This window comes from Taudactylus pleione, unplaced genomic scaffold (assembly GCF_031769625.1).
Source record: "Taudactylus pleione unplaced genomic scaffold, aTauple2 ptg000824l, whole genome shotgun sequence".
Taxonomy (NCBI): domain Eukaryota; kingdom Metazoa; phylum Chordata; class Amphibia; order Anura; family Myobatrachidae; genus Taudactylus; species Taudactylus pleione.
The window spans coordinates 4,078,318-4,222,496 of NW_028285226.1; the positions used below are offsets into that span (position 1 = coordinate 4,078,318).

The following is a 144,179-nucleotide window of genomic DNA, read 5'->3' on the forward strand; positions in this document are numbered from 1 at the left end:
CACTAGGGGAAGGTTAGGGTTAGGCTGCAGGGGAAGAAGTGGGAATACTCACCGGAAGGCAGGAGCAGCAGAGGTCAGGTCATAAATGCTGGTACCCTGAAGCCGGGCTGGAGCTGCCACAGCCGTCAGGAGCATGTAAGTGGGCCAACAGGGATGATATGTCGCTATTCCATCACAGTCTACATGATGAATGTCGACATATCATACCACACCCACTTCAGTCGCCATAAGTGTGCCTCAAGCTCCTGTACCCTCCCTATTTACCACTGTGTGTGTGATATATCTCTCTCTCTCTCTATACACACACACACACACACACATATTATATGTGTGTGTGTGTGTATATATATATATATATATATATATATATATATACACACACACACATTATAAATATATATATGTATAATATATCCTCCTGTATCCACCTAATTTAACACACACACACAGATATATATATATATGTGTAAATAAATATATAGATTAGATACATACATCCACACAAAACATACATAAATAATACACAGAGGCCAAACTTTACACTGACCTGTTAACCTGAAGTGACATGCTGGGCTGCAGTGCCTTCCATCCTGAACTAGGCAATTGGTCTGGTGAGTCACAGCTTTGCAGTAGGACAGCCCAGGAGGCGGAGCTTAAGGCACATAGGGGCGGAGCTTCGACCGGCAGTGGTGGGCGGGGCTTGGGTCGACCAGCCGAGAGGGGGGGTGTGGGGGTTACGATGTGCTCAGCTTTGTGCGGCCCGGGAGATGAGTGAGCTGGGCAGTATGGCTGTCGGTGGTGACAGGGAAAAAAACTTTCTTCCTGTCTGCACTGCAGTCATTGTATCCTGTGTGACTATTTTCAATGGGAGGCCTGGAATAGCCTAATGCAGGATCAGTGGAGATCGCAGTCCCCTTTATAATCAATGAGGATTACAGTCTGACCCCTATGTACCAAGTTTGAACTCACTGATTTACACAATCTTCAGATGGTATATAATGCTTTGTGTCTATGGAGGCATTCTTGCAGGAAAGATATCTTATAATTACTTTATACATAAGCCCTAAAGCTTGTGTTAATATTTAGAAAACTCATATTATGATTAGAAAACTGTCAGACTATGAACCAATGGGGCCCTACAGTAAGTTGCTCAGACAGAATATACAATGTTATAAAATCATCTCTGTCCCTCAAATACATAGTTAGGCTCTACATTGAAGGTATTTCATTGTGCGATATCAGTGTGACTTGTGTGTTAATTGTGCATAGTAGTGATCAGTGTATATCAGTTGTATGAAATCAGCATAAACAGTGTATAGTGATCAGTGTATATTGGCTGTATGATATCAGTCTTACAATTGTATGATATCAGTCTTACCTGTGTATAATGACTGTATGATATCAGTCTTACCTCTGTATAGTGACTGTATGATATCAGTGTTACCTGTGTATAATGACTGTATGATAGCAGTCTTACCTGTGTGTTATGATTGTATTATATCAGTCTTACCTGTGTATAGTTACTGTATGATATCAGTGTTACCTGTGTTTAATGACTATGATATTAGTCTTACCTGTGTATAATGACTGTATGATATCAGTTATCTGTGTATAGTGACTGTATGATATCAGTGTTACCTGTGTATAGTGCTGTATGATATCGGTTACCTGTGTATAATAACTGTATGATGTCAGTTACCTGTGTATAGTGACTGTATGATATCAGTGTTACCTGTGCATAATGACTTTATGATATCAGTTACCTGTGCATAATGACTGTATGATATCAGTTACCTGTGTATAAGGACTGTATATCAGTTACCTTTGTATAATGACTGTATGATATCAGTATTACCTGTGTATAGTGACTGATATCAGTGTTACCTGTGTATAATGACTGTATGATATCAGTGTTACCTGTGTATAGTGACTGTATGATATCGGTGTTACCTGTGTATAGTGACTGTATGATATCGGTGTTACCTGTGTATAGTGCTGTATGATATCGGTTACCTGCGTATAATAACTGTATGATGTCAGTTACCTGTGTATAGTGACTGTATGATATCAGTGTCACCTGTGTATAATGACTGTATGATATCGGTGTTACCGGTGTATAGTGACTGTATGATATCGGTGTTCCCTTTGTATAGTGACTGTATGATATCAATATTACCTGTGTATAGTGACTGTATGATATCAGTGTTATCTGTGTATAATGACTGTATGGTATCAGTGTTACCTGTGTATAGTGACTGTATGATATCAGTCTTACCTGTGTATAGTGACTGTATGATATCAGTGTTACCAGTGTATAGTGACTGTATGATATCGGTGTTACCTGTGTATAGTGACTGTATGATATCAGTGTTACCTGTGTATAATGACTGTATGATATCAGTGTTACCTGTGTATAGTGACTGTATGATATCGGTGTTACCTGTGTATAGTGCTGTATGATATCGGTTACCTGTGTATAATAACTGTATGATGTCAGTTACCTGTGTATAGTGACTGTATGATATCAGTGTCACCTGTGTATAATGACTGTATGATATCAGTGTTACCGGTGTATAGTGACTGTATGATATCAGTCTTACCTGTGTATAGTGACTGTATGATATCAGTGTTACCGGTGTATAGTGACTGTATGATATCGGTGTTACCTGTGTAGAGTGACTGTATGATATCAGTATTACCTGCATATAATGACTGTATGATATCAGTGTTACCTGTATATAGTGACTGTATGATATCAGCCTTACCTGTGTATAGTAGAGAAATGTCTATAAAGATATTATAGTATAGAGGGCGCTGTCATGTGTCAGTTTTCCTAGCAGCTGCTGGAGGGAGGTAGTCAGCCTCCTATAGAGTAATAGAAACAAGTGGAAAGCAGTGCTGATAATGAAAATGTACACAATTTAATATACATACACTGAATGCAATAAAATACAATATAAAAACCACAGATAAATTGAAACATATGGAGCATCAAAAGGTCACATGTGACATGGAGAAATAAAACACATGATATTGAATCTCATGCAAATAAATGAACCCTGTGGGCACTAAATACTGCTGCAATTAAATTGGAATGGACACCGATGAAACGTCATTCAAGGAGAGGGTAGGATGAAGTTTGTAAAAGCAATCCAATGATATGGCGATAGTTTTACCAGCTTAGACCAAGATGATTGAGGAACCTGAAATTAGCGATGGCATCACAGTCAGCGAAAATCCAACGCAAGGGATGCTGCCTCTTAACAGTCAGTGCTGGAAACAATGGATAAGGTCCCAAATCCAATTTGGTATTCCAATGCAGGGTAGGTGTCAATGTCCAAAATATTAGGTGCCGTTAGTGTATTTTGTATGTATATTAAATTGTGTACATTTTCATTATCAATGCTGCTTTCCACTTGTTTGTATTACCTGTGTATAGTGACTGCATGATATCAGTCTTACCTGTGTATAGTGACTGTATGATATCAGTCTTACCTGTGTATAGTGACTGTATGATATCAGTCTTACCTGTGTATAGTGACTGTATGATATCAGTCTTACCTGTGTATAGTGACTGTATGATATCAGTCTTACCTGTGTATAGTGACTGTATGATATCAGTCTTACCTGTGTGACTAATATCAGCCCCTGTCCCTTTTACTGTGCCGGAAGGATCACTCAGGTGAGGTGACCAAGCAGTTATTGTTCTTTCCTTCTGCCCCTCTGGTGGCTGGTCACAGCCCTTAAGCAATGAACCCAAATCAGCTGTCAATCTTCACTTATATTAAATATGTGATTCCCAAAATTTCTGTCTGATTTCAAAACTTGTCACATGGTATCCACATGGTGTATTTCTGTAAGCTTCCGTTATTATTTATTATTATTATTATTATTATTATTATTATTATTAGTATTATTATTATGTTAGTATATTCTACAGAGAGTAAACAAGAATCTGATTGTTTCCAGCATCCAGGATCCAAATACAGACTCTGTGCTGGAATATTTCCACACAAAGAACGTTGCAATGTCAGAAAGATTTCAAATACAATGGAGTGAATATGTGTTTAACAAACGTAAATATGTTTATTATAGCTGAACATTCATAGTTATATTACACACGATACAGATGAAAATAATTGCTTTGCTATAAGAATCCTCATTGCTCAGTCTACCTATGGCTGTCACTTGCTGCTGTCCCTGAAGAGGATCAGTCAACGACTAGTAACCCTCTACAGATAACAGAGTAATAAAGAGTAGCGATATAGGTTTCTCTAATGAAATAACAACTAATAATATATGTTTATAGTAGGGATGTGCAGGCTCGGATAGGTTCGAGTTTGGACAAAAGTCCAGGAATGATGATGTTCGTCCATGTAAGATGACGTTTTGCCTCTTTCTGAGTTCCGTTTTTTTGGAGGGAAAAATCCGAACTCCACGTGCAAACTCGAACCTATCCGAGCCTGCACATCCCTAGTTTATAGTCATCTCTAATGAGTTGCCCAAGAGCCAGGCAGGGGCTTATTGCCTCTTTTGGTGATGGCCGCTAAGGGTCTCGACTTCTTTCATGAGACGCAGGCAGAGCTCATCCTGGTGGGTAAGCGCCACACACTGAACAGACAGCGGTAGACCCACCCCTCCTTCCACAGCCTGCAGAGATAGTGATAGAGAAGCAGTTACACAGAGTAAACAGTAGGGGGAGGAAGAGAGACAGAGCACATAACCACTGAGCCCCAGCAATGTTTAGACACCTGTCCAGGCTTTGGGCCTGATTCAGAGCCGGACGCAATTAGCGCTCGCTCATTCAGAAAAAGGGGGTGGCTATTCAAATGAACCGTTCGCTCCTTGCTGTCTGTTGACGCCTCCATGTCTGAACGAGCGAACAAAACATGCGTACGTTTATTTGAAAAATACGCCCCCTGGCCGCTCGCATCATACGTCATGTCCGCTATTTATTAGATTAATCGAGTACATCGAACAGCGTATGAACTGCTCGCTATTCTTGTGGTTGGTTTTTCCTACCACAATTTTGCGAGCAGTTCTGGCTATAAAATAACCCAGTGACGTGGTCAATGACGCTGCAGTTTAAATTATGCACACCCATAAAACGCCCGCTTTGACTTTTAAGCACGCCTGCGTTCTGATCTCCACTCCCCGTTTTCAAGCACCTTCCCCTGTTACCACCCACATACGCCTCATTCTGTCAATCAAAATAGCAGGCCTTCGCTATATAGCTAACAAACGATTTTCGGCCGCACTGACTGGTTCGCGCATGCGTATTAAAAACCGTACGCATGCGCAGATGGGCGAACATCGCTCGGAACGAGCGTACTGCCGCTTACGAGCGGCTCTGAATCAGGCCCTTTGTACTCATATATATAAATAAACACAATCCTGGAGATTTGACACTTTATAACAATAATATTATGGGCTTTATTTAATACAATCCGCATTTTGAATGCAGATTGTAGTGTGATATTACCGACTGAATTCGTATTGCGAATTCAGGAAATATCACAGGGAATTTTACTAATTCTACTCCAATTGCCCTTTAGTAACTTTGGGTGAAACTAAAATAATGTGAAAAGGGTGTGAAAATAATGATAATAAATAGAGACCTATGAGAGATAGCACAAATAAACCTCACCTATATCTTAAAAACCACTATAATAATTACCTTCTTATACAGTTTGTCCCAGGGATCATTACAGTAACCTTTGTAATTTTTTAGCTCTTTCTCGTCCTCCGCAGTGACGGAACCAACAGGAACGACTCCAGCCGGATAATTTAATACATTGTACAGCATTGTGCAGGCAATGTGAGCTGAGAGACATAAGAGAGATTGGTGACTTATGTAAGCTTCTAAGTGGCGCCCTCTTATCGCTTTGTCTAATACCCAAACCCAAACTTATAGCTGTATTGCTTCATAATTGAACAGCGCTGTGGACTATGCTGGTGCTATTTACATACATGTTAATACTAATAATAAATCATTTAGGAAGACTTTTGTGACATCATGTGCCTAACCCTAATCCTCCCGCAAGTGCCTAACCTTAACCCCTAACCCTCCCCCTAACCCCGCTACTCACCTTCAGAATGCCGGTGGTCGGGATTCCAGCGCCAGGACCTTGACCGGTGTCGGCATGCCGGCACTGGTATTTTAAGCACCGGCATCCCCTTTGCTAGGATATTAACTGTATCCCCTGTGAGCTTCACATCATACGTCTTATTTTGTCACTGTTGCACACTAATTGCCATTGTGTACAAAATGAGGTTACAGTATTACTGAGCACTTCTTTGTATAAGACCAATGCTCTGTATATGTACTGTCCCCAAACACCTGCTCATTACAGACCAATCACTCAGTGCCAGAGCCGTAACTAGACTTTTTGGTGCCCTGTACCAGAAAGAGCATTGGCGCCCCCACATTTTTCAAATAGGGACATAATGAACCCAATAAAGGGCCATGGCTTCATGGGGAAGGGCCAGGGAAGTGATAGAAGAGGCCAGGAGATGCTGGGGATGAAATAAGAGGAAGCTACAAGCAAGAATGATAATAAACAGAAATTTGACAGGCCCAAACAGTGCCCTCTGACCTGTGGTGCCCTGTGCCATGGCACAAGCCACACTACCTTAGTTACAGCCCTGCTCAGTGTATTTTGATGTGTGCTTCTATACGTAACGTTTTGTAGTATAAATCATAAATGAGAATGGATCTTTGATCAGTGTCTGTGGCTTGTGGTATACTGTATTTGTGTCTTGGATTTGATCCCCATAATTATGGTGCTTAAAACTATTCCATATACCAAAGTTTCACAAACTCCGACATTTACAGTCCAGGTTTTATGGATAGCCATACCGAAATCCAGATGGTTAAATCGAATTGACTGAGGTACTAATTAAGTCATCTGTGCTCAAGTATGGATATTCTTTAAAACCTGGACTGTAATGGCAGAGTTTGGGAACCACTGCCATATACTTCTGGTATATGAAGCTCTGTGAGTATGACTATATGGGGCATATTTGGCTGGTTGCCTATGGGTATACTGACCATACGGGGCACATTAGATTGATGGAATACAATGCTCTATGGGTATACTGGCCATTAGAGGCACATTAGGTTGGTGGCATACAAAGCTCTATGGGTATACTGGCTATACGGGACACATTAGGTTGGTGGCATACAAAGATATATATCGGTATAGTGGCCATACAGGGCACATTAGGTTGCTGGAATACAAAGCTCTATGGGTATACTGGCCATTAGAGGCACATTAGGTTGGTAACATACAAAGATCTATATCGGTATAGTGGCTATACAGGGCACATTATGTTGGTGAATACAAAGCTCTATGCGTATACTGGCCATAAGGGGCACATTAGGTTGGTGGTATACAAAGCTCAATGGGTATACTGGCCATACGGGGCACATTAGGTTGGTGGCATACAAAGATCTATATCGGTATAGTGGCCACACAGGGCACATTAGGTTGATGGAATACAAAGCTCTATGGGTATACTGGCCATAAGGGGCACATTAGGTTGTTGGCATACAAAGCTCTATGGGTATACTGGCCATATGGGGCACATTAGGTTGGTGGCATACAAAGCTCTATGGGTATACTGGCCATAAGAGGCACATTAGGTTGGTGACATACAAAGCTCTATGGGTATACTGGCCATATGGGGCACATTAGATTGGTGGCATACAAAGCTCTATGGGTATACTGGCCATATGGGGCACATTAGATTGGTGGCATACAAAGCTCTATGGGTATACTGGCCATATGGAAGTAAGTTAGACAATTGAGTCTGATAATTCTTTTGTCATGAACATTGAATATATATTTTTTCTCTGTACTGAAATAAATATATCCTTATGTACCATAGCGCACATGCTGAGATCTCCCTTTTATTCTGCAATAAGAACTTCTTATATCTTACATGAAGTACACCAGTTATATCATTATCATTACATTATGCACATTCTATATCTCATGTTGCTGTATTGGCTGCTAATAATTAGTGAGTGTTGCATGTGCCACTGTCATTATACACTGCAGGACCCCATCGGAGGACCTAAGGTGGTCCTACTGTAGTGAGAGGGGGTGCAGCTACAAGGACCCGACAGCTGAGAATGGTTTTCTATTAAACCTAAGCCACACCATTTCCAGCGGACAAAATGTACAAAAGGGCTCGTAATAAATGTTGCTGTGGGGCCCATAAATCTCCAGTTACACCCTGTATAATAATATATATAAATTAGTGACGAAACACTGTGACTTATAGAAATACCGTAAAGTCTCCCCGGATAACCGATGTTGAAGGCCGGGCCCAACATGGGACATAGGACCACATCTAGATTCAGCTTTCTCCACTCAGTGAGGAATTCTGTCTGGTATTCCTAAAAGAAAAGACTTATCATAAGAGCTGACAATCACAGACAGACCTCCGAGAACAGACTGGGGTACATGAATTATAGGTATTTAATATGTGAATAAAATTTTACAGTGTCATTAAAGAGACATTACTGAGAAATTATTTGAAATTAGAATTACATATATTAATTAAATATGAACACACTTGCCACATATACCATGTTTACCAGATATATATCCAATCCTCTCCTATTTACATCTCTGACCTTATCTCCGTGCACACTCCTGCCCGGGTTGGGTACGGGATGCCGGTGGTCCTCCCGACAGGGTTAGGATACCGACACCTGTCAGTCGGTATCCTAACGCTTCCCCTAACCCTCCCTCCCCTATGCCTAAACTGAACATCCCTCCTAGTGCCTAAACCTAACCTCTCTCTCCCTGCACCCTAAACCTCCCCCTAGTGTCTATCCCTAACCCCTAACTCTCCTCCTAACAGGATTCTGACAGGTGTCTGGATTACGGCGCCGGTATTCTAATTGCCGGGATATTGACTGTATCCCCTCCCGCCCATCCACTTCGCTCCACAAATTAATGCTCACCAACTAATTACTTCATCCCACTCCCTCCTGCAAGATTTTGCCCGTGCTGCTCCCTACCACTGGAACTCTCTTGCTCTCCCTTTCCCTATCAGACTCCACATCTCTACAAAGTTTAAAACAGGCTCTCAAGACCCACTCCTTTATCAAAGCTTTCCAGCTCTTATCCTAACCTACCTTCCATGCTCCTTACTCACTGTCTCTCCCCTCTGTGTCACCCCCATCTGTCTCCCACTCCCCTTTAGATTGTAAGCTCTAACGAGCAGGACCCTCTTCCCTCATGTGCTTCTCCTTTTCTCACTTATACAATCATCTCTTCCCCATGCCCAACAATGGCACCAAATGTTCTGTACTGTAATTATTTTTTTCTTGTTTTGTTCATACTGTTTCTGTTTGCGTACTCTGTAAGGCCCTAATGAACCCTTGTGGGCGTCCTGTGGATCCTAAGGACTTTGAAGAAATAGGTATACTTCTGAAGAAGCTGGATATCGATTTACCAACGAAACGCGTTAAGCCTCTCCACCATCTATATCCATTCATCTTGGACACTTTGACACATTTTCCTGCTTTTGGGACATTTGCATCAACTCCACAGGATAACAGCTACAAGTGGATCCCATCCAGTCTATACTCTGTGATAATACCAAAAGGATTTGGACACATGATAATTTCTTTGGACTGAGGTTAAGGATACGCCACCTGGTAAATATTTGCTGTACCTAATTACACAGAACCAACAATTGTCCCACAGCTAGTGTCTTTATCAAATATGGATTAACCAGCCTCCCCTAATAGCGATTACATATGACTACAACTATTTTTAATACAGCACTTATTTTGTGCATTTTATTATTTTCCATATAACAAATTTTATTATATTGTAATGTATTAAATGTGATATTAATTGACTACACATCCGTATCTGAGTTTTTATATACAACAACTATATATAGCGCTGGTATCAACTATTTGTATATTTGAAGAAATAGAGTTAACAAAGATAAGTCTACCATAACTCAATTTCTTCTTCAGGGTCCATAGGTGATCCACAGGGATACCATGGGGATGTCCCATAGCAGTTTCCCCTAAGGCCAGGGACGCTCTTGAGCAGAAAGGAGAAGGTGTAGAACCTGAGAAAGGTGTGGACGGAAGACCACGTGGCTGCCTTGCACAATTGTTCAGCAGAAGCGCCACATCGAACCGCCCACGAGGGTCCCACATACCGAGTAGAATGTGCTGTAACCCTGTTTGGAACAGGAAGATTAGCTTGCATGTAGGCCTTAGAGAGTGTCATTCGGAGCCATCGAGCCAGAGTCTGTTTGTTAGCTGGCCAGCCTCGCTTATGAAGGCCATACAATACAAATTTGCCATACAATACAGAATCTGATTTCCTAAAGGAAATAGTACGATCCACATAGATCCGAAAAGCACGAACCACATCCAAGGAGGCTTCACCTGCAGAAATATCCGAGGACTGGAAGGCCTGAACCACAATCTATTAATTCAAATGGAATCGGGATACCACTTTAGGGAGGTTACCAGCCCTGGTACAGAAGACAGCTCTGTCTGGATGAAAGATCAAGAATGGGGAGTGACAGGAGAGCGTTGTCAAATTATATACCCTGCTCACAGAGGAGATAGCGAAGAGAAAGAGCGTCTTCACTGTCAGCCATTTGAGGTCTACTGAGTCCAGAGGTTCAAACGGAGGAGCCTGTACAGCCCGGAGAACCAAGGACAAATCCCACGGAGCCACCGGATGGACAAAAAGGAGGTTGAAGGCGGAGAGCACCTTGAAAGAATGTTCTAACATTAGACAGGGGAGTGATCCTTCACTGGAACCAGATTGACAGAGCAAAAACTTGAACTCTAAGGAAGGCCAGATGGAGGTCGAGGTCTAACCCAGCCTGGAGAAAGGCAAGCCCCCGGGAGACCCTAAAAAGTATATGGTCCCCCTGGGCTCTTAAAGGGGTCTCTCAAGAGTCATGCCGTGAAAGACAGATGAGGTAGGTATGGGTACAGGCAAGGACTCTGCTAGTAGATCCTGCCATAGAGGCAGTGGGAATGGATTGTCTATGGAGAGACTTCGTAGGTCGATGAACCAATGTCGCCTGGGCAAGGCTGGGGCTATTAGTATCACCATCCCGACTTCTTGCTTGAACTTTCGGAGAACTCTCAGGAGGAGAGAGATTGGAGGAAAGAGGTATGCAAGATTTAAGTCCCACCTCACTGCCAGAGCGTCCACAAAGGCAGCTGAGGGATCTCTGGTCCTGGACCCATACCTGAGGACCTTGTGGTTGTGACGTGAAGCCATCAGGTCTATGTCTGGCAGGCCCCATTGTCCACCAGGAGTTGAAAGCCATCCAGATTTAGAGCCCACTCTCTGGCGTGTATGTCCTGATGGCAGTCCGCTTCCCAGTTGAGCACTCTGGGGATGAACACTGTTGAGATTGCCGGGAGATGACATTCGGCCCAGACCAGAATGTGTGCTTCTTCCCGCATGGCTGCCCGACTTCGCGTGCTTTCCTGATGGTTGAGGTAGGCTACCACAGTCAGGTTTTATGCTGAATTTAGACCGGCCTGTCCCGAAGCAGATCTTGTGCCAGAGAGAGCCCTCTGTACACTGTTTGCCCCTCCAGAATGTTTATGGGCAGGCGACTTTCCTCGGTTGTCCACCATCCCTGAAAGGTATGATGACCGATTACCACATCCCATCCGCGAAGGCTGGCATCTGTAGTGAGAAGTCCCCAATTTGGAATCTAGAAGGGGCGACTCTTGTCCGGATTGGACGTCTGTAGCCACCATGAGAGGGAAAACCGAACCTCCGGAGAGATGAGGATCATCTGGGAGCAGATCAGATGATACTGCCCGTTCCACCGGGAGAGAATCAGTTGTTGAAGGGGCCTGGAACTGGGCGTATTCTACCATATCAAAGGAGATACCATGGACCCCAGGACCTGCATTGCTAAGTAAATGGATACCCCCTGATTGTAGAGCAAGTTGCGCAAGTGTAGTATAAAAAGTTTGTCTGCTGGCAGAACAATCCTCTGTATTCGAGAATCCAGGAGTGCCCAAAGATGTACAATCCGCTATGTCGGAGATAGGTAGGACTTTATCCAATTGATGAGCCAGCCGTGTGTTTGCAGGCAGTCAACGGTCAGCTGGAGATGTCGTTGTAACACAACTGGTGAATGTGCCAAGATTAAGTGGTCATCTAGGTATGGCAGGATTCTGATTCCATGGCACCTGAGGTGGGCCACCATAACTTCCATTATTATGGTAAATAACTGAGGGGCTGTTGTCAGACCAAAGGGCAGCACCCGAAACTGGTAATGTTGCTGCAGAACATCAAACTGTAGGAACTGCTGGTGGGTTGGAGTAATAGGTACATGCAGATATGCATCCTGAATGTCCAGAGAAACCATGAAATCCCCAGGCTCCAATGCCAGGACAATTTATCACACATTTTCCATGTGGAACTTGGAAAATGTGTGATCAACGGATAAATCTGTTGAGGGGATGGAGATTTAGAATAGGCTGGTGAGACGCATTCGGCTTCTGAATCAAAAAGAGAGTGGAATAAAAACCTAGTTCATCGTTGAGCCGAAGGAACCGGTATTTTCACACATGAACGCAGCAGGGAGTGAATAGCTTCCTGGAGGGCCAGGGCCTTGATAGGGTCTGATGGGGGACATGTGCAAAAAAAATAGCTGGGGAGGACACCTGAGGAAGGTGAGGGCGTACTCCTGAGAGATCACTTCTCGGACCCACGCATCTGTTGTTGCTTAATGCCAAGATCAGACGGAGAGTTTGTCGTCAAACTTGGAACCTGGACGTCTGGCCAACCAAGACTGCTTGGATCGCGGCTTAGTAGTCTTGTGAGAACTAGACTGCCTGGGAAAGGACTGCTCACTTGCCTTACCATGAGGGCTAAAGAACAGAGAAGAGGACAGCCTAGGCTTAGGGACAGCTTCTTCCTAAATATGGGAGATGTAGGTCAGTTTTACCCTGGTAGGGTCTTATGGCAGGCTCTCTTCCAGTGCCTCTGCCCATCCTTCGATAGCCTTAGCCACACAGGCCACGGCCATACTGTAGCTGGCCTGCTGATAGCGCCAGAAAGCAAGCAGACTGACTTGAGACAAGTAAAAGCAGAGTAGAACTTCTGACAAAGCGTGCCACATGCGAATCAACAGTAGGAGGGATTTCTGACTTAGCACACTCACTATTAGGGAGAGGGTAAAAAGACACTAGTCTTTTTGGGACCTGGAACCGTTGCCAGGAGTACCCCAAGCTTCCCCCATGAGCTCAGTTTGCTGTTCTGATAGAGGGAATTCAGCCTTAACCACCTTTTGACGTTTAAACATCTGGGTTTTTGGCTTAGGGGCCGGCTCATCATCCTCTACATTCAGGATCGATATAACCGCCCTCGCTAAAGGAGGGACATCCACTGTTGAATGACGGTTCTCCTTGCCCGAGGGAGACCCGGAGAGAGAACCCTGTGCATCATTTGCCTCCACAGATGATGCATTAGAATCCGAAAGCGGGGTGGACTGAGAGGATGATACAGTCCGCCTAAGTGTTTTAGTGGCTGTCTGTCCGCCTTTTGCTGATAGGCGGCAGACGATTGAGCCATATTCTGCACTGAGTGGACATAAACATCCATCCAAGGAGGATGCATAGGGGTTACTGACATAGTAGGCTGTGATAGCTGTGGGTACCCCATGGTGGAAGGCAGCATGAGGGCTGATAAGAGGTCCACTAGCTGCGTCATAACCTATGATAAGGAGGACACCAAAGGTGGCTCCTGGACAGGGGCTGGTACGGTGGACTGAGGAGGTGGTACATAACAAATAACACACAGACCATTCTGCATGAAATCCTAAGGGGACAAGCCCGCTGAATAGGATCTGCAAGTAACCAGCACAGGGGCCTCAGGCTCCCTTTTACCCTTAGAAGACATAGTAATAACCAGCTAGCAGCACATAATCAGTGTATGACTAGTAATGCAGAGTGACACCTTTCACAAATACAAGTAAATGTGAAGTAATAATGAACCCCTACACGCCTGGTAGTTGAGGGTTTAAATAAGAGCAGCAGGGATAGATATAACTGACGGAACGTTTTAAGACAGTATAATGCACATAAATAAATCTACTTATAATGGGCACTAAATCAACTACTCAAGCCTCAAAGGGCTGGCAGAGTTATACAGGAAGACTGGACCCAAATCTCCTGAGACCTGTAGCTTCAGAATTAATGGCTGCTGAGTGTCTCCTATAGGCAGGGCCGGATTAAAGGGGGGGCGACAGGGGCGATCATCCCTGGGCCCCCACACCCAGCCATCGGGGTTAAAGTGAACCAGAGGAGACGGAACCAGTTCCGCCTCCTCTGGACACCTAACCACAGTGCCGCACGGAGACACCAGACGCCCGCTTAGATTGTAACCAGCGGGCGCCCGGCTCCCTCCCCGCAGCGGCAGCCAGAGCCGGTGACTAGAGCTCACTCGTGAGCTCCGGCTTCCGGCTCAGGCAGTGAACTATGGGAGAGACGTCATGCGTCTCTCCCATAGTGCAGAGGAGCAGCGCCAGCCGAGCGGATCAGAAGGCAGCGGGAGCGGGGCTTAAGGTAAGTAAGATTTTATTTTTTTCTCTTTTTAGCGCAAGCGGCTTTTCCACTGCTGTGGGGGACATTACTCGGGGGGGACTACTGGGGGCATTACTACAGGGGACATTACTCGGGGGGGACATTGCTACTGGGTGCATTACTCGGGGGGCATTTCTACTGGGGGCATTACTCGAGGGGGACATTACTACAGGGGACATTACTCGGGGGGGGACATTACTACATGGGACAGTACTTGGGGGGGGCATTACTACTGGTGCTACTACCACAGGGGGCACAACTACAGGGGTATTACTACTGAGGGCATTACTATTGGGCACACACAGGGGGCATGACTACTGGGGGCACAACTACAGGGGTATTACTACTGGGGGTATTTATACAGGGGGCATTACTATTGGGAACACTACTACTGGGGGTATAACTACAGGGGGCATTGCATAGGGGGCACTGCATAAGGGGCAACACTCCTGGGGGCACTACTACTGGGTGCACTGCATAAAGGGCACGTAATAGGGGCCCCCACATGTTTGTTGCCCTGGGGCCCCCACAGACCTTAATCCGGCCCTGCCTATAGGGAAGAGGGTGAGGAGGAGGAACAGCTCAGAAGCGGGAAATCTCAAAGTGAGGGATTGTGCTCTGGGCTGGGGGAGAGGATGCCGGGGGAGAGCCTACCTCCCCGCTGCTACACCAACCGCCGGGTGCCGCTGACCTCTTCATGGTCCCCGATGCCAGCTTTTAACTGCCCCTTTGGTCTAGTGGGGGAGCGGATGAAGCAGTCACCCCACTGCAGCGTCCTCTGGCAGATCTCCACCGCCGGAGGTAAGGACTGCACAACATGCCTTACCTGTTCTTCCTCATCTGTCTGGCTGCAGTCCTGGGTCCCCAGTGGAGCTGCAATCAGAGCCCCGCTGGCGCCCACCGTGATCACCGGACCACTCACCGGTGTTGCAGTGCTGGCGGAGGTAGCTGGAGCAGCAGTACAGGCACCCATTAGGACGCCTTGCTGCTTGCTCAGATAAACAACAAAAAAACCTCATAAAAAATCTTGGGGCTGCCTAAGCAGTCCTCCTGTCTAAAGGTGCGACCGGTCCTGCTGGCACCAAATGAAAAACTGTCTGCCTGTGGCTGGGGGCGAGGTATAAGTGGAGGAAGACTGGGGCATCCTGGGAGCTAAAGCTTTAACTGTTTGGTGCGTGGATCTCTCCAACCACACCCCCCCCATGGTATCCCTGTGGATCCCTATGGACCCTGAAGAAGACATTATTATTAATATATACGCAATGTATACTACCTGCAAGGCTATCTGCTCCTCCCAGAGATGCTTCACAGATCTAGATGGAGGAATGAGAGAGATCAATACAGACAATAACAGCAAAACATAACAGAGAAAACACAAAATCACAGAAACTTTGATGGAAGAAAACCTACAGATCCACCGAGTCTGCTCTCTCTGTGAGCCCGATTCATTAAGGATCGCAACTGCTAAAGCGTACATAGACGGCCGATTGTTGCGTACTGCGCATGAATCGCAGTGTGCAAAGACACCACTGTGATCGCAATGCGATCACCCAGAGCACGGAGAGCGATCACGGAGTGACTGACAGGCAGTGAGCGTTTGGGGGTGGTGATGAGAGGTGGTCAGAAAAAAATGCTGGCGTGCCTGACCATTTGAACGCCGTTGCATGGGCGTGAATAAATTAGCCAGTGTGATGGCATAAGCAGCTTGAGTACTTACTGCGTGCAATGAGGTTAGCAATATCTAAGTAGAGTCAGGGCTGCTGTAATTCTGCATGAGTGGCCGATGGTACTCGATATTACCGATTTTTATGGAGGTTTGCAAGGTATTACGGATGTGAGTTAGCAGTAATAGGAGGCAGTGGACGTCTCTATGCAGGCAGCGTGAAGGCATTGTGACTGCAATCATTAGCATATTTTCACAGCAGACCTGTGCGCGATTATGAGGCTGGAATCGCAATAGCGATCCTTAATGAATCAGGCTCTATGTTTTTATTGTATATTTTAGACAGAATCGGTATGAGTTCAAATCCCGATACCTGAAGACCGGCACTAGAAGATCCCTAGGAGGGTAAGTATTTGTACTATAGAAAGGGCACTAGAAGAGTAAGTATTTGTACTATTTCTAACCCTCTCCCCCCCCTAAGCCTTCTTTATGGGTGCCTAACCCCCCCTAATGCCTAACCTCCCCCTGTATAATTATCACAAAATTGAAAAAAAGGTATAACTCCGGCGCACGGTAACTGTCAGCTCAATCTCAATCCTATACCTGCCCAGACAAGTAAAACATACAGAATTAAAAAGCAATGGGAAAAAAAGATCTAAGGCGATACAGATAAAATTATACTTAAATCGTGGAGGTCGTTGATATGGAGGTTTTTCCTTTTCTAGAGATGATCCACTCCGTGGAATACAATATGAAATTTAAACACAAACATAAAAGACCATATGTGAAGTAATATCAAAACGTAAAACCACAACAAAATGAAATAGTCCTTTTGTGTTTCTGAAGAAAAAAAGGGTAATATCCGTTTTTTTCCAAAAGTAAATGTCAATCAAACAGATCAGGATAGATCCTCACCACCACAAATCTTAGAGATGGGCGTACCATAAACTCACTTAATACGTGAATGGGAAATATACATAAAGGTATCTTTCAAAATACTTCACCGTGTGTCAAATGAAAGATTGAAGGATAAGCGTACCCCAACTCACGTAATAAGAAGTTGGGATCAGCATATAAAGGTATCTTTTCCACAAAAAATTAAAAAACCATAGGTAAAGAAGACTTTTGATTTAAAATAGAGGATGAGGTATCACTTCAAAAAAGGTTTATTAAAAATACAAATATTAAAAACATGTAAAATAAAATAAAAAATCCTTGAACAAGTAAAGATGAAAATTAGAAGTATTAACAGTAGTATCTCCTCTTACAGGTAAAAGGTCCGGACTGAACCCGTAATGGATCTACTATATACCTCAAAAATATAAGTCCAAGTCTCTCTTGTAATCCATAGAATGCCCACAAATCTCTCCACCAACGCCGTTTCGATCCTCCTTGGATCTCCACCAACGCCGTTTCGATCCTCCTTGGATCTTTATATTTTTCATCAAAAGTCTTCTTTACCTATGGTTTTTTCATTTTTTGTGGAAAAGATACCTTTCTATGCTGATCCCAACTTCTTATTACGTGAGTTGGGGTACGCTTATCCTTCAATCTTTCGTTTGACACACGGTGAAGTATTTTGAAAGATACCTTTATGTATATTTTCCATTCACGTATTAAGTGAGTTTATGGTACGCCCATCTCTATGATTTGTGGTGGTGAGGATCTATCCTGATTTGTTTGATTGACATTAACTTTTGGAAAAAAACGGATATCACCCTTTTCCTCTTCAGAAACACAAAAGGACTATTTCATTTTGTTGTGGTTTTACGTTTTGACATTACTTCACATATGATCTTTTATGTTTGTGTTTAAATTTCATACTGTATTCCACGGAGTGGATCATCTCTAGAAAAGGAAAAACCTCCATATCAACGAACTCCACGATTTAAATATAATTTTATCTGTATCGCCTTAGATCTTTTTTCCCATTGCTTTTTAATTCTCCCCCTGTAAGTGCCTAAACCTACCCCCCCTCCCCGCTCCCTAAACCTAACCCTCCCGGTGGGGTGACTAACCCTAACCTACCCCCGGGGTTGCCTAACCCTAAACCACCCTTCCCCTAGCCTGACCCTAACCCTCCCAGGGGGGTGTCTAATCCTAAATCCCCCCCAGGAGCCCCTAACATAACCCCCTCCCTGCGGCTGTCCGCAACCGCCGCCCGGCTTACCTTCATTCGGTGTGCCGGGCGTCAGGATCCCGACGTAGGGATAATGATAGGCGGCAGAATTTTGACGTCTATCATTAGTCCCTCGGCGGGATATGACAGTCGGGAAGCCGGCGGTCGGCATTTTGCCTGCCGGCTTCCTGACTACATGCATTTTAGACTGGTCTTAAAAATATCCGCATGTTTACACCATGTATTCCCCAATTCTTTTACTGTGTGAGCCCCAACCACAATGGTCAGTAGACAATTCCTCATACCTCCCAACATTTGGGAGGGTCGCACGTAAATTTGGGGGCCTTGTCATACGTCACGCCCCCAATCTTAATCATGCTGGGGGCCTCCTTCCACCGCTGCTCTGCTATTTCTTCCATAGCTGTATCCGTAGATTTATCACTCCCTCTGTATCATACATGCCTACTCTCCCGGAAGTCGTGGGAGGCTCACGATTTTTCGGGTAACTCCCTGCACACCCCGTAGAGTAGGCACTTCTCCTGCATTCCTGCCCACTTCCTAGTGAAGTAGGCAGAATGGGGGAGAATTTCTAGAGCAAACGTGGATTCCCGTGTAGGGGCCGAGGCTTAATGACGCTATTCTGCAATAATCAAGTCATTTGGTCCCGCCCCTATTTAAATTTGCACCAATCGTGGCAATTTACCGCACGGGGAGGGGCTTAATGATGCTGACAATCAGCCACCCACCGGCTTCTTCTCCCCGGGCTTCTACTGGGGAGGGAAAGCAAAAGGCGGCAAGTATGCTCTGTATAAAAGTTCTTCCTATTTCCTCTCAGGTTTCCCTCCTTCTATTCCACAGTTGCTGTCACAGTGTCACCTTGTTCTAGAAACCCTCTTATTTATGTGAATGCTGCCGTCCTGATCACCTATTATTACTTATCTATCATATCCCCTATGTTATGTCTCTACTTGGAGCTGGACAGCTCCTTTCATCATGGTCACAGCCCTCCATCTTGTCAGTTACCTATAACAGTCTTCCACCTCAGGACACAGAGTGTGAGCGGGTGGGAATTTATGTGGAATAATCCACCAGGGTAATATATCTATGTAGAGAAAAGTGATTGGACACTGACAGGACATAGATAAACAATATTTTATTGACGTCAGTACTTTGCAGGTCCACCACGTGCAGTGATTACTGCAGACACCCTTCTTGGCAAACTGTCTGTCCACAAGTTACTGGATAACAGCAGGGGGTATGTTTTGCCATTCCGCCTTACGTACACTGACCAACTGTGACACTGAAGAAGGTCGAGTCAGCCTAGAACGCACCCATCGTTCCAATTCGTCCCAGAGGTTCTCACTGGGGTTAAGATCTGGAGTCAGAGGTGGCCAGTACATCCAGGTTACCACATTTTCTGTATACTAGTCCAGCGTCACCCTGGAAACATGGCAGGTGGCATTGTCATCCTGATAAAAACATTCATTGCTTCTGTAGAACTGCCACAATGAACATCTTTATACTTCTCAGAGTTAATGTGACCATGCACGGACCCATGCTAAACCAGCTGCAATGCAGAGGTGTCCAATCACTTTTGTCTACATAGTGTACATTGTATATGAGAGATAATCTGGAAGAGCACACAGGGTCTTACCTTGCACCAACACTGGAATTTAGAAACCTGGAAATCCTCGGATACTGGAAATATTTAAAATAAGATTTACGTACAGGGAAAAAATATCAGCATCACTATAAATTTTAAAATATTTTATCTTCAAGTTATTATTAGATGCCGCATTGCAACACTGAGTTCTATGTACTATACAGATGGTTCAGGATCTGCTCTGAATGCTGAAGTCTTATAATCAGTGGCTATGTAGCTAACCAACAGCGGCCAAATATCTGGAGACGGAACCAGTTACGCCTCCTCCGGCCCACCTCAGCCCAGCGCCACAGGGAGGCTCCATTTGCTGGGCGCCCACTGATATTCTGTTACCAGCGGGCGCCCAGCTCCTTCCCCACAACGACACTGGCAGGTGGAGGGTGGAGCTCACTCCAGAGCTCCGGCTTCCAGCTCCTGAAGTGTGCACTATGGGAGAGATGTCATGAGGTCTCTCCCATAGTTCCGAGGAGCAGCCTGTTGGACGGCCGGGGATTCAGGTACGGTTCTTGTGGTAAGTATTGTGTTGGGGTTTTTTTGTGTGTAAGCGGCATTACTACTGGGGGCATTACTATTGGTATCACTACTACAGGGAGCATTGCTATTGTGGGCACTACTACAGGGGGCATTATTATTGATGGCATTATTATTGGGGGCATAACTATTGTAGGCATTAATATTGGGGGCACTACTACAGGGGGCATTACAGCTAGGGGCATTATTATTTGGGCACTACTATTAGGGGTACTACTACAGAGAACATTACTACTGGGAGGCATTTCTACTGGGGGCAATACTACTGCGGGCACTACTACGTGGGGCACTACTACATGGGGCACTGCATATGGGGGCACTACTACTGGGGGCACTACCACTATGGACACTGCATAAGGGCCACTGCCACTACTGGGGGCACTGCATAAGGGCCACCACTACTGCGGGCACTGCATAAGGGGCACTACTACTGTCGGCATTATGTGTATTAGGGGCACTACTACTGTGGGTATTGTGTATACGGGGCATTACTTTGGGTTAAAAAGTTAAAATGCCCATTGGTCACAACTTAATGTACCTACTGCTTACACACCGCTAATTTCTTCTCATGGACTCAAGGTCTAAGGATTACTATTGGGGCTAGGAAACCCATGTCAGGGCATTATCAAAGTGTCACTTAGGATTTTAGCGAGTATTAAGTGAAGCAATAAAACATAACATATTCACTTATGTAACCATTGTGTAAACCATTGTGTCTGCCGGAGCAATGATAGATTTTCGGAATTATGCTGTAGAGTGAGAAAGTTACTAATCAGTGTTAGGGCACCTGGGCGCACTTACCAAACACAGGGACAGGGGTTGGGGGACAGGAGCAGTCTGTTTCTTTACAGTAGTATTCAGGTTATGGGCTTTTGCTAGATATGTTATATATTCTCATATAGAAAAATAATTTATTAATTAGTGGGATAAAAGTATAGCTACAATATGGGGCCTGTTTATTGATTATCAGGTTTTAGACCCAATAATTAGAAAATGATTATTGCCAATAAGGAATGATGTACCGCATGCATGTATTTAAATGCACTCGCTAATGTGACCACTTTGCTTTCAGTTTTCGGGACGTTAGCTACCAGGGCCAAGCTCTGGAATGAATTGCTCGTTTCCGCATTATTTAAGGAGAAATTTGATTGATGAATAGAGTTCTAAGGAACCTATTCATCATCACTTAATTTTTACAAAAGTTGTAAAAATTAAGTTATTGGGACATTCATTAAGGAGGTAAAGCAGCGGAATGGCCCGCTGTCCCCATACACTAGTAACACAGATATCTCCTACTTACCTTCCTCTGGCGGAATGGCCCGCTGTCCCCATACACTAGTATCACAGATATCTCCTACTTACCTTCCTTTGGCGGAATGGCCCGCTGTCCCCATATACTAGTATCACATATATCTCCTGCTTGCCGTCCTCTGCCGGAATGGCCCACTGTCCCCATATACTAGTATCACAGATATATCCTGCTTACCTTCCTCTGGCAGAATGGCCCGCTGTCCCCATACACTAGTAACACAGATATCTCCTACTTACCTTCCTCTGGCGGAATGGCCCGCTGTCCCATACACTAGTATCACAGATATCTCCTGCTTACCTTCCTTTGGCGGAATGGCCCGCTGTCCCCATATACTAGTATCACATATATCTCCTGCTTGCCGTCCTCTGCCGGAATGGCCCGCTGTCCCCATACACTAGTATCACAGATATCTCCTGCTTACCTTCCTTTGGCGGAATGGCCCGCTGTCCCCATACACTAGTATCACAGATATCTCCTACTTACCTTCCTCTGGCGGAATTGCCCGCTGTCCCCATATACTAGTATGGGGATAGAATTCATCAAGCACCATAAATACAATATTTTCAGAGCTTGATTGCTGGAGCATTCGCCATCTTCCGTATGGGAAGGAGTCCTGGGTCGTGAAAAGGGATCCTTTCGGACGTCGGAGCTCTTGTGTGCATGCGTGACCTGCTCCGAGAGGAGCAATGAAAGTGTTCGGGAAGACAGCTGATTTGATGAATTCCTCCGGCGCGCTCGTCGAGAAGAAACGTTAACTATCGAAGTCCGTTCGGACAATGATAATTAACATATTGAATAGACCAATTAGTGTTTATAATTATGTTGTTTTTTTTCATTTTTGTTTATAATGAAATTGTCCGTGTTAAATTGAATTAAGTTCACAAATTTACTTACAGTAAGAATTTTTTTTTTTTTTTTTTCGTATCTACTTACTATTGGCCGGAAAATGAAGCCCAGGATCCTCTTCACCACATCGGGCATTTTACAGAGTTGTGCGCATTCCCCCAGGTTGGGGTCTATGAAGGTGTTCTTACTAATAGGAATAAAATACAAGGTGGTTATATAAAGTGGCCCCATTTATTCACTACCCCTGAAATGCATGAGTATTCCGAATATTCCAGGAGAGTTGGCAACGTATGGACAAAGGGCTTCATTCAGAGCCGCTCGTAAGCGGCCGCTCGTTCGTTATGATCGATGTTCACACATCTGCGCATGCGTACGGATTGCAATACGCATGCACGAACCAGTCAGTGCGGCCGAAAATCGTGTGCTCGCTAAATAGCGAATGCCTGCTATTTTGAGTGACAGGAGGAGGCGTATGTGGGTGGTAACAGGGGAAGGTGCTTGCAAACGGGGAGTGGAGATCAGAACGCAGGCGTGCTTAAAGGTCAAAACGGGCGTTTTAAGGGTGTGCATAATTAATACAGCAGCGCCATTGACCACGTCACTTGGTTATTTTATAGTCAGAACTGCTCGCAAGATTGTGGTAGGAAAAACCAACCACAAGAATAGCGAGCAGTTCAGACGCTGTTCGATGTACTCGATTAATCTATTAAATAGCGGACATGACGTAGGATGCGAGCTGCCAGGGGGCGTTTTTTTCAAAATTACGACAGCAAGTTTTGTTTGCTCGTTCAGACATAGAGGCGTGAACAGACTGCAAAGAGCGAACGGTTCATTTGAATAGCCACCCCTTTTTCTGAGCGAGCGCAAATAGCGTCCGGCTCTGAATCAGACGCAAAGGTTTTTAGTTTCCCCTGCCTATACATACTATGCCAGGTTATCAGCCACCGCCATCTTTATTAGCCCCCCTGAATTTCCTGATCACAGAGGTCATGGCATCAGAGACTGCCCCACAAACGCTGGCCAGGATATTATTATGGATCCGTTAGAGTGCTGCCTCATGTTCACAGCACTCTAGAGCTTCAGCAGTCCCACAGCTGAACATTTAGGTCCCTGCTGACTATAGGCCGCATAGGGGAGCAAGGCCAGAAAGCATCACAGGTGGCCACGTGGTGCCTGCAGACTGTTGAGGCCCCCCGTTGATAGTTACGCCGATTGTCATAAGATATTCTTTAAGAGCTCTGCTAGGGGAGAGATGCTGAGCAAGGATCCTTATGCACATCAACTCATCGTAACATAAAGGGTTTCTCTCCCGGTCTCCTACGTGCCCTCCAGTCTGTTTACTGCAATGTTATCTATATATAACTAGAGAATTATCCTCATCCCTGTGCTCTGATCCATTGGAGATTCCATTCCACAGCTGGCAACATTCTAATATTATTGGCTCTCTCTGAGGTAAAAAAAAAACATCAAATAAATAAAAAATACTTAATTTCTATATATACTGTATATTGTTAGAGGTGTCCAGCATGGAATCTGGTATCCAGAACATTAGGGAAATCCAGAAAAAGTTCCTGTGACGCAGGACAAATTATGTGATAATTAGGAATGCAATCGGAAGCCGGCTGACATTAAGCCGGCTCCCCGACTGTTATATCCTGGCGAGGGTGAAATGGGCGGCGTCTAGATGTATACGCCGCTCATTTCCCCGATGCCGGGAGACCGGCGCCCGGCATCCCGATCGAAGGGATGCTGGGCGCCACGAGCGGACAGCCGTGGGGGGGAAGGGTTAGGTTTAGTGCACCCAGGGGGGACTTAGGGTTAGGCACCCCCCGGGAGGGTTAGGGTCAGGCTAGGGGGAGGGAGGGTTAGGCACCCTTGGGGAGGACTTAGGGTTAGGCACCCCCCCGGGGGACTTAAGTTTAGGCAGCGGGGAAGGGGGGGTTATGGTTAGGCACTTACGGGGGGGATTAGAGTTAGGCACTTGGGGGGAGGTTAGGGTTAGGCACCCCTAAGGAGGGTTAGGGTTAGGGGGGTTAGGTTAGTCTATACTTACCTTACAACGATCGGGATTTCCAGCGCTGTCGGGCTCACGCTGCCGGGATCTGTTCCAGTGTCGGCCTGCCGCTGCCAGGAATCGAACCACCGGCCATGCGGGGGCGGTATTTCATACCGATTCCGATAATTATATGTACTGAATAACTTTTCCCTCATTCACTTGGGTCACATAGCTCCTCTCAGTGATTACAGATGGTGGAGGCCAATGGCCATGTCTCCATGTATGTCTCTCTCTTCATTCTCCTAATGCTCCCCTTAGAGATTGTTTGTCATGGCTGTTTTTTGTGACTTTCCCTTCTTGCACTTGTGTAGCAGTGCTCCTCTCAGTGACTGTAGGAGGGTCACTGGTGGGCGTATCTATAATGGGTGCAGGCTATGCAGGGCACATGGGCCTCTGGCTCCCTTTATTCCGTTGTGTCACAGTGCTCCTCACAGTGACTGTAGGAGGATGTGATCATTAGTCCTGTCTGGGTGTACAACATTCCCTTGTATAACAGTGCTCCTCACAGTGACTGTAAGAGGATGTGATCATTAGTCATGTCTGGGTGTACAACATTCCCTTGTATAGCAGTGCTCCTCACAGTGACTGTAAGAGGATGTGATCATTAGTCATATCTGGGTGTACAACATTCCTTTGTATAGCAGTGCTCCTCACAGTGACTGTAGGAGGATGTGATCATTAGTCCTGTCTGGGTGTACAACATTCCTTTGTATAGCAGTGCTCTTCACAGTGACTGTAGGAAGATGTGATAATTGATCCTGTCAAGGTGTATAACTTCCCCTTATTCCCTTGTGTAGCAGTGCTCCTCACAGTGACTGTAGGAGGATATGATCATTAGTCATGTCTGGGTGTATAACTTCCCTTATTCCCTTGTGTAGCAGTGCTCCTCACAGTGACTGTAGGTGGAAGTGATCATTAGTCATGTCTGGGTGTACAACTTCCCCTTATTCCCTTGTGTAGCAGTGCTCCTCACAGTGACTGTAGGAAGATGTGATAATTAATCCTGTCAAGGTGTATAACTTCCCTTATTCCCTTGTATAGCAGTGCTCCTCACAGTGACTGTAGGAAGATGTGATCATTAGTCCTGTCTGGGTGTACAACTTCCCCTCATTCCCTTGTAGAGCAGTGCTCCTCACAGTGACTGTAGGAGGATGTGATAATTGATCCTGTCAAGGTGTATGACTTCCCCTTATTCCCTTGTAGAGCAGTGCTCCTCACAGTGACTGTAGGAAGCTGTGATAATTAATCCTGTCAAGGTGTATAACTTCCCATTATTCCCTTGTGTAGCAGTGCTCCTCACAGTGATTGTAGGAAGATGTGATCATTGGTCATGGCTGTGTTTATGACTTTCCCCTCATATTTTTATGTTTTCTCTTGGTTTTTCCATACTTTTGTCATATTATAATTATAAATATGACAAAACCCTTTTTATTTTTTTTGTTCTTTTTCACTTCAATATGAAAAGGGGTTCTATTTACTAAGCTTTGTAAGGAGATAAAGTGAACGGTACCTTATCACCATTCACTTTGGCCCGTATTCAATTTGATCCGAGCTGCGGCCCGGACTTAACGCTGCCTTCGCCTGTTTTGTAGGCGTTAAAGTATCGTGCGCGTGCCCGCGTATCCCCGTATTCAATTTGAAAGTAGGCGAAAACGGGACCCGGCGATACTTGGATCGGCGTTAAAAAAACTGGAATTTTTGGGAAATAATCCTAGGACCCCCCCAAAAGATGTCCAGACATGGGGGATCACTATGGGTACCCCCATTTTTGGCTGCAAAAGAAAATCGGGTTTTAAATAGCCGCTGCAGGTGTTTTTCTTTTGACGTTGAAGAAGTGATGCAGAAGAGCACTTAGCTAATTCTTTTCGTTTTTAAAAATGGTCCCATCAAATTTGGGGTACATGAAAATGGGTACTAGCATATTTTTAAGTCCCAAAACGCATTTTTTTAAATTCTGCAAAAATGCACCTGCCACGGCTATTTGAAACCCCGACTTCCTTCAGGAGTTAAAAATGGGGGTACCCATAGTGATCCCCCATCTCTACACATGTTTGGGCGATTTACGCCACGTGGGAACTGTCAGTAGCCGGAGCCAATCAGCGGCCGTTCTACAGTCAGTGCGGCCGCTGATTGGCTCTCGGGAAGTGCCAGCTCCATGCATGTTCCGTCAGCTGGCATCCGTCAGCTGGCATTCGGGAGCTATCAGTATGTGTGGCAACACACATACTGATAGCTGTTGCGTGGGTCGTGTAAACTCGTTTTTTTGTTTTGCTAAGTTCCTGGATTACTGCGGAGACAGGCGCCAGGATATAGGTGAGTATGAATTTTTCTTTGCAGACGCATTCATTGAGGACAATCTACTGGACAAGGGGACAGACACATCTGGTATAAGTAAGTATGTGTGAATGGGTAGGTGTGTGTAATAAAGTTATACTGTCACGGTGTGTGTGTTTTGTCTTTTTTTAACTATTTATTTTACAGTGAAGTTACAGGTGCCGCATGTCTGCTGGAACTTGTTGTTCCACAAGTGCAAAATGGCAGGCATGCTGTCACTTGTAGTTCCACTGTAGAACACAATAGTTTTACATTATTTGGCCCCCCATTACCTCCATACCCACCAAACCAGGGGTATGGGGAAGAGCCCCAGGTTTCAGCGTAAGCCTGTGGTGCTCGGGAAGGGGGGACCCTTCTTTGGGGGGCCCCCGACTCCCCAGAGATCACCGGCTTGCTCTGACCGATTTGGGATGCTAATGCTTTGGACCTGGAGCCCCGGTGATTGGGTCTCCTGGCTGTGGCATTACACCCCAGTCGGTTGGGTCTGGTGCTGGTCTTAAATATAGGGGGATCCCCACGTATTTTTTCCACCTATATTTAAACCAGAACTGGTCCCTGCAGCCTTGGGTTGGTTTCTAAAATACGGTGGAACCATACACAATTTGTTCCCCATATTTTTAGAGACCACCACTGGCTGGCAAGCCTGGGGCTGGTTTGGCTTTTGGGGGGGGACCTTATGTAATTTTTTTTGTAAATTTTTACCCCGTTTTTTTTACAGGCTAAACAAAAGGGGAATTTTCGGGAAATATTCTAGGGAACCCCCTAAAGATGTGCAGATATGGGGGATCACTATGGGTACCCCCATTTTTAACTCCTGAAGGAAGTCGGGGTTTCTAATAGCCGCGGCAGGTGCATAAATGCGGCTTTGAATAAGGTGATGCAGAAGAGCATTTAGAAGTTTTTTTAGGGCAAAACAACTATGCCCATCAAATTTGGGGTACTTGAAAATGGGGTTTAGCATATTTTAAACATGCTAAAGTGACTTAAATCATGAAAAATCCACCTGGTGCAAACACCTGCAATCAAAAAAACACTTGGGGCATACTTGGGGACCCCAACTTTTTTTTTTTCGCCCCCTTTTTCAAAGTAAATGTTTGTGGTGTCCTTAAGTTTTTTTGGTGTTTTTTTTTTACACAGATTACCTTTGGGGGACTGACTGAAGGCTGCACGGGGGTTTCCCGAAACGTTGCACCCCAAAACCCTAATTCTGCACTTTTTACCGCCTGTCATTCATAGGCGATACTTTACCGCCTATTACATTGCATTGACTTTCTGCCTAGGCGGAAAGTCTTTGAAGTCGAATACGGGTTAAAACCAAAACAGGCGATAATGACGTCATCAGCGGTAAATTACCGCAGATCCGGACTTAACGCCTCAAATTGAATACGGCCCTTTATCTCCTAACAAGGCTTAGTAAATAGACCCCTATATAACACAGAGCAGCATTTTCATGTACCATACCCTGACAGTGATTGTTACCAGCCAATCAGTGCAGACACCACATAAATGTACTTTATACACAGCCTAACACATGGTCCCAGAATTAATGTTCGCATTTCACTTTTTCAGATAATTGCTGACTACAATACTTAAATACCTGGACATGGTTTAACTGTGTATAGTGTGCATGTTCTCTTCATGTTTGCATGGTTTTCTCCCACACGCCACAAACATACTGAAAGGTTAATTGGATTCCTTCAAAATTAACACTAGTCTCCATGTCTGTATGTTAGGGAATTTAGGGGGAGATGTTTCAAGCCGCAGAGTGGGATAAAGTTACGCAACGCAACCGGTCAGCTCCTGTCATTTATCTAGTGCAGCATTTGAAATGTTAGATGCTGATTGGTTGCATTGGGCAATTACACCACTTTATCTACAGTGGTGCTTGGAAGTTTGTGAACCCTTCAGAATTTTCTATATTTCTACTGAAATTTGGCCTAAAGCTACCTCAGATTTTCACACAAGTCCTAAAACTAGATAACGACTAAAGCAAATGAGGCAAATAAATTAGACATGCTAATTTTTAAATTTTTTTGAGGATAATGATCCAATATCACAGTTGCAAAAGTATGTGAAACTTTAGGCTTAGCAGACAGGGCCGCCTTCAGATATCGTGGGGCCTGGGACGGGCCAAATAGGCAGGGCCCCCCAGCCCCCATTATACAGAGCCTCACCCTTCCCCGAGTAATCTCCCTCCCTCCGCACAACGAGGGCCCCGGGGCCTTCCCACCCACTACTTTTTCCCTGTTAAATCTACATTTACTGACAGGCGCCACCTGCGCCCAGTACTATATCCTCTCCCTACCTCTCCAACCGCCGCTGCTGTGGTGTTTATGGCTGCCTGTGGGAGGCAGGCAGAGAGGAAGCTCCCGTCTGCTTGATTGTGTTATTGGTTAGCAGCACAGAGCAGGCTGGGAGCATCCACTCTGCCTGCCTCCAACAGCCAGCCACATACATAGCAGCAGCGACGGGCGTTTGGAGAGATAGTGAGAGGGTATACTGTAGTACTGGGCGCGGGCAGGCGCGGACCACCGGCCGAGCCTGTCAGTGAACGTAAGTTTAGCAGGGTGGAAGTAGTGGACAGGCGGTAGGAGGAGCGGGCGGGCCCCCAGACTGTCCGGGCCCGGGACTCGAGGCCCGGCCGTCCCCCTTGATGGCGACCCTGTTAGCAGATACTGTATTTTGAAGGTGAAATTAGAGTCAGCTATTTTCAATCTATTGGATGGCAATCAGGTGTGAGTGGACTTGTCTTTTTAAAAGAACAGGGATCTATCAAAATCTGATGATCACAACACGTTTGTGGAAGTGTATCAGGCCATGAACATAGGAGATTTCTGAGGACCTCAGAAGAAGAGTTGTTGATGCTCATCATGCTGGAAAATGTTACAAAACTATCTCTAAAGATTTTGGACTCCATCAATCAACAGTCAGACAGATTGTGTACAAATAGAGAAAATTCCAGATCATTATTACCCTCCACAGGAGTGGTCGGCCAAAAAAGATCATGCCAAGAGCAAAGCCTCAAATAGTTTGCAAGGTCACAAAGGAACCCATTGTAACCTCTAAACAACTGAAGGCCTTTCTCACTATGGGCTAATGTCAATGTTCATGAGTCCACCATCAGGAGGACACTGAACAACAATGGTATGCATGGCTGGAAAAGCCGTTGCTCTCCAAAATGAACATTGCTGCCCATCTGCAATTTGCTAAAGATCACCTGGACAAGCCTGAAAACTATAGGAACAATGTTTTGTGGACAGATGAGTCCAAAATAGAGCTTTTTGGTTTAAATGAGAAGCATTATGTTTGGAGAAAGAAGAACACTGCATTCCAGCATAAAAACCTCATACCATCTGTGAAACACGGTGGTGGTGGTGGTGGTATCATGGTTTGGGCCTGTTTTGCTGCATCTGGCCCAGGATGACTTGTCATCATTGATGAGACAATGTATTCTGAATTATACCAGAATATTCTAAAGAAAATGTCAGGACATCTGTCCATGAGCTGCATCTCAAGAGAACGTGGGTCATGCAGCAAGACAACGACCCAAAGAACACAAGTCATTTCACCAAACAATGGTTAAAGAAGAATACATTTTAAGTTTTGGAATGATCAAGTCAAAATCCTGACCTTAATCCAATCGAAATGTTGTGGAAAGACCTGAAGCGAACAGTTCATGGGAGGAAACCCACCAACATAACACAGTTGAAGCTGTTTTGTACGGATAAATGGGGTAAAATTCCTCCAAGCCGATGTTCAGGACTAATCAACAAGTATCGGAAACATTTAGAAGCAGTTATTGCTGCACAAGGGGGGTCACACCAGATACTGAAAGCAAAGGTTCACATACTGTTGGCACTCACAGATATGTGATATTGGATAATGTTCCTCAATGAACAAATGAGCACGTCTATTTTTTGTCTCATTTGTTTGATTTGCTTCTCTTTCTCTACTTTTAGGACTCGTGTGAAAATCTGAGGTAGTTTTAGGCCAAATTTCAGCAGAAATATAGAAAATTCTGAAGGGTTCACAAACTTTCAAACACCACTGTATCTCCAAGGCTTGGTACATCCCCCTTTAGACTGTAAGCTACAACAGGGCAGGGACTGATATGAAACCCAAATATTCTCTGTACAGTGCTGAGTAAATTGGTGGTGTTATATAAATAAATGAATATTCTTCCAGGGTGCTATGTTTAAATGTATTTAGCCCTCACCCTAATATCCATCTTTCATTGCTTGTACTCAGCACATGCCACTTACAACTTATCTGCTATGGTTTTCCCTTTGTCTCCAAGAAACGCCTTCCAGAGCAGCTCATATGCATAACCCACTCGTGGAGGCCTGAACAAGATGAGCTGAAAAGAAAAATGTAATTTTAATAATGTTATATAATCTAAAATTGGTGAAATATAAGTAATGTAAGCAGTAAATGTAGAAGTGAAGAGGAAATTGTTGTTGGAATACTACAACAATTCTAGTCTTAACATTGCTTAAGTAGTTACACTGGAGGTACTGCAGGTGGTGCTGTTACCAACATGTTACTAGATGGTCTTTCAGTCTAGTGCAGATCTACTAAATGTTAGTTACTAGTTATGCTGTGTCTGTACGGTGAGAAACCGGCACTGTTCATACTACAGTTTTGCTTCATAAACCTTCTATGTTTGTTTGATGACTGATCAAAGAAGCAAGGTTATAGGACCAGGCACCATGCATCCCAGTCACCATACCTGGCACGAGAATACTGCAAAGGGGATGTGGGATGCACTACAGAAGCTGCATGAATGATCCAGTTTAAACAGAAAATTATTCCTAAGAAAACTTTACCAAATGAGACTTGGCAAAGCAAAGGACACTCAGAAGCATGTAAATGCAATACAGGAGACAGTCTATAGGTGAGGATAGAAAGTGCAATAATGTAGTACAGGTTGAGTTTCCCATATCCAAATATTCTGAAATACGGAATATTACGAAATATGGAATTTGTTTCGCATGACTGAGATATTGAAACCTATACTTTTTGATGGTTCAATGTACACAAAGTATGTTTAAGGCACAAAATTATTAAAAATATTGTATAAAATTACCTTCAGGCTTTGTGTATAAGGTATATATAAAACATAAATTAATTTTACATTTGTACACAAACTTTGTTTGAGCCACAAAATTATTGAAAATATTATATAAAATTACATGCAGGCTGTGTGTATAAGGTGTATATTAAACATAAATGCAGTCTGTTTAGATTTGGGTCCCATTCCCAAGATATTTCATTATGGTATGCAATCATTCCAAAATACGGAATATTCTAGTAAGGACATTTATGTGCTTACCTGTTAAAACTAGGGGTGAGTGGGTTCGGTTCTACTCGGTTCCGTTCGGTTTTAAAAACCGAATCTTATTAGCTATCCAATACTCGTGACAGCTGATAGCCAATAAGATTCGGTTTTTAAATCCGAACGGAACCGAGTAGAACCGAATCCGCTCACCCCTTAAATCCATAGGACACAGGCTTTACGCTTGGTATAGGTTGGTGAGTAGGAGTCTAGGCACCAAATAGTTAAAACTCTTTACCCATGAGCCCCTGCTCCCTCACCCCCATGACCCTCTCCCAGCCACAGGCAACTCAGTTAAGTTAACATGCCTAAAGAAAGAAGGAGGAGAAGGAAGAACGAGTCACATACAGGTCCAAAAACAAAGCAGATGCGGACAGGAGAACCTGAAGCAGAGCAAAGTCCCACATAAATCTCCTTTTCTGCTTTCTCCATAGGGGACACAGGCTTTACCCTGGGATGTCCCAAAGCTAATCTCCTAAGGGAGGGAACGCTCCTGAGCTGCGCTGAGAACTCTTCTCACAAAAGTCCCAACAGAAGAGGCGAAGGTATCAAAGGAATAGAACTTCACAAAGGTATGGGCAGAGGACCACTTGACAGCTTTACAAAGTTGCTTCGCAGAGGCGCCATGTCGAACTGCCCCCCCCCAAAAAATAAATAAATATATATATATATATATATATATATAGTAAATACTGCTAGTGCATGCATGATAATGTACCAGATTAAGAACAGCTATGCATTATAGAAAATACATCATAGTCCTGTGAATTATAATATATGTATAATTCAAGTGCACAGCTTGGAACCTGATCCCTAGAGGAGAGATTGGCCCCCAGGCAGTAGGGCCCACCAGGGGTTTGCTCTGTACCTCTGTGGGCCAGTCTGAACCTTGACATGTACCAGACAGGGCCCCATCTGCGTGCTCCGCTCACCTTGTGTCCAGCATCCTCTAGAAGATGTTTGGTTTCTAGAAGAACTCGTCTCATACCGGGGTTCGCCTGGAAATATCCGTCCTCTTCATAATATCCAATTCGGAGAGGTTTGGTAGAGGAGTAAATCTATAGAACAAAGATCAGCGAGATGAGGGTGTGTCGTAGTGCTGGTCACTAAGTGAATTATAAGTTCTGTACTAAGCTCCCAAAAGATATACCCCGTTTTCTGCTGTAAACATGATATTATTATGGTTTTCTGTGGAAATCGGTATAAATCTCACTCCTCCCAAGGGAACATCAGAGTTAGGGAGCCATTCCCCTATCCCCATACACTCCTCACCTATTATATATGTGTGTGTGTCTCATTACCTCCTCATTGAAATGAAGGGGTGGCAAATTTGGGTCCAGGCGAAAAAACTCATCACACCATAGAGCCCTCATGGAAAGTACCAGAGTGTCCACATCTCTCGCCATAGGTCCTGTGCATAGTGACACTGAAATAACAGATACATAATAAATGTTCACCCTTTTTACACTCCATCGCAGTCTGGGCAATAGGAGATACCAAAAAAACGTCCAACCCCAATATAATGTATTACTATCTGTGCAACAGACATGCAACAAATGCGTATCTCTTATATCCTATTACTATCATAGAAATAACACACATGCAACACATGTACACAGTACCTGTTACATCCTATTACTGTCATAGATATAACACACACATTGTACAAATATGCACCCTCTCTTACACGTTTTTAATGTCACCATTGACTCCCATTAAAAGTGTACCTCTCTTGTACCCCATTACCCTCACTGAAGTAACAGACATATAATACTCTGTGCTGTGTACCGGTATCTCAGTTTACAGCACACAGGAGCAGCTGACTGGGGTCACAGAGCATGAGCCCAGCGATCAGCTGACAGGAGTCCCGAAGGTGCTCACTGATCACCAGCCCCTGGTGCAGGTGAGTGTTATTTATTTATTTTATTCTGATTATTTTTCTATGTAATCAGCCTGTGGTCTATCAGACACACATGGCTGATTACAGAAGCCTGCTCCGGGCCCTGCTTTTCCTGTCAGCAGGCAGAGAAGGCTGAGCTGGAGATGGGAAAATGGGGGAAAGCCTGCATAACACCATCTCTAAATAGCGTTCTTATAGCAGGACTCCATCCCCTGCATCTTTTCACAATTTCTTTTAGTAATCTGAAACAGATCACATTTTCCCTTCCAAGTATGGGAAAGGCAATCTGCTTACTAAAACAGTGCAAATTTAAGGGCCGTGGAGTAGTTTTTATGAAAACTGCTCCAAAAGCTCTTTAATACATTTAAGTTATACTAAAATCAGTGCTCGAAGTGGGAATTTTGAGGTGGGGGTATGGAAATTTGAATAGCCCCCCAGCAGCACACTACACACCCCTTCTTCCCCACTGAGCTGTGGAGTGATCTCCAGGGTTCCCTTAATTGGGAGCTTGTCTAGGCTGTATTATGGCTGATGCTCCTGAACAGGAGAGTCATAGCAGCTGAGCTGCGTCTTCTTGTTTCTGCATCCAAGAGTACCGACAGCAGAGCAGCAGTTGTCCCACCCCTGAACCAGCTCATCAGGTGAACAACTGCCTGTCAAGGATCCGCGACGCTGGTAACTTTGGATGACAGGGGTACAGGGGCGGATCCAGGAAAAAATGACAGGGGGGGCACCATGATTGACATGTGTGGTGTGGGGGGGGGTGCCAACTGTGTGAGGGAGTGTGGCCCATGTGCTCACTGTGAATATAGGGTCCGTATATATAGATAATTGTATCATATACAACAATATATATGGTATATAGTTCTACTTTTACTTTGAGCAGCTCAGTGGATTAAGGGGCATATTCAATTAGCGGCGAAAAGTCAGTTTCTGCAGAAAAGTATTGCGAGTGACGTCATTTCGCCATGTGAAAAGTTTCCTCCGTATTCAGGGCCTGATTCAGAGCCGGACGCTCTTTGAGAGCGCTCGCTCTGAATCAGGGCGTCCCTTTTTTTTTTAAAAGACAGCCTCCCGGCCGCTCGCATAGCTGTGGGAGACCACCCACAGCTTATGCGAGCGGCCAGGTGATGGTCGCGATGGTCAAGACCATCGTGCTTGCGATGAGACCCTTGTGGTAGGGTCTCGTGGCCGCAAGCCCCAGTGGAATTCCTACTCTAATAGAGCAGGAAGTACACCTACTGACATCACGAGTGATGTCAGTAGGGCCGCCCACAAACGGCAGGCGTTCCCCCTGCCCGCCTCCAAAACAGGGCAAGCTGCCCCGCTTTGGTGCGAGACCCGTAGTGACGGAGCGCCCGTCGCTGGCCGGGTCTCACGCATGCGCACGCCGGAGCCGGCTCCAGCGTGCGCAGGGGGGGACCATTGACCTGCTTGCGAGTGCTGTGCACTCACGAGCAGGTCTGAATCAGGCCCAGAATTCCATAGACTTTTCGCCGCTGCGGAAAGTCAATGTATTGGAATAGGCGAAAAAGTTCCGCCTATTAATAGGTGTTGAAAAAAAGTGCAGAATTGGAGTTTTGGGGTGCAAAGTAGCGAGAACCCCCCTGCAAGCTTGGGACAGATCCACAAAGGTAAACTGCATCAAAAAAAGTTTAGAAAAATACTTTAGATCACCCCAAAAATTTACTTTAATTTTGGGGGCGAAAAAGTCGAAATTTGGGAGACAAACTTAAAAACTAGCGAAATAGACTCCAAGGGGGTCTCCAAGTATGTCCCAGGTGTTTTTAGGATTGCGGCAGGTGGATATTTTACGTTTTTTTAAACTTCACTTTAGCAACTTTAAAATATGCTAGCACCCATTTTCATGTACCCCAAATTGCTGGGACTAGTTATTTTCACCAAAAAAAACCTGTCAACTTGTACCCGTTCCACCCCCCTCTTGGTGCCCCTGTGTACGGCGCACGTGATGTATTGTTACATCGCTTGACACATCGTTTGGTCACACCGTCGTATGGTGTGTACCCAGCTTTAGAGGCCATTTTCTGCTCCTCTTAAAATATATCATTGATTACAATCTGTCACATGACCTCAATAACAGCACTAATATAGATATGTTTTATTAATACAGAATACTAACAATTTATTAATATATTGTTTTAAGAAACAAGTGGCCCTGTGTGCAATACCCGCTAGTACCCTCCCCCTTTTTGTTGTGTCTCCATTTCCCCTCGCCCCCCCCAAAAAACAATCAATCAATCAATCAGTAGTTTATAATAAAATAAAAATCTGAATTTACTTAAAAGTTCACGTTAGCATTAGCAGCACAAACCTTTATCAGTGAGGGTCCGAGGGACAGGAGCCAGGAGATGCAAGAATAAACTATATTAATAAGTAGGCTATGAGCTGTCAATCACTGACAGTCAATGCACATCATTTCTGCACTGATTGTCAACAAGTGACAGCTCTGTATCAGTATATGTATACAGTAGTTTCTTCTTGCTGCAGTGGCTGTCATCTCTGTCAGGCTGACCTTGGACCCCAGCCCTGCTGTGCTGTGTTGTGTGTGGGGGCGGAGCCGTGGTGCTGTGTGAGGGGGCGGAGCCATGGTGCTGTGTGTTCTACAACAGAAGCAGCACTTGCCGGGGCTTCTAGTGAGTGTTTGCTGCAATCTCCGACACGGGCCCCCTCCTCTCTCTCCGGTGGCCGGCAGCGCACTGAGTTGTACGCGGCCAGCGCCGAAGTTATAGACTCTGGGCACTAGGGTGTGCCCAGAGTCTATAGAGTTTGCACAGGTCACCGGGAAAATGGGTGTGCAGTGCGGGGCCCCCCTGGACCCAGGGGCCCGGGTACCCCACACATCCTGCACCCATTGTAGATATGCCCCTGCGAGCGGTTCAGTGTCTTTGCACTTAACCCCATGCAACGACACTCCCAGACAGGCCCGGCATGGATGGTGGACTCGAGTTCATTCCTGAGTGGGAGGTGAGCAGTATTGCCGATGGAAATTTTGCATTGAATCATGTGATAACCAGCCTACACTGTCCTATACTTGGTACCAGTACACCTGTAACTGAGGGTCCTTTTAATGTTTTTATGCAATTAAAACATTTATGCACTATGGAGCGCCCCCTATCTTTCTTTGTAATTTAGTGATATATATTTATTATATTAACAAGTATATTGGCCCTGGCATATGCTATCACCTCCCCAGCTTTGCTCCACCCTGCCCCAGCAGTGATGCAGCTGCTCGCACTGTTCTCACCCGCCTCCCTCTGATACTAGGCAGGGGAATAGCGAGGGTGGTTCCAGTGGAGCATGAGCTCTGGGCGCCAAAATGGACAGAGGGCGCCATCCAGGTTTCCCGGAATTCATGGGGCGCTGCACAGTATGACGGTCACCTGTTAGTTTTATCTCGGTTTCTTTCTTCTATATCCTAAATAAGTTACAGATTGGAGATCCGTTTCTACATTTCATGCTCCCTCAAGCTGCCCAGATTGCCTGCCCTCCGGCCCCCCCCTCCTCTGTGATCATCTTCTGTCACCTCCCCTTTCCTGTCAGATTCATTACATTCACTTCTCACCTCTTTAATTCCCTCCCCTATCTACCATGAGATCGGCTCTTTGCCCCTCCCCTCTCCGTTCTTATTGGCTTCTGTCACCACCCCTCTCCTTTTCTTATTGGCAGGTATGAGTTTTAAAAAAAGTCACTGCTTTGCTATGTAAAGTAATGAGGTGTTCCTAGGCATGACCACAAAGTGTTATTTGAAAGATCTTTTAATAGATACTGTATTAGGAGACCTGGAATAATGGTGGTAGACAGAACATGGTTAGTTGTACTCACATTAATATAGGTGCAATGTATATTTGTGAAGTAGGAGCATAGCTGAGAATGGAGCTTCCCATAGGTGTTCCCACTCCAGTGAAAGCTGCTTGGGGCAGTAATTGGAGTAATTAGCTGTGCACCCTGTGGAATCTCACTCTAGCACATGTACTCTGTCAGTTTAAGTTAAATGATCAGAATATATAATACTATCTCCTCTATTGACTAATCACAATGATTCAAATTAGATAAAAGTCAGATCCTAGGTGCTATACATAAATAAAGCAGTGCCAAAGCAGCTACTCCTTAATGTCAGAAAGTGCCTCACCAAAGCATTCTATTCTCCCAATGGGACCTCAACGCCCAATGTGATACTGCCACTTGTTGCTGTTTTTATATTCACTTCAGTATTCCCCTGCAGGCTGGCCATACCCCACTGGCACAGTTGAGTACAGGGAGGGGGCGCTACGACATGCACTTTCTCTGGGCGTCATGGTTCCACACTGCTCCTCTGATACTAGGTACCCCGTTCCCCGCGTCTGGTCCTCCTTTGCTAGGTCTGTTCCTCCGCCCTAGCAATGGGAGCGGTCAGGGCTCACACATCGGCATACACTCCGTGTGCATTGAGGAGACGGGACAGACAGTAGGAAATTATTATAGCAATATATACAGGAGGAATAGGGCTCACCTCTGTCTGCTTGAAGTTGGCTTAAATCCAGCAATTCCACAAACACTGGACGGGAGGCGAATGCTGCCAGCAAGGTCACTTCCAATACCAAGAATTGAACCTCCACCACCAATCAATGCCCCCTCCCCACCGAAAGATCCTTATACCCCCTTGGCTCTGTTATGGGGGTTTAGTGTGTGTCCATATATTGGGTTACTGGTTTCACAGCTACAGTAGGAGAAAGCGGTAGAGAGTATTATGTAATAGTACATAGCATTGGAATAAATTCCTAATACAGAAAATGTATATAATCGATGTCTGATTAGAATATTCAGCAAAGGGTGGAAATTATATATTATGTGCATATAAGAGTTTCATATAACAAGAGTAGATTTTACAGTCCAGTGTTCTCCATGCAGACTGTTGGTAAAGAGTTGTGTATGCATTACCTTACCCATGATCCTCTGCCAGTAGTGGATGGACATGTGTAAATCCTGTTTAAATCCCCTTTAACCGGGTACACACTAGATGATATTGTGGATCGGACTATATATCGTCCACATCGGGCAGTGTGCAACCACTATGTCACTGACGATGCTGGCTCCTGGGCATCGGCAGCGTAGTCACCCATCGGACCTGCATGCAGGTCCGACAGGCAATATCGTCAACTGGGGGCCATGCTGCCGAATGGCCCCCGAAGTCACTCCCGGCATACTCACTTGCCGATGTCAGAACTGCCACCTGGATCCGCCTTACTTGACATCGGCTGGGTACTCATCGTTAAGTGTGTAGCCAGTATAAGACTATGCACTGCTTAGTGGACTGAGCCCCATAGTAAGGGTGACTGTTAGCTGCACTCCAGGGCAAGGAACAATAAATGATCTTTCCAATCCCATGGGATCTATGTGTGAAGAGTGTGAGATAATAGAAGTGCAATGAATTGAGTTTAAGTAGTTTAAAATCCAACCCCAACCAAACTACTAAGAAGTCTATATCAGTATGATCAGTGCCTCAATGGAGTTCAAGCCCAACAGGATAGTTCTGACCTTGTCTGACTGGATGGACGAGGAGATGAGGACTAATAGTACAGATACAGGACCCGAATATAAGTCACACTCAGGTCCAAATGCGACCACATTCAGAATATTGACTGTGTATGGGCAGTCAGCTACATATCACGAGAATCAGGCTTACAGAGAGAGAGCAGCAGATACGAGATACAATAAGCAGAGTTTCAAGTGGGAGATGAGCTGAGCTAGACACATGTGGAACTACAGCAGTGTTTCCCATCCTCAGTCCTCAGAGTTCCCTAACAGTACGTTGTACAGACTAGAAGATCTGGAAAACATGCACTGTTGATGGTCCCCGAGGACTGAAGTTGGGAAACTTGAACTATAGAGATACTGGGGCTGATGTAGATTTGGACACATTTTGTGCAGTTTGCATGGGATGAGTCTGAGCCACGTGGAACACTGAATAGGCAGCTAGGTACACTGCCATCGAGCACCCACATCACATAGACCTGTGGATAGGAACTACCAGCAAAAACAGCAGAGACTTCTTGAATTTACCATAAAAGAGTCTGAGGAACATTTGTCTTGGCAAACACAATGGCTCCTTGTTTCTTAAAAACCTTTACCGGGACGCTGTCCTCTTCCTCCACCTCATCGAGGTACTGCACAAGGCCGCAAGTGGAAGGATGGCCCTGAAAATCCAACAAAGGTGCTGTTAAAAGGGCGTCCGTGCTTCACAGGTGAGTCAGTTTGAGCCTTTTATTAAAGGTTCTATTCATTATCACTTATTTTTACAAAAGCAGGTGAAAATTTAAATTTTCACCTGCTTTTGTAGAAAATACGTTTTCAGGCCATCCATCAAAAAGGTAATGCAGGAGACATCACAGATATGTCCTGCTTACCCTCCTCTCGGCGAATGGCCCGCTGTCCCCATACACTAGTATCACATCTATCTCCTACTTACCTTCCTTCCTTCCTCTCGCGGAATGGCCCACTGTCCCCATATACTAGTATCACAGATATCTCCTGCTTACCCTCCTCTTGGGGAATGGCCCGCTGTCCCCATACACTAGTATCACATCTATCTCCTACTTACCTTCCTTCCTTTCTCTCGCAGAATGGCCCTCTGTCCCCATATACTAGTATCATAGATATCTCCTGCTTACCCTCCTCGCGGGGAATGGCCCGCTGTCCCCATACACTAGTATCCATCCTCTCGGGGAATGGTCCGCTGTCCCCATACACTAGTATCACATCTATCTCCTACTTACCTTCCTTCCTTCCTCTCGTGGAATGGGCCACTTTCCCCATATACTAGTATCACAGATATCTCCTGCTTATCCTCCTCTCAGGGAATGGCCCGCTGTCCCCATACACTAGTATCACATCCTCTCGGGGAATGGTCCGCTGTCCCCATACACTAGTATCACATCTATCTCCTACTTACCTTCCTTCCTTCCTCTCATGGAATGGGCCGCTTTCCCCATATACTAGTATCACAGATGTCTCCTGCTTATCCTCCTCTCAGGGAATGGCCCGCTGTCCCCATACACTAGTATCCATCCTCTCGGGGAATGGTCCGCTGTCCCCATACACTAGTATCACATCTATCTCCTACTTACCTTCCTTCCTTCCTCTCGTGGAATGGACCGCTTTCCCCATATACTAGTATCACAGATATCTCCTGCTTATCCTCCTCTCAGGGAATGGCCGCTGTCCCTATATACTAGTATCACAGATATCTCCTGCTTATCCTCCTCTCAGGGAATGGCCCGCTGTCCCCATACACTAGTATGAGGAGACAAATTCATTGAGCGCCGGAAATACTATATTTTTGGAGATTGCCTGCGGGAGCATTCGCCATCTTCAGATGATATTTGCTCCCGCTCGCAGCGCACACCTCGCTCCTCCATATTGGAAGGAGTTCCGGGTTGCAAAGAGGGATCCGAAACCCCTGTTTGGCTGCTTCCGCCAGACGCCGGGGCTTTTTTGCGCGAGTGTGAACTCTAGTTCACGTAGGCGCACTAGTTTCACTGCTCCTAAAGACTCGGAGAGACAGGAGATTTTTGGATCAGCTGTTTCCGCGTCGGAGCAATGATGATTTGCTTCGGCACTTGCTGCAAGTTGGATTGTTATATATTGGGTTATCTGATGGTATAGTAGTGAGTGTGTACCAAATTATAATTTACAATTTTTACATTATTTAGGCACTAAGATCCTGATTCAGAATTTCCCTCAAGGCTGCCGAAGCTGCTGCCACATTGTGTGGTCTAAAATAAATGCAAATCTTCTTCTGTATTCAAATTTGGCAGAACCACCCCTATCCGTCTGTTGGTGAAAGTAGTCGTCATCACTATCAGCACGCATTAACACCAGCCCGATACCTGCACGTTCATTTGTGAATAGCCCACAATACAGCCTACATGTCCCCAGCCCCCCCCCCCTCCCCCCGGGACACTCAGATGAGTGGTAGTCCAGTGCAGATGAGAATAGTCAGTAGCATGGGAGGGGGAGGAGGTGACAAAGTGGGAGGAGCACAAAAGCAGGGTTCCAGTCAATAGATAGATATCATACCCCATCTGTGTCACCCCTGTTTGTCTTCTCCTCCCTTTTAGAGTGTAAGCTCTTACGAGCAGGGCCCTCTACCCTCTTGTGCTTCTCCCTACTTTAGTTTCATCTACTTCTTACTCACCACAAGGGCACCTAACACTTGGTTGCTTATGCTCTGTTGCAGAGCTGTAACTAGACTGTTTGGTGCCCTGTGCCAAAAAGAGCATTGGCCCCCCCCTCATTTTTCAAATAATGCACCCAAAAAAGGGCCATGGCTTCATGGGGAAGGGCCAGGGATGAGATAGGAGAGGCCAGGAGATGCTGGGGATGAAATAAGAGGAAGAATGATAATAAACAGAAATTTGACAGGCCCAAACAGCGCCCCCTGACCTGTGGTGCCCTGTGCCATGGCACCGGCCACACTACCCTAGCTACGGCCCTGCTCTGTTGCTTATCTGGGTGTTATGGTTGCTAATGTAGCAATATATATATTATCCATGTCCTGGTCCTGTATTGTATTGTTCTGTAAGTCGCTGGTCTACAATTTGTTTATGTACTTGGTAAGGCGCTGCGGAACATTTGTGGCACCATATAAATAAATGATAATAATAATAATAATAATAGCTATGAAAAAGGTTGACAATGTTAGACAGGCAATAGGTTGACAAGGACAAAAGGTCGACACAGAAAAGGTTGACATTGATAAAGGTTGACAAGGTCAAGATGTTGACACTAATATGGTCGGCACTTTTTTTTTGTTTAAGGTTAGACACTTTCCAGATGGTTAGGGATAGGCACTTGAAGGGACCGTTCGGGTTACGCACTTACCTCGACGGTTACGGTTAGGCACCATGAGGGAGAGAGGTACCAAGAGGAGGGTTACAGATAGGGTTTAGAAAATAAATGTCTACTAATTTTGTGTTAACCATTTGACCCTGTCGACATTTTGTACCTGTCGACCTCCATCCATGTTAACCTTTTCTGTGTTGACCTTTTGTCCCTGTCAACCTATTGTCTGTCTAACACCTGTTGTCTATTTTATTCTTGACTATCTTTTATACCAAGCCCAGGTGGCAGTCAGAGGAAGAGCAGAGAAGGTGAGAGGGAGTGTGTTCTGAGATGGGGTCGGAGATGTAGCAGCGGGAGGAGTGATACCCTGTGACATAATATATAATATAATAGTTACCTGATAACCGACATGTTCCTTTATAGAGATGGGGATTCCGTACAGTGGACCCTTTTCCTCTTTCTTTAGAAGTCCTTTGAGCTGGGCCTCTATGTCCGGCATAAAAAAGGTCACGCAGTTCAGATTGTCATTTACTTCCAGCGCCTGTGTGAGAAGATATTAATCAGAGTCTAATGCGATCACTTTACTTATACATATCGCAGGGACGGGATCCTATCGGAGCCCCCTGTCCCTGTCTGTGAAGATTGATACTTCTGGATGATACTTAATTGTTATTGGCGCGAATAGCGGAGATAAGAAATTATAATTATTGGGTCATAAGCCCAATAATTAATAAATGGGCCCCTTAATGAAGCAAAGAATGCTCATGTATCATTGCTTCCCTTGTCTGCATAGTTACAGGTATTAGGCAGGCTTATGCTGTGTCCATGCAATAGATCAGTGCTGAATCCAATGCAACAAATGTATCTATAACTGTATTAGTGTATCATACGGATCCCAAAAATGGAGACTAAAAGCAATTGAAGGGACCTCCTGTCTGGTCCATATAGTCACTTGGAGGTGGTGGGGAGGGGGGGGGGAGGGGCAGTCCTTCAGAGACTATTCCATTCCTATTAGGCGAGTTTTGGGGAATGGATGAACAGAGATGTAGTTACCTTGCCTGCTGTTTAAATCTCGGCGGAATATCGACAGCCGGCGCCCCAAACATAAGTATAGAGGGGCCTGGTTACGTGTTAGCCGTGGGGGGAGGGTTAGGTTTAGGCACCACGGGGGGATAGGGTTAGGCTCCGGGACACACACACACACACACACAAAATCTCAGCTAGCTTAATATAGTTGTATTCTGTAGCACTCAATAGAAAGCAATCAGTTTATGTTCTGTTGGGTTGGGTACAGGATGCCAGTGGTAAGGATACAGACAGCGACATCCCGACAGACTCCCGACGCGTACAGCCAGAGCCGGCCCTAACCAGTTTGATGCCCTAGGCAAGATTTTGGGTGATGCCCCTAGCACCATCGCTAGTTCCGCCTCTGACCCAGCACCCCTCTCCAAGCACAGCACCTATCAACCAGCAGCACAGATCACAGCAGCAGTCAGCAACATCCATCACCCCATACCCATTGCAATCCTCATCCACAGACATTTTAGTGCCCTGTGCCAGCAAGAGCATTGGCGCCCCCACTCCCTTGTTTGTCTCAGGTTACTGGACTCCGCAAAGGTCCATTGTAGGAGGAGCTGCTGTGGCTGGGCATGCCCAGCAGCCCTCCTCCAGTGGCAATTTTTTTTACTGCCCGCTGTCTCTGCTCCCCAGTCCCGCTGCTGCCAGCTGTATGAGCTGCCGCCCAATCAGAGCTGAGCTGAGACCTCCGATTGCGTTAGGACAGCAAGAGCAGAGGTGCGTCCACCTGTCCCAGTCCCTTCATTTCCTGCTGTGAAGCTGAATTGGCCCTAGGCTTGGAATGCATGCCCCTAGGTATTTATTTAATTTGTCTATGCCTAGGACCGGCTCTGCGTGCAGCTAAGTACCCTAACCCACCGTTCCCGCAGCCTAACCCTCCCCTCCCACAGCCTAACATTAACCCTCCCCTAGTACCTAACCCTAAACCTAGCCCTTTCCCTAACCCTAATACTCAGCATCGGGATGTCAGCTGTTAGGATTCTGGAACCGGGATTCCTACTGCTGTCTGGATTCCGGCGCATGATTCTGACCACCAGCATGCTGACTGCCGTGACGCAGGCAACTTCCCATTCAATCTACTGTGAGTATCATTTCATTATTGTTGCTGATCAATACTATAACACAAGGTTGCCGACATTTTGCTCCCACCTTCCGGGAGGGAGCTGTCAGGCTTCCACACGGAGGGCGTAATGCGGCAAAAGGGGGCGTGGCCCAGCAAATGATGCATCATTGTGGCCCCGCCCCCTCTTCACAATGCCGAGATTAATGGCATTGTGAAGCAGGGGGCGGGGCCACGAAGACACGATTCAGCGCAAATCTCGTCACTTCCCCCCTCCCCCCACTGCCGAGGTTTATACAGACGGGTCGCTGGGGCCGATTAATGTGGACCAGTCTCACAAACTGCTATACCATGTTGAATTAATACTTTGCCTGCTTAAGCTGCACAGACTGTGCGCTAAACTGCAATCTCCATATATGCACTCTTATGTCACAAACTTCTGAGAATACTTATGGAATATTTATTACTTATGCATACAGTATGTCTGCTTAATGTTAGGCCTGATTTACTAAGAAATGGGTTGTCAAAACTACCAGTCATCGGTGCCTTTGACTGATTTAAAACAGCTATAGTCTGGTTTAGAATTTATTTCTATTGCTATTGTGGGTTTCCAACTTAAAAAAGTTCATCAAGCGAAACGCGCGTTTCTAATAGAGCAGGAATCTCACTACTGACATCACGAGTGATGTCAGTAAGGCCGCCCACAAATGGCAGGCGTTCCCTCAGGAACGCCTCCGTTTGTCCGGCCACCCCCCCTCCCCGCCTACAAAACGGGGCACGCCGTCGATCAACATCGACAGCCGCCCCGTTTGTAGCGAGCTCCGGAGTGCAGTGCGCAGTGCCCCACCATCGACCCACTTGCGAGCACATGGCGCTCGCGAGCGGGTCTGCATCAGGCCCTGTAAACAATTTTTAAACCACTGAAATATCACATGTGATGTGCATGTGAACATGCACTATGGTATATAATTAAAATCATTGGATTAAGTGAGCTATATAGTGACCAAGCTGTATTCAGCAACTATTTGTAAGAGAACATAAGCTAATAGCTTAGGCAAAAGTTTGACTGCATACCATCTACCAGTGTAAAGGCTCGGTGAATAATTCATAAAAGGATTTCGGTACTATAGAAGCAGAACAATGGTGCACAAACCACAGACCGTGGAAAGCGTACAGCCTGTGGCCTATGGCAACCGCTCGAAGCCCGCCATCCTCTGTTCAGATCTACCCTGATTATATTAATAAGAGTAGGCCTGTCAGGCAGTCACTAGTTGGCGCATCCCATCAGTAACTTGTCTGTAACAGGCAGCCTTTGCAGCAAATTAGATCAGTTGCCAGGTTGCAGAACTCAGTCTCACATTTGGTGATCTCACCAGACTGAGATGTCTATTTACTAAGCAGTGTTAGGAGACAGAGTGAAAAGTGATAAGAAAGGGATAAGGTACCAGCCAATCAGCTCCCAACTGTCATTTTTCAAACACAGCCTGTGAGATGACAGTTGGGAGCTGATTGGCTGGCACCTTATCACTTTCTTATCAGACCCCTGTGTTCCTGCACACGTGTGCATGGCATGCAGGATCATGCTAAAGAGCAGAGTCCTTTCCGGGACAGACACATCCCAATGGGCAGTGCCAGGCTGCACCAACCTTTCTGGATAAACGTATATACTAGCTTTTCTAATACCGGTATAAAAGACAGTCTAGGATGCACATGTAACATATAACATATAAAAGTAGTTTATATAAAGCTGTTTAATTGTTTTTAGGCTTAAGATCATAGTGATCTGTGCAGTGATTCTCCCAAACTCACCTGCCTCAAGCAGGTCTATTGTCTGGTCGATATTTGGATGCTTCTCGGTCAAATTCAGAACCGACCGTTAGTAAATCTCCATCATCTATGTAAAGTTTTGATGGTCATTCCGATGTTCTAAACTGCTCTATAGTTACATTTTTGGCCGATTTGGCATCGATTTTGACTTCAATAAATCTCTGATTTTCAAACTAGCTACCAAATTGCACAAAAATGCTAAATTGCCCATTAGAAAATTTACCCCATACAGTAATTTGCTGACAAAAGCCATAAACAGTAACCACAAGCCACCCTCAAATTTTAATCTCAGTTATCTGAAAGACAACAATAGGAGCAGGGAGTTGTGATTCTGGATACACAGGGACAGTGGCGGGCTGGGCCGGGGGGCAGGGTGCCAGATGCCCCCCGGGCCGGTACAATTGCGTGGCACTAGGGCCGCAGGCCGTAAGCTCCTTCCCGGAGTCAGCTGCTTTACTCACTCACCCTCCCCGTCACCGCACCACTTGATGAGGAAGCAGCTGAGACGGGAAGCAATCGGGAAGCCGACTGCCTATATACCGGCAGCCGGCTTCCCGACTGTCTTATCCCGGCAAGGGTGAAATGCAGAGCGTCTAGATGTAGACGCTCGCATTTCCCAGAACGCCGGGAGACCGGCATCACGATCGTGATGCCGGGCGCCGCGAGCGGACAGCCGCGGGGGGGAGGTTTAGGTTTAGGGCTCCCGGGGGGGACTTAGGGTTAGGCACTTGGGGGGGAAGTTAGGGTTAGGCACCCCTAAGGAGGGTTAGGGTTAGGGGGGTTAGGTTAGGTTAGTGGATACTTACCTATCCACGATCAGGATTTCCAGCGCTGTCGGGCTTCCGCTGCGTCGCACTCTGCACCTGTCGGGCTGCCGCTGACGGGAATCGAACCGCTGGCCATGCGGCCAGCAGTATTTCATACCCATTCCGCTGAGACAGGAGCCAGCAGCAACCAATACATGCCCTGTGAGCCGAGAAGGTCTCACGCAGACGCGATCCAACTCCGCACTGCACCGACACTGTGAGAGCCGCAAACTCCGGCCAATTAGCAGAGAAGATGGAGGCCAGGCTGTTTTTCTACAAACAACAGCCCAGGTGGAGATCCTGGAGACCTGGACTCCCGCTGCAGCTCCTCCAGGACCGCAAGGTACAGTTAATAACTGGCTGCATGCAGTGACCCCTGGCTCCTCAGCTCTCATACTCCAAAGAGACCTGCTGCATAACATCTTGCAATAAAGCTGTCAATCATTCACCTTGAACATGCAGCAGAGTGACTGTAATGCATATAGATGAGCAAGCATCTAGTGGTTATGCAAATTTTGGTACCATAAAGAGCCCCAGAAGCATGTATTTGGTGACTGGCAGGGCTTTCTGGGACTTGTAGTTCTTCTGCAGTAGGGGAAATGTAGTTAGCTGAAGCTTTGTCTTATTTCTAATCCTTCTTGAAAATAGACTTCCTGCACTCTACCAGACTGCCCTGAAGTGTGTTCGGTGTATGTGATGTTACATGGCTGCACAGAGGGTGGTTGGTGTTGCATTAAGTGAATTGTTTCCTTGGTCTGTGAGGAAATGGTTTCGATGACATGTCTCGGTAGTGCCATCATTTGAAGAGTAGCATGTGTTTTATAGTTGTCTGGCACCCATACACAAACCACCACTTGCAGAATGCTGAATTTAGGGCCTAATTCAGCATGGATCGCAACTGCAACAGCATATGCAGATGGCTGATTGTTGCGTACTGCGCATACACGATAGCTGCATTGCACTCGCATTGCGATCACACAGACTACAGAAAGCCATCCTAGAGTGAGTGATGTCAGGTCAGCATTTGGGGGTGGTGACGGGGAGGTGGTCTGAGAAACGCAGGCGTGCCTGCCCGTTTGAACACTTACATAGGCGTGCATAAATGAGCCATTGCGACAGCATACACAGCTTGAATACTTACTGTATGTGACGAGACTTGCAATATCTGAGTAAGGTCAGACCTACTATAATTGTGCGTGAGGGGCCGATGTTAGCAGTGACAGCCGGAAAGGTTCCTCGACCTGCCCCCTGGCTGTCAGTGTCAGGCTGTGGCACAGTGCAGCTAGCATGAGAAGGGGCCGGCATACTAACACAGTTTCCCCCCTCAAGCTCCCCCACCAGAACAGCTTCCCTTCCTTGGCTCTGCAATAGCCCCACCCCCAGTTCTCTTCACTTCCTCACTTCTCTTTCCTCCCTGCTTCTACTGGCACCACACAAAAGAAGGCTGACCCTACTGTAACTGCAGTGCACACCACAGAGGTCTCTCCCACTGTCACCTTCTCCCCTGCAGTCTCTCCCACTGTCCCCTTCTCCCCTGGAGTCTCTCCCAAGGACCCCTTTCTCTGCAATCCCTCTGGCTGTCCCCTTAACCCCTGTAGTATCTCTCACTGTTCATTGTGCCCTGCAGTCTCTGCCACTGTCCCCTTTCCCCTGCAGTCTCTCCCACTGTCCCCTTTCCCCTGCAGTCTCTCCCACGGTCCCCTTATCCCCTACACTGTAGTCTCCCTCACTTTCCATCTCTCCCACTATTTCCTTTTCTCCTGCAGTCTTTCCCACTATTTCCTTTTCTCCTGCAGTCTTTCCCACTATTTCCTTTACTCCTGCAGTCTCTCCCACTATTTCCTTTTCTCCTGCAGTCCATTCTTAAGCACAGATGGTTAAATCAAAATAACTAAGGTACTAATTAAGTTACCTGTGAACAACTATGGCTATCCTTAAAACCTGGACTGTTAGTGTGCCTTGAGGATCATGGTTGGGAACCCCTGCTCTAGGACAACAAGATTTGCTAAACCTATTTACTGAAAGGAACAGTATAAGAACCAAATGTACGGTATCAGTGTTATATCATTCCTTAATATCTATTTCCCATTCTAAATGACAAATGGGCATGTCAGCTTTTCCTATGTTTTAGGAAACCTGCGTAAAACCAGATGAGCAATATTTACACACTGGGTGGGATGCATGAAGCATCGCAGGCGGGATGCATCCTGCCGCCCTTCGCATGCATGCCGGCATTCATAACCCCAGTATGCATGATGACCACCACAAAGGACCGCTCTCTTGGTAAGAGCGGCTCTTTGTGATGGAGAGACTTTCGGGTCTATGATCCCTCAAACCCCTGTGAAACATAACCACGCCCCTTTTGCGAGTGCTCACGTGCCTACAGTGCGCGCACAGGGGGAACTGCCGGGGCTGATCTACAACCCCAGTTCGTCCCTGTAGAAGACTCTTACCCTTGCCGGTCACCACAAAGCAGGGATGGAGACTGGGCGGAGTTTAAAGATCCTGCAGGGACATGGGAAAATTTCCCTCTGTCCCTGCAGTTTTCGGGAAATGTAAGGATTTTCTGTGTATGACGCCATTCTGAGATGACGTTATATAAAGTAAATATTTTTCAAGCAATTTAACGCTTTTTGTTTTGCTGAATAGAAAAAAGCATTGAAGCACTGTAGAGATCAATGGCTGATCCGTACAGTGCGGTACTCTGCGAGATGGGAATTAATGGAGAAGATAATTGTGTTATCTTCTCCATTATCCCATTGCTGAATAGTGGATTTAGATAAAAAATGCGGAAATGATAGTTTCTGAATTTTTTCTGAAAAAAAATCATTGCTGAATAGACCCCTTAGTAAAAAAAGAAAGATTAACGCCCTATCGACAACTGACACTAGTACATTAACTTAATGCATATATTAAACTGGTCAGCCTTTTTATTAATTATCAATCAATCAATAACTTCACTATGGTGATGGCCGAAAGAAACAGCAGCCATCAGAGGTCAGCAACTACCAAATCAGATGACTAGAAAAACTTGCAGGGCCAATTGCCCACTCAGAAAGTCCATAGGTCACACGAGACTGCCCCATACCTTCCAACGCACGGTTAGCCAACCAAGGCTGCTGACCCCAGCAGCGACAATCAGCCAAAAGGTATATCAAAGGGGAGTGACCTATTAATCAGCCCACTGACCTCCCGGCTGCAGTTCTTTCCCGCCCAACGTCAAAGAAAAAAAGCAACATCAAAAATAGGCAAAGAAAAACTAAAATAAAGAATTGGGAGAGAGGGGAAAAAGCTGAAAAGAGGCCGTCTCATATCTGCAGCTGCCCTAAGTAAACTGTAGCTCCTCCCACACCACGCCTTAATAGCTATCATTGGCTACACACTGAAACAGATTAACCCTCTACTATCTATACAGCTATGATGTGCCACTGTCCTACAGCTTAGGGGTTTAAAGCAGTGGCGTAAGTTCATCCCAGATGCCCGGAGGCAAGTTATAATTTGGCCACCCCTCCTAAAAAAGGGAAAATAAATATGGTATCTATCTATCTATTTATCTATCATATAGTATATACAGCCACGCACCACAGGGACGTCCGGGATCGCATCTCCATTAAGTTCTATGGAGACGCACTTGCACGTCCGCGGGAGTACGTCTCCATAGGATTGAATGGAGACGCTATTGCACGTCTCCGATTGCGTGAGGGCGTCTCACGCCATGCATGGCGTAAGACGCTGCAATACAACACCAAACCAGCTGGACAGATAAGATAGTGACCTGTATAGTGCAATTAGTATGAGGCTCAGAGTCCTCCTGATGGAGGCGAAAGCCAACTGATACCACTGTTGGAGAGGAAAACCACGGACTGAGTTTGAGTCAAGATATTGTAAGACTGCAACTGTGGTGGGACTACAAATCGCAAAATTCCCAGTCTACTGCCGCCTACTTCACATGCCGGGAAGATTGCTTTACCAAAGATCTGCCCCCATATTCAGTCGCTGGTGCCCCAGGCCCCCACCTCCCATGCCCTCTTACTCGCAGCTCTATCTGGTGCATCCTTCTTGACATCCAGGTCAGGAAGATCTGCAGCCGTGTTTATGCTCAGGCCCTCCGCACAGGTCTGTGGCTAGAGCTGCCACCAGGGAGCAGTGGGACAAGGAGTTGTGGGTGAGGGAGGGGCACAGGGACTGCTGCACAGGTCCGTGGCTAGGGCTGCTGCCAGGGGAAAGTGGGACAGGCAGTTGTGGGTGAGGGGGGGGCACCGTATGTGTCACACTGGCATAAGAAGTTGCTGAGGGGCAGCGATACCAATGAGCGGAGACAGGCTATAGATAGACGGAAGCGGCAGCTGATGGTCTGACACTGAGCTCTCCATTAGTACATGGTTATGGCAGCTTCTCAGCTGCCGGGAAGAGGTGCCATTTATTGGGCGGCCATGACAGTACACTCTATGGGCAACATCTCCACTTCTAAAAACCTGCACTGTAGTAAATATACCTCTTAGGGCGCATTCCGGTGCTTAGTACATTTGGGGAATGCAGTAAAACCCGCGAAAAATGCACTTTCAGGGGTTTTTCAGCATTTTCGCCTTTAGTACATCCCGGCCTATGGACCTCATTCAGAGTCGGTCGTAAGCGGCCACTCAGTCGTACGCATATGATGTTTCAAAACCACACATGCGTACGGTTAGTTGTGCGCATGTACGTACGAGACCTTGCAATCCAAAATGCTGTCGATCATACGGCTTATGAGCAGGAAGTGGCTTCCGAGAGTTGATTGACATGAAAGGCCGTTTGTGGGTGTTGACGGGAGTGGTGGTCTGAAAACGCAGGCGTTCCTCACCGTTTTCAGGGCATTTTAGGGGCGTACATAAATTACCTGCTACGACCGACATAGAAGGCCGGAAGTAGTAAAACGTCACTCTGCGAGCAGGTTAGAGGCCTGGCTGATCGTACAGCTTAAGGTAGGGTAGGAGCTCCCACAAGCCCCAGAGTACAATCGATACTATCGAATGTTATTGATGTTAGGATTGATGTTTCTATTTTGTGCCACACAATGCAAGCAACTAATAATTGTTTGTTGTAGCTAATAACACTGTTAATTAGCTTGTAATTGATTCAGCTGAGTTTGCATTAGCAAATAATAAGAATAAATAAATTTCATGAGGATGGTTTATTCTATATGGTTTTTTGTTAATTTTTGTGGGCATCAACACAACACAAGCGGCCGCAACCATCAGAAGAAAATTAACATACAGCGACTGACGACGACTGACTCAATCGCTAGCTACTATCAGAGGAGGTGTATTGTTCACGTATGGGCGTCACTTTGGTTGCGACCGACCGGCTGTGCGATTGCTTCCTTTTTCAGTTTCTCGGTCGTTAGGCGTACGACTGAGCGGCCGCTTATGACCGCCTCTGAATGAGGTCCTATGTCTCTTCTACCCATTACATATGTGATTTCAGTCACATTTGCATGCATGTACTGTATGTTTTCTTAGAGATGTAAGCGATCAGGGTTGCATGTAGAAACTCCTTGCATCTACTGTCCTTTTGTGTTTTTAACCATTACAGAAAATGTAAGGCACATCAACTTCTATAAAAAAAAAAAAATTCTTTAAAAGTTACGTTTTGCTTTTCTTTTCTCTAAGAGTGCGGACTCGACTCCACCCCCAACCCCTTTTTTATATTATAGAACTATCACATTACATTTAAAGCCTTAAACCTTTTAACCACATAAGGATTTTTTTCTGGTTTAGGGGCCTATTCATCAACACTAAAATAACGTTTTTAAGGAAATTTTCCTTAAATAACGTTATTTTGGTATTCATGAACAGACTTAACACAGGAGATATCACAGATATCTCCTTGCTAAGTTCCCCTGCGTTAATTTCCACACTCCCCATACATTAGTATGGGGATGTGGAAATTGTGGTATTCATCAAATTCCGAAAATTATCAATTTTCGGAATTTGATGCAGTTACTATTCGCCACTGTGAGGTGGCGAATATCAGGATCCACTTACCTGTATCAGCGTGTGCAGGTCCCCCGACGCTCTGCTCCGTCCTCAGGCTCCGGAGGCTGGTCTGTCATGTGTGCTCCCCAGCAGAGCACAAGAAAGTTTAGAAAAAGAAAAAAAATTTTTTTTTTCTAATCTGTCATGTGGTCTGCCGGGAAACCACATGACAGACCAGCAGGACGGAGCCGGAGGCTGCTGTGCGGACAGGTAAGTCGGGGGGGGGGGGGGAAGGTGAGCGGAGGGGGGAGAGGGGTGGGGCGGGATCGGGGGGGTACGAAACTTAACGCATCTGTAGGCAGTGCTGCGCATGCGCTGGTTTTACAGATGTAACAGCGCATGCGCAGCACTGTTTCCAGATGCGATAAGGTAGTGTAGGCAGGGAAAAGTATCTATTTCCCGAAAAGCTGTCATCGCAAAAATGACAGCTTTTCGGAATAGATACTTATGGAGAGGTGGAATGATGAATTCCACCTATAATTAGCTAGAACTCCATGAGAGTTCTAAAGCTAATTATCTCCAGATAATTTTAATGTTTAATGAATAGGCCCCTAAGTGTTACATTACCGTCCTGTTGCACCACCTAGTGGTTGTTTTAGAGACCACATTGCAAAGACCTGTTCTGTGCGTTGCATTGGCTAAAATCATTTTCTCCTTGTTATTCCAAATATGTGAATCTGTCCCTCTAAGCATATGTGCTTTGATGAAATTCACTCTCTGCTGTGTTGACCCTCCCACCTTTGTCCATATTCTCTAACTAGCAAAATCCTCCTAATCAACTGAGTGTCTCTGAGAGTTCCAACTGATCACAAGGGATCAACACCAGCACAGCTATTAGTATCCTCAGTACTTCCCCTTTCAAGTCCTTAAAGACAAGTCAATACTCAGTCTGAAAGCAGTGGAACGGGACCAAGTACTCTTCGCAAAGCTTGAAATCTCACTGGATCCCATGACACTTCCACCAAACAGTTCTTCTAAACACAGCATCCAAAGCCACCAAATCCCAAATGGTCTAGAGTGTGATGTCATCATGATCCAGCTGCCCCATGGGCATCAATTCTTTAACTCCAAGAAGTTGTGGGTCAGTTGACGCAATGATATTTAACCCACCGACTTACATGACTTATGTTGAGTTGATTTACAGCGGATATTTTTGTATTGTCTCATTTTTGGTATTCTCACAGTACACCAGTCTCAGTTCTATTGCCCCACCCTGTCATTCCGTGTGTGGGATACTGTCACGTGTAGAACCGGACCAACCCAAACATAATGATTCCAAGTAGGATCCAAGTCAGGCTCAGGTTCCGAGTCTCCATGCAGGGAAGGCTGGCTGGTTGAGTGTGCTGTACTGTCCCAGGGCCGGATTAACAATTGGGCGGGTGGAGCTACAGCTCCAGGCCTCCCATTGAAAATAGGCCCACAGGATACACTGACTGCAGTGCAGACAGGAATAAAGTTTTTTTTCCCGTCACCACCGACAGCCGAACTTACTGTCCAGCTCACTCACCTCCCGACCACACAAAGCTGAGCCCATCGTAACCCCCACAACCCCCTCTCGGCTGGTCGACCTAAGCCCCGCCCACCACTGGCAGTCGAAGCTCTGCCCCTATGTGCCTTAAGCTCCGCCTCCTGGGCTGTCCTACTGCAAAGCTGTGTCCTGTGACTGTGCACCAGACCAATCGCCTAGTTCAGGATGGAAGGCACTGCAGCCCAGCATGTCACTTCAGTTTAACAGGTCAGTGTAAGGTTTGGCCTCTGGGCCTGATTCAGAGCTGGACTCTCTGAAAGAGCGCTCGCTCTGAATCAGGGCGTTTTTTTTATTATTTTTGTGCGGCCTCCTGGCCGCTCGCATAGCTGTGGGTGATCATCCACAGCTATTGCGAGCTGCCAGGTGATGGTCGCGATGGTCTCAACCATCGGGTGTTGCGACGAGACCCTTGCGGTAGGGTCTCGATCCCGCAAGCCCCAGTGAGCTTCTGGCTCTTAATAGAGCTGGAAGCTCACCACTGACATCACTCGTGATGTCAGTGGGGCCGCCTCCAAACGGCAGGCGTTCCTTGGGAACGCCTCTGTTTGGCCAGCCACCCCCCCTGCCCGCCTCCAAAACGGGGCGAGCTGTCGATCAACTTCGACAGCCGCCCCCTTTTGGTGCGAGACCCGGAGCGACGGAGCGCCCATCGCTAGCCGGCCCTCTGTGTATTATTTATGTATGTTTTGTGTATATATATATATATATATATATATGTGTGTGTTAAATTAGGTGGATACAGGAGTATATATATATATATAATATATATATATATATATATATATACATACAGTACCAGTCAAAAGTTTGGAGACACCTTCTCATTCAATGGTTTTTGTTTATTTAAATTATTTAGTAGATTACTACTGAAGACATCAAAACTATGAAAGTACACATATGGAATTATGTTGTAAACAAAAAAAAGTGTTAAACAAATCAAAATATGTTTTATATTTTAGATTCCTCAAAGTAGCCCCCTTTTGCTTGGATGACCGCTTTGCACACTCTTGGCATTCTCTCATTCAGCTTTACTGTCTCCTTGTATAACACACTAAAAGCCATTTAAGTAATCAACGTCTCATAACTTGTATTCATTCCTTTGTCAGGATTACCAAAAGGACAAATACAAGTTCTGAAACATTGATTACATAAACGGGTCAGTGTGTTTTATACAAGCCATCCATACATGTCACACCCATACACACACACACACACACACACACACACACGCAATCAGCTTACTCCAGACCGCCCTGTGTCTGGCACTGCCCCCCAAGTGCATGACGTCATGCTGTCCTGTAGAGGGGCCTGGAATTGCAACACCGCCCGGAGCATCCTGAAGACACTGCAAAGACTGCAGAGTGTCTGACTGGGCAGCACTGCAGGAGTGATACTGGCTGCACGGTGCAAGCACCCTGCTAGCCAGTAACAAGGACCATGGGGTAGCGACAGTGCTGCAAACAGAGCAGTGCAGCATCACCGGTCGCTTACCTGTAGTTATGGCACTGTATACAGTCAAAACACACCCACAACACAGGCCACACCCCTAGTGGCAGAACTCGTGACTGGTGGGCCCATGTGCAGAAATATGTTTTGGGCCCCCCTCCTCGGTATGCAATCGGGAAGCCGACTGCCTAAATACCGAAATACCGGAAGCCGGCTTCCCGAATGTCATATCCTGGCAAGGGTGAAATGCCGGGCGTCTAGATGTAGACGCCCAGCATTTCCCTGATGCCGGGAGACCGGCGCCTGGCATCCCGATCGTAGTTATGCCGGGCGCCGCGAGCGGACAGCCGTGGGGGGGGATGGTTAGGTTTAGGGCTCCCGGGGGGGACTTAGGGTTAGGCACCCCCCCGGGAGGGTTAGGGTTAGGCTGGGGGGAGAGAGGGTTAGTGTTAGGCACCCCCCCAGGGGACTTAGGTGTAGGCAGCGGGGAAGGGCACTTAGAGGGGGGATTATGGTTAGGCACGGCGGTATTTCATACCAATTCCCCCTCCTCTGCCCCACCACAAGTTCTTAGTGCCGTGGGTGACAGGGAAAGGTAGAGGGTGACAGGGAGATGGTGACAGGCAGTGACTGATAAGGAGAGGGTGACAGGGAGAGGGTGACATGGACTGTGTGACAGGGAGAGGATGACAAGGACTGGGTGACAGGGAGAGGGAGTGGGTGACAGGGAGAGGGTGACAAGGAGAGGGTGACAGGCAGTGTGTAACAGGGAGAGGGTGACAGGGAGAGAGGCAGTGTGTGACAGGCAGTGGGTGACGGAGAAAATGACAGGCACTGGGTGACAGGGAGAGGATGACAAATATATTACTTATATTACTATTTACTTACGTGATCCCAGATCTGCAGCTCGTGGATCCTCCTCTCCTCCTTGGGTTTTTTTAACATTGGGGACAGTCACGAAATTGTGACATCAGATCCCAGGCACCAGTGGCAAGGACTACCTCAGAGAGGAAGAGCCAGGCCAGTCGGGGAAAAGCAGGGCGGGATCGGGAGGAGCAAGTAGGAGAGAGGATATAAGGGGAGGAGAGGGGGCCCAGCCAACTCCAGCCAGATCACATCCAAGACCACAGGCAGCGCATCATTCCATAATGTTACCACTGGGACGGGTTGGAGTCACGCGGTGGTGTATAATCATTCAATCTAACTCATTATAATGCAGCTAGCTGCAGGACCCTTTAATGCAGTGGGTCCCAGTGGAATGCACCAGCTGCACCGCCGGTAGTTCCGCCACCTGCATACCCCTATGTAAATCACACCTATACCACACTGGTCATGCCCCCACATCACCAGTCACACTGCTGCAGCGCTGGTCACACCCCCTGCAGCGGCACACAATAGGCCCTTCATAAATTTCAGCTCCAGGCCCATGTGGACATTAATCTGGCACTGTACTGTCCATCCAGGGATGTGCTGCGCTGTCCATTCAGAGGTGTGCTGTGCAGTCCATCCAGGGGCTGTAAAACAAAGTCAAGAAAAGTAAAAAATAAAATAAAAAGTAAAAACAAAAAGTGTTAAAAAGTATATTTTTTTGTGCTGTACATATAGGCACTATTATGCTGCAGCCCAAATCCCCCCCAGTGTATCTATATAAGCACTGTGATGCTGCAGGCCGCATCCCCCAGTGTATCCGTATAAGCACTGTGACGCTGCAGACCGTACCTCGGTGTATCTATATCATATTTGCCGACTATCTGGCTGCTCCTTCCGGGAGGGAGCAACCAGATCGGCAGAACAGGGGGCGTGGCCAGCAAAAGGGCGTGGCCGGGCGGGCTGAAGACAGTTTCCGGGTGTGACAGGGTGCGTGGCCACGTGATCGCGTCGTTTTGGCCCCGCCCCCGCTACACAATGCCGAAATACAGGCATTGTAAAGCAGGCGGCGGGGCCAAAATGACGCAAATCGCGTCAGCGGCCCCCCGCTGAAGGGGGTTTATCAGGTACTGGCGGGGGGGAGACAGGGGGAGACATGCGGGAGGCTTGCCTGCCTTTCCGGGGGGCCGGGAGCTGCACCCGTTTATCGGGAGGCTCCCGCCCGAATCGGGAGGGTAGGCAACCCTGATCTATATAAGCACAGTGACGCTGCAGGCCGTACCCCAGTGTATCCATATAAGCACTGTGATGCTGCAGGCCGTACCCCAGTGTATCCATATAAGCACTGTGATGCTGCAGGCCGTATTCCCCAATGTATCCATATAAGCACTGTGATGCTGCAGGCCGTATCCCCCAGTGTATCCATATAAGCACTGTGACGCTGCAGGTCGTACCCCAATGTATCCATATAAGCACTGTGATGCTGCAGGCCGTATCCCCCAGTGTATCCATATAAGCACTGTGACGCTGCAGACCGTACCCCAGTGTATCTATATAAGCACAGTGACGCTGAAGACCATACCCCGGTGTATCTATATAAGCACTGTGACGCTGCAGGCCATATCCCCCAGTGTATCCATATAAGCACTGTGATGCTGCAGGCCATATCCCCCAGTGTATCCATATAAGCACTGTGACGCTGCAGACCGTACCCCGGTGTATCTATATAAGCACTGTGACGCTGCAGACTGTACCCCAATGAATGTTTCTGTACCCCAGTGTATCCATATAAGCACTGTGACGCTGCAGGCCATACCCCTGTGAATGTTTCCGTACCCCAGTGGATCCATATAACATACCTCCCAACATTTGCTGGGAGAGAGTCGGGACCTGCGCGCCCCCAAAAAGGGGGTGTAGCCTAGTCGTAAAGGGGGCGTGGCCCCCATTTGCATCACTAATGGGGCGTGCCCAGCATCTCTGAGATGCTGGGCAGCCCCCGGGCTTCCCCCCTGTACTCTCAATAGATGCTGTGCGCATGCGCACAGCGTCTATTCTGCCTCTGCACACACGCATAGCAGAGCAACGTGTATGCTTCCCCCAACTTCCCCCCCACCGCGGCACACTGTGGCCCGCGGGCGGGACAGTGGGACAGTCCCAGAAAAACGGGACTGTCACGCTAAATGCGGGACAGTTGGGAGGTATGATATAAGCACTGTGCGTTTGTACTGCTGCTCTGACTCTTACTTTCAAAATGTATTTATTTCAACTAAAATCACAAATAGGTATACTTGCAAAATACTCATGCCATTTTTCAGCCTAGATTTGTAGATACCAACCTGGTAGGCTTGGCTTTCCTTGATCCAGGGCCGGACTGGGACTAAAGAGAGGCCCTGGAATTTCAAGAGCACACAGACCCACCTCACGTCAGCATCTGGCTCCAGGCAAAGCCTCCTCCCCTTACTATTCATGACCCCTCCCACTTCTTAGTCTATGCTCACACAAATATAATTAATATTAGAACAACATACAAGCAGTGGCGTAACAAGGGCATTTAGAGCCCAGGGCAAATTTAAAAATGGAGACCCCCCCTATGTGCGCGTCAAAAAAATGGATGTGGTCACTTAAAAATGGGATGTGTCAACATGACACACACCCATTTCTCGTTGCTCTGAACATGCCTTTCCATATGCACCTTAACTAGTGTTCACTCTTCGGTGCGCGCTCCTGAAAAGGGGGCATGGCCATTGAAAAGGGGGCATGTCTATAAGACGCGTCCCCTTTTCATCACTCTTGGGGGCGTGCCCGGCACTTACAGACACACCAGGCAGCCCCCTTATATAGTGCCCCACATGCGCCAAGCGTCTATTCTCCGGCGGTGACTGGGTCACCGCACATTTCCCCACCCGCAAGACACTGCAACCCGTGGGTAAAGACGGGATCCGCAGGCTGTGAGGGCAGGGTGCTTTTTGCCCTCCTTCTGGAGGGCAGGGTGCTTTTTGCCCTCCAGAAGGAGGGCAGGGCATCACGCCCTGCTAAAACAGCCTAGCGGGAACACTACTTAACCCCAGTAGTGCCCCTTATACAGTACCCCCAGTATGCAATGTCCCCAGTTGTGGTCCTTCTTATGCAGGCCCCTAGTAGTGCCCCTTATACAGTACCCCAGTAGTGGTCCCCCTTGTGCAGCCCCCATTAATTTCTCTTATACTGTGCCCCCAGTAGTGGTCCCCCCTTATGCAGTGCCCCTTATATAGTGCCCACAGTAGTAGTCCCCCCCAATGCAGTGCCCCCAGTAGTGGTACCCCTATGCAGTGCCCTTTATATAGTGCCCCCAGTAGTAGTCCCCCCCATGCAGTGCCCCCAATAGTGGTCCCCCTTATGTAGGACCCCAGTAGTGATCCCCCCTATCCAGTGCCCCCAGGTGTGGTCTCCCCTATGCAGTACCCCCAGTAGTGGTCCCCCTTATGCAGGCCCCCAGTGGTGATCCCCCTATAAAGTGCCCCCCAGTAGTAGTCCCCAGTAGAGGTCCCCCCTCCTGATACAGTGCCCCCAGCAGTAGCCCCCCCCCCCCAGTAGTAGTACCCCCCCAGTAGAGGTCCCTCCGATGCAGTAGCCCCTCCAATAGTAGTCCCCAGTAGAAGTCCCCAACCCCAATAGTGATGCACCCAGAAGTGCCCCCCCCGATGCAGTGCAGATACACACGTAAAAAAAGAAAAAAAAATACACTTACCTGAATCCACGCTCCAGCCACAGCTTCCACCGCCCAGGATTTTTAGGGGGGAGGGGGGTTTATATATACATATCTATATATATATATATATATATATATATACACACATACACACACACACACACACTTTAAATATATAAGTATACACATATATATATACACACACACACTAATATATATATATATATATAAACACTGTGTGTATGTGAGAGAGGAGTACTGTGTGAAAGAGCGCTGTGCAGCCGGGTGTACTGACCTTCCTTCCTTATGGCTGTTCAACCATCTTCTAAGCGCGGGGGGGTGGCGTGGTGCAACTGCTGCCTGTGAGGTTCTGAATTTGTTGTGGACCCGGGGTGGTGATAGGAGCAGACACAGATGTAGACTTAAATGAAAAAGTGGAGTTTTTAATAAGTGACAGAAGACATGGGAATGGCAAATGAAAAAGTCCAGGTATAGCACTAAAGTGCACTTGATAACTGTAGTGGGGGTTAATGAGAAAATGTCCAGATAGTGACAGGCAGGAATAGTCCAGTATACAAGTATGGTGAGATGAAAACAGAATGCAGGTATGGTGAGCTGTAACTAAATGCAGGTATGATGAGCTGTAACTAAATGCAGGTATGGTGAGCTGTAACTAAATGCAGGTATGATGAGCTGTAACTAAATGCAGGTATGGTGAGCTGTAACTGATGCAGGCAGAGGTAGTGAAGTCCAGCTGGGAGTGAAATGAAGCAAGGTGCAGGGAAACAGCAGGTTCAGGTACTCAGGCAGGTAAGAAGGTATATGGAGGGTGCAGGGTAAGTCCAGCAGCTTGGAGCAGGCAAGGTTCAGGCTAGTCGCGTAACCGACAGGAAGGCAGGTAAGGCACAGGTACTCTCTCTCAGCCGCAGCTGAGAAACACGTTGCACTGGCAAAGGAAGGAAGGCTCTGGACCTTCCTAAATACTCAGTACCGTGCTGTGACTGGCTGGAATGAGCACATGACCTACCAGATTGAACAGCCGGAATCACATGGCCGCAGGCAAGATGGCAGCGCCCATACCCACGGAACGGAAAAACCGCCAGACCTCACCAGGCCTAGTGACAATGTGCCCACACAGAACCACGCGCAGCCAATGCCCCTCGACAAACACCAGCACCGCTTCCAGAGACCCCCCGCCATAACGACCTCACAGGTAATACCCGGCAGGTATCATGCCAAGAAACCCTGGCCGTGACACTGCCATTGTATTGTGTGAGCCAGACTCCCTGTGATCACCTTGCTGTGCTCCACTTCCGGGTCTCAAGTTGCGTGGCTGCGTGAGGATGACGCTCCGAGTCCAGTCTGGGAGCGGGGGAAGACTGTGTGCGTCCCTTGCTGCTACTGCTCCTGGCAGTGGGTGGGGCCTGGCAATCCCAGGAGGAGGGCGTGGGCCAGCCAGTGTCTGTGTGGCTGGACAGAGCTACCTGCTGGCTGAGGAGACAGCGCGGTGGGGACTGGTTGAGATGGCACCGGTGATTGGCTGTTGCGGCGCTCTGCATGTAGCACAGCCATACACTACATAACACGCTCAAATTTTGCGATCATTGGGTTCGTCAGGGGGGGTTTCTGGGTACACAGAAACCCCCCCTGCGTGCGCTAATGCCGCCGCACTTCAGTCCTCCCGGGTTGGCGTGCTCTGCATTGTGGGAGAGATATCATCTCTCCCATTACCCACTGCAAGAGCCAGAAGGCGGAGCTCATGAGTGTGTGCAGCAGCCATCCTCAAACCCGGCCGCCGCGTCATGACATCATCACGCAATGATGTGGACGCAGCTGAATACAACCTGGACAGGTCACGGTTCAACTAAATCCCCAAGTATTTAAGCTTTGGGGGATGCCAGGAGAAGGGAAAGAGGCCTTTAAACCTTCCGCCACTGTGGGGGGAGTGAAAGGTTAACTGCTATAGATTTAGAGTCGTTTATTTTGAAATTAGAGAGAGCACCAAAGTCCCGGGACTCATAAACTAAGGTACAGAAATAGAGGGTTTGGTAAGGACGGCCAGAAGGTTGTTGGCAAACAAGGCCAGCTTATATTCACGCCCATCTACAAACAACCCAGACATTAATCTAATAGCTCTAGCCGACGCCTCCATACACAAAACAAAAATAATGGGGGAAAGGGGGCATCCCTGTCTAGTGCCATTAAAAATCCACACTGGGTTAGAAAGGGCACCATTTATCTTAATACGTGCCATAGGTGTGGAATATAAAGCCAGGATCCTATGCAAGGAGGCAGGACCAAACCCATGTGTGCCACTAAACCCCTCATGAAATGCCAATGAATTCTGTCGAAGGCCTTCTCTGCATCAGTGGATAACAGAAGAGCTGGGGACTTTTCCGTTACAGCAAGATGCATCAAGTCAGTCACCTTGGTAGTGTTGTCTCGTGCCTCCCGGCCCGGGACAAAACCAATCTGGTCTGAAAGAACTAACGCAGGAAGAAGAATCTTCAGTCTGTTCGCAATAAGCTTGGCTAATAGTTTAATATCTGTATTCAGTAGGGAGATAGGCCTATAGCTGGAGCACAGGGCTGGGTCCTTACCGTACTTATGGATAACCGCAACATGGGCTTCAAGAGACTGGGATAAAAAAACTATCTTATCAGATACAGGGGCCTATTCATCAACACTAAAATAAAGTTTTTAAAGACATTTTCCTTAAATAACGTTATTTTAGTATTCATGAAGATACTTAGCACAGGAGATAACACTGATATCTCCTTGCTAAGTCCCTCTGCGTTCATTTCCACACTCCCCATACATTAGTACATTAGTATGGGGATATGGAAATTATGGTATTGATCAAATTCCGAAAATTATGTATTTTCGGAATTTGATGGAGTTACTATTCGCCACTGTGAGGTGGCGAATAGCAGGTCCCCCGGCATCTCCCTACGGCACTCTGGTCTCTCCTCTAGCTCCGTCTGCTATGCTGTCATGTGTTCTCCACAGCAGAGCACAATAAAGTTTAAAAATAAAAAAAACTTTTTTTTTTTTCTAAACAGTACTGTGTGCTGCTGGGAGACCACATGACAGCATAGCAGACGGAGCCGGAGGCTGCTGCGCGGGCAGGTAAGTGCTGAACGGGGGGGAGGTGAGCGGGGGGAGGGGGGGCAGGTGAGCGGAGGGGGGGACACAAAATTACCGCATCTGTAGGCAGTTCTTTGCATGCGCTGGTTTTACAGATGTAACAGCGCATGTGCAGCACTGCTTCCAGCTGCGGTAAGTTAGAGCAGGCAGGGATAACTGTCTATTTCCTGAAAAGCTATCGCAAAAATGACAGCTTTTCGGAATAGATAGTTATAGGGAGGAGGAATGATGAATTCCTCCGGTTATTAGGTAGAACTCCATGCGAGTTCTAAACCTAATTACCTCCTGGGAAACTTTAGTTATGATGAATAGGCCCCACAGAGTTAAAAGCCGACAACATCTTGGGTAAAAGAGTGGTCTTAAAAATGTTATAATACGAAACCGTATAGCCATCAGGGCCTGGGCTTTTACCAGTAGTGGTGTTTTTTAGAGCTTCTTCCAATTCCTCCAATGTAAATGGGCTGTCTAACCAGTCTCTATCCCCGTCGGAGATAGAGGGGAAACTAACCTTCCGGAGATAATTAGATACAGTCTCCTGAAAAGCGCCAACCTCTGCGGAAGAGCCCAAGGACGAAAGGTTATACAGCTGCGAATAGTAAGATTGAAATGCTGAGGCAATAGCGGGGGTCAATCTACAATCTCTACCAGTCCCATCCTTGACCACCTCTATAAAAGATACCGCTCTCTGAGCCCGCAAGGCCCGTGCCAATAATTTACCTGGTTTATTGCCCCATTGAAAATAATGATTTTTACATAAACAAAAATCTCTTTTCACTCCTTCATTCAATAGTTTATTGAGTTCAGATTATTACCAGTTATTTATATATTTATATATATTTATTCAGATCGGGCCAAGGATAAAGCTTTCTGATCTGCAGCTGACAAAGAGGCTTTTAGGGGTATTCAATATGGAGCGAAAACTCAGTTTTTGCGATGTTTTCGCACCAATGACGTCATTTTCGCTGGTTTTGGTTTTACACCGTATTCAATTTCAAAGACTTTTCGCAGGTTCGAAAAGTCTTTGAAAAAAAACAGGGATAACTTTTCACCACTGAATATGTGGCGAAAAAAAGTGCAGAATTGGGGTTTAGGGGTGCAGGCTTAAAAAAAATAGCCTGCACCCCTGGGAATGATATTTTAAAAATAACTGTGTCAAAAAAAGTTTTAAAAAAAAATAGGGACACCCCAGAAAATTAATTTAAAATTGGGGTGAAAAAAAAAGGAAAAAAGTGTTTAACAATAGGGAAATAGGTTCAGGGCTATTCTGCAAGTATGCGGCAGGTGTTTTCTAGAATAGGCTATTAGCGGCAGGTGCATAATTGCAGAATTTTTTAAAACTTACTTTAGGGACATAAAAATATGCTAGTACCCATTTTCATGTACCTCAAATTTGATGGGACCACTTAAAAAAATTAAAAAAATAACCTAAGTGCTCTTCTGCAACACTTCTTCAATGTTGGGAAAAAAACACCTGCTGCGGCTATTTAAATCCCAGACTTTCATTTGCAGGCTAAAACGGGGGTACCCATAGTGATCCCCCATGTTTTTACATCTTTAGGGGGGTCCTACAATTTATTACAGGAAATGTTGTATTTTTTCGCAGATCCCACTTCGCAGGTTCCTGTTTCCGTAGGCTTTATATTGAATACGGGGATAAAGCGGGCACGCGCCCGATACTTTATCACAGGAAAATCTCCGATGTGGAGCGAAAAGTCCAGCACGGACTTTTTGCTCCCATATTGAATACCCCTTTTTGTGTTTCAATTCAAACAATCTAATTTGCTGGAGCAATTGTGGCTTACGACCAATCAATTTACCCTTCAATTACCTTTGAGAGGGTATACGTTCGCAATGCCGACAGCCGGCTTCCCAACTACTTAATCCCGGCGAGGATTAAATGACAGGTGTCTAAATCTAGACGCCTGTCATTTTACCGACGCTGGGAGACCGGCGCCCGGGATCTCGATCAAAGTGATGCCGGGCGCTGGGCGTGGACAGCCGCTAAGGGGGGGGATTAGGTTAGGGGCTCCCAGGGGGGACTTAGGGTTAGGCAACCCCTCTGGGAGGTTAGGTTAGGGGGAGGGAGGGTTAAGGTGCATACACACTAGACGATATGCTCCCTGAGCAATATCGTCTAGTGTGTCCCCGGCAGGCTGTGCTCAATGTCGTTTATGACATTGAGCACAGCCGCTGAATGATATCATTAACGATATCGTTCAGCGCCGGGCTCTCTCCCCCATTCCCTGACATGCAGCAACCTGACGAGATCGTCAGGTTGGCCTGCATGTCAGCCCGATGAATGATGATGACGAACGACCCGCGGGAACGCGCGTCGTCGTCATCGTTCATCTTTTTGGGCTTAAAAATGGACGATAAAGTGGACGACTGAACGATAACGATATCGTTATCGTTCAGTCGTCCACTTTAATCGCCCAGTGTGTACGCACCATTAGGGTTAGGCACCCCCAGGGGGTGGTTAGGGTTAGGCACCCCACCGAGGGACTTAGGTTTAGGTGGCGGGGAAGGGGGGGTTAGGTTTAGGCACTTAGAGGGGGGATTAGGGATAGGCACACGGGGGGGGGTTAGGGTTAGGCACCATAAAGGAGGGTTAGGGGGTAGAATTAGATTAGTTTATACTTACCTTTAGGACGATCGGGATTTCCTCCTCTGTCGGGCTGCCGTTGCGGCCAGCGGTATATCATACTGAATGCATTTATGAGCCTCCCAAACAGTGGGAGGGGCCTGGCAATCCCGGGAGGAGGGCGTGGGCCAGCCAGTGTCTGTGTGGCTGGATGGAGCTAACTGCTGGCTGAGGAGACAACGCGGTGGGGACTGGTTGACATGGCACCGGTGATTGGCTGTTGCGGTGCTCTGCATGTAGCACAGCCATACACTACATAACCCGCTCAAATTTTGCGATCACTGGGTTTGTCAGGGGCTGGAAACCTCAGGAGTGTGATTTAGTTCAAAATAGTCAGTGAGAGTCTGGTCCAACTGAAGTTTACAATAAGCATCCGAAAGAAGACTTTCATTTAAGCGCCAAGTGCAAGGTGTAGGGGAAAGAAGACTGGTAGATATTGTAAGAGTGATCGGGGCATGGTCTGACCAAGTCAATGGTTCAATAGAGGTAAGAGATGTAAGAACCTATGGGGCAAAAAAAAATTGTCCAATCAAGAATAAGAGTTGTGGGGAGAAGAGAAAAATGTATAGTCTCGGTCAGTAGGGTTATTGTGCGCTTTTTTAAAATGATGTGAGACACTATGTTAATCGAATCCTTTCAGTATATTTCTTTGATGCTCATGTATCCTTTGTTTTAAAGATCTTGTTGTTTTCCCTACAGATTGTTTCATACATGGGCATGTTAGCAGATACATTACTCCGCTGGTATCACAGGTGATTTGATCTTCAATTTTATACTTGTCCTTTGTTGTATTGGATTCGAATGAAGTCACAGGTTTGCTAGTTCTGTATTTGGAGGTTGTGCAAGTTTTTGCATCTTCCATAATAGAAAAATCCTTTGTAAAAGACAAAGATATCATAATAAAAACTGATGATACTCTAGGCAGGCCTGTGGCTCTCCAGCTATTGTGAAAATATAAGTCCCAGCATACCCTCCCACTGATCAGCTGATAAAGCATGCTAGGACTTGTAGTTTTACAACAGCTGAAGAGCCACAGGTTGGCCAGAACTGCTTTAGGGCACCATGATTCAAAAAAGTTTGGGAACCACTGACATACTGTATATCGTTTGGGCTTGGATCTGCACCTGGGTCTACTGTGGGGTGTAGGTGGTGGATATGGACCGGACACCAAACAGCTAAGATTTCAACTGCCAGGAAGCAATGGTCCCTCCCCCGTAAACCCCGTCCCTGAGCCTGAGGCAAATCAGTTTGTTAACAAGCCGAAGGCAGGAGGAGGAGAGGAGAGAAGGAAGACTGGTACACAGAAGAATCACACTCTCACATCAAAGAGACTGAAAATCTGGTGACCAGGAAACCCAACCCAGAGAAGCCAGGGGCATCAGGGCAGGTGCCTTGTGGACCCTATGGACTTCAAAGAAAGAGAGTTAACAAAGGTAAGTTTTACCATAACTCTCATTTTCTTCTTCAGGGTCCATAAGGATCCACAGTGGATATCCCATAGCAGTATTCAAGGGTGGGGATGCTCCTGAACTGAGAGGAGTATCCTGCGTCCAAATGAAGCATCCTGAGAGGCAAAGGTATCGAAGGCATAAAACATAAGAAAGGTGTGGACAGAAGACCACGTGGCCACCTTACAAAGCTATTCAGCTGAGGCGCCACAGCGAGCTGCCCACGAGAGTCCCACGGAGCGAGTAGAAGGAGCAGAGATGGTAGCCGGCACAGGAAGGCTCATATGTGTGTAAACCTGTGAGATAGTCATGCGAAGCCATCTGGCCAGAGTCTGTTTGTTAGCTGGCCAGCCCTTCTCGTGGAATCCATAGAGGACAAATAGGGAATCTGTTTTCCGAAGAGAACTTGTACGGTCCACGTAGATCCTGAGAGCACGGACCACATTCAAGTAGGCCTCACCTGCCGAGAGGTCTGGTGATTGGAAGCCCAGTACTACGATTTCCTCATTCATATGGAAATGAGAAACAACCTTGGAAAGGAAGTCAGGACAAGTTCGAAGAACAGCCTTGTCCTGATGAAAGATCAGAAATGGGGAGTGACAGGAAAGTGCGACTAAATCTGACACCCTATGGGAGGACACAAGAGCCAGGAGAAAGAAAGTCTTCGCTGTGAGCCACTTGAGTTTCACAGATTCCAGGGGTTCAAATGGAGGGCTCTGAAGGGCCTGGAGAACCACTTACAAATCCCACATTGACACCGGAGGAACGAAGGGAGGTTGAATTCGGAGGACATCCTGAAGGAAGGTGTGAACATCCAGCAGTGGAGCAATTATGCGCTGGAACCAAATGGACAAAGCAGAAACATGCACTTTCAGCGAGGCCAGGCGGAGACCAAAGTCCAGTCCCATTTGAAGGAGGGCCAGGACTCTAGAGACTCTAAAAACTTGAGGGTCAAAACTTCTGGTAGCACACCACTGGAAGTATGTTTGTCTACTGTGACCGTCTACAACCTTTCACACTTTAATTGCATTTATTTCCAGGTCATAACATTTTCTGCACCTTTTAGCTTGATAAACCCATTTATGGCTGTATGCATGTTGCATAATCATTGCATAATGATACAGCTTGTGTGCTCTATGCTTCGCTGCTACTACGCTGCACTGGAAACACTCTGGGCCTGATTCTGATCCGGTCGCTAGTGGTGTGCGCTCGCAACTGGGTCGATGGTGGGCCTGTGTGCATGTGCACGATGGAGCCGGCTCCATCGTGCGCATGTGCGAGACCCGGATAGCGACGGGCAATCTGTTGCTCCGGGTCTTGTACCAAAGGGGGCGTGCTGTCGATGTTGAGTGACAGCACGCCCCCTTTGGTGGGCAGGCTGGGGGAGTGGCTGCCCAAACGGAGGCATTCCCATGTGAACGCCTCCATTTGGGGCCGGCCCCACTGACATCAAGAGTGATGTCAGTGGGAGAGATTTCGGCTCTGTTACACAAGGGTCTCGTTGCAAGCCCGATGGTCGCGATGGTCATGACCATTGCGACCATCTTCCTGGCCGCTTGCTATAGCTGTGGGTGGTCACCCACAGCTATGCGAGCGGCCAGGCCGTTCTAAAAAAAAAATAGCCCTGCCCTGATTCAGAGCGAGCTCTCTGTCAGAGCGTCCGGCTCTGAATCAGGGACCCTGGGTCAAATTCAGGCCCACTCGCGAGCGCTGAGCGCTCGCAAGCAGGTTGATGTTGGGCCAGTGCGCATGCGCACAACGGACCCGGCTCCGTCGTGCGCATGCGCGAGACCCGGATAGCGACGGGCAAGCCGTCGCTATGGGTCTCGCTACAAAGGGGGCATGCTGTCGATGGTGAGTGACAGCACGCCCCCTTTGGTGGGCATGCAGGGGCGTGGCTGGCCAGATGGAGGCGTTCCCATGGGAATGCCTACCATCTGGGGCCGGCCCCACTGACATCACAAGTGATGTCAGTGGGAGTGCTTTTGGCTCTGATAGAGCCAAAAGCACTCCAGGGCTTGCGGCAGATGAGACCCTACCACAAGGGTCTCTTCACAAGCCCGATGGTCTTGACCATCGCGACCATCTTTTTGGCCGCTTGCTATAGCTGTGGGTGGTCACCCACAGCTATGCGAGCAGCCAGGAGGCCACTCTAAAATCAGGAAGGGCGGCCCTGATTCAGAGCGAGCGCTCTGTCAGAGCGTCCGGCTCTGAATCAGGGCCTCTGTGCTGTCTTCACTATGTGTTCTGTGGCAGTGTGCACTGTACATTTGTTGTGGCCAGTATAGTGGTTTATTGAAGAAGTGATGGGTACAGCAGTACTCAGATACACACTAGTTGGATGCAGTGGAGCTTGAGCGGGAGTCACACAGCTCACCAGCCAGTGAGTATATGCAGGATGTGGGTAGTGATGCAGGATCACTCTGAAAATGCTTCTGGAGTAGGTAAATCACAGATCTCACTCGAGCCGTGTACCACTGCATCGCTCTTACATAGTGACAAGATGGCACAGTGCATGCACAGTGCTAGGTTCAGCAGCCATCTTGGTTAGGGAATGAAGCCTCCCCATAGGAACTATCATGGAGTCTGAGCAGTAGCGTGTACTCCATTTTCAACAGTGCTGACCAGCAGGGCCCATTAAATAAGTGATGTGCAGTAAGGAAATAATACATTCTGGCCCTACATTTTATCCCTGCTGTTCTGCCCGGTTCTGAAGAAGCCAGAGGAGTTCCTGAAAGCAGTTGTGCACAGGAACAGAACGCTTAAGAATAATGCAGAAATCCAATCCAACACTGGCACTATTTGTGGTGTCTAGGTAATGTGGATCAGGACTGCGCTCTCCCTATGAAGTCAGTAATTGGTCAGGAAAGTGCAGAACTTGGCATCTGCAGAATGTTTTTTGGTGGCCAGGGCAAAATGTGCAGCAAAGGGACTGAGCTAACAGTTTGTATCTTGACATAGGCGTTACTTGGTAAGAACTGGATTCCAGTAACATGATATCTTGCTTCTTTGTAAAGACCCTACTGTGGGTCTGATTCAGCTTGGATCGCAGTTGCTAATATGCACGCAATCGGCCAATTGTTGCATTCTGTGCATACGAATACATCACAGTGTGCGTGCGCGAACCGGCCACTGCAATCCGGACTGCCATCGCAGTGACTACGCAGACCCATTGCATAGTGATTGACAGAAAGTACCGTTCGTGGGTGGTTACTGGGGGGGGAGAAACCCAGGCGCGCCAGGGCGTTTGAACGCCATTGCAGGGGCATGCTTTAAGTATCCACTGAGACGCCCAACGCAGCCTGAGGCCTCATAGTGTGCGATAAAGTTAGCAATTTCTGAGTAAGGTCAGACCATGTACAAGTGTGCGTGAGGCTGCGATGGTACTTGATTATACCGATGGTTTCGCACTCTTTCTAACATTTCAGATGTGTGTAAGGTAAAGTGGGCGTCCTTATGTAGTGCTGCAGCGGCATGGCGATCACAATTAGCATACTATCGCAGTGGAACTGCGTGTGTATTAGCAATTTCATTAGCAGTTGCATTCCTTGCTGAATCAGGCCCTGTGTTATTTAACTTGACATCCTGATAACCTGATTGTTACTCAGATGTCCAATGGTCATGCAGTTGATTCGATGCCGCGTCCTCAGACGCAGCAGCGGAATACAGAAGCCGGCAGTGGGAATCTTATAACTGAAAGCACCTTCCTGTGGCTTTTGCATACTTTAGCAGAGCCTCAGAGAAAGAAAGAGACAGAGGCGGAGATATTTACATCTATCTCTGTATTAGGCCCATTGCTGTCAGCTCTCATATCCCAAAGCAGGTTTAGGCTGTTTTTCTTTTTGCAGATAATAGGAAACTGTTTTTGTTCAGGGCAGCAATATTCAGCTTTAATATCTTTAACCTTCAGTGTGCACGAAAATGTTCTCCAATTTATTCTAGGGCAGCCCACTTGTAGAACCTTACTGAGACATGGTGCCCTCAACAATAAGAAACAAACACAAAAAGGTGTAATAACATGAAAACACAGGAAATGTGTCTTACTTTCCGAGGTGAAAGTTGTGTGTCCCTATGCCAGAAAGTAATGAATATCTGAGCCATGTAACTAAGTAGTAGCTCCCCAAGGTGCAATCAGGGTGCAAACACTCCAATTGGGAAAACAACAGAGACATAATAGCAATCATATGGCCTGATTCATTCGCAACTGCAAATACACACGCAATCGGCCCATTGTTCCATTCTGCATATGCGTATGCATCACAGTGTGTGAACCAGCCACTGCTATGGGGACTGCGCAGACCAATCGAGGGATTGACAGGAAGCGCCATTTGTGGGGAGGTGACGGGGGGGTCAGAGAAACATAGATGTGCTAGTGCGTTTGAACGCTGTTGCATGGGCGTGCATAACTTATTCACAGCAAAGCCTTAGGCAGTTTGAGAACTCATAGCGTGTGATGAGGTTATCAATTCCTGAGTAAGGTCAGAGCTTGTGCAAGTGTGCGTGAGGCTGCGATGATACTCTGTGTTACCGATGGTTTTACTATCTTGCTATGGATTACGGATGTGTGTAAGGTAAAGTGGGCGTCCTTATGTAGTGCTGCACAGGCATAGTGATCGCAATGGATTAGCATACTATCGCAGTGAGACTGCGTGCGTAATCACTATTGCAATAACAATTGCGTTCCGTAATGAATCAGGACCATAAGTGTAGTATCTTTATACACCAAATCATTATAACCAAAGGGGGTAATTAACACACATACAGTTAAGAGAGTTTAAAGCCATGTATTTGAATCATAAATGTTTCAAGCATGTATCTCAGTCCACTCCAGCTAGGGAAAGAAAATTCCAAATACCAATTTCTGAGTACGATGTTTAAGTGGACCTCAGGGTTCATGGCTCTTTGGTTGATAGTGGGAGCCCAATGATGGTGGTGGGGCATGCCACCCTGGGGGTGTGGGGGTTGTGCATCTTTGTTGGTGGTGGGGGCACATGCCATTCAGGGTGGTGGTGGGGGCACATGTCTCTCTTCATGGCTCCTGAATGTCAGGGCTGTGGTCTTGTTTGGGGTTCTTGTTATTGTAATGATAGTGTGACACAATTGCAACACAAAATATCAGCGCCTGTACAAGAATAAGTATGCACAAGGTCACCACCCAAAACTGCAGATAACTTGAAGGAGGTTGGTATTGTTCAGGGGGCATTGAGGCACTGGCCTCTCTGTTGGTCACGTGGGACCTGGCCACTCCAATGTCCCTGGCTTTTCCAGTTATTTTAGCGGCAATGGTGATCATTTTGAGGGTGCTAGCTTGTCTAATGTTTAAGGGGGCACCGGCCTCACCCATGGCTGCCTCAGGGACACTGGCCTCCACTGTGGCAATCTCAGGGGCATTGGCCTCTCCCATAGTGGCCTCAGGGGTGCTGGCCTCTCCTGAGGTGATCTCAGAGGCACTGGCCTCTCTGGTGGCAGTCTTGGGGGCACTTGCCTCATCCATGGTGATGTTGGGGTCACTGGACTTGACAGATGTGATCTCAGGGGCACTGGGCTCTTCAATGGCTGACTCAGGTGCACTGGCCTCTCCTTTGGTCTTGCGGGTTCTGGCCACTCCAATGACCCTGGCTTTTTCAATTATTTTAGCAGCAATTGTGATCATTTTGAGGGTGCTAGCTTCTCTAATGTTTATGGGGGCACTGGCCTCACCCATGGCAGCCTCAGGGATACTGGCCTCTACTGTGGCAATTTCAGGGGCACTGGCCTCATCCATAGTAGCTTCAGAGGTGCTGGCCTCTCCTGAGGTGGTCTCAGAGGCACTGTCCTCTCCGGTGGTCTTGGGGGCACTGGCCTTACCCATGGTGATGTCAGGGTCTTTGGACTCTACAAAGGCAATCTCAGGGGCACTGGCCTCATTGGTGGTAGTCTCAGGGGCACTGGCCTCTTCTGTGGTGGTCTTGGAATTGCTGGCCTCTCCCATGGTGTCCTTGGGGGCACTAACCTCTCCTTCAGGGTGTGTAAGGGGAGACTATATAGATAAAAGATAAAAAAAAAAAACAGTGATACAACTATAAAGATAAATGTTTTGTCAAGTTAAAAACTGCTGCTGTATAGATAACGTACAATGGGACATTTATGAAAATTGGTCCACAGGTAACTGCTAAGAGTATGTGGCAATGTCATCAGTAGCCAGACTGTGTATATTTTAGCCTCACACCTACCCCACTCCAACCTATACTACTTACACTGGTATACCCTCACACCTACCCTACTCCCACCTATACTACTCACATTGGCATGCCCTCACACCTACCCTACTCCCAGCTATACTACTCTCACTAGTACACCATCACATCTACTCCAACCTATACTACTCACATTGGTATGCCCTCACACCTACCCTACTCGCACTGGTACAGCCTCACACCTGCCCTACTCCCACATATACTACTCTTACTGTTACACCATCACATCTACTACAACCTATACTACTCACATTGGTATGCCCTCACACCTACCCTACTCTCACTGGTACAGCCTCACACCTACCCTACTCCCAACTATATAACTCACACAGGTACACCATCACATCTATTCCCACCTATACTACTCACACTGGTACAGCCTCACACCTACCCTACTCCCACATATATTACTCACACTGGTACACCCTCACACCTACCCTACTCGTCCTATACTACTCACCATGGTATACCTTCACACCTACCCTACTCCCACTTATACTATTCACACTGGTATATGATCACACTGAGCCTACTTCACCTATACTACTCACGTTGGTATACCCTCACACCTACCCTACTCCCACATATACTACTCACACTGGTACCCCCTCACTCCTATCCTACTCCTCCTATACTAACACTGGTACACCCTCACACCTATCCTACTCCTCCTATACTACTCACACTGGTATGCCCTCACACCTACCCTACTCCCACATATACTACTCTATTTCTACCTATAATAAATCCACCAGTAATCCCATTTTGGAACTGTCTTAATCCTCTTTCTGAGTTAGTCTCACTCTTCCCATCTAAAATGTGACATTTTCTCCTTAGACTGTAATCTAACCCATGAGCAGGGCCCTCCCAAACCATTTTATTTTTTTTGTCTACCATTTATGTCCCTGTTTTAGTTATCATGTGTTTTCCTTTCTGTCTATTGCTGCCCAGGGTAATGCTTTACAAATCAGATACAATAATAATAATAATAATAATATTATTATTAATAATAACATTTATTCATAGTATTTGAGCCCTAATGACTAAAGTAGTTTCTACGCAAAATCTACTTGTTAATGAAATCACACTGATACTTTTCAGGGCTTGCTCTTGTATTGTGTTTTACAAGGGGTTCCATATAAGAGGCCGAAAGAAACCTTATATGAAAATTAGCGATGTTTGCTGACCCCCGTGTTTTGGTTTTGGAGCTGGATTCATCATTGTATTTTTGGGGGTTTTGGATTTGCAAAACCACCCTTAAGTGTGTTGGTTTTGGTTTTGGATGTGAATTTAAAAAACAAAATAGATTAAAAAATAAATAAAAACAGCTAAAATCATGTAATTTATGCAATCCAAAACCCAAAATTCGGATTTAAAATCTGAATTCTGAACCACGAAAACATTAGAACCGCGACTCAGGAGATCAGAACCGTGACTTGGATTTACCCGGATTCATGAAATTCGGATGGATTCGAATTTCTGGAAGACCGAGCCACACATCTCAATGCAGGGAAATGACACTGATGAGCCCATTTGAATGTATATGTCTCTGAATTTTATTTTCCCAAGTATATAACAGCTTCCTAATGGGGTAAGGTGCAATCAGGGAGATTGCTGGACTCTTCAGGGAGTCAGGGAGATATCTGCTATTACTTCAGGGAGTCTCCCTGACAATCAGGGAGAGTTGGCAAGTATGATTCATAACTCAATGACATTTTGATGCACGTGTCACAAAACATTTAAATATTATTAAATATGAATAAACAAAATGATACTCACAATATCTCCATCATATTCATAATCTTCCAATTGGCACTGTATGCCAGGGAGAAATGCAAGGACTGTAAGTACAAAGACAACATGTTACAGCCTTTACCTGTGTATATATGACTATGCAATAGTGTGTTATGTTCATGTACTGCTATGTACGTTTTCTAATAAATACACATGAATAAACATTGGAAACCACACAGCCCCCTTTTAGTGTGAGCCCCACACGCACAGCTTGCTCCACTTTCTGGCTGGGCAATCTTGGCAAATATCAGGGTTGGACTGCCCATCTGGAAGTTCTGGCAAATGCTAGAAGGACCAATGCCCAGATGGGCTGGACCGGCCCGGCCAATGTTGGTCTTTGGATTTGTTGGCGCACGCCCTGCCGCCTGCAGCAGCCCTTGAGAATGACAGCCCTATTTTTGGGTGCATGCTCACAAGTGTCCCTCTTCCCCATCTTCAAAAGTTGGGAGTTATGCCAATGTAGTGCCAGCGTTACCTAACAGAACCAACCAAATACCAAATGTTTAACTATAGCACATGTATGAATCCCCTGCAGGATGAGCTCTGTAGTGTGTGTATTTTAATACAGAGAATAATGTACACTTCTATGTCCTAATGTTATATATAGTTGTAAGAGCATAGACTAAGAAGTGGGAGGAGTCAGGAATAGTAAGGGGAGGAGTCTATGCCAGGAATCAGATGCTGATGCGAGGTGGGCCTGTGTGCTTTAAATGCCAGGGCCTATTTTTGGTCCCAGTCCGGCCCTGGCAAATATCATATATAAAAGCCTAACTGTGGCATGTATGTCCCAGGGATAAGTGGCGTCTATGTAAAGGAACCCGAGAAATGTGCCTGCCTCTCTTTGGTTACATTTATAAAATAAATATAAAATAATGTTACATGCATGCAAGCTAAATGTTGGAATACTCACAGCATAGGATCCAAAGCATCTTGCTCTGTGTACACCTCATTGCAAATCAGGAGCCTGTGTCTGGGAGGGGAGGTTATATGGCAGTAATGACATCACACACTGTGATGTCATAGTAGTCTGCTTTACAGGGAAACTGCACCTCAATAATAAGTGACCTGTATAAGTATCAGTAGTTATACAGGTAGAATGACCGGTAATGCTGCCTCTCAGTACACTAGGAACTACTGACGTACACTTTGTGCCTCTGATGTCACTAGTTCTCAGTGAGGTGGTAGGAGGAATATTGGTTCAGCCCTGAGAGCACCTGCTTGCCCTGTGTCTAGGTGACAGATAAAGGGACGATATTGTTGTTATGTGTGCGCTATTTGGCGGTGATAATAGTGACACTAGCGGGATTGCTGATACACCAACTGCTCTTTATACAGATAAAAAATACGCATTTATTGTGCTCAAAATGCAGAAGCAATTGCGCCCGATTTTGCATCCACCTCTCCACTGGCCACAATATGTGTATTTTATTATCGATATATCTGAGTACTAAGTGATGCAATATATAGGAGGTTACATCCAGTGCCAGAATAATGTCCACATGGGCCTGGAGCTGACATTTATGAAGGACCTATTGTGTGCCGCTGCAGGGGGTGTGACCAGCGCTGCAGCAGTGTGACTGGTGATGTGGGGGCATGACCAGTGTGGTGTAGGTGTGATTTACATAGGGGTGTGCAGGTGGCGGAACTACCGGCGGTGCAGCTGGTGCATTCCACTGGGGCCCACTGCAATAAAGGGTCGTGCAGCTGGCTGCATTATAATGAGTCAGATTGACTGATTATACACCACCACGTGATGCCAACCCGTCCCAGTGGTAACATTATGGAATGATGCGCTGCCTGTGGTCGTGGATGTGATCCGGCCGGAGTTGGCTGGGCCCCCCCTCCTCCCCTTATATCCTCTCTCCTACCTGCTCCTCCCGGTCCCGCCCTGCTTTTCCCCGACTGGCCTGGCTCTTCCTCTCTGAGGTAGTCCTTGCCACTGGTGCCTGGGATCTGATGTCACAATTTCATGACTGTCCCCATTGTTAAAATCCAAGGAGGAGAGGAGGATCCACGAGCTCCAGTTCTGGGATCACGTAAGTAAATAGTAATATAAGCATACCTCCCAACATGACCCTCTCCAGGAGGGACACAATGCTCTGGTCCTGGACTTCCCTGGTAATTTATGATTGGTGGAGGCTCCAGAGGTGGGGCTGCAGCACAGTCCAAAATTCAAATAAGGGAGTCACCCCAACTGCCAGTGAGTCCCAGCCAGTGATATATGGCAGTGTGTGAAATGACAGTTGGTGTGGCTCCCCTATTTGAACTGCGCTGTAGCCCCGCCTATTACCAGGGAAGTCCAGGACCAGAGCATTGTGTCCCTCCTGGAGAGGGTCATGTTGGGAGGTATGATATAAGTAATATATTTGTCACCCTCTCCCTGTCACCTCTCCCTGTCACCCACTGCCTCTCACCCTCTTCATCATCCTCTCCATCACCCTCTCCCTGTCATCCAGTTCCAGTCACACACTGCCTGTCACCCTTTCCCTATCACCCTCTTCCTGTCACCCAGTCCCTGTCATCCTCTCCCTGTCACCCAGCCCATGTCACCCTCTCCCTGTCACCGTCTCCTTATCAGCCACTGCCTGTCATCATCTCCCTATCACCCTCTTCCTGTCACCCAGTCCCTGTCATCCTCTCCATGTCACCCTCTCCTTATCAGCCACTGCCTGTCACCATCTCCCTGTCACCCTCTACCTTTTTCTGTCACCCACGGCACTATGAACTTGGGGTGGGGCAGAGGAGGGGGGCCCAAAACATATTTCTGCACATAGGCCCACCAGTCACGAGTTCCGCCACTGGGGGTGTGGCCTGTGTTGTGGGCCTGGTTTGACTGTATACAGTGCCATAAGTACAGGTATGCGACTGGTGATGCTGCACAGAGCGAAGGACTCTGTTTGCAGCACTGTCGCTACCCCATGGTTCTTGTTACTGGCTAGCAGGGTGCCAGTATCACTCCTGCAGTGCTGCCCAGTCAGACACTCTGCAGTCTTTGCAGCGTCCTCAGGATGCTCCGGGCAGGGTTACAATTCCAGGCCCCTCTACGGGACAGCATAACGTCATGCACTTGGGGGGCTGTGCCGGCACAGGGCGGTCTGGAGTAAGCTGATTGTGTGTGTGTGTGTGTGTGTGTGTGTGTGTATGGGTGTGTCACTCTGGACGGCCTGTATAAAACACACTGATCCATTTACGTAATCAATGTTTCAGAACTTGTATTTGTCCTTTTGGTAATCTTGACAAAAGAATGAATACAAGTTCTGAGACGATGATTGCTTAAATGGATTTTAGTGTATTTTATACAAACCGACAGTCATAAATGTTAACATTCATCATGTTGTCATGCAAATTAATGAAAAAATTACTGTATTTGTGTATGTGGGGGGGTTAGGCCCTGGGGCAGGTGTGGGGAACTTTATGATATATATAACATTATTCACGGGCCCGATGCAGGCTATGCTCCCTTGATGTGACGTCGCCGGTGATTACAGTAATTCCAGGAGCATCCTGAGGATTCTCTAGGGAGCTGTAAGGGCAGCGGTGTGACCGTCTGAGGTGTCCTAAGCTCCAGGCGGCACTGCTACATAGATTCTGGCTGCAGGGTGCCATTCTAGGCCCCCTGCTAGCCAGATGAGGCTAGCAGAGAAAAGCTCAGAGGGCCAGACCAAATGACTCTGCGGGCCTTATATGGCCCGAGGCCTGAGGTTCTCCACCCCTGCACTAGTGGAAGCTAGGCTGTGGGGGAGGAGGATAGGTTTTAGACACTGAACGGAGGGTTAGGCACTAGGGGAGTATACAGTTAGATTGCGGAGGCTGGCTGTTAGGCACTACAGGGAGGGTTAGAGGTAGGGATTAGGGTTAGGCTGTGCAGGGAGGTTAGGCACAGGGCCAGCTCCAGGGTTAGCACCCCCTGTGCCGCCCAGGTGGTAGTCGCCCCCTAATTACTATAGGCCATGCCCCCTAAATGACATTATTTGGGGCATGCCCGCATGGCACTCCTCCCGTGTAACGTCAGGTGTAACGCCCAGCACTTTGTCACTAGCTGGGTATCCCCCAGGCCTCTCCCAGCACTGAATGGATCCGCGCGCTTGCACACAGCATCCATTCAGACTCCGGGGTCCAGCACAGCCGCACAGGTGCGTCGGTGGGGGTACCCGACCTCCCAACCAGACCACCCATGGGCCACTTCAGCCCATGGGTGGAACAGCGGGACAGTGCTGTCCCACTGAAATCGGGATGTTGGGGAGAGCACCACTTTTCAACTGCACTGGTCGAACATCCCAAGAGCTGGCCCTGGTTAGGCACTAGGGGAAGGTTAGGGTTAGGCTGCAGGGGAAGAAGTGGGAATACTCACCGGAAGGCAGGAGCAGCAGAGGTCAGGTCATAAATGCTGGTACCCGGAAGCCGCGCTGGAGCTGCCACAGCTGTCAGGAGCATGTAAGTGAGCCAACAGGGATGATATGTCGCTATTCCATCACAGTCTACATGATGAATGTCGACATATCATACCACACCCACTTCAGTCGCCATAAGTGTGCCTCAAGCTCCTGTACCCTCCCTATTTACCACTGTGTGTGTGATATCTCTCTCTCTCTATACACACATATTATATGTGTGTGTGTGTGTATATATATATATATATATATACACACACACATATTATAAATATATATATGTATAATATATCCTCCTGTATCTACCGAATTTAACCCACACACACACACACACATATATATATATATATATATATATATATATATATATATTAGGGATGTGCAGGCTCGGATAGGTTCGAGTTTGCACGTGGAGTTCGGATTTTTCCCTCCAAAAAAACGGAACTCAGAACGAGGCAAAACGTCATCTTACATGGACGAACATCATCATTCCTGGACAAAAGACCAGGAATGATGATGTTCGTCCATGTAAGATGACGTTTTGCCTCGTTCTGAGTTCCGTTTTTTTGGAGGGAAAAATCCGAACTCCACGTGCAATCTCGAACCTATCCGAGCCTGCACATCCCTAATATATATGTAAATAAATATATAGATTAGATACATACATCCACACAAAACATACATAAATAATACACAGAGGCCAAACTTTACACTGACCTGTTAACCTGAAGTGACATGCTGGGCTGCAGTGCCTTCCATCCTGAACTAGGCAATTGGTCTGGTGAGTCACAGGACACAGCTTTGCAGTAGGACAGCCCAGGAGGCGGAGCTTAAGGCACATAGGGGCGGAGCTTCAACAGGCAGTGGTGGGCAGGGCTTAGGTCAACCAGCCGAGAGGGGGGGTGTGGGGGTTACGATGGGCTCAGCTTTGTGCGGCCCGGGAGATGAGTGAGCTGGGCAGTAAGCTTGGCTGTCGGTGGTGACAGGGAAAAAAACTTTCTTCCTGTCTGCACTGCAGTCAGTGTATCCTGTGTGACTATTTTCAATGGGAGGCCTGGAATAGCCTAATGCAGGATCAGTGGAGATCGCAGTCCCCTTTATAATCAATGAGGATTACAGTCTGACCCCTATGTACCAAGTTTGAACTCACTGATTTACACAATCTTCAGATGGTATATAATGCTTTGTGTCTATGGAGGCATTCTTGCAGGAAAGATATCTTATAATTACTTTATACATAAGCCCTAAAGCTTGTGTTAATATTTAGAAAACTCATATTATGATTAGAAAACTGTCAGACTATGAACCAATGGGGCCCTGCAGTAAGTTGCTCAGGCAGAATATACAATGTTATAAAATCATCTCTGTCCCTCAAATACATAGTTAGGCTGTATATTGAAGGTATTTCATTGTGCGATATCAGTGTGACTTGTGTGTTAATTGTGCATAGTAGTGATCAGTGTATATCAGTTGTATGAAATCAGCATAAACAGTGTATAGTGATCAGTGTATATTGGCTGTATGATATCAGTCTTACAATTGTATGATATCAGTCTTACCTGTGTATAATGACTGTATGATATCAGTTATCTGTGTATAGTGACTGTATGATATCAGTGTTACCTGTGTATAGTGCTGTATGATATTGGTTACCTGTGTATAATAACTGTATGATGTCAGTTACCTGTGTATAGTGACTGTATGATATCAGTGTTACCTGTGCATAATGACTTTATGATATCAGTTACCTGTGCATAATGACTGTATGATATCAGTTACCTGTGTATAAGGACTGTATATCAGTTACCTTTGTATAATGACTGTATGATATCAGTGTTACCTGTGTATAGTGCTGTATGATATCGGTTATCTGTGTAAAATAACTGTATGATGTCAGTTACCTGTGTATAGTGACTGTATGATATCAGTGTCACCTGTGTATAATGACTGTATGATATCATTGTTACCGGTGTATAGTAACTGTATGATATCGGTGTTACCTGTGTATAGTAACTGTATGATATCAATATTACCTGTGTATAGTGACTGTATGATATCAGTGTTATCTGTGTATAATGACTGTATGGTATCAGTGTTACCTGTGTATAGTGACTGTATGATATCAATCTTACCTGTGTATAGTGACTGTATGATATCAGTGTTACCAGTGAATAGTGACTGTATGATATCGGTGTTACCTGTGTAGTGTGACTGTATGATATCAGTATTACCTGTGTATAGTGACTGATATCAGTGTTACCTGTGTATAATGACTGTATGATATCAGTGTTACCTGTGTATAGTGACTGTATGATATCGGTGTTACCTGTGTATAGTGCTGGATGATATCGGTTACCTGTGTATAATGACTGTATGGTATCAGTGTTACCTGTGTATAGTGACTGTATGATATCAATCTTACCTGTGTATAGTGACTGTATGATATCAGTGTCACCTGTGTATAATGACTGTATGATATCGGTGTTACCGGTGTATAGTGACTGTATGATATCGGTGTTACCTTTGTATAGTGACTGTATGATATCAATATTACCTGTGTATAGTGACTGTATGATATCAGTGTTATCTGTGTATAATGACTGTATGGTATCAGTGTTACCTGTGTATAGTGACTGATATCAGTCTTACCTGTGTATAGTGACTGTATGATATCAGTGTTACCAGTGTATAGTGACTGTATGATATCGGTGTTACCTGTGTATAGTGACTGTATGATATCAGTGTTACCTGTGTATAATGACTGTATGATATCAGTGTTACCTGTGTATAGTGACTGTATGATATCGGTGTTACCTGTGTATAGTGCTGTATGATATCGGTTACCTGTGTATAATAACTGTATGATGTCAGTTACCTGTGTATAGTGACTGTATGATATCAGTGTCACCTGTGTATAATGACTGTAAGATATCAGTGTTACCGGTGTATAGTGACTGTATATCAGTGTTACCTGTGTATAGTGACTGTATGATATCAGTGTTACCGGTGTATAGTGACTGTATGATATCGGTGTTACCTGTGTAGAGTGACTGTATGATATCGGTATTACCTGTGTATAGTGACTGTATGATATCAGTGTTACCTGTGTATAATGACTGTATGATATCAGTTTTACCTGTGTATAATGACTGTATGATATCAGTCTTACCTGTGTATAGTGACTGCATGATATCAGTCTTACCTGTGTATAGTGACTGTATGATATCAGTCTTACCTGTGTATAGTGACTGTATGATATCAGTCTTACCTGTGTATAGTGACTGTATGATAACAGTGTTACCGGTGTATAGTGACTGTATGATATCGGTGTTACCTGTGTAGAGTGACTGTATGATATCAGTATTACCTGTGTATAGTGACTGTATGATATCAGTGTTACCTGCGTATAATGACTGTATGATATCAGTTACCTGTATATAGTGACTGTATGATATCAGCCTTACCTGTGTATAGTAGAGAAATGTCTATAAAGATATTATAGTATAGAGGGCGCTGTCATGTGTCAGTTTTCCTAGCAGCTGCTGGAGGGAGGTAGTCAGCCTCCTATAGAGTAATAGAAACAAGTGGAAAGCAGTGCTGATAATGAAAATGTACACAATTTAATATACATACAAAATACACTGAATGCAATAAAATACAATATAAAACCATAGATAAATTGAAACATATGGAGCATCAAAAGGTCACATGTGACATGGAGAAATAAAACACATGATATTGAATCTCATGCAAATAAATGAACCCTGTGCGCACTAAATACTGCTGCAATTAAATTGGAATGGACACCGAAGAAACGTCATTCAAGGAGAGGGTAGGATGAAGTTTGTAAAAGCAATCCAATGATATAGCGATAGTTTTACCAGCTTAGACCAAGATGATTGAGGATCCTGAAATTAGCGATGGCATCACAGTCAGCGAAAATCCAACGCAAGGGATGCTGCCTCTTAACAGTCAGTGCTGGAAACAATGGATAAGGTCCCAAATCCAATTTGGTATTCCAATGCAGGGTAGGTGTCAATGTCCAAAATATTAGGTGCCGTTAGTGTATTTTGTATGTATATTAAATTGTGTACATTTTCATTATCAATGCTGCTTTCCACTTGTTTCTATTACCTGTGTATAGTGACTGCATGATATCAGTCTTACCTGTGTATAGTGACTGTATGATATCAGTCTTACCTGTGTATAGTGACTGTATGATATCAGTCTTACCTGTGTATAGTGACTGTATGATATCAGTCTTACCTGTGTATAGTGACTGTATGATATCAGTCTTACCTGTGTGACTAATATCAGCCCCTGTCCCTTTTACTGTGCCGGAAGGATCACTCAGGTGAGGTGACCAAGCAGTTATTGTTCTTTCCTTCTGCCCCTCTGGTGGCTGGTCACAGCCCTTAAGCAATGAACCCAAATCAGCTGTCAATCTTCACTTATATTAAATATGTGATTCCCAAAATTTCTGTCTGATTTCAAAACTTGTCACATGGTATCCACATGGTGTATTTCTGTAAGCTTCCGTTATTATTTATTATTATTATTATTATTATTATTAGTAGTATTATTATTATGTTAGTATATTCTACAGAGAGTAAACAAGAATCGGATTGTTTCCAGCATCCAGGATCCAAATACAGACTCTGTGCTGGAATATTTCCACACAAAGAACGTTGCAATGTCAGAAAGATTTCAAATACAATGGAGTGAATATGTGTTTAACAAACGTAAATATGTTTATTATAGCTGAACATTCATAGTTATATTACACACGATACAGATGAAAATAACTGCTTTGCTATAAGAATCCTCATTGCTCAGTCTACCTATGGCTGTCACTTGCTGTCCCTGAAGAGGATCAGTCAACGACTAGTAACCCTCTACAGATAACAGAGTAATAAAGAGTAGCGATATAGGTTTCTCTAATGAAATAACAACTAATAATATATGTTTATAGTAGGGATGTGCAGGCTCGGATAGGTTCGAGTTTGGACAAAAGTCCAGGAATGATGATGTTCGTCCATGTAAGATGATGTTTTGCCTCTTTCTGAGTTCCGTTTTTTTGGAGGGAAAAATCCAAACTCCACGTGCAAACTCGAACCTATCCGAGCCTGCACATCCCTAGTTTATAGTCATCTCTAATGAGTTGCCCAAGAGCCAAGCAGGGGCTTATCACCTCTTTTGGTGATGGCCGCTAAGGGTCTCGACTTCTTTCATGAGACGCAGGCAGAGCTCATCCTGGTGGGTAAGCGCCACACACTGAACAGACAGCGGTAGACCCACCCCTCCTTCCACAGCCTGCAGAGATAGTGATAGAGAAGCAGTTACACAGAGTAAACAGTAGGGGGAGGAAGAGAGACATGGCACATAACCACTGAGCCCCAGCAATGTTTAGACACCTGTCCAGGCTTTGGGCCTGATTCAGAGCCGGACGCAATTAGCGCTCGCTCATTCAGAAAAAGGGGGTGGCTATTCAAATGAACCGTTCGCTCCTTGCGGTCTGTTGACGCCTCCATGTCTGAACGAGCGAACAAAACATGCGTACGTTTATTTGAAAAATACGCCCCCTGGCCACTCGCATCATACGTCATGTCCGCTATTTATTAGATTAATCGAGTACATCGAACAGCGTATAAACTGCTCGCTATTCTTGTGGTTGGTTTTTCCTACCACAATTTTGCGAGCAGTTCTGGCTATAAAATAACCCAGTGACGTGGTCAATGACGCTGCAGTTTAAATTATGCACACCCATAAAACGCCCGCTTTGACCTTTAAGCACGCCTGCGTTCTGATCTCCACTCCCCGTTTTCAAGCACCTTCCCCTGTTACCACCCACATACGCCTCATTCTGTCAATCAAAATAGCAGGCCTTCGATATAGAGCGAACAAACGATTTTCGGCCGCACTGACTGGTTCGCGCATGCGTATTAAAAACCGTACGCATGCGCAGATGGGCGAACATCGCTCGGAACGAGCGTACTGCCGCTTACGAGCTGCTCTGAATCAGGCCCTTTGTACTCATATATATAAATAAACACAATCCTGGAGATTAGACACTTTATAACAATAGTATTATGGGCTCTATTTAATACAATCCGCATTTTGAATGCAGATTGTAGTGTGATATTACCGACTGAATTCATATTGCGAATTCAGGAAATATCACAGGGAATTTTACTAATTCTACTCCAATTGCCCTTTAGTAACTTTGGGTGAAACTAAAATAATGTGAAAAGGGTGTGAAAATAATGATAATAAATAGAGCCCTATGAGAGATAGCACAAATAAACCTCACCTATATCTTAAAAACCACTATAATAATTACCTTCTTATACAGTTTGTCCCAGGGATCATTACAGTAACCTTTGTAATTTTTTAGCTCTTCCTCGTCCTCCGCAGTGACGGAACCAACAGGAACGACTCCAGCCGGATAATTTAATATATTGTACAGCATTGTGCAGGCAATGGAAGCTGAGAGACATAAGAGAGATTGGTGACTTATGTAAGCTTCTAAGTGGCGCCCTCTTATCGCTTTGTCTAATACCCAAACCCAAACTTATAGCTGTATTGCTTCATAATTGAACAGCGCTGTGGACTATGCTGGTGCTATTTACATACATGTTAATAATAATAATAAATCATTTAGGAAGGCTTTTGTGACATCATGTGCCTAACCCTAATCCTCCCCCAAGTGCCTAACCTTAACCCCTAACCCTCCCCCTAACCCCGCTACTCACCTTCAGAATGCCGGTGGTCGGGATTCCAGCGCCAGGACCTTGACCGGTGTCGGCATGCCGGCACTGGTATTTTAAGCACCGGCATCCCCTTCGCTAGGATATTAACTATATCCCCTGTGAGCTTCACATCATACGTCTTATTTTGTCACTGTTGCACACTAATTGCCATTGTGTACAAAATGAGGTTACAGTATTACTGAGCACTTCTCCTTTGTATAAGACCAATGCTCTGTATATGTACTGTCCCCAAACACCTGCTCATTACAGACCAATCACTCAGTGCCAGAGCCGTAACTAGACTTTTTGGTGCCCTGTGCCAGAAAGAGCATTGGCGCCCCCTCATTTTTCAAATAGGGACATAATGAACCCAAAAAAGGGCCATGGCTTCATGGGGAAGGGCCAGGGAAGTGATAGAAGAGGCCAGGAGATGCTGGGGATGAAATAAGAGGAAGCTACAAGCAAGAATGATAATAAACAGAAATTTGACAGGCCCAAACAGTGCCCTCTGACCTGTGGTGCCCTGTGCCATGGCACAAGCCACACTACCTTAGTTACAGCCCTGCTCAGTGTATTTTGATGTGTGCTTCTATACGTAACGTTTTGTAGTATAAATCATAAATGAGGATGGATCTTTGATCAGTGTCTGTGGCTTGTGGTATACTGTATTTGTGTCTTGGATTTGATCCCCATAATTATGGTGCTTAAAACTATTCCATATACCAAAGTTTCACAAACTCCACCATTTACAGTCCAGGTTTTATGGATAGCCATACCGAAATCCAGATGGTTAAATCGAATTGACTGAGGTACTAATTAAGTCATCTGTGCTCAAGTATGGATATTCTTTAAAACCTGGACTGTAATGGCAGAGTTTGGGAACCACTGCCATATACTTCTGGTATATGAAGCTCTGTGAGTATGACTATATGGGGCATATTTGGCTGGTTGCCTATGGGTATACTGACCATACGGGGCACATTAGATTGATGGAATACAATGCTCTATGGGTATACTGGCCATTAGAGGCACATTAGGTTGGTGGCATACAAAGCTCTATGGGTATACTGGCCATACGGGACACATTAGGTTGGTGGCATACAAAGATATATATCGGTATAGTGGCCATACAGGGCACATTAGGTTGCTGGAATACAAAGCTCTATGGGTATACTGGCCATTAGAGGCACATTAGGTTGGTAACATACAAAGATCTATATCGGTATAGTGGCTATACAGGGCACATTAGGTTGATGGAATAGAAAGCTCTATGGGTATACTGGCCATAAGGGGCACATTAGGTTGTTGGCATACAAAGCTCTATGGGTATACTGGCCATATGGGGCACATTAGGTTGGTGACATACAAAGCTCTATGAGTATACTGGCCACAAGGGGCACATTAGGTTGGTGGCATACAAAGCTCTATGGGTATACTGGCCATAAGAGGCACATTAGGTTGGTGACATACAAAGCTCTATGGGTATACTGGCCATATGGGGCACATTAGATTGGTGGCATACAAAGCTCTATGGGTATACTGGCCATATGGAAGTAAGTTAGACAATTGAGTCTGATAATTCTTTTGTCATGAACATTGAATATATATTTTTTCTCTGTACTGAAATAAATATATCCTTATGTACCATAGCGCACATGCTGAGATCTCCCTTTTATTCTGCAATAAGAACTTCTTATATCTTACATGAAGTACACCAGTTATATCATTATCATTACATTATGCACATTCTATATCTCATGTTGTTGTATTGGCTGCTAATAATTAGTGAGTGTTGCATGTGCCACTGTCATTATACACTGCAGGACCCCATCGGGGGACCTAAGGTGGTCCTACTGTAGTGAGAGGGGGTGCAGCTACAAGGACCCGACAGCTGAGAATGGTTTTCTATTAAACCTAAGCCACACCATTTCCAGCGGACAAAATGTACAAAAGGGCTCGTAATAAATGTTGCTGTGGGGCCCATAAATCTCCAGTTACACCCTGTATAATAATATATATAAATTAGTGACGAAACACTGTGACTTATAGAAATACCGTAAAGTCTCCCCGGATAACCGATGTTGAAGGCCGGGCCCAACATGGGACATAGGACCACATCTAGATTCAGCTTTCTCCACTCAGTGAGGAATTCTGTCTGGTATTCCTAAAAGAAAAGACTTATCATAAGAGCTGACAATCACAGACAGACCTCCGAGAACAGACTGGGGTACATGAATTATAGGTATTTAATATGTGAATAAAATTTAACAGTGTCATTAAAGAGACATTACTGAGAAATTATTTGAAATTAGAATTACATATATTAATTAAATATGAACACACTTGCCACATATACCATGTTTACCAGATATATATCCAATCCTCTCCTATTTACATCTCTGACCTTATCTCCGTGCACACTCCTGCCCGGGTTGGGTACGGGATGCCAGTGGTCAGAGTCCCGACACTTTCCTCCCGACAGGGTTAGGATACCGACACCTGTCAGTCGGTATCCTAACGCTTCCCCTAACCCTCCCTCCCCTATGCCTAAACTTAACCTCCCTCCTAGTGCCTAAACCTAACCTCCCTCTCCCTGCACCCTAAACCTCCCCCTAGTGTCTATCCCTAACCCCTAACTCTCCTCCTAACAGGATTCTGACAGGTGTCTGGATTACGGCGCCGGTATTCTAATTGCCGGGATATTGACTGTATCCCCTCCCGCCCATCCACTTCGCTCCACAAATTAATGCTCACCAACTAATTACTTCATCCCACTCCCTCCTGCAAGATTTTGCCCGTGCTGCTCCCTACCACTGGAACTCTCTTGCTCTCCCTTTCCCTATCAGACTCCACATCTCTACAAAGTTTAAAACAGGCTCTCAAGACCCACTCCTTTATCAAAGCTTTCCAGCTCTTATCCTAACCTACCTTCCATGCTCCTTACTCACTGTCTCTCCCCTCTGTGTCACCCCCATCTGTCTCCCACTCCCCTTTAGATTGTAAGCTCTAACGAGCAGGACCCTCTTCCTTCATGTGCTTCTCCTTTTCTCACTTATACAATCATCTCTTCCCCATGCCCAACAATGGCACCAAATGTTCTGTACTGTAATTATTTTTTTCTTGTTTTGTTCATACTGTTTCTGTTTGCGTACTCTGTAAGGCCCTAATGAACCCTTGTGGGCGTCCTGTGGATCCTAAGGACTTTGAAGAAATAGGTATACTTCTGAAGAAGCTGGATATCGATTTACCAACGAAACGCGTTAAGCCTCTCCACCATCTATATCCATTCATCTTGGACACTTTGACACATTTTCCTGCTTTTGGGACATTTGCATCAACTCCACAGGATAACAGCTACAAGTGGATCCCACCCAGTCTATACTCTGTGATAATACCAACAGGATTTGGACACATGATAATTTCTTTGGACTGAGATTAAGGATACGCCACCTGGTAAATATTTGCTGTACCTAATTACACGGAACCAACAATTGTCCCACAGCTAGTGTCTTTATCGAATATGGATTAACCAGCCTCCCCTAATAGCGATTACATATGACTACAACTATTTTTAATACAGCACTTATTTTGTGCATTTTATTATTTTCCATATAACAAATTTTATTATATTGTAATGTATTAAATGCGATATTAATTGACTACACATCCGTATCTGAGTTTTTATATACAACAACTATATATAGCGCTGGTATCAACTATTTGTATATTTGAAGAAATATAGTTAACAAAGATAAGTCTACCATAACTAAATTTCTTCTTCAGGGTCCATAGGTGATCCACAGGGATACCATGGGGATGTCCCATAGCAGTTTCCCCTAAGGCCAGGGACGCTCTTGAGCAGAAAGGAGAAGGTGTAGAACCTGAGAAAGGTGTGGACGGAAGACCACGTGGCTGCCTTGCACAATTGTTCAGCAGAAGCGCTTATGATGGCCATACAAATTTGCCATACAATACAGAATCTGATTTCCTAAAGGAAATAGTACGATCCACATAGATCCGAAAAGCACGAACCACATCCAAGGAGGCTTCACCTGCAGAAATATCCGAGGACTGGAAGGCCTGAACCACAATCTATTAATTCAAATGGAATCGGGATACCACTTTAGGGAGGTTACCAGCCCTGGTACAGAAGACAGCTCTGTCTGGATGAAAGATCAAGAATGGGGAGTGACAGGAGAGCGTTGTCAAATTATATACCCTGCTCACAGAGGAGATAGCGAAGAGAAAGAGCATCTTCACTGTCAGCCATTTGAGGTCTACTGAGTCCAGAGGTTCAAACGGAGGAGCCTGTACAGCCCGGAGAACCAAGGACAAATCCCACGGAGCCACCGGATGGACAAAAAGGAGGTTGAAGGCGGAGAGCACCTTGAAAGACTGTTCTAACATTAGACAGGGGAGTGATCCTTCACTGGAACCAGATTGACAGAGCAGAAACTTGAACTCTAAGGAAGGCCAGATGGAGGTCGAGGTCTAACCCCGCCTGGAGAAAGGCAAGCCCCCGGGAGACCCTAAAAAGTATATGGTCCCCCTGGGCTCTTAAAGGGATCTCTCAAGAGTCATGCCGTGAAAGACAGATGAGGTAGGTATGGGTACAGGCAAGGACTCTGCTAGTAGATCCTGCCATAGAGGCAGTGGGAATGGAGTGTCTATGGAGAGACTTCGTAGGTCGATGAACCAATGTCGCCTGGGCAAGGCTGGGGCTATTAGTATCACCATCCCGACTTCTTGCTTGAACTTTCGGAGAACTCTCAGGAGGAGAGAGATTGGAGGAAAGAGGTATGCAAGATTTAAGTCCCACCTCACTGCCAGAGCATCCACGAAGGCAGCTGAGGGATCTCTGGTCCTGGACCCATACCTGAGGACCTTGTGGTTGTGACGTGAAGCCATCAGGTCTATGTCTGGCAGGCCCCATTGTCCACCAGGAGTTGAAAGCCATCCAGATTTAGAGCCCACTCTCTGGCGTGTATGTCCTGATGGCAGTCCGCTTCCCAGTTGAGCACTCTGGGGATGAACACTGTTGAGATTGCCGGGAGATGACATTCGGCCCAGACCAGAATGTGTGCTTCTTCCCGCATGGCTGCCCGACTTTGCGTGCTTTCCTGATGGTTGAGGTAGGCTACCACAGTCAAGTTTTATACTGAATTTAGACCGGCCTGTCCCGAAGCAGATCTTGTGCCAGAGAGAGCGCTCTGTACACTGTTTGCCCCTCCAGAATGTTTATGGGCAGGCGACTTTCCTCGGTTGTCCACCATCCCTGAAAGGTATGATGACCGATTACCACATCCCATCCGCGAAGGCTGGCATCTGTAATGAGAAGTCCCCAATTTGGAATCTAGAAGGGGCGACTCTTGTCCGGATTGGACGTCTGTAGCCACCATGAGAGGGAAAACCGAACCTCTGGAGAGATGAGGATCATCTGGGAGCAGATCAGATGATACTGTCCGTTCCACCGGGAGAGAATCAATTGTTGAAGGGGCCTGGAACTGGGCATATTCTACCATATCAAAGGAGATACCATGGACCCCAGGACCTGCATTGCTAAGTAAATGGATACCCCCTGATTGTAGAGCAAGTTGCGCAAGTGTAGTATAAAAAGTTTGTCCGCTGGCAGAACAATCCTCTGTATTCGAGAATCCAGGAGTGCCCAAAGATGTACAATCCGCTATGTCGGAGATAGGTAGGACTTTATCCAATTGATGAGCCAGCCGTGTGTTTGCAGGCAGTCAACGGTCAGGTGGAGATGTCGTTGTAACACAACTGGTGAATGTGCCAAGATTAAGTGGTCATCTAGGTATGGCAGGATTCTGATTCCATGGCACCTGAGGTGGGCCACCATAACTTCCATTATTATGGTAAATAACTGAGGGGCTGTTGACAGACCAAAGGGCAGCACCCGAAACTGGTAATGTTGCTGCAGAACATCAAACTGTAGGAACTGCTGGTGGGTTGGAGTAATAGGTACATGCAGATATGCATCCTGAATGTCCAGAGAAACCATGAAATCCCCAGGCTCCAATGCCAGGACAATTTATCACACATTTTCCATGTGGAACTTGGGTACTCGGATAAATCTGTTGAGGGGATGGAGATTCAGAATAGGCTGGTGAGACGCATTCGGCTTCTGAATCAAAAAGAGAGTGGAATAAAAACCTAGTTCCTCGTTGAGCCGAAGGAACCGGTATTTTCACACATGAACGCAGCAGGGAGTGAATAGCTTCCTGGAGGGCCAGGGCCTTGATAGGGTCTGATGGGGGACATGTGCAAAAAAAATAGCTGTGGAGGACACCTGAGGAAGGTGAGGGCGTACTCCTGAGAGATCACTTCTCGGACCCAAGCATCTGTTGTTGCTTAATGCCAAGATCAGACGGAGAGTTTGTCGTCAAACTTGGAACCTGGACGTCTGGCCAACCAAGACTGCTTGGATCGCGGCTTAGTAGTCTTGTGAGAACTAGACTGCCTGGGAAAGGACTGCTCACTTGCCTTACCATGAGGGCTAAAGAACAGAGAAGAGGACAGCCTAGGCTTAGGGACAGCTTCTTCCTAAATATGGGAGATGTAGGTCAGTTTTACCCTGGTAGGGTCTTATGGCAGGCTCTCTTCCAGTGCCTCTGCCCATCCTTCGATAGCCTTAGCCACACAGGCCACGGCCATACTGTAGCTGGCCTGCTGATAGCGCCAGAAAGCAAGCAGACTGACTTGAGACAAGTAAAAGCAGAGTAGAACTTCTGACAAAGCGTGCCACATGCGAATCAACAGTAGGAGGGATTTCTGACTTAGCACACTCACTATTAGGGAGAGGGTAAAAATACACTAGTCTTTTTGGGACCTGGAACCGTTGCCAGGAGTACCCCAAGCTTCCCCCATGAGCTCAGTTTGCTGTTCTGATAGAGGGAATTCAGCCTTAACCACCTTTTGACGTTTAAACATCTGGGTTTTTGGCTTAGGGGCCGGCTCATCATCCTCTACATTCAGGATCGATATAACTGCACTCACTAAAGGAGGGACATCCACTGTTGAATGACAGTTCTCCTTGCCCGAGGGAGACCCAGAGAGAGAACCCTGTGCATCATTTGCCTCCACAGATGATGCATTAGAATCCGAAAGCGGGGTGGACTGAGAGGATGATACAGTCCACCTAAGTGTTTTAGTGGCTGTCTGTCCGCCTTTTGCTGATAGGCGGCAGACGATTGAGCCATATTCTGCACTGAGTGGACATAAACATCCATCCAAGGAGGATGCATAGGGGTTACTGACATAGTAGGCTGTAATAGCTGTGGGTACCCCATGGTGGAAGGCAGCATGAGGGCTGATAAGAGGTCCACTAGCTGCGTCATAACCTATGATAAGGAGGACACCAAAGGTGGCTCCTGGACAGGGGCTGGTACGGTGGACTGAGGAGGTGGTACATAACAAATAACTCACAGACCATTCTGCATGAAATCCTAAGGGGACAAGCCCGCTGAATAGGATCTGCAAGTAACCAGCACAGGGGCCTCAGGCTCCTGTTTACCCTTAGAAGACATAGTAATAACCAGCTAGCAGCACACAATCAGTGTATGACTAGTAATGCAGAGTGACACATTTCACAAATACAAGTAAATGTGAAGTAATAATGAACCCCTACACGCCTGGTAGTTGAGGGTTTAAATAAGAGCAGCAGGGATAGATATAACTGACGGAACGTTTTAAGACAGTATAATGCACATAAATAAATCTACTTATAATGGGCACTAAATCAACTACTCAAGCCTCAAAGGGCTGGCAGAGTTATAAAGGAAGACTGGACCCAAATCTCCTGAGACCTGTAGCTTCAGAATTAATGGCTGCTGAGTGTCTCCTATAGGCAGGGCCGGATTAAAGGGGGGGCGACAGGGACGATCGTCCCTGGGCCCCCACACCTGAAGGGCCCCCACACCCAGCCATCGGGGTTAAAGTGAACCAGAGGAGACGGAACCAGTTCCGCCTCCTCCGGACACCTAACCCCGGTGCCGCACGGAGACACCAAACGCCCGCTGAGATTGTAACCAGCAGGCGCCCGGCTCCCTCCCCGCAGCGGCAGCCAGAGCCGGTGACTAGAGCTCACACGTGAGTTCCGGCTCAGGCAGTGAACTATGGGAGAGACGTCATGCGTCTCTCTCATAGTGCAGAGGAGCAGTGCCAGCCGAGCGGATCAGAAGGCAGCGGGAGCGGGGCTTAAGGTAAGTATGATTTTATTTTTTTCTCTTTTTAGCGCAAGCGGCTTTTCCACTGCTGTGGGGGACATTACTCGGGGGGGGGGACTACTGGGGGCATTACTACAGGGGACATTACTCGGGGGGGGACATTACTACTGTGGGCATTACTCGGGGGGGGATTGCTACTGGGGGCAATACTCTGGGGGCATTACTACTGGGGGCAATACTCGAGGGGGACATTACTACAGGGGACATTACTCGGGGGGGACATTACTACAGGGGACATTACTACTGGTGCCACTACCACAGGGGGCATTACTACTGGTGCTACTACCACAGGGGGCACAACTACAGGGGTATTACTACTGAGGGCATTACTATTGGTCACACACAGGAGGCATGACTACTGGGGGCACAAATACAGGGGTATTACTACTGGGGGTATAACTACAGGGGGCATTACTATTGGGAACACTACTACTGTGGGTATAACTACAGGGGGCATTGCATAGGGGGCACTGCATAAGGGGCAACACTCCTGGGGGCACTACTACTGGGTGCACTGCATAAAGGGCACGTAATGGGGGCCCCCACATGTTTGTTGCCCAGGGGCCCCCACAGACCTTAATCCGGCCCTGCCTATAGGGAAGAGGGTGAGGAGGAGGAACAGCTCAGAAGCGGGAAATCTCAAAGTGAGGGATCGTGCTCTGGGCTGGGGTAGAGGATGCCGGGGGAGAGCCTACCTCCCCGCTGCTACACCAACCGCCGGGTGCCGCTGGCCTCTTCATGGTCCCCGATGCCAGCTTTTAACTGCACCTTTGGTCTAGAGGGGGAGCGGATGAAGCAGTCACCCCACTGCAGCGTCCTCTGGCAGATCTCCACCGCCGGAGGTAAGGACGTGATATCACCATCACTCTTTTTTCTTCAGAAACACAAAAGGACTATTTCATTTTGTTGTGGTTTTACGTTTTGATATTACTTCACATATGGTCTTTTATGTTTGTGTTTAAATTTCATATTGTATTCCACAGAGTGGATCATCTCTAGAAAAGGAAAAACCTCCATATCAACGACCTCCACGATTTAAGTATAATTTTATCTGTATCGCCTTAGATCTTTTTTCCCATTGCTTTTTAATTCTCCCCCTGTAAGTGCCTAAACCTACCCCCCCTCCCCGCTCCCTAAACCTAACCCTCCCGGGGGGGTGACTAGCCCTAACCTACCCCTGGGGTTGCCTAACCCTAAACCAACCTTCCCCTAGCCTGACCCTAACCCTCCCAGGGGGGTGTCTAATCCTAAATCCCCCCCAGGAGTCCCTAACATAACCCCCTCCCTGCGCCCGGCTTACCTTCGTTCGGTGTGCCAGGCGTCAGGATCCCAACGTAGGGATAATGATAGGCGGCAGGATTTTGACGCCTATCATTAGTCCCTTGGCGGGATATGACAGTCGGGAAGCCGGCGGTCGGCATTTCGCCCGCCGGCTTCCTGACTACATGCATTTTAGACTGGTCTTAAAAATATCCGCATGTTTACACCATGTATTCTCCAATTCTTTTACTGTGTAAGCCCCAACCACAATGGTCAGTAGACAATTCCTCATACCACCCAACATTTGCAAGGGTCGCACGTAAATTTGGGGGCCTTGTCATACGTCACGCCCCCAATCTTAATCATGCTGGGGGCCTCCTTCCACCGCTGCTCTGCTATTTCTTCCATAGCTGTATCCATAGATTTATCACTCCCTCTGTATCATACATGCCTACTCTCCCGGAAGTCGTGGGAGGCTCACGATTTTTCGGGTAACTCCCCGCACACCCCGTAGAGTAGGCACTTCTCCTGCATTCCTGCCCACTTCCTAGTGAAGTAGGCAGAATGGGGGAGAATTTCTAGAGCAAACGTGGATTCCCGTGTAGGGGGCGAGGCTTAATGACGCTATTCTGCAATAATCAAGTAATTTGGTCCCGCCCCTATTTAAATTTGCACCAAGGACACAGAGTGTGAGCGGGTGGGAATTTATGTGGAATAATCCACCAGGGTAATATATCTATGTAGAGAAAAGTGATTGGACACTGACAGGACATAGATAAACAATATTTTATTGACGTCAGTACTTTGTAGGTCCACCACGTGCAGTGATTACTGCAGACACCCTTCTTGGCAAACTGTCTGTCCACAAGTTACTGGATAACAGCAGGGGGTATGTTTTGCCATTCCGCCTTACGTACACTGACCAACTGTGACACTGAAGAAGGTCGAGTCAGCCTAGAACGCACCCATCGTTCTAATTCGTCCCAGAGGTTCTCACTGGGGTTAAGATCTGGAGTCAGAGGTGGCCAGTACATCCAGGTTACCACATTTTCTGTATACTAGTCCAGCGTCACCCTGGAAACATGGCAGGTGGCATTGTCATCCTGATAAAAACATTCATTGCTTCTGTAGAACTGCCACAATGAACATCTTTATACTTCTCAGAGTTAATGTGACCATGCACGGACCCATGCTAAACCAGCTACAATGCAGAGGTGTCCAATCACTTTTGTCTACATAGTGTACATTGTATATGAGAGATAATCTGGAAGAGCACACAGGGTCTTACCTTGCACCAACACTGGAATTTAGAAACCTGGAAATCCTCGGATACTGGAAATATTTAAAATAAGATTTACGTACAGGGAAAAAATATCAGCATCACTATAAATTTTAAAATATTTTATCTTCAAGTTAATATTAGATGCCGCATTGCAACACTGAGTTCTATGTACTATACAGATGGTTCAGGATCTGCTCTGAATGCTGAAGTTTTATAATCAGTGGCTATGTAGCTAACCAACAGCGGCCAAATATCTGGAGACGGAACCAGTTACGCCTCCTCCGGCCCACCTCAGCCCAGCGCCGCAGGTAGGCTCCATTTGCTGGGCGCCCACTGATATTCTGTTACCAGCGGGCACCCAGATCTTTCCCCACAACAACACTGGCAGGTGGAGGCTGGAGCTCACTCCAGAGCTCCGGCTTCCAGCTCCTGAAGTGTGCACTATGGGCGAGATGTCATGAGGTCTCTCCCATAGTTCCGAGGAGCAGCCTGTTGAACGGCCGGGGATTCAGGTGCGGTTCTTATGGTAAGTATTGTGTTGGGGGTTTTTTGTGTGTAAGCAGCATTACTACTGGGGGCATTACTATTGGTATCACTACTACAGGGAGCATTACTATTGTGGGAACTACTACAGGGGGCATTATTATTGATGGCATTACTATTGGGTGCATTACTATTGCAGGCATTAATATTGGGGGCACTACTACAGGGGGCATTACAGCTAGGGGCATTATTATTTGGGAATTACTATTGGGGGTACTACTACAGAGAACATTACTACTGGGAGGCATTACTACTGGGGGCATTACTACTGGGGGCACTACTACATGGGGCACTGCATAGGGGGCACTGCATAGGGGGCACTGTATAAGGGGCACTACCACTATGGACACTGCATAAGGGCCACTGCCACTACTGGGGGCACTGCATAAGGGGCACCACTACTGCGGGAACTGCATAAGGGGCACTACTACTGTCGGCATTATGTGTATTAGGGGCACTACTACTGTGGGTTTTGTGTATACGGGACATTACTTTGGGTTAAAAAGTTAAAATGCCCATTGGTCACAACTTAATGTACCTGCTGCTTACACACCGCTAATTTCTTCTCATGGACTCAAGGTCTAAGGATTACTATTGGGGCTAGGAAACCCATGTCAGGGGCATTATCAAAGTGTCACTTAGGATTTTAGCGAGTATTAAGTGAAGCAATAAAACATAACATATTCACTTATGTAACCATTGTGTAAACCATTGTGTCTGCCGGAGCAATGACAGATTTTCGGAATGATGCTGTAGAGTGAGAAAGTTACTAATCAGTGTTAGGGCACCTGGGCGCACTTACCAAACACAGGGACAGGGGTTGGGGGACAGGAGCAGTCTGTTTCTTTACAGTAGTATTCAGGTTATGGGCTTTTGCTAGATATGTTATATATTCTCATATAGAAAAATCATTTATTAATTAGTGGGATAAAAGTATAGCTACAATATGGGGCCTGTTTATTTATTATCAGGTTTTAGACCCAATAATTAGAAAATGATTATTGCCAATAAGGAATGATGTACCGCATGCATGTATTTAAATGCACTCGCAGGAATCTGTCCTTGCTGATTGTAAAAGTAAAGTGACCACTAATGTGACCACTTTGCTTTCAGTTTTCGGGACGTTAGTTACCAGGGCCAAGCTCTGGAATGAATTGCTCGTTTCCGCATTATTTAAGGAGAAATTTGATTGATGAATAGAGTTCTAAGGAACCTATTCATCATCACTTAATTTTTACAAAAGTTGTAAAAATTAAGTTATTGGGCCATTCATTAAGGAGGTAAAGCAGCGGAATGGCCCGCTGTCCCCATACACTAGTAACACAGATATCTCCTACTTACCTTCCTCTGGCGGAATGGCCCGCTGTCCCCATACACTAGTAACACAGATATCTCCTACTTACCTTCCTCTGGCGGAATGGCCCGCTGTCCCCATACACTAGTATCACAGATATCTCCTACTTACCTTCCTTTGGCGGAATGGCCCGCTGTCCCCATATACTAGTATCACATATATCTCCTGCTTGCCGTCCTCTGCCGGAATGGCCCACTGTCCCCATATACTAGTATCACAGATATATCCTGCTTACCTTCCTCTGGCAGAATGGCCCGCTGTCCCCATACACTAGTAACACAGATATCTCCTACTTACCTTCCTCTGGCGGAATGGCCCGCTGTCCCCATACACTAGTATAACAGATATCTCCTGCTTACCTTCCTTTGGCGGAATGGCCCGCTGTCCCCATATACTAGTATCACATATATCTCCTGCTTGCCGTCCTCTGCCGGAATGGCCCGCTGTCCCCATACACTAGTATCACAGATATCTCCTGCTTACCTTCCTTTGGCGGAATGGCCCGCTGTCCCCATACACTAGTATCACAGATATCTCCTGCTTACCTTCCTTTGGCGGAATGGCCCGCTGTCCCCATACACTAGTATCACAGATATCTCCTGCTTAAATTCCTTTGGCGGAATGACCCGCTGTCCCCATACACTAGTATCACAGATATCTCCTGCTTATCTTCCTCTCGCGGAGTGGCCCGCTGTCCCATACACTAGTATCACAGATATCTCCTGCTTAAATTCCTTTGGCGGAATGGCCCGCTATCCCCATACACTAGTATCACAGATATCTCCTGCGCGGAATGGCCCGCTGTCCCCATACACTAGTATGGGGACAGAATTCATCAAACACCATAAATACAATATTTTCAGAGCTTGATTGCTGGAGCATTCGCCATCTTCCGTATGGGAAGGAGTCCTGGGTCGTGAAAAGGGATCCTTTCGGATGTCGGAGCTCTTGTGTGCATGCGTGACCTCCTCCGAGAGGAGCAATGAAAGTGTTCGGGAAGACAGCTGATTTGATGAATTCCTCCGGCGCTCTCGTCGAGAAGAAACGTTAACTATCGAAGTCCGTTCGGACAATGATAATTAACATATTGAATAGACCAATTAGTTTATAATTATGTTGTGTTTTTTTCATTTTTGTTTATATTGAAATTGTCCGTGTTAAATTTAATTAAGTTCACAAATTTACTTACAGTAAGAATTGTTTTTTTTTTTTGTTTTTCGTATCTACATACTATCGGCCGGAAAATGAAGCCCAGGATCCTCTTCACCACGTCGGGCATCTTACAGAGTTGTGCGCATTCCCCCAGGTTGGGGTCTATGAAGTTGTTCTTACTAATAGAAATAAAATACAAGGTGGTTATATAAAGTGGCCCCATTTATTCACTACCCCTGAAATGCATGAGTTTTCCGAACATTCCAGGAGAGTGGGCAACTTACGGACAAAGGTTTTTAGTTTCCCCTGCCTATACATACTATGCCAGGTTATCAGCCCCCGCCATCTTTATTAGCCCCCCTGCATTTCCTGATCACAGAGGTCATGGCATCAGAGACTGCCCCACAAACGCTGGCCAGGATTTTATTATGGATCCGTTAGAGTGCTGCCTCATGTGCACAGCACTCTAGAGCTTCAGCAGTCCCACAGCTGAACATTTAGTTCCCTGCTGACTATAGGCCGCATAGGGGAGCAAGGCCAGAAAGCATCACAGGTGGCCACATGGTGCCTGCAGACAGTTGAGGCCCCCCGTTGATAGTTACACCGATTGTCATAAGATATTCTTTAAGAGCTCTGCTAGGGGGGAGATGCTGAGCAAAGATCCTTATGCACATCAACTCATCGTAACATAAAGGGATTCTCTCCCGCTTTCCTAAGTGCCCTCCAGTCTGCTTACTGCAATGTTATCTATATATAACTAGAGAATTATCCTCATCCCTGTGCTCTGATCCATTGGAGATTCCATTCCACAGCTGGCAATATTCTCATATTATTGGCTCTGTCTGAGGTAAAAAAAACACCAAATAAATAAAAAATACTTAATTTCTATATATACTGTATATTGTTAGAGGTGTCCAGCATGGAATCTGGTATCCAGAACATTAGGTAAATCCAGAAAAAGTTCCTGTGACTGAGGACAAATTATGTGATAATTAGGGATGCAATCGGGAAGCCGGCTGACATTAAACTGACAGCTGGCTCCCGACTGTCATATCCCGGCGAGGGTGAAATTCCCGGCGTCTAGATGTATACGCTGCTCATTTCCCCGATGCCGGGAGACCGGCGTCCGGCATCCCGATTGAAGGGATGCTGGGCGCCGCGAGCGGACAGCCGTGGGGGGGAAGGGTTAGGTTTAGTGCACCCGGGCGGGACTTAGGGTTAGGCACCCCCCCATGAGGGTTAGGGTCAGGCTAGGGGGAGGGAGGGTTAGGCACCCCCCCGGGGGACTTAAGTTTAGGCAGTGGGGAAGGGCTGGTTAGGGTTAGGCACTTACGGGAGGATTAGGGTTAGGCACTTGGGGGGAGGTTAGGGTTAGGCACCCCTAAGGAGAGATCCTGTCAAGGTGTATGACTTCCCCTTATTCCCTTGTAGAGCAGTGCTCCTCACAGTGACTGTAGGAAGATGTGATAATTAATCCTGTCAAGGTGTATAACTTCCCCTTATTCCCTTGTGTAGCAGTGCTCCTCACAGTGACTGTAGGTGGATGTGATCATTAGTCATATCTGGGTGTACAACTTCCTCTCATTCCCTTGTATAGCAGTGCTCCTCACAGTGACTGTAGGAAGATGTGATCATTAGTCCTGTCTGGGTGTACAACTTCCCCTCATTCCCTTGTAGAGCAGTGCTCCTCACAGTGACTGTAAGAAGATGTGATAATTGATCCTGTCAAGGTGTATGACTTCCCCTTATTCCCTTGTAGAGCAGTGCTCCTCACAGTGATTGTAGGAAGATGTGATCATTGGTCATGGCTGTGTTTATGACTTTCCTCTCATATTTTTATGTTTTCTCTTGGTTTTTCCATACTTTTGTCATATTATAATTATAAATATGACAAAACCCTTTTTATTTTTTCTGTTCTTTTTCACTTCAATATGAAAAGGGGGTCTATTTACTAAGCTTTGTTAGGAGATAAAGTGAACGGTACCTTACCACCGTTCACTTTGGCCCGTAATCAATTTGAGCCGAGCTACGGCCCGGACTTAACGCTGCCTTCGCCTGTTTTGTAGGCGTTAAAGTATCGCGCGCGTGCCCGCGTATCCCCATATTCAATTTGAAAGTAGGCGAAAATGGGACCTGGCGATACTTGGATCGGCGTTAAAAAAACTGGAATTTTCGGGAAATAATCCTAGGACCCCCCCAAAAGATGTCCAGACATGGGGGATCACTATGGGTACCCCCGTTTTTGACTGCAAAAGAAAAATCGGGTTTTAAATAGCCGCTGCAGGTGTTTTTTTTCTTGACTTTGAAGAAGTGATGCAGAAGAGCACTTAGCTATTTTTTTTCGTTTTTAAAAATGGTCCCATCAAATTTGGGGTACATGAAAATGGGTACTAGCATATTTTTAAGTCCCAAAACGCATTTTTATAAATTCTGCAAAAATGCACCTGCCACGGCTATTTGAAACCCCGACTTCCTTCAGGAGTTAAAAATGGGGGTACCCATAGTGATCCCCCATGTCTACACATGTTTGGGCGATTCACACCACGTAGGAACTGTCAGTAGCCGGAGCCAATCAGCGGCCGCTCTACAGTCAGTGCAGCCGCTGATTGGCTCTCGGGAAGTGCCAGCTCCATGCATGTTCCGTCAGCTGGCATTCGGGAGCTATCAGTATGTGTGGCAACACACATACTGATAGCTGTTGTGTGGGTCGTGTAAACTCGTTTTTTTGTTTTGCTAAGTTCCTGGATTACTGCGGAGACCGGCGCCAGAATATAGGTGAGTATGAATTTTTGCAGACCCATTCATTGAGGACAATCTACTGGACAAGGGGACAGACACATCTGGTATAGGTAAGTATGTGTGAATGGGTAGGTGTGTGTAATAAAGTTATACTGTCACGGTGTGTGTGTTTTGTCTTTTTTTAACTATTTATTTTACAGTGAAGTTACAGGTGCCGCATGTCTGCTGGCACTTGTTGTTCCTCAAGTGCAAAATGGCAGGCATGCTGTCACTTGTAGTTCCACTGTAAAACACAATAGTTTTACATTATTTGCCCCCCCCATTACATCCATACCCACCAAACCAGAGGTATGGGGAAGAGCCCCAGGCTTCAGCGTAAGCCTGTGGTGCTCGGGAAGGGGGGACCCAGAGATCACCGGCTTGCGCTGACCGATTTGGGATGCTAATGCTTTGGACCTGGAGCCCCGGTGATTGGGTCTCCTGGCTGTGGCATTACACCCCAGTCGGTTGGGTCTGGTGCAGGTCTTAACTATAGGGGGATCCCCACGTTTTTTTTCCAACTATATTTAAAACCAGAACTGGTCCCTGCAGCCTTGGGTTGGTTTCTAAAATACGGTGGAACCATACACAATTTGTTCCCCATATTTTTAGAAACCACCACTGCCTGGCAAGCCTGGGGCTGGTTTGGCTTTTGGGGGGGAACCTTATGCAATTTTTTTTGTAAATTTTTACCCCGTTTTTTTACAGGTTAAACAAAAGGGGAATTTTCAGGAAATATTCTAGGGAACCCCCTAAAGATGTGCAGATATGGGGGATCACTATGGGTACCCCCATTTTTAACTCCTGAAGGAAGTCGGGGTTTCTAATAGCCGCAGCAGGTGCATAAATGCGGCTTTGAATAAGGTGATGCAGAAGAGCATTTAGAAGTTTTTTTAGGGCAAAACAACTATGCCCATCAAATTTGGGGTACTTGAAAATGGGGTTCAGCATATTTTAAACTTGCTAAAGTGACTTAAACAAATCGTGAAAAATCCACCTGGCGCAAACACCTGCAATCAAAAAACACATGGGGCATACTTGGGGACCCCCCCAGAGTCAAGTTCTCTAGTTTTTAAGTTTGTGCCCCAACTTTTTTTTTTTCGCCCCCTTTTTCAAAGTAAATTTTTGGGGTGTCCTTAAGTTTTGTTTTTTTTACACAGATTACCTTTGGGGGACTGACTGAAGGCTGCACGGCGTTTCTCGAAACGTTGCACCCCAAAACCCCAATTCTGCACTTTTTACCGCCTGTCATTCATAGGCGATACTTTACCGCCTAGGCGGAAAGTCTTTGAAGTTGAATACGGGGTAAAACCAAAACAGGCGATAATGACGTCATCATCAGTAAATTACTGCGGATCCGGACTTAACGCCTCAAATTGAATACGGCCCTTTATCTCCTAACAAAGCTTAGTAAATAAACCCCTATATAACACAGAGCAGCATTTTCATGTACCATACCCTGACAGTGATTGTTACCAGCCAATTGTGCAGACATCACATAAATGTACTTCATACACAGTCTAATTAATGTTCGCATTTCACTTTTTCAGATAATTGCTGACTACAATACTTAAATACCTGTACATGGCTTAACTGTGTATAGTGTGCATGTTCTCTTCATGTTTGCATGGTTATCTCCCACAGGCCACAAACATACTGAAAGGTTAATTGGATTCCTTCTAAATTAACACTAGTCTCCATGTGTGTATGTTAGGGAATTTAGGGGGAGATGTTTCAAGCCGCAGAGTGGGATAAAGTTACGCAACGCAACCGGTCAGCTCCTGTCATTTATCTAGTGCAGCATTTGAAATGTTAGATGCTGATTGGTTGCATTGGGCAATTACACCACTTTATCTACAGTGGTGCTTGGAAGTTTGTGAACCCTTCAATATTTTCTATATTTCTACTGAAATTTGGCCTAAAGCTACCTCAGATTTTCACACAAGTCCTAAAACTAGATAAAGACTAAAGCAAATAAGGCAAATAAATTAAACATGCTAATTTTTAAATTTTTTTGAGGACAATGATCCAATATCACAGTTGCAAAAGTATGTGAACCTTTAAGCTTAGCAGACAGGGCCGCCTTCAGATATCATGGGGCCTGGGACGGGCCAAATAGGCAGAGCCCCCCCAGCCCCCATTATACAGAGCCTCACCCTTCCCCGAGTAATCTCCCTCCCTCCTCACAACGAGGGCCCCGGGGCCTTCCCACCCACTACTTTTTCCCTGTTAAATTTACATTTACTGACAGGCGCCACCTGCGCCCAGTACTATATCCTCTCCCTACCTCTCCAACCGCCCGCTGCTGTTGCAGTGTTTATGGATGCTCCCGTCTGCTCGATTGTGTTATTGGTTAGCAGCACAGAGCAGGCTGGGAGCATCCACTCTGCCTGCCTCCAACAGCCAGCCACATACATAGCAGCAGCGACGGGCGTTTGGAAAGATAGTGAGAGGGTATATTGTAGTAGTGGGCACGGGCGGCCGCGGACCACCAGCCGAGCCTGTCAGTGAACGTAAGTTTAGCAGGGTGGAAATAGTGGACAGGCGGTAGGAGGAGCGGTCGGGCCCCCAGAGTATCCGGGCCCGGGACTCCAGGCCCGGCCGTCCCCCTTGATGGCGGCCCTGTTAGCAGATACTGTATTTGAAGGTGAAATTAGAGTCAGGTATTTTCAATCTATTGGATGGCAATCAGGTGTGAGTGGACAACTTATCTTTTTAAAAGAACAGGGATCTATCAAAATCTGATGATCACAACACATGTTTGTGGAAGTGTATCAGGCCATGAACATAGGAGATTTCTAAGGACCTCAGAAGAAGAGTTGTTGATGTTCATCAGGCTGGAAAATGTTACAAAACTATCTCTAAAGATTTTGGACTCCATCAATCAACAGTCAGACAGATTGTGTACAAATGGAGAAAATTCCAGATCATTATTACCCTCCCCAGGAGTGGTCGGCCAAAAAAGATCACACCAAGAGCAAAGCCTCAAATAGTTTCCAAGGTCACAAAGGAACCCATTGTAACCTCTAAACAACTGAAGGCCTTTCTCACGATGGGCTAATGTCAATGTTCATGAGTCCACCATCAGGAGGACACTGAACAACAATGGTATGCATGGCTGAAAAATCAAAAAAAATGAACATTGCTGCCCATCTGCAATTTGCTAAAGATCACCTGGACAAGCCTGAAAACTATAGGAACAATGGCCCTCATTCAGAGCCACTCGCTATTTGCGGTCATTCGTTCTAAAACAAGGGGTGGCTATTCAAATGATCCGTTCGCAAATTGCAGTCTGTTCACACCTCTAAGTCTGAACGAACGAGCAAAACATACGCTCGTTTATTTGTTAAAAACGCCCCCTGGCCGCTCGCACCATACGTCATGTCCGCTATTTATTAGATTAATCGAGTACATCGTACAGCGTATGAACTGCTCGCTATTCTTGTGGTTGGTTTTTTCAACCACTATTTTGCGAGCAGTTCTGAGTTAAAAAAAACCAAGTGACGTGGTCAATGACGCTGCTGTATTAATTATGCACACCCTTAAAACGCCCGTTTTGACCTTTAAGCACGTCTGCGTTCTGATCTCCACTCCCCGTTTACAAGCACCTTCCCCTGTTACCACCCACATATGCCTCATTCTGTCACTCAAAATAGCAGGCACTCGCTATATAGCGTACAAACGATTTTCAGCCGCACTGACTGGTTCGCGCATGCGTACTAAAAACCGTACGCATGCTCAGATGTGCGAACATCGCTCGGAACGAGCGTACGGCCGCTAGCGAGCGGCTCTGAATGAGGGCCAATGTTTTGTGGACAGATGAGTCCAAAATAGAGCTTTTTGGTTTAAATGAGAAGCATTATGTTTGGAGAAAGGAGAACACTGCATTCCAGCATAAAAACCTCATACCATCTGTGAAACACGGTGGTGGTGGTGTTATCATGGTTCGGGCCTGTTTTGCTGCATCTGGCCCAGGACGACTTGTCATCATTGATGAGACAATGTATTCTGAATTATACCAGAATATTCTAAGGAAAATGTCAGGACATCTGTCCATGAGCTGCATCTCAATAGAACGTGGGTCATGCAGCAAGACAACGTCCCAAAGAACACAAGTCATTCACCAAAAAATGGTTAAAGAAGAATACATTTTAAGTTTTGGAATGGTCAAGTCAAAATCCTGACCTTAATCCAATCGAAACGTTGTGGAAAGACCTGAAGCGAACAGTTCATGGGAGGAAACCCACCAACATAACAGAGTTGAAGCTGTTTTGTACGGGGAAATGGGGTAAAATTCCTCCAAACCGATGTTCAGGACTAATCAACAAGTATCGGAAACATTTAGAAGCAGTTATTGCTGCACAAGGGGGGTCACACCAGATACTGAAAGCAAAGGTTCACATACTGTTGGCACTCACAGATATGTGATATTGGATAATGTTCCTCAATGAACAAATGAGCACGTCTATTTTTTTGTCTCATTTGTTTGATTTGCTTCTCTTTCTCTACTTTTAGGACTAGTGTGAAAATCTGAGGTAGTTTTAGGCCAAATTTCAGCATAAATATAGAAAATTCTGAAGGGTTCACAAACTTTAAAACACCACTGTATCTCCAAGGCTTGGTACATCCCCCTTTAGACTGTAAGCTACAACAGGGCAGGGACTGATATGAAACCCAAATATTCTCTGTACAGTGCTGAGTAAATTGGTGGTGTTATATAAATAAATGATTATTCTTCCAGGGTGCTATGTTTAAATGTATTTACCCCTCACCCTAATATCCAGCTTTCACTACTTGTACTCAGCACATGCCACTTACAACTTATCTGCTACGGTTTTCCCTTTGTCTCCAAGAAACGCCTTCCAGAGCAGCTCATATGCATAACCCACTCGTGGAGGCCTGAACAAGATGAGCTGAAAAGAAAAATTTAATTTTAATAATTTTATATAATCTAAAATTGGTGAAATATAAGTAATGTAAGCAGTAAATGTAGAAGTGAAGAGGAAATTGTTGTTGGAATACTACAACAATTCTAGTCTTAACATTGCTTAAGTAGTTACACTGGAGGTACTGCAGGTGGTGCTGTTACCAACATGTTACTAGATGGTCTTTCAGTCTAGTGCAAATCGACTCCATGTTAGTTACTAGTTATGCTGTGTCTGTATGGTGAGAAACCGGCACTGTTCATACTACAGTTTTGCTTCATAAACCTTCTATGTTTGTTTGATGACTGATCAAAGAAGCAAGGTTATAGGACCAGGCACCATGCATCCCAGTCACCATACCTGGCACGAGAATACTGCAAAGGGCATGTGGGATGCACTACAGAAGCTGCATGAATGATCCAGTTTAAACAGAAAATTATTCCTAAGAAAACTTTACCAAATGAGACTTGGCAAAGCAAAGGACACTCAGAAGCATGTAAATGCAATACAGGAGACAGTCTATAGGTGAGGATAGAAAGTGCAATAATGTAGTACAGGTTGAGTCTCCCATATCCAAATATTCTGAAATACGGAATATTACGAAATATTGAATTTGTTTCACATGACTGAGATATTGAAACCTATACTTTTTGATGGTTCAATGTACACAAAGTATGTTTAAGGCACAACATTATTACAATTATTGTATAAAATTACCTTCAGGCTTTGTGTATAAGGTATATATAAAACATAAATTAATTTTACATATGTTCACAAACTTTGTTTGAGCCACAAAATTATTGAAAATATTGTATAAAACTACCTGCAGGCTGTGTGTATAAGGTGTATATAAAACATAAATGAGGTCTGTTTAGATTTGGGTCTCATTCCCAAGATATTTCATTATGGTATGCAATTATTCCAAAATACGGAATATTCTAGTAAGGACATTTATGTGCTTACCTGTTAAATCCTTTTCTTCAATTCCATAGGACACAGGCTTTACGCTTGGTATAGGTTGGTGAGTAGGAGTCTAGGCACCAAATAGTTAAAACTCTTTACCCATGAGCCCCTGCTCCCTCACCCCCATGACCCTCTCCCAGCCACAGGCAACTCAGTTAAGTTAACATGCCTAAAGCAAGAAGGAGGAGAAGGAAGAACGAGTCACATACAGGTCCAAAAAATCTCCTTTTCTTCTTTCTCCATAGGGGACACAGGCTTTACCCTGGGATATCCCAAAGGTAATCTCCTAAGGGAGGGAATGCTCCTGAGCTGCACTGAGAACTCTTCTCACAAAAGTCCCAACAGAAGAGGCGAAGGTATCAAAGGAATAGAACTTCACAAAGGTATGGGCAGAGGACCACTTGACAGTTTACAAAGTTGCTTCGCAGAGGCACCATGTCGAACTGCCCAAAAATATATATATATAGTAAATACTGCTAGTGCATGCATGATAATGTACCAGATTAAGAACAGCTATGCATTATAGAAAATACATCATAGTCCTGTGAATTATAACATATGTATAATGTATAATTCAAGTTCACAGCTTGGAACCTGATCCCTAGAGGAGAGATTGGCCCCCAGGCAGTAGGGCCTACCAGGGGTTTGCTCTGTGGGCCAGTCTTAACCTTGACATGTACCAGAAAGGGCCCCATCTGTGTGCTCCTCTCACCTTGTGTCCAGCATCCTCTAGAAGATGTTTGGTTTCTAGAAGAACTCGTCTCATACCGGGGTTCGCCTGGAAATATCCGTCCTCTTCATAATATCCAATTCGGAGAGGTTTGGTAGAGGAGTAAATCTATAGAACAAAGATCAGCGAGATGAGGGTGTGTCGTAGTGTTGGTCACTAAGTGAATTATAAATTCTGTACTAAGCTCCCGAAAGATATACCCCGTTTTCTGCTGTAAACATGATATTATTATGGTTTTCTGTGGAAATCGGTATAAATCTCACTCCTCCCATGGGAACATCAGAGTTAGGGAGCCCTTCCCCTATCCCCATACACTCCTCACCTATTATATATGTGTGTGTGTCTCATTACCTCCTCATTGAAATGAAGGGGTGGCAAATTTGGGTCCAGGCGAAAAAACTCATCACACCATAGAGCCCTCATGGAAAGTACCAAAGCGTCCACATCTCTCGCCATAGGTCCTGTGCATAGTGACACTGAAATAACAGATACATAATAAATGTTCACCCTTTTTACACTCCATCGCAGTCTGGGCAATAGGAGATACCAAAAAAACGTCCAACCCCAATATAATGTATTACTATCTGTGCAACAGACATGCAACAAATGCGTACCTCTTATATCCTATTACTATCATAGAAATAACACACATGCAACACATGTACACAGTACCTGTTACATCCTATTACTGTCATAGATATAACACACACATTGTACAAATATGCACCCTCTCTTACACGTTTTTAATGTCACCATTGACTCCCATTAAAAGTGTACCTCTCTTGTACCCCATTACCCTCACTGAAGTAACAGACATATAATACTCTGTGCTGTGTACCGGTATCTCAGATTACAGCACAAAGGAGCAGCTGACTGGGGTCACAGAGCATGAGCCCAGCGATCAGCTGACAGGAGTCCCGAAGGAGCTCACTGATCACCAGCCCCTGGTGCAGGTGAGTGTTATTTATTTATTTTATTCTGATTATTTTTCTATGTAATCAGCCTGTGGTCTATCAGACACACATGGCTGATTACAGAAGCCTGCTCCAGGCCCTGCTTTTCCTGTCAGCAGGCAGGGAAGGCTGAGCTGGAGATGGGAAAATGGGGGAAAAGCCTGCATAACGCCATCTCTAAATAGCGTTATTATAGCAGGACTCCATCCCCTGCATCTTTTCACAATTTCTTTTAGTAATCTGAAACAGATCACATTTTCCCTTCCAGGTATGGGTAAGGCGATATGCCTACTAAAACAGTGCAAATTTAAGGGCCGTGGAGTAGTTTTTATGAAAACTGCTCCAAAAGCTCTTTAATACATTTAAGTTATACTAAAATCAGTGCTCGAAGTGGGAATTTAGAGGTGGGGGTATGGAAATTTGAATAGCCCCCCAGCAGCACACTACACACCCCTTCTTCCCCACTGAGCTGTGGAGTGATCTCCAGGGTTCCCTTAATTGGGAGCTTGTCTAGGCTGTATTATGGCTGATGCTCCTGAACAGGAGAGTCATAGCAGCTGAGCTGCGTCTTCTTGTTTCTGCATCCAAGAGTACCGACAGCAGAGCAGCAGTTGTCCCACCCCTGAACCAGCTCATCAGGTGAACAACTGCCTGTCAAGGATCCGCGACGCTGGTAACTTTGGATGACAGGGGTACAGGGGCGGATCCAGGAAAAAATTACAGGGGGGGGGCACCATGATTGACATGTGTGGTGTGGGGGGGGTGCCAACTGTGTGAGGGAGTGTGGCCCATGTGCTCACTGTGAATATAGGGTCCGTATATATAGATAATTGTATCATATACAACAATATATATGGTATATAGTTCTACTTTTACTTTGAGCAGCTCAGTGGATTAATGGGCATATTCAATTAGCGGCGAAAAGTCAGTTTCTGCGGAAAAGTATTGCGAGTGACGTCATTTCGCCATGTGAAAAGTTTCCTCCGTATTCAGGGCCTGATTCAGAGCCGGACGCTCTTTGAGAGCGCTCGCTCTGAATCAGGGCGTCCCTTTTTTTTTTTTAAAGACAGCCTCCTGGCCGCTCGCATAGCTGTGGAAGACCACCCACAGCTTATGCGAGCGGCCAGGTGATGGTCGCGATGGTCAAGACCATCGTGCTTGCGACGAGACCCTTGTGGTAGGGTCTCGTGGCCGCAAGCCCCAGTGGACTTCCTACTCTAATAGAGCAGGAAGTACACCTACTGACATCACGAGTGATGTCAGTAGGGCCGCCCACAAACGGCAGGCATTCCTGCAGGAACGCCTCCGTTTGCCCAGCCAACCCCCCCTGCCCGCCTCCAAAACAGGGCAAGCTGCCCCGCTTTGGTGCGAGACCCGTAACGACGGAGCGCCCGTCGCTGGCCGGGTCTCACGCATGCGCACGCCGGAGCCGGCTCCAGCGTGCGCAGGGGGGGACCATTGACCTGCTTGCGAGTGCTGTGCACTCACGAGCAGGTCTGAATCAGGCCCAGAATTCCATAGACTTTTCGCCGCTGCGGAAAGTCAATGTATTGGAATAGGCGAAAAAGTTCCGCCTATTAATAGGTGTTTTGGGGTGCAAAGTAGCGAGAACCCCCCTGCAAGCTTGGGACAGATCCGCAAAGGTAAACTGCATCAAAAAAAGTTTAAAAAAATACTTTAGATCACCCCAAAAATTTACTTTAATTTTGGGGGCGAAAAATTCGAAATTTGGGGGACAAACTTAAAAACTAGCGAAATAGACTCCAAGGGGGTCCCCAAGTATGTCCCAGGTGTTTTTAAGATTGCGGCAGGTGGATATTTTACGTTTTTTAAAACTTCACTTTAGCAACTTTAAAATATGCTAGCACCCATTTTCATGTACCCCAAATTGCTGGGACTAGTTATTTTCACCAAAAAAAACCTGTTAACTTGTACCCGCTCCACCCCCCTCTTGATGCCCCTGTGTACGGCGCATGTGATGTATTGTTACATCGCTTGACACATCGTTTGGTCACACCGTCGTATGGTGTGTACCCAGCTTTAGAGGCCATTTTCTGCTCCTGTTAAAATATATCATTGATTACAATCTGTCACATGACCTCAATAACAGCACTAATATAGATATGTTTTATTAATACAGAATACTAACAATTTATTAATATATTGTTTTAAGAAACAAGTGGCCCTGTGTGCAATACCCGCTAGTACCCTCCCCCTTTTTGTTGTGTCTCCATTTCCCCTCGCCTCCCCAAAAAAACAATCAATCAATCAGTAGTTTATAATAAAATAAAAATCTGAATTTACTTAAAAGTTCACGTTAGCATTAGCAGCACAAACCTTTATCAGTGAGGGTCCGAGGGACAGGAGCCAGGAGATGCAAGAATAAACTATATTAATAAGTAGGCTATGAGCTGTCAATCACTGACAGTCAATGCACATCATTTCTGCACTGATTGTCAACAAGTGACAGCTCTGTATCAGTATATGTATACAGTAGTTTCTTCTTGCTGCAGTGGCTGTCATCTCTGTCAGGCTGACCTTGGACCCCAGCCCTGCTGTGCTGTGTTGTGTGTGGGTGCGGAGCCGTGGTGCTGTGTGAGGGGGCGGAGCCGTGGTGCTGTGTGTTCTACAACAGAAGCAGCACTTGCCGGGGCTTCTCCTGAGTGTTTGCTGCTCTCTGTGCCTGTCGCAGACAGCAGTTCCAGTGGCTGCGCCGTGGCTCCTCCTCTACTCATGACAGGCGGCTCCTAATCTCATCAAGGGTGCGCGGCATAATGTCACATAAAAGTCAGGAAGGCAGCTGTTGCCAAGCCGACAGACTCAGTACTATGCTGTAGTCCTGTAAAGTAATTTTTTAAAAAAGTGCCCAAGAATGACAGGGGAGGTGCCTCAGTGCCACCCTCCTGAGTCCGCCACTGCAGGGGTATGACTCACTCGGTATCACTCACTCAAATCCGGCGCCGGGCGTGAGCCAATGAGAAGCTGACACTTGGTAGCTTCTCATTGGCTGGAAAGCAGCGTCTGGCTCGCAGCCGAGCCAGTCTTAAGAAGCTTCCCATTCTTGATTGGCAGCTGGTCTACGAGCCAGGATTGGCTGGCGACCAGTGCCAACTTTGAACTGCAGTGCGGGACCCGATGCTAGTCCCAGCTCAGTCCCAGCACTGACTGCCGCTTGTTGAGATGTGTCCCCAGCGGGACACATCTTACACAATGCTGCTGCTGTTCCTGCGCTATGGGATCCCATACTCGATCCCAGCGCTGGGGTGCGATCGCTGGGCCGGCGGGTCCCCACAGCAGTCGCACCCTCCGTAGTTAGGGCGGACTCAGAAGCGCCCTCCAGTGGCCGGCGCCCCTAGGCAGCTGCCTAAGCTTGCCTAGTGGAAGAGCCGGCCCTGGCCGCAGCAGTGCATGTTGGAAGATTTATTGGTCACAATACTCTATGCAATTATCGGCCTATTCCACCGATAATCTACATATTGGGCTCATAATTGCATAATTTATGCCCGCCATAACATACAATATTAAATTAAACCAACCAGATACAATTTCCAACATCTATTCATCCACAAATAATATGCAAATTTTACCTGCAGTCATTCCATCAATGCACGCACGGACTCCACGAAGGCTGCAAAATGAAATATTATATATTATATAGGGCTAACAATTATTATTTAACTTTAAATCCTGACTACATGTCTTTAGTGCATATTGATGTTATTTCATCTACCATGATTGAATATTGTGCTAGAAATTAATATAATCCCATCCATCTTGACCAAATATTGTTCTAGAAACTGATATTACCGTACCTACAATTCTCTGACCATGCATTCTGCTAGAAATTCATATTCTCATATACTGTACGAATCGGTCCAGTTGTAAATAGTTTATGCACCATTATTTGTGCTGGGTTACCTGGGGAATTGGGTCTAACGGGAACCTTGGAATTCACTAGGAATCCCCTGCAAAAGAAGTGATGGACATTAGCCCAGGGAACTCTGCTCATGGCTGCTACTGATGAAGAGGAGGAGGATCAGAAACTGGTGAGGGGCTGGCAGCACTTTGTCATAGTCCATATAGATTGGCCCATTTCTACCCACTGTACATTCTTGGGAATTGCTCCAGGATCTGCTCAACGATTTCAGTTTGTGGATTGTGTACTTAAAAAAAAAAAGTTGCTACCTACAGCATAAAATTAAATGTTTTGTTTTGGAATATATTGGTCAAGAATGATTCACTACAGTTTGTGGGCCGCACCATAAGACCATTGCACACCCGTTTTATGCTACATAGAAGAATTTTAAATAAATATCCAGACAAATTACATTATATCAGAATGGTTCTCTAAAAAATGCTTCCATCAAAGGAATTGAGGGCATGATTCACTACCTTAAGCAATTACATATGCAATAGCAATTACGCACGCAGTTCAACTACGATAGTATGCTAATACATTGCGATCGCCATGCCCTCGCAGCACTTCCCAAGGAGGCCCACTATACTCAGCACACATCCGTAATGTTTAGCAAGCCTGCAAAACCATCGGTACAATTGAGTACCATCGCAGCCTCGCGCACATCAGAAATTGCTAACAATGCACACTATGAGATCTCAGACTGCGTAGGCCATCGCAGTGGATAATTTATGCACGCCCCAGCAACGGCGTTCAAATGCACTGGCACACCACCGTTCGCCTCCCCACAGTCCCGATAATAATTAGCCGATTGGGTGCGTAATCGCAGTTGCGTAAGGTAGTGAATCAGCCCCCGGGAACATTAAAGTGACCAATAGGGGAGGAGATCGCTGTAGCCTTTTCTGTAAGAGAGAAGCCTATTGGATTTTTTGGCTACAGATCCTCACCCGTTTGGGACTGAATGACACTATAGAATTAAACAATCTCTAGGAATTTTAATTACTAGGATATTGCTTGATGTCTGGAATTAATTTTATGTTTTTGTTGAATTTTCTTCTCTCGACTACTAATTATATATATATCGCTGAACATCAAAACAAATTATATTTTCATTGAACACTAAAACATATCTTCTCCACTATTTTATTAATGACCAGCCCCATGGAATGGGCAGGTTCTCCATCTGAATATGAGTATGCGAGCGGTCAGGGGCGTTTCTAGAGAGGAGGGGGCCCGTGTGCAGTCTCCGACACGGGCCCTCTCCTCTCTCTCCGGTGAGTTGTGCGCGGCCAGCGCCGAAGTTATAGACTCTGGGCACTAGGGTGTGCCCAGAGTCTATAGAGTTTGCACAGGTCACCAGGAAAATGGGTGTGCAGTGCGGGGCCCCCCTGGACCCAGGGGCCCGTGTACCCCGCACACCCTGCACCCATTGTAGATACGCCCCTGCGAGCGGTTCAGCGTCTTTGCACTTAACCCCATGCAACGACACTCCCAGACAGGCCCGGCATGGATGGTGGACTCGAGTTCATTCCTGAGTGGGTGGTGAGCAGTATTGCCGATGGAAATTTTGCATGGAATCATGTGGTAACCAGCCTACACTGTCCTATACTTGGTACTACACCTGTAACTGAGGGTCCTTTTAATGTTTTTATGCAATTAAAACATTTATGCACTATGGAGCGCCCCCTATCTTTCTTTTTAATTTAGTGATATATATTTATTATATTAACAAGTATATTGGCCCCGGCATATGCTATCACCTCCCCAGCTTTGCTCCACCCTGCCCCAGCAGTGTTGCAGCTGCTTGTACTGTTCTCACCCGCCTCCCTCTGATACTAGGCAGGGGAATAGCGAGGGTGGTTCCAGTGGAGCATGAGCTCTGGGCGCCAAAATGGACAGAGGGCGCCATTCAGGTTTCCCGGGAATTCTTGGGGCGCTGCACAGTATGACGGCCGCCTGTTAGTTTTATCTCGGTTTCTTTGCTCTATATCCTAAATAAGTTACAGATTGGAGATCCGTTTCTAGATTTCATGCTCCCTCAAGCTGCCCAGATTGTCTCCCCTCCGGCCCCCCCTCCTCTGTGATCATCTTCTGTCACCTCTCCTTTACTGTCAGATTAATTACATTCACTTCTCACCTCTTTAATTCCCTCCCCTATCTACCATGGGATCGGCTCTTTGCCCCTCCCCTCTCCGTTCTTATTGGCTTCTGTCACCACCCCTCTCCTTTTCTTATTGGCAGGTATGAGTTTTAAAAAAAACTCACTGCTTTGCTATGTAAAGTAATGAGGTGTTCCTAGGCATGACCACAAAATGTTATTTAAAAGATCTTTTAAAAGATACTGGGCTCTATTTATTAACATTATTTTTACTAAAATAAAGTGAAAAAGGGTGTTTTCACACCCTTTTCACATTATTTTAGTTTCACCTGAATTTATTACAGGGCAATTGGAGTAGAATTAGTAAAATTCTACTCCAACCCCCAGTATCACTTATTTTTAGTAAAGCAGATCGCATTTCCCATAATTGTAATGGGAAATGTGATCTGTGTGAAAGTTACTACAAATAAATTGTAAAAAAATACCGGGGGAAGCCCTGTGATAATAACGCCACCTGGAGGTGGCGTTATCCAGGGTCTCCCCCGGTTACCGGGCTCCCACTCTGCTCTAACAGGGAGAGTAGAGGCGGGAGCCGGTACCAGTATTCAGCTATGTGGTCTAAATAGACCGCAAGCTGATTGCTGTAAAAAAAAGAAAAAAAAAATTAAACATTTTTTTTTTTACTTACCTGAATCCAGGGACCGGTGATCGGGCCTCCGGTGATGGCTCCTCTCCGGTCAGCTGGTCTCCCACAGTGCACTGGGGCCCGGTCATCAGGTGATCGGGCCCCAGTGCAGTATGGGAGATCACCTGATCGGGAAGCCCGGAGAAGACCACTGGAGGCCAGGAGGATGCAGGTAAGTATAATGAAGGGAGGGGGGGGCCGCGGGGGGGGGGGAGGGGGGGTCGCGGGGGTCTGCGATCGCGGGGGACGGGTCTTAGCGCCGGGGGGCGGGGCTTAGCGTCGGTGGGGGGTAGTAGCAGTGGTCGGTCGGCGCATGCGCGGGCTCTTAGTTGCGGTATTTTTTCCGAAAATACCGCGACTAGAGTGCGGATGGGATCCGCAGGGACAGAGCTTTATCGCAAGCTCTGTCCCTGCAAGGGATTTATAGTAAATCCATGTGATATTGCCTGAATTCGCAATGCGAATTCACTCGGTAATATCACACTACAATCCGCATTCAATATGCGGATTGTAGTAAATAGAGCCCACTGTATTAGGAGACCTGGAATGATAGTGGTAGACAGAACATGGTTAGTTGTACTCACATTAATATAGGTGCAATGTATATTAGTGAAGTAGGAGCATAGCTGAGAATGGAGCTTCCCATAGGTGATCAGAATATATAATACTATCTCCTCTATTGACTAATAACAATGATGCAAATGAGATAAAAGCTAGATTCTAGGTGCTATACATAAAGAAAGCAGTGCCAAAGCAGCTACCCCTTAATGTCAGACAGTGCATTACCGAAGCATTCTATTCCCCCAATGGGACCTCAACACCCAATGTGATACTGCCACTGTTTGCTGTTTTTATATTCACTTCAGTATTCCCCCGCAGGCTGGCCATACCCCACTGGCACAGTTGAGTACAGGGAGGGGGCGCTACGACATGCACTTTCTCCGGGCGTCATGGTTCCACACTGCTCCTCTGATACTAGGTACCCCGTTCCCGGCGTCTAGTCCTCCTTTGCTAGGTCTGTTCCTTCGCCCTAGCAATGGGAGCGGTCAGGGCTCACACATCGGCATACACTCCGTGTGCATTGAGGAGACGGGACAGACCGTAGGAAATTATTATAACAATATATACAGGAGGAATAGGGCTCACCTCTGTCTGCTTGAAGTTGGCTTAAATCCAGCAATTCCACAAACACTGGACGGGAGGCGAATGCTGCCAGCAAGGTCACTTCCAATACCAAGAATTGAACCTCCACCACCAATCAATGCCCCCTCCCCACCGGAAGATCCTGATACCCCCTTGGCTCTGTTATGGGGGTTTAGTGTGTGTCCGTATATTGGGTTACTGGTTTCACAGCTACAGTAGGAGAAAGCGGTAGAGAGTATTATGTAATAGTACATAGCATTGGAATAAATTCCTAATACAGAAAATGTAGATAATGGATGCGTGATTAGAATATTCAGCAAAGGATGGAAATTATATATTATGTACATATAAGAGTTTCACATAACAAGAGTAGATTTTACAGTCCAGTGTTCTCCATGTGCAGACTGTTGGTAAAGAGTTGTGTATGCATTACCTTACCCATGATCCTCTGCCAGTAGTGGATGGACATGTGTAAATCCTGTTCAAATCCCCTTTAACCGGGTATACACTAGATGATATTGTGGATCGGACTATATATCGTCCACATCGGGCAGTGTGCATCCACTATGTCACTGACGATGCTGGCTCCTGGGCATCGGCAGCGTAGTCACCCATCGGACCTGCATGCAGGTCCAACAGGCAATATCGTCAACTGGGGGCCATGCTGCTGAATGGCCCCCGAAGTCACTCCCGGCATACTCACTTGCCGATGTCAGAACTGCCACCTGGATCCGCCTTACTTGACATCGGCTGGGTACTCATCGTTAAGTGTGTAGCCAGCATAAGACTGAGCACTGCTTAGTGGACTGTGCCCCATAGTAAGGGTGACTGTTAGCTGCACTCCAGGGCAAGAAACAATAAATGATCTTTCCAATCCCATGGGATCTATGTGTGAAGAGTGTGAGATAATAGAAGTGCAATGAATTGAGTTTAAGTAGTTTAAAATCCAACCCCAACCAAACTACTAAGAAGTCTATATCAGTATGATCAGTGCCTCAATGGAGTTCAAGCCCAACAGGATAGTTCTGACCTTGTCTGACTGGATGGACGAGGAGATGAGGACTAATAGTACAGATACAGGACCCGAATATAAGTCACACTCAGGTCCAAATGCGACCACATTCAGAATATTGACTGTGTATGGGCAGTCAGCTACATATCACGAGAATCAGGCTTACAGAGAGAGAGCAGCAGATACGAGATACAATAAGCAGAGTTTCAAGTGGGAGATGAGCTGAGCTAGACACATGTGGAACTACAGCAGTGTTTCCCATCCTCAGTCCTCAGAGTTCCCTAACAGTACGTTGTACAGACTAGAAGATCTGGAAAACATGCACTGTTGATGGTCCCCGAAGACTGAAGTTGGGAAACTTGAACTATAGAGATACTGGGGCTGATGTAGATTTGGACACATTTTGTGCAGTTTGCATGGGATGAGTCTGAGCCACGTGGAACACTGACTAGGCAGCTAGGTACACTGCCATCGAGCACCCAGATCACATAGACCTGGGGATAGGAACTACCAGCAGAAACAGCAGAGACTTCTTGAATTTACCATAAAAGAGTCTGAGGAACATTTGTCTTGGCAAACACAATGGCTCCTTGTTTCTTAAAAACCTTTACCGGGACGCTGTCCTCTTCCTCCACATCATCGAGGTACTGCACAAGGCCGCAAGTGGAAGGATGGCCCTGAAAATCCAACAAAGGTGCTGTTAAAAGGGCGTCCGTGATTCACAGGTGAATCAGTTTGAGCCTTTTATTAAAGGTTCTATTCATGGGGCGTGGCCTGGAAGCCGAGGAGGAAAGCTGCATGGAGTCGGGGCTCCGCTACGACTGAGCCTGCTGATCCAGTCCCTCCGGCCGTGCGCGGTGCTTCTTGGCTCTCCTACCGCCACAAGCCATCTCTGCCCCCAAGGCGGGTGTTCCCATTGCCTAGCGGGATCCTGGTTCCCGGACTCGGGCTGCCGGACCTCGCGGCCTACTGCAGACGCGGTGCGTGGTGCTGGATTCCGGCCCTCGCCTCCCGGCTCCTGCATCGCGCCTGGTCCACTGCCAAACCCCGCGACGCTGGCTCACAGACAGTCAGCTGGTGGGTGCGAGCAGCAAGGGGAACACACAGGGACGCCGCTGGACGGGTCCCCGCGACCGCACATCATAATTGCAGAAGGCAGACGCTGGCTCCTTTCAAGGTCCTTTTACAGACGGCGCCATTTTGCAGACACTGCATATACAGGAGACAAGGTACTGTGTGTTACCAGTTAAAGCCCTATACTGGAGAACGTACAGCTGCTTATAAACAGAAGTCTTGCAACTCTATACTTCTTTTGAATCCCCAGCTATAGCTGATGATAAATTTGGCAATATTTATGTACATATCCTTTACTCTGGGGAATAGTTACAGTGCCAGCTTCTACCACCAGATGGTGCTCCAGCCCTATTTTTCAAGTTACTTCACAATTATTTGAAATGTAAAGGATCTCCTGTCTGTGATCACAGCCATTTCTAAGCAACACACTCCTCAGTATTATCATAACCTGGTGAAAATTAAGACCAATCTCTACATGGATAAGTTCATGGCTTCACAGCCCACCCCCAAGGCAAATCGAGCCAGGGGTAGTAGCAAACGTACAGATCAACCTACAGACCCTGTGGAAAACATGCCACACACACATAGTTCCGAACCCGCTACTACCCATAACACAATGGGCCCGGTTCCTGCTCCTCTCTCATATGCAGAGATAGTTAGAGCCATTAAAGAAACAGTGGAACCACTACTGCAAAACCAAGCGGATAAATTCATGGGGGCACTGGCGGATATTAAGACGCAAATGTCCTCTGTCTCACAACAAGTGCGTGAAAATGAAAACAGGATCGGAGTCAACTTTCATGAACTTTCGGAACTAAAACAACAAGTTGCTACCATGTCGACCACACAACAACAATTACTATCCAAGGTAGACGATCTGGAAAATAGGTCCAGACGCAACAACCTGCGACTTCTGGGTCTTAAGGAAACGATTAAAGGCAACGATCTCACTAAATTTCTTCAAACCGATCTCCCTGAGCTACTCGGCATCTCGGCTGAACTGAATAACTTTGAGATAGAACGAGCACATAGATTAGGTCCCTTTCGCGATTCTAACATCTCACGCCCTAGAGCTGTTATCTTCAAGTGCTTAAATTTTCGTCACAAGGATCTGATATGGTCAACTGCTCGACAGAAGGGCCCTCTTCAGTGGGATGGCCAACGTATCCTCTTGTTCCAGGACTACTCCGCGGAGGTTGCCAGAGCACGCAGAAATATGTCCCCTGTCTGCTCTCAGCTCATCCAATCAGGGACTCGCTTCGCGCTCTTATTCCCAGCTAGACTTCGCATTTTCTCATCTCAAGGCCCTAAAGATTTCACAGAAGTTGCTGACGCCCAGGCTTTCCTTAACGAAGTAAAAGAGTCCTCGGACCCCTCCACGATGGACCATAATGATTGATTACGGGAAGATGTCCCATACCTATTTTGATGCCTTTACCAGGTTTTACCCTTTTCTTCAAAAATATGTTTATAATCTGATTTAGGGTTATAATTACATATATACTTGTGACGTTGCTTTATAGTTATTATTAAGACTATTGTCTTTTATTTATTTTTTTTCCTTTTCAATAGGCTGAGATCAATGACTATAGTTTTGGTTATATGTTTGCATTTGATTCGCAATCTATGCATATCAGCGTCTTTCTTTATTTTCTTTTTATGTCTATGTCCATTTGTTTATTTGTTTCTTTATACTGTATGAATCACGAAGCTCATGCCCTTCATAGCTTATTTATGACTTATACTAGAGCCGACATTCATATTATTATGAACCTACCTAACACCAACCGGTATTATGGGGAGTATATTAACATTTATACTACATTTTTTTACTATTTGCATTACCTAATTTCCACACCTTGTGATGCATTCCCACCTTAGGTTTTGCACCTGGAATGTCAGGGGGATTCACTCACCAGTGAAAAGAAAGCGCATATTGACATATCTTAATAAGCTTAAATCCGATATCACTTATTTACAGGAGACTCATTTAACTCCCACAGAACACGCCAAGCTAAACACACTGCACCACCGGGTACTGGCGTCATCATCATTTGGTTCTAAATCACGTGGAGTGGTAATCCTAATACGCAAGGGTATTCAATTCGATATTCACTCCTCTGATGTGGACCAAGAGGGCCGATACATTCTTATGGATGTCACGCTAGACGGCACTAGATATTGTTTGTGTAATGTCTATGGTCCCAATATATATGATAAATCTTTTTTCTTAGGATTGATTAACAAATTATATTCTTTTGCAGATTCTAAGATTATATTAGGGGGTGATTTCAATCTGGTCGCTTCCCCAACCTTAGATAGGAAAACTTTCTCTCATTCCTCCCCCAAACAACCAAAAATAGGTTTAAATTATATAGCCAAAGAATTGAATTTATTAGATGTGTGGAGAATGAGACACCCCACTGATCTGGAATACACGTACTACTCAGCCACTCATAACGCCTTTTCTAGGCTTGATTATTTTTACTTATCTAACTCAATATCCCCAATGATTATCGATACATCGATTGAAACTATAGCTATTTCGGATCATGCGCCGGTGTGGGTGGATGTACAGGGGAAATTCCTTTTGGGTTCATACTCCCAATGGCGATTTCCGGCAAAATTAGCCTCATCCCTTAAATTTAAGTCAATGCTAGAGTCTGCTTGGGCCAATTACGAAATGAACAACCAAATACATAAAGATAACCCAGGTTTATATTGGCAAACTGCTAAGGCGGTGATTAGGGGGGAAATTATCTCCTTTATGACAAAATATAAGGCTGAACAGGACGCCACTTATAGATCTGCACAGACGGCCTTAACATCCGCATTTCAAGCTCTAAGAGCTTCACCCTCACCGGTGACTAGAGCCGCATATGGTGAGTGCAGGTTACACTTTGATCAAATCCTCACTCAAATGGATGATAAATATGTATACTCAGGTAAATTACATTTCTTTCGATACGGCAACAAACCTAGCCGACTCCTATCAAACATGCTGAGAGGTACCAAGCCACATAATAATATTGCAGCTCTCAAAGATGAAAGCTCTGCCATACAATACAATGGCAAAGATATCGCGAATATCTTTTTCCGTTACTACCAAAACCTCTATTCCCAAGACCCAATAGATATCACTAAAAAGGAGGCTTTTTGGGAATCACACACCCTGCCACAGATTTCATCTGCACAGGCTGATATATTGATTGGCAAAATTACACATGAAGAGGTAGATCAGGCTGTTAAATCTCTCAAGACGTTCAAGGCCCCAGGCCCAGATGGTCTGAGTGGGGAGTTTTTCAAAATATTACGTCCCCAAATCACAGAGACTTTAACTAATGTATTTAACTCCATAATGGATAGTAAAATAATCCCTCACTATTTTAATTCGGCCATTATAAAAGTTCTGCCGAAGTCAGGCAGAGACCCCCTTTTGCCTTCATCATATAGACCCATTTCTCTACTTAACGTAGACTATAAATTATTGACAAAAATTTTAGCAGAGCGGTTGAAGTTGATTCTCCCGTCTATCATACACCCGGACCAAACCGGGTTTATTTGTGGCAGAAATTCTGTCACAAACATTAGGAAAGTCCTTACGGTGCTGCAGTCTCTGCATATGGGCGAGACGGGTGATCCCAGGTTCTTGTTGTCTTTAGACGCAGAAAAAGCGTTTGATCTGGTAACCTGGGATCACCTGTTTGAATCTCTGCGTCGGTTTGGTATGCCCACCCTTTTTGTTGAGATCATACGATCCTTATATACTTCTCCCCTTACTCAGATTTTCACTAATAGATATTTATCACCTGTATTCTGTACACAGAGAGGGACGAGACAGGGTTGCCCGCTTTCTCCACTTTTGTTTGCAATTGCGCTAGAACCATTGGCAATAGCAATAAGACAGGAAACGGAGGTAAAGGGTATTACTATCAGAAACCAAACATGTAAATTGTCTTTATTTGCAGACGATATGATGCTTTTTATATCTGACCCCCTACGATCCATCCCTACACTTCTGGATCTAATTACCACATTTGGATCATTTGCAGGTTATCGCATCAATGTGAGTAAATCTGAGTTGCTCCCTATTGATGCAGCTACTTTTTTAGCTACACATCCCCACATAGCCTCTCTTTTCACAATTGCAACACATAAATTAAAATACTTAGGTATATTTATACCAGCTCAATTATCCTCTCTATATGCTTTTAATTTCTCTCCATTGCTAAATAGATTAAACTCCCAACTCCAGAATTGGAAAGATCTTAAACTCTCTCTACTCGGACGAGTAACTGTAATAAAGAGTGTGGTGTTCCCGAAACTAGCCTATCTTTTACAAACTTTACCCATTACTTTAACAGGAGTGGATGTACTGAAGTTTACGCAGATCTTTTTTAAATTCATTTGGCAGTACAAGAAACCCAGAATGCCGCGTTCCCGAGCTTACCTATTGAAAAAAAATGGAGGGCTGAGCATCCCAAGCATCTCTGCATTTGCAAAAGCTGCCATATTCCGATATATAACTGATTGGTTATTACATACCGATCACTATACTAATCCTGACTTGGAGGAAGCATTATTTCACCCATATGCCCCAGCAGCCTTGTTACACACCCCTAAAATACACATTCCTAAGATATTTCGTTCTAATATTTTATTCTGGGACACTTACACTACGTGGTTGAAGGTTAATACACATTTGGGGAAAAATCCTTTTTCATCCCCGTACATCCCCTTATGGGGTAATCCCTGTTTTCCCCCTTCACTTGACATTCCTCTTTTTAAAATGTGGAATCAAAAGGGAATCATGTCCATCAAAGATGTATTTGATCCGGGTGGCAATTTGCTCTCCTTTGTACAATTACAGGATAAATATGACATCCCTCGTACACAATTTTTTATGTTTCTACAAGTACGTCATTTCATTCAATCCTTAGATAATCCTTTATGGACCTCAATTAACACAGATACAATGGGTCGCATTCTACTCTTATGTCGCTCAACCAAATTCAGAATAGCTCATTTATATAAATACCTGATTGAAATTCCTATACATGCTTGGGCACCAGTTGCGGAAGCTTGGCACACAGAGATACCCGAATTATGTGACTTGGAGCCATTTGTTGCGAATCTGGATTGTGTTTTACCCTGCCTTAAGTCAGCGAGACTTCAAGAAATTCATCTTAGAATTTTAAATCGTACATATATGTCCCCGGCCCAACGGAGACATTTTGTGCCACTGGAAGAGGGAAATTGTGTGAAATGTGACTGCTCTAATGCCTCTCTCTCGCATAACCTCTGGTACTGCAGAAAGATCCATAGATTTTGGAATAAAATTTTGTGTTATCTAAATAATACGATACATCTTAAATTGTCCAAAAATGCGGCAGCTCTTATTTTCGCAGAATTTTCAATATGGGAGTCTGAGTCCTCCTTGGGCCCATGGAAACCTGCTCTGAGAGTCATGGTTACAGTAGCTAAACAACTTATCCTTAATTACTGGATCTCAAAATCAGCACCTACACTAATGGAATGGAAAACTGCGCTGCTGGAGGTAATTTATGCGGAGAGACGTATGGCTATCTTTAACATCGAAAGAGGGGTACGGATTTTTTCCAAAAAATGGGAACCATACATACAATGTTTACCGGTCCAGATTCAGAATAACATATGGAAAGTCTTTGATCACACGGAATGGTTTATGCTAAGAAATATCACTTAAAATGCCCCTATTTGTGCTATTTATATGTAGCTCTCTGTGAATCCCCCCAGACAAGGTATCTCTCACCTTCTGTCAGTGATTCCCCCTCTATTTCTATTTCACCTTTCTTTCTTCTTCTGTTTCTTTTATCACTTTATTCTAACTCTCCCCCCCTTTTTTCTAATATAATTCTGCATTGATGTAGATTATATTGACGCAACGATTGACTGATATACCGAAGTTGATGTGATAATTGGTTAACTCAGAATTCAATTGCTGCTTACACTGGCTCTATAAGTTGCATAGTTTGAGTGACATTGATTGTATATTTACTTGCATTTCTATACGGTGTACTATATTAATTTTTTTTATACAGTATTTGTAATTTTGTAATTTTCTACATTATATTATATTCAAGTACTTTGTTTCTTTGTACTTTGACATAATTTCAATCTATATTTGTACTATTTTCCAAAAAAGTTTGAAAAGATTAACAGTAGTTTGTATATTGTTTGTTCCAAGAAACAGACTAGTCGTTTATCAGACAATTTTATTTTCTCTAATTCTTGGATTGTGCAATGTATAACTGTTTTATTGCTGTTCAATAAAAAGATATTTAAAAAAAAAAAAAAGGTTCTATTCATTATCACTTATTTCTACAAAAGCAGGTGAAAATTGACATTTTCACCTGCTTTTGTAGAAAATAAGTTTTCAGGCCATCCATCAAAAAGGTAATGCAGGAGACATCACAGATATGTCCTGCTTACCCTCCTCTCGGGGAATGGCCCGCTGTCCCCATACACTAGTATCACATCTATCTGCTACTTACCTTCCTTCCTCTCGCGGAATGGCCCACTGTCCCCATATATTAGTATCACAGATATCTCCTGCTTACCCTCCTCTTGGGGAATGGCCCTCTGTCCCCATACACTAGTATCACATCTATCTCCTACTTACCTTCCTTCCTCTCGCAGAATGGCCCTCTGTCCCCATATACTAGTATCACAGATATCTCCTGCTTACCCTCCTCGCGGGGAATGGCCCGCTGTCCCCATACACTAGTATCACATCCTCCCGGGGAATGGTCCGCTGTCCTCATACACTAGTATCACATCTATCTCCTACTTACCTTCCTTCCTTCCTCTCATGGAATGGGCCGCTTTCCCCATATACTAGTATCACAGATATCTCCTGCTTATCCTCCTCTCAGGGAATGGCCCGCTGTCCCTATATACTAGTATCACAGATATCTCCTGCTTACCTTCCTCTCAGGGAATGGCCCGCTGTCCCCTTACACTAGTATGAGGAGACAAATTCATTGAGCGCCGGAAATACTATATTTTTGGAGCTTGCCTGCGGGAGCATTCACCATCTTCAGATGATATTTGCTCCTGCTCGCAGCGCACACCTCGCTCCTCCATATTGGAAGGAGTTCCGGGTTGCAAAGAGGGATCCGAAACCCCTGTTTGGCTGCTTCCGCCAGATGCCAGGGCTTTTGTGCGCAAGTGTGAACTCTAGTTCACGTAGGCGCACTAGTTTCACTGCTCCTAAAGACTCGGAGAGACAGGAGATTTTTGGATCAGCTGTCTCCTCATCGGAGCAATGATGATTTGCTTCGGCACTTGCTGCAAGTTGGATTGTTATATATTGGGTTATCTGATGGTATCATAGTGAGTGTGTACCAAATTATAATTTACAATTTTTACATTATTTAAGCACTAAGATCCTGATTCAGAATTTCCCTCAAGGCTGCCGAAGCCGCTGTCACATTGCGTGGTCTAAAATAAATGCAAATATTCTCCTGTATTCAAACCAAACCACCCCTATCCGTCTGTTGGTGACAGCAGTCGTCATCACTATCAACACGCATTAACACCAGCCCGATACCTGCACGTTCATTTGTGAATAGCCCACAATACAGCCTACATGCCCCCAGCCCCCTCCTCCCCCTGGGACACTCAGATGAGTGGTAGTGCAGTGCAGATGAGAATAGTCAGTAGCATGGGAGGGGGAGGAGGTGACAAAGTGGGAGGAGCACAGAAGCAGGGTTCCAGTCAATAGATAGATATCATTCTAACCTGCTACATGCTCCTTCCTCCCCGTCTACCCCATCTGTGTCACCCCTGTTTGTCTTCTCCCTTTTAGAGTGTAAGCTCTAACGAGCAGGGCCCTCTACCCTCTTGTGCTTCTCCTTACTTTAGTTTCATCTACTTCTTACTCACCACAAGGGCACCTAACACTTGGTTGCTTATGCTCTGTTGCTGAGCTGTAACTAGACTTTTTGGTGCCCTGTGCCAAAAAGCATTGGCGCCCCCCTCATTTTTCAAATAATGCACCCAAAAAAGGGCCATGGCTTCATGGGGAAGGGCCAGGGATGAGATAGGAGAGGCCAGGAGATGCTGGGGATGAAATAAGAGGAAGAATGATAATAAACAGAAATTTGACAGGCCCAAACAGCGCCCCCTGACCTGTGGTGCCCTGTGCGATGGCACCGGCCACACTACCCTAGCTACGGCCCTGCTCTGTTGCTTATCTGGGTGTTATGGTCGCTAATGTAGCAATATATATATTATCCATGTCCTGGTCCTGTATTGTATTGTTCTGTAAGTCGCTGGTCTACAATTTGTTTATGTACTTGGTAAGGCGCTGCGGAACATTTGTGGCACCATATAAATAAATTATAATAATAATAATAATAGCTATGAAAAAGGTTGACAATGTTAGACAGGCAATAGGTTGACAAGGACAAAAGGTCGACACAGAAAAGGTCGACATTGATAAAGGTTGACAAGGTCAAGATGTTGACACTAATATGGTCGGCACTTTTTTTTTGTTTAAGGTTAGACACTTTCCAGATGGTTAGGGATAGGCACTTGAAGGGACCGTTCGGGTTACGCACTTACCTCGACGGTTACGGTTAGGCACCATGAGGGAGAGTTAGGTACCAAGAGGAGGGTTACGGATAGGGTTTAGAAAATAAATGTCTACTATTTTTGTGTTAACCATTTGACCCTGTTGACATTTTGTACCTGTCGACCTGTGTTGACCTTTTGTCCCTGTCAACCTATTGTCTGTCTAACATCTGTTGTCTATCTTATTCTTGACTATCTTTTATACCAAGCCCAGGTGGCAGTCAGAGGAAGAGCAGAGAAGGTGAGAGGGAGTGTGTTCTGAGATGGGGTCGGAGATGTAGCAGCGGGAGGAGTGATGCCCTGTGACATAATATATAATATAATAGTTACCTGATAACCGACATGTTCCTTTATAGAGATGGGGATTCCGTACAGTGGACCCTTTTCCTCTTTCTCTAGAAGTCCTTTGAGCTGGGCCTCTATGTCCGGCATAAAAAAGGTCACGCAGTTCAGATTGTCATTTACTTCCAGCGCCTGTGTGAGAAGACATTAATCAGAGTCTAATGCGATCACTTTACTTATACATATCGCAGGGACGGGATCCTATCGGAGCCCCCTGTCCCTGTCTGTGAAGATTGATACTTCTGGATGATACTTAATTGTTATTGGCGCGAATAGCGGAGATAAGAAGTTATAATTATTGGGTCATAAGCCCAATAATGAATAAATGGGCCCCTTAATGAAGCAAAGAATGCTCATGTATCTTTGCTTCCCTTGTCTGCATAGTTACAGGTATTAGGCAGGCTTATGCTGTGTCCATGCAATAGATCAGTGCTGAATCCAATGCAACAAATGTATCTATAACTGTATTAGTGTATCATACGGATCCCAAAAATGGAGACTAAAAGCAATTGAAGGGATCTCCTCTCTGGTCCATATAGTCACTTGGAGGTGGTGGTGAGGGGGGAGGGGCAGTTCTTCATAGACGATTCCATTCCTATTAGGTGAGTTCTGGGGAATGGATGAACAGAGATGTAGTTACCTTGCCTGCTGTTTAAATCTCGGCGGAATATCGACAGCCGGCGCCCCAAACATAAGTATAGAGGGGCCTGGTTAGGTGTTAGCCGTGGGGGGAGGGTTAGGTTTAGGCACCACGGGGGGATAGGGTTAGGCTCTGGGACACACACACACACACAAAATCTCAGCTAGCTTAATATAGTTGTAGGATACAGACAGCGGCATCCCGACAGACTCCTGACACGTGCAGCCAGAGCCGGCCCTAACCAGTTTGATGCCCTAGGCAAGATTTTGGGTGATGCCCCTAGCACCATCGCTAGTTCCGCCTCTGACCCAGCACCCCTCTCCAAGCACAGCACCTATCAACCAGCAGCACACATGACAGCAGCAGTCAGCAACATCCATCACCCCATACCCATTGCAATCCTCATCCACAGACATTTTAGTGCCCTGTGCCAGCAAGAGCATTGGCGCCCCCACTCCCTTGTTTGTCTCAGGTTACAGGACTCCGCAAAGGTCCATTGTAGGAGGAGCTGCATCAACATCGACAGCCGCCCCGTTTGTAGCGAGCCCCAGAATGCAGTGCGCAGTGCCCCACCATCGACCCACTTGCGAGCGCACAGCAACTATTTGTAAGAGAACATAAGCTAATAGCTTTGCATTAAGTGCTATAGAATACAATTATACTTAACTTGCTGAGATGATGCTCCTTTATAGGCAAAAGTTTGACTGCATACCATCTACCAGTGTAAAGGCTCGGTGAATAATTCATAAAAGGATTTCGGTACTATAGAAGTAGAACATTGGTGCACAAACCACAGACCATGGAAAGCGTACAGCCTGTGGCCTATGGCCACCGCTGGAAGCCCGCCATCCTCTGTTCAGATCTACCCTGATTATATTAATAAGAGTAGGTCTGTCAGGCAGTCACTAGTTGGGCGCATCCCATCAGTAACTTGTCTGTAACAGGCAGCCTTTGCAGCAAATTAGATCAGTTGCCAGGTTGCAGAACTCAGTCTCACATTTGGCGATCTCACCAGACTGAGGGGTCTATTTACTAAGCAGTGTTAGGAGACAGAGTGAAAAGTGATAAGAAAGGGATAAGGTACCAGCCAATCAGCTCCCAACTGTCATTTTTCAAACACAGCCTGTGAGATGACAGTTGGGAGCTGATTGGCTGGTACCTTATCCCTTTCTTATCACTTTTCACTCTGTCTACTAACACTGCTTAGTAAATAGACCCCTAAGGCTCTGTTCCTGCACACGTGTGCATGGCATGCAGGATCATGGTAAAGAGCAGAGTCCAACCCGCGACAGACACATCCCGATGGACAGTGCCAGGCTGCACCAACCTTTCTGGACAAACGTATATATTAGCTTTTCTAATACCGGTATAAAAGACAGTCTAGGACGCACATGTAACATAACATATAAAAGTAGTTTATATAAAGCTGTTTAATTGTTTTTAGGCTTAAGATCATAGTGATCTGTGCAGTGATTCTCCCAAACTCACCTGCCTCAAGCAGGTCTATTGTCTGGTCGATATTTGGATGCTTCTCGGTCAAATTCAGAACCGACCGTTAGTAAATCTCCATCATCTATGTAAAGTTTTGATGGTCATTCCGATGTTCTAAACTGCTCTATAGTTACATTTTTGGCCGATTTGGCATCGATTTTGACTTCAATAAATCTCTGATTTTCAAACTAGCTACCAAATTGCACAAAAATGCTAAATTGCCCTTTAGAAAATTTACCCCACACAGTAATTTGCTGACAAAAGCCATAAACAGTAACCACAAGCCACCCTCAAACTTTAATCTCAGTTATCTGAAAGACAACAATATAAACACCTCTGATAGACTTTGATAGTATGTACCACCTTGAATCATTACACACTAAAAAAACAAAGAAGAACTCCCAATCTCACCAAAACAAAGGTACAGTAGAAGCACTTAAAGAATTTCAGAACAATAGAGAAATAACCATCAAACAAATGGAGCAGGGAGTTGTGATTGTGGATACACAGAGACAGTGGTGGGCTGGGCCGGGGGGCAGGGTGCCAGCTGCCCCCCGGGCCGGTACATATTGTGTGGCACTAGGGCCGCTGGCCGTAAGCTCCTTCCCGGAGTCAGCTGCTTCACTCACTCACCCTCCCCGTCACCGCACCACCTGATGAGGAAGCAGCTGAGACAGGAGCCAGCAGCATCCAATACATGCCCTGTGAGCCGAGAAGGTCTCACCCAGACGCGATCCATCTCCGCACTGCACCGACACTATGAGAGCCGCAAACCCCGGCCAATTAGCAGAGAAGATGGAGGCCAGGCTGTTTTTCTACAAACAACAGCCCAGGTGGAGATCCTGGAGACCTGGACCCCCGCTGCATCTCCTCCTGGACCGCAAGGTACAGTTAATAACTGGCTGCATGCAGTGACCCCTGGCTCCTCAGCTCTCATACTCCAAAGAGACCTGCTGCATAAGATCTTGCAATAAAGCTGTCAATCATTCACCTTGAACATGCAGCAGAGTGACTGTAATGCATACAGATGAGCAAGCATCTAGTGGTTATGCAAATTTTGGTACCATAAAGAGCCCCAGAATCATGTATTTGGTGACTGGCAGGGCTTTCTGGGACTTGTAGTTCTCCCGCAGTATGGGAAATGTAGTTAGCTGAAGCTTTGTCTTATTTCTAATCCTTCTTGAAAATAGACTTCTTGCACTCTACCAGACTGCCCTGAAGTGTGTTTGGTGTATCTGATGTTAAATGGCTGCACAGAGAGTGATTGGTGTTGCATTAAGTGAATTGTTTCCTTGGTCTGTGAGGAAATGGTTTCGATGACATGTCTCGGTAGTGCCATCATTTGAAGAGTAGCATGTGTTTTATAGTTGTCTGGCACCCATACACAAACCACCTCTGGCAGAATGCTGAATTTAGGGCCTAATTCAGCATGGATCGCAACTGCAACAGCATATGCAGATGGCTGATTGTTGCGTACTGCGCATACACGATAGCAGCATTGCACTCGCATTGTGATCACACAGACTACAGAAAGCCATCCTAGAGTGAGTGATGTCAGGTCAGCATTTGGGGGTGGTGACGGGGGAGGTGGTCAGAGAAACGCAGGCGTGCCTGCCCGTTTGAACACTTACATAGGCGTGCATAAATGAGCCATTGCGACAGCATACGCAGCTTGAATACTTACTGTATGTGACAAGACTTGCAATATCTGAGTAAGGTCAGACCTACTATAATTGTGCGTGAGGGGCCGATGTTAGCAGTGACAGCCGGGAAGGTTCCTCGACCTGCCTCCTGGCTGTCAGTGTCAGGCTGTGGCACAGTGCAGCTAGCATGAGAAGGGCCCCGGCATACTAACACAGCTTCCCCCCTCAAGCTCCCCCACCAGAACAGCTTCCCTTCCTTGGCTCTGCAATAGCCCCACCCCCAGTTCTCTTCACTTCATCACTTCTCTTTCCTCCCTGCTTCGACTGGCACCACACAAAAGAAGGCTGACCCTACTGTAACTGCAGTGCACACCACAGAAGTCTCTCCCACTGTCACCTTCTCCCCTGCAGTCTCTCCCACTGTCCCCTTCTCCCCTGGAGTCTCTCCCAAGGACCCCTTTCTCTGCAATCCCTCTGGCTGTCCCCTTAACCCCTGTAGTATCTCTCACTGTCCATTGTGCCCTGCAGTCTCTCCCACTGACCCCTTTCCCCTGCAGTCTCTCCCACTATCCCCTTTCCCCTGCAGTCTCTCCCACGGTCCCCTTATCCCCTACACTGTAGTCTCCCTCACTTTCCATCTCTCCCACTATTTCCTTTTCTCCTGCAGTCTCTCCCACTATTTCCTTTTCTCCTGCAGTCTCTCCCACTATTTCCTTTTCTCCTGCAGTCTCTCCCACTATTTCCTTTTCTCCTGCAGTCTCCTCCACTGTCACTTTTCCACGGCAGTCTTTTTTACTGTCTGAAAAGTTTGAGCTTCATCCCCCTCTCCATATAAGGTATGCCCGTACTCCCTCCCCATCTGCACCTCTTCCCCCTTTCCATCTGCACCTCTTCCCCCTCCCCATCTGTGCCTATGTCCCCTCCCAGCATGTTTGCCTCTGCCCTATTACCGCATGGCTGGTGGCTGCAATGAGGTGGCTAGACAGAGGACCAATTGCATTTGTGCCATAAAACTGAACCTAAGGATGACAGGTAATCACAACTGTCTGTTACTAACGGGCTTATTTATCACAATCTGCAATTTAAATGTGGATGTGATAAATATTTTACGCCCAAATTTGCAATGTGTAAATTAATAATTTGATGCAAATTTACTAAAATCCTCTTGCCAGGAGACGGGCTCCGATAAGAGCCTGCCCTGGGGAAGAGCTACGCTATCACAGCTATCACACTGCTTTCTGGTTCGGGTCCTCGGTGTACACTGCTCTCAGGGGCCAACAGAGAAGAATTCGGAGCACCCCTCTCCGGAAGAATTTTCAAAATACTAGCCCATAGGCTACTATTGGGTAACGCCATCTGGAGATGGCGTAACCCTATTGGGGCCAAGCTCCACAATGTGCTGGTAGAAAAGCCAGGGCCACTTACTTGTGTTTGCCCCCCAGGCTAAAAGTTGCCAGCCAGCCCTTGCACTAGAGGAGCCCTAACGTCAGATTCTCTCGCGAGAATCTGACATCAGGGAGCTGCGGCTCGGCCTCGAACGGGGATCCGAGTCAGGCGGGGAACACCCGAACATCGTTCGGGTGGACTCGGATCCCCAATGTTCGGAGTGGTTCGGATTCCACAGAATCCAAACCGCTCATCTCTAAGCCAAAGTATGCAAATCCCGCGATCACACACCAAGGCATTAGCACGCCCACTATGTCTTGGTGTGCGATCGCGGTGTGCATTTAGACGCCCACCAGCCTGACTCTCCAGGAAGTGTATGCAACAATCGGTAACATCGAGTAACATCGGACCCATACGTAGCACTTGTGGCAGACCATACCCAACCGCCAACACTGCGAGTGCTTCGTGTGTAATTCAGCCATGTGACGTGTACTATAACACTGCGTCTTAATTATGCACGCCTCTGAAATGGCGTTAAGACGCTCAGACACGCCTGCGTTCACACCACCACTCCCCCATTTCCATCGACCAATCCCTGTCACCACCCACAAACGGCTCGTCCTGTCACTCAAGCTAGCGAGGCATCTGTATACAAGAGGCGATTGCTTTGCGATCGCATGGACTGGTTCACACATTGCAATGCATACAAATGTGCACATTGCAAACATCGTCAGGCTATGTGCGAACACAGCCTAGTGAACAGGTCTCAATCGGGCCCTCAGTATCATAGCAAGGCACTATTGCACCCTTTGACCAGCCCAGTTATGATGTCACAGAGGAGGAGGATGAGACCAGGAAGCTGAGTGATGGTGCATATGAGGTGGCTCTCCAGGCTGCAGGTTACTATTCCAGCCAATCAGCTGCAGCTATTCCACATTACACACTCAAGGCACTGAAATTGCATTGGAATTCTTGAGAGAACCTCACACTGTAGAATAAGGCACAAGGCTCAGGAAGAGTTACCAGCAGTGTATGGTCTCATTCCCTCATCACACAAAATAATTTTCCTTATACACTCTAGGACAGTGATTCCTAACTTTGGTCATCAAGGCACACTAATACCCCTTTTACACCGGAGCTAAAACCCGGGTTTTTGAAGGGTTAACCCGGGCAGCTCCCTGGTGTAAAAGGGGAGAAAGTTGGATCGCCGGGTCGAGTGACCCGGCAGTCCAACCCAGGTTACTAGCAGGGTTTAACACGGACGTAGCCCGTGAAACCCTGCTATGAGAACAGCGCACTCCGGGTCACGTTGATCTGGAGTGCGCTGCTAGCCGGCCGATTGGTCCGGCTTCAGTGGCGCTTGGAGATGACGTCTGCAGTGTGAGCGGCGCTGACTCGGGAATATCCTGAGTCGGCGCCGGCAAAATTCCGGGTCTGATCCGAATAGGAACTTTGTTCCAACTCCGGGTCAGACCCGGAATTTAGGTGGAAAAGGGGTATTACAGTCATGGTTTTACTGATATCCATTCTTAAGCACAGATGGTTAAATCAAAATAACTAAGGTACTAATTAAGTTACCTGTGAACAACTATGGCTATCCTTAAAACCTGGACTGTTAGTGTGCCTTGAGGATCATGGTTGGGAACCCCTGCTCTAGGACAACAAGATTTGCTAAACCTATTTACTGAAAGGAACAGTATAAGAACCAAATGTACGGTATCAGTGTTATATCATTCCTTAATATCTATTTCCCATTCTAAATGACAAATGGGCATGTCAGCTTTTCCTATGTTTTAGGAAACCTGCGTAAAACCAGATGAGCAATAATCACACACTGGGTGGGATGCATGAAGCATCGCAGACGGGATGCATCCTGCCGCCCTTCGCATGCATGCCGGCATTCATAACCCCGGTATACATGATGACCACCACAAAAGACCGCTCTTTTGGTAAGAGCGGCTCTTTGTGATGGAGAGACTTTCGGGTCTATGATCCCTCACACCCCTGTGAAACATAACCACGCCCCTTTTGCGAGCGCTCACGTGCCTACAGTGTGCGCACAGGGGGAACTGCCGGGGCTGATCTACAACCCCAGTTCGTCCCTGTAGAAGACTCTTACCCTCGCCGGTCACCACAAAGCAGGCATGGAGACTGGGCGGAGTTTAAAGATCCTGCAGGGACTTATGGGAAAATTTCCCTCTGTCCCTGCAGTTTTCGGGAAATGTAAGGATTTTCTTTGTATGATGCCATTCTGAGATGACGTTATATAAAGTAAATATTTTTCAAGCAATTTAACGCTTTTTGTTTTGCTGAATAGCAAAAAGCATTGAAGCACTGTAGAGATCAATGGCTGATCCCTACAGTGCGGTACTCTGCGAGATGGGAATTAATGGAGAAGATAATTGTGTTATCTTCTCCATTATCCCATTGCTGAATAGTGGATTTAGATAAAAAATGCGGAAATGATAGTTTCTGAATTTTTTCTGAAAAAAAATCATTGCTGAATAGACCCCTTATTAAAAAAAGAAAGATTAATGCCCTATCGACAATTGACACTAGTACATTAACTTAAATGCATATATTAAACTGGTCAGCCTTTTTATTAATTATCAATCAATCAATAACTTAACTATGGTGATGGCCGAAAGAAACAGCAGCCATCAGAGGTCAGCAACTACCAAATCAGATGACTAGAAAAACTTGCAGGGCCACTTGCCCACTCAGAAAGTCCATAGGTCACATGAGACTCCCCCATACCTTCCAACGCACGGTTAGCCAACCAAGGCTGCTGACCCCAACAGCGACAATCAGCCAAAAGGTATATCAAAGGGGAGTGACCTATTAATCAGCCCACTGACCTCCCGGCTGCAGTTCTTTCCCGCCCAACGCCAAAGAAAAAAAGCGACATCAAAAATAGGCAAAGAAAAATTAAAATAAAGAATTGGGAGAGAGGGGAAAAAGCTGAAAAGAGGTTGTCTCATATCTGCAGCTGCCCTAAGTAAACTGTAGCTCCTCCCACACCACGCCTTAATAACTCTACCATTGGCTACACACTGAGAAAGATTAACCCTCTACTATCTATACAGCTATGATGTACCACTGTCCTACAGCTTAGGGGTTTCAAACAGTGGCGTAAGTTCATCCCAGACGCCCGGAGCCAAGTTACAATTTGGCCACCCCTCCTAAAAAAGGGAAAATAAATATGGTATCTATCTATTTATCTATCTATCTATCATATAGTATATACAGCCACACACCACAGTACGCTATGGCACATCCGGGATCGCGTGTCCATTAAGTTCTATGGAGACGCACTTGCACGTCCGCGGGAGTACGTCTCCATAGGATTGAATGGGGATGCTATTGCACGTCCCGGATTGCGTGAGGGTGTCTCCCACCATGCATGGCGTAAGATGCTGCAATACGAACACCAAACCAGCTGGACAGATAAGATAGTGACCTGTATAGTGCAATTAGTATGAGGCTCAGAGTCCTCCTGATGGAGGTGAAAGCCACCTGATACCACTGATGGAGGGGAAAACCACGGACTGAGTTTGAGTCAAGATATTGTAAGACCGCCACTGTGGTGGGACTACAAATCACAAAATTCCCAGTCTACTGCCGCCTAGTTCACATTCCGGGAAGATTGCTTTACCAAAGATCTGCCCCCATATTCAGTCGCTGGTGCCCCAGGCCCCCGCCTCCCATGCCCAGGCTTGGACTGGCCCAGCGGGGAGCCGGGTAATTCCCCGGTGGGCCCGACTGCTCCGAGGCCACGTCCCTTTCAGCGAGGAGGCGGGGCTTAGCGGGCCGCGATCGCGGCAGCGGGGAAGGAGGGGGAGGCCGGGTGATGCTGCACAGCATGTGTCCTGGACACTGTGTCAGAAGCGCAGCGGAGGTAAAATAATAGGCTGTATACATTGCTGCTTGTGTGTTTTAGTCCAATCAGCAGCAGAGATTAAAAACAGGCATGCCTGTCAACCATTTAGCACAGTAGGGGGAGTGGCCTCAGCACAGGATGTTGTGGGACAGTTCTCTTCTGAGATCTGGCAGACCTGGCAGGCGGAGACAGACACAGTTCATGTTGAGAAAGAAAGTATTTGTATGCAGAGTCCTAGCAACAGTGAAATTGCCCAATAACCTATTGGCAATAGGTGAATCACACACAGTGGCCACATTAGAGGTTACCGCGTTAGACACATACTGAGGGCACTACAGGGGAGATTCCTGCTGCTCTCACAGACAGCCCGTCCTGTCAGCATCAGTCCTAGTAGCCAGCAACATTGTCCTATAACCCTCAGTGACCTGACTCCCTCTCACTGTGAGCACTACACTCACAGTGTCTTGTCTGTCTTGTCTCATGGCTGCTCCTCCTCCTCACAGCTGCGGGACCTGTTACCTCCTTCTGCCTGCTCAGTGACTGCAGATGAAAGATCCTTCTGCAAGAGGTGAGTGGGGGAAGGGGTGGGGGTTGAATTGAGGCATTAGGTACACTGTATATAGTGAGGCCTATGTATTGATGTAGGTGGTTATGTACACTGTGTTGTGACCTGTATGTTGTTATACATGTAAAATGCATTTTATACAATAGTATGATAGATGCTTTGCTTTGTTATATATGTGTATGTGTGCTGGGTGATAAATATGCATTGCTATAGGTGTTTGTGTTCTGTATTGTCTAGTGTGATCTGTATATTGTTATATATGTTTATATGTATTGTACACTAGGACCTTTGCATTGTTATGTGATTGTGTAGTGTGACCTATACCTTGTTATACAGTATACTGTATGTGTATGTGTGCTGTACACTCTAGTGCAGGCTTGCTGACAATCTGGCTGCCTTTTCCGGGAGAGAGAGGCAGCTCGGCATAGTAAGCGGGGGAGTGACGCAGTTTTGTGGGTGGGACCGCGGGATCACATCATCGTGGCCCCCCCCCTGCTTCACAATGCTGAGAATACCGGCAATGTGTAGGCGGGAGCGGGGCCACGATGACGCGATTCTACACGAATCTCATCATCAGTTCCCACCGGACCGGTCACCTATGCAAGGTGAGAACGGTCGCCGGCAGGGGTTGCGGCCGGGAGACTTGCGCACTCTTCCGGGGGGCCGTGAGTGACACCCGATTTTCGGGAGGCTCCCGACAATTTCTGGAGAGTAGTCAAGTACGCTCTAGTGATGCCTATGCATTGCTATAGGTGTTTATGTTGTGTACTGTCTCTAGTGTGACCTGTTTATTTGTATTGTACACTAGGACCTTTGCATTGTTATATATGTGATTGTGTAGTGTGACCTGCCTATTGCTATAGATGTGTGTTGCTGTACACTGTGTAGTGTGTCCTGTACAATTTATATATATATATATATATATAAAATATATACCTTTGTATTGTCTGTTGTGCACAGTCTATTGTGGCCTGTGCATTGTCAGGCAGTATGTGCTATTTAGAGTGTAGTAGGGATGGACATCAAAATGCGGTGGTTGCAGACCATCAGTTATACCTGCTGTGCTCTGGCAGAGGGGAGGAGACTGGAGATGCTTGCAATGGACTGTACTATTATAGAACTGCTCTCCAATTGGCTGACTTGGTGATGCCATTCTGCCATTACACAGACGCAAGGCATGCTGGGAATTGTACTGTTTCCGTATTCTGCCCACGGTTCTAGGAAGTAGTGTTGTCTGGGCGTAAAGCTCGCAAAGCTATGTGCATACACAGACAGTGACACAGTGCTTCAGTCACACATGCTACTGCTGTCTGCCCAGAAATAACTGTGCTGTGGGAGTCTGACTGGGACCTGCGGGCAGCAACAGGCTCACAGTCACTGCTTTGGGCTGTGTGTGTGCGCGTGGTGGTGGGGATTGTATTCATATTATCTGTGTTATATTATGGGTCACTGTTGGCATTTAACTGCATGCTCCCTGTATTATATGGCAATAACTGCTCTCTGGATAATATGATGGTCACTGCGTTGTCTCTGTATTATATACCGGCCACTGCAATGCACTCTGTATAATACTGGCACTGTAACACTTTCTGCCACAACCCTCAGTTTGCTAGCCACACCTTAAGCTTTATGCCGTCGCACCCCAGTGGGCCCTACCATTGCATTCTCCCTGTGGGCCCTTCATGACCCAGTCCGACACTGCCCATGCCCTCTTACTCGCAGCTCTATCTGGTGCATCCTTCTTGACATCCAGGTCAGGAAGATCTGCAGCCGCGTTTATGCTCAGGCCCTCAGCACAGGTCTGCGGCTAGAGCTGCCACCAGGGAGGAGTGGGACAAGGAGTTGTGGATGAGGGGGGGGGGCACAGGGACTACTGCACAGGTCCATGGCTAGGGCTGCTGCCAGGGGAAAGTGGGACAGGCAGTTGTGGGTGAGTGGGGGGGCACCGTATGTGTCACACTGGCATAAGAAGTTGCTGAGGGGCAGCGATACCAATGAGCGGAGACAGGCTTTATATAGACGGAAGCGGCAGGTAGTGGTCTGAAACTGAGCTCTCCATTAGTATATGGTTATGGCAGCTTCTCAGGTGCCGGGAAGAGGTGCCATTTATTGGGCGGCCGTGACGGTACACTCTATGGGCAACATCTCCACTTCTAAAAACCTGCACTTTAGTAAATATACCTCTTAGGGCGCATTCCGGTGCTTAGCATTTGGGGAATGCAGTAAAACCCGCTAAAAATGCACTTTCAGGGGTTTTACAGCATTTTCGCCTTTAGTACATCCCGGCCTATGGACCTCATTCAGAGTCGGTCGTAAGCGGCCGCTCGGTCGTACGCATATGATGTTTCCAAACCACACATGCATACGGTCAGTTGTGCGCATGTGCGTACGATGCTTTGCGTTCCAAAATGCTGTCGATCGTACGGCTTACGAGCAGGAAGTGGCTTCCGAGAGTTGATTGACATGAAAGGCCGTTTGTGGGTGTTGACGGGGGTGGTGGTCTGAAAACGCAGGCGTTCCTCACCGTTTTCAGGGCATTTTAGGGGCGTACATAAATTACCTGCTACGACCGACATAGAAGGCCGGAAGTAGTAAAACGTCACTCTGCGAGCAGGTTAGAGGCCTGGCTGATCGTACAGCTTAAGGTAGGGTAGGAGCTCCCGCAAGCCCCAGCGTACAATCGACACTATTGAATGTTATTGATGTTAGGATTGATGTATCTATTTTGTGCCACACAATGCAAGCAGCTAATAATCGTTTATTGTAGCTAATAACACTGTTAATTGGCTCGTAATTGATTCAGCTGAGTTTGCATTAGCAAATAATAAGAATAAATACATTTCATGGGGATGGTTTATTCTATATGGTTTTTGTTAATTTTTGTGGGCGTCACAACGACTGACTCGATCGCTAGCTACTATCAGAGGAGGTGTATTGTTCACGTATGGGCGTCACTTTGGTTGCGACCGACCAGCTGTGCGATTGCTTCCTTTTTCAGTTTCTCGGTCGTTAGGCGTACGACTGAGCGGCCGCTTATGACCGCCTCTGAATGAGGTCCAATGTCTCTTCTACCCATTACATATGTGATTTCAGTCACATTTGCATGCATGTACTGTATGTTTTCTTAGAGATGTAAGCGATCAGGGTTGCATGCAGAAACTCCTTGCATCTACTGTCCTTTTGTGTTTTTAACCATTACAGAAAATGTAAGGCACATCAACTTCTATAAAAAAAAATTCTTTAAAAGTTACGTTTTGCTTTTCTTTTCTCTAAGAATGCAGACTCGACTCCACCCCCAACCCCTTTTTTATATTATAGAACTATCACATTACATTTAAAGCCTTAAACCTTTTAACCACATAAGGCTTTTTTTTCTGGTTAAGTGTTACATTACCGTCCTGTTGCACCACCTAGTGGTCGTTTTAGAGACCACATTGCAAAGACCTGTTCTGTGCGTTGCATTGGCTAAAATCATTTTCTCCTTGTTATTCCAAATATGTGAATCTGTCCTTCTAACCATATGTGCTTTGATGAAATTCACTCTCTGCTGTGTTGACCCTCCCACCTTTGTC

At 46.1% G+C, this 144,179-nt stretch overlaps 1 protein-coding gene and 1 pseudogene across 1 annotated transcript; both read right to left on the reverse strand.

The window, feature by feature from the left end:
• Positions 1 to 4,521: 4,521 nt before the first annotated feature.
• LOC148474670 (fatty-acid amide hydrolase 1-like) lies at positions 4,522 to 71,246 on the reverse strand (annotated as a pseudogene).
• A 15,125-nt stretch (positions 71,247 to 86,371) lies between these two features.
• Positions 86,372 to 133,872, reverse strand: LOC148474671 (fatty-acid amide hydrolase 1-like). The gene is made up of 15 exons (XM_088458289.1): positions 133,858 to 133,872; positions 130,991 to 131,134; positions 121,514 to 121,647; positions 119,962 to 120,168; positions 115,704 to 115,744; positions 111,515 to 111,639; positions 111,146 to 111,271; positions 109,364 to 109,458; positions 101,847 to 101,946; positions 98,725 to 98,768; positions 96,892 to 97,050; positions 94,440 to 94,494; positions 89,989 to 90,097; positions 87,525 to 87,670; positions 86,372 to 86,497 (listed from the first exon to the last, which is right to left on the reverse strand). The coding sequence occupies exons 1-15, from the start codon at positions 133,870 to 133,872 to the stop codon at positions 86,372 to 86,374; spliced, it is 1,626 nt and encodes a 541-aa protein (XP_088314415.1).
• Between the last annotated feature and the right edge of the window lie 10,307 nt (positions 133,873 to 144,179).

Coding starts and splice junctions, on each gene's coding strand:
- LOC148474671 (XM_088458289.1), bottom strand. Junction 90,098..94,439: donor TCTGTTCTTTAGCCCTCATG/GTAAGGCAAGTG, acceptor CTTTTCTTTTAG/GAATACCAGACAGAATTCCT. Junction 87,671..89,988: donor TTATCCGGGGAGACTTTACG/GTATTTCTATAA, acceptor TATGTCTCTCAG/CTTCCATTGCCTGCACAATG.